Below are 135142 nucleotides of genomic sequence, written 5' to 3' on the forward strand. Positions count from 1 at the left end.
ATGCCATTACAAAGTACACCTGCTCCTGAAAAAAACAAGCCCTCACCTGGCCCTGTAGGTGGATAAATAAAAGAGTTACTGGTCTTAGACCATACTACACACACTAAACGAAAAAGCAAAAGTGACAATTGGCCCGGTCCTTAAGGTATTAAAACCTGGCCAAAAAACAGCAGCCGACAGTGTCTTCTTTGGTTGGTCTCCCTGAGATCAGTGATCTGTTCACCGTATTACCGTATTAGTGTACTAGGCATTGCTTCCACCTATTCAGAATCCTGCTCCACACTGATGAGGGGCAACACCCCGAAACAGCTGTCTGTGGATAGATACCTAGCTTTGGTATTTCCCTGGTCGTATCATTAACTGAAGGGGCCACTTAATATGGTGGTTTTGGTGGTCTTACAGGATCTTTCCCTTTGCCGGGTCCTTCCCTGGAGATATATCTGGCTAGTCGTGTGTTTTTGACACTTGTAGCACTCGTAACTCCGTGGACCATTTTGCCTATTAGGGTTTTAATATTGTCCTGTGAAAAACCTTCCAATTTTAGGCCATATTCACACAGCGTATGTTTGCATAAATCACGGCCGTTGTTGCAATTTGCAACAACGGCCGTGATTTATACAAAACATACATTGTATGTGAATGAATGGAATCCCGTCTGAAGCGTATACATGTACTATACACTCTGGCCGGGATTTCATCCGGCCACACGAAAAACTGACATGTCAGATTTCTGCGGCCGCTATTCATTGAATAGCGGCCACACAGACTTGTCAGTTCACACAATGGAGCGTGCGGCTCCGGCTGCACGCTCCATTGTGGGAAGAGGTGAATTGGGTAGAAATTCATTAGAAATGAAGATTATCCGGCCAGGATGATCTTCAGTAACACTGGCCGTTGTGTGGTCACAGAACGGCCAGTGTTATACGTAGTGTGAACCCGGCCTCAACAGGCGCCACATAAATGAATTTGACGTAAAAAAACAGACTTAACCAACATCATAACGGCTTATAATTGACAGATTGTTAGTAAATAAGCAAATTTCTTACTTGTAGTCCTGCAGTGTGAACCAAACAGGGGATGCAACACTCAGACCCGTCTTCTCTGTTCTCTCCTGTGTTTATGAAAGACCTTATCGTGTAGTATTCGATAACATAACAGAAGCTCCGCCTCATCTTTAAAGCTTAGAAGAGCTCAGTTGACCTTTTCTTTGTTTGCATGGTACATATTTTCTGCATACCTTGGAACCTTACACAATATGGCTGAAAAAAAAAAATCTTTTAAAAAAAAGAAAGGAAACACATAACTTGCTCATGTCTCTTGATCATGTACATCAGTATGGAGGTGCTCAGATTTTTTTTTCTTTCAAATCAAATGATTTCAGAAAGATTAAAAATCTCAAGTCTTCCAGTACTTATCAGCCGCTGTATGTCCTGCAGGAAGTGGTGTATTCTTTCCAATCTGACACAGTGCTCTCTGCTGCCACCTCTGTCCGTGTCAGGAACTGTCCAGAGCAGGAGCAAATCCTCATAGTAAACCTTTCCTGCTCTGGACAGTTCCTGACATGGACAGAGGTGGCAGCAGAGAGCACTGTGTCAGACTGGATACACCACTTCCTACATGACTCTCCCCTGATGTTTGGGAGACATGTTGAATTTAAAGTGCCTGATTCTTTTGTTCTCAGGGAGATAAGCTGCCAACAGAGGAGCTTGATAGGGCTTTGTCCTTTTTTCCCTGGTGAAAAGACATGGATGATGGGCCGAGGTCAGAGTGCCTGTGTATGCCGCCGTAAATGGCTTCAGCCAAATGGCTCATGTACATGGTCGTATTACAGACCTGAGTTGTATGTGCCTGATCTACTGGACCATACTTTACCTCTGTGCCTTCCTTATAAGAAACCACAGGTATACAGAATACAGAATCTGTACAAGCAGCTTTGTTCCCTGGCAGGGGCGTAACTAGAAATGGCTGGGCCCCATAGCAAACTTTTAATTGCCCCCCCCCCTTTCCGACTGACCACTAAGCCGTCAAGTGAAGTCATATGTAACTGCATAACTGCAAGTGCTCGTGGAGTGCTTACAGTTAAAAGGACATTTGCAGAACCCAGTAGGCCCACTCAGCCACCTGGTGTCTCAAATGATGACAGTTCAGAAGGCCCAGTGTATTGCAGGAGTGGGCAACAGGGCCCCCTGATGCGGTGGGCCCCATAGCAGCCGCTATGGCTGCTACAGTGGTAGTTACGCCCTTGTTCCCTGGGCTATTCACTTGCTTCCCCTTAGTATTGTAGCCACAGATTTTCTGCTCACTAGACATCTGGACATAAAAGTGGAATTCAATTGAAGCCCCATTGACTTCTTTAGGATTCCTTTAGCGGAATCCACCCAAAGACCCAAATTGACATGTCAATTGTATGGGTGGGTTTTTCTTTCAAATCAACCGTTTCAGTCTTCCAGTACCAGAAGTGGTGTATTCTTTCCAATCTGACACAGTGCTCTCTGCTTCCACCTCTGTCCATGTCAGGAACTGTCCAGAGCAGGAGAGGTTTGATGTTGGGTTTTGCTTTTTGATGACAGAAATGTCAGCACAGAGCATTCTCAGACTGGAAAGAAAACGCCATTTCCTGCAGGACATACAGCAGCTGATACATATATAACTTTCTGAAACCAGTTGATTTGAAAGAAAAAGATTTTCAATGGATAACCCCTTTAAGGGCGGATTGGCCCTTTAAATTTAGAGCAGCCGGTGCGCGCATGCCCTAAGAGGCGGGGATGTGCACACTGGCTCAGGAAGCAGGAGACCTGCAGATGGGCTCAGGCTTCTGCCACAAGGGAACAGCTGCGGGGAGCCGGCTCAGCAGCGGGCCTGAGAACAGGATACCGTTGCGGCCATTATAAAATGTTTTTATTTTGACACCTATTAGCTCTCAAAGGGAACCAATCAGCCCAATCGGGCTGATATGGTTCCTTAAACCGCTGTATACAGCTTCAGAGCCGCCCCCCGAGGCACGTACTGGACGCGGCTGCAACAAAAGCTGTATACCCGAAGAAAAGCAGACTAATCACCCGGGCGAGTAACAGGCACAGGCGGAGAAGTAGTCATCTGGGCGGCTCCCCACCCATGTCTAGTCACTGTGCTCTGCCTGTCAGCGTGCTCCAAGGGGATGATTGAAAGCCAGAGAGGTCCGTTACTAGTAGTCTGCCCAGATGACTACCTCCTCGCCTGTGCCTGTCACTTTAAAACATCTTGAAATGTCACTGATCAATGTTCTGATCGGTTGGGGTCTGGGTGTTTAGACATCTACCAGATGCCAGATAGAGATGGGAAAGGTGTGTGGCCGAATGGTTCTCTCCACTACTCGCTGCTCTCCTCATCCCCCTGCAGTCTTTGTCAAAAACTTCTAATCCTAGAATTCCCAATCTACACTTCTTTGTAGCTTATATAGAATTGAAGGACCTTTAGTTTAGAACATAGAAAACTTATTGTGCAACTTAATGTGGCGCCCAGTAACTGGGTCAACATTAAGGGGATGCGAAAAGATGTTATGCAGCAGAGGCATACAATCTACAATGGTGGGTTATCCCTTTATGATCAAGGTCATCTCTTGTGGGCTAGCTTCACTGCAAATGAGCATGGTCCTGTATCGATTGTTCGACAAAATCATCTGGCTTGTGACCTTGGGATCCCTCTGGCTGACCAATGTTTTTGATCCCCCTCCAGAGATGGTTTTCAGGGTTGCCTGGCCACTGGTGAGGTCAACAATAGTTAGGAGCACTGATGAGATGTGATCATCCAGCAGACATGTGTGGCATGCCCCTGCGGTTTTATGGCAGAGATACGGCCGGTTACTTTCTAGGTGGTGAGGTGTGACGCCAGTTCTATGGTGGTTGGCCGAGATATAGCTGAGCCCAAAGATGTTATGTCGTGACACCAGTACTGGTTGGGCACATGCCTCTTGGGCACATGCCTCTTAGTAAAGCTGGCCAGGCCCTACGGCATAAATCTACACCTGCTCGGGACACAAATCTACACCTGCTTGTGACATGATTTATGCCTGCGAAAGGGCATAAATCATGATAAATCAGGGGCAGGAGGAGGCCACGCCTCCTCACTGCCTTGTTGCACCCCAGCTAGCATATGCCATGAATACAGCTTGTGTACACAACGGGAAAGCAGTGAATCTGACCCTTTCCATGGCAAACGCCAGGGGTGCATGTTGATTAATGTCCCCCATAGTGTTGTTTTACTTTTTGGTGGATCATTTTTAAAGCAAATGTACCAGCAGGTTCATTGCTTTAAGATTTTAACATCAATAGACCGGCACCGGTACAGGGATGCCCGTGCTGTGGCCCTTTTTTGTACCACAACCCTGTCCCCGTGCACTGCACTGGTCTATTCCCGTTCACCGGCCCGGCTTGAAGCACTGGAGGCGTGCCGCTTGAAGAGGGGAGGGGGGTTTCCTCCCACTGGGCGTGGGGCGGCCCTTTTCTAGTGCTTCAAGGCGGGTCGGTGACCCGGAATAGACCGGCGCAGTGCACGGTAACCGGCAACAGTCTATTGATGTTAAAATCTTAAAGCAATGTATTTGCTGGTACTTTTGCTTTACGGTATGGTACCCAGAACAGGTTATGGTATTGAAACTATAACACTTATCAGAACACACCAGACCACTGGCAAATTATATTCCAAAATAATATTTTTATTATTAAAATGTTAAAATAATGCCAACAATATCTATTCTACCAGAGGATGGTCCACTACTGCCACAACTGACAAAAACAGGGGGGCCTAGAAATCTGGAACAACTAGTATATGTGGCAGATACTGACAATAGTAATTCATCCTATTGAAATATCTCTGGGTAACATACATATCCACCATATATAAACATTATTATGTACATGACTACAGGATAAAGCATATGCAAGTAAAGTAACTTAAAGAGGTTGGCCACTTTATAGTAAAATTGCTCAGTGTACAGTATTAGTAAGTGTACTCACTGTATATACTGACAGCAGCTTCCTGTGTACCTCATAGAGCTAATATCAGACTCCCCTCCTCAAGGCTGGGCTGCCCTGCTCTGTGGTGTTTTGGTCCATAAGATGGCTGACATGGAGGAGCATGTGACCAGGCCCCACCCCCCAGTGTCCACACTGATCCTGTATATGTCTATGGAGAACACAGTGGACAGGGCATTGTCACATGCTCCTCCATGTCGGCCATTTTGTGGACTGAAACAAAACAGAGCAGGGCAGCCCAGCCTGGTGAAGGGGAGTCTGATTTTAGGTCTATGAGGTGCACAGGGAGCTGCTGTCAGTATATACAGTGAGTACACTTACTAATACTTTGTACTGACCTATTTTACTATAAAGTGGCCAACCCCATTAAGTGCAAAAAAGGTATACCTGTAGAAAGTGTAAAGTACGTAATCCAGATGTGCCCCCCTCCCTTACGCATATTTCAAACAGGCATGGCGGGCGCCTCGTCTGGATTGTGTACTTTGCATTAATTGCGAGGGATTGCACAGATCTCATGCTTCTGCGGGGCTAAGGTTAAGCCAACAACTGGATTAAGAGCCAGCTTTGCCCCAGGAGGAGCCTTGAATGTGAAGTTCTGCAGCAGCTTTGTAAAGAAGATAAAAAGTTCCATCTTAGCCAAGTTTTCTCCAGCACAACTTCTCCTCCCTAAAAGAAGGCGAACGGAAAAAAAAAACATATCAATATGAGACCATTATGGGGTCTGTTGGCAGAAAGCCCCCTTCAAGTGGTTTCAGGGTTCAATCTCTTTACTCACCAACAGAAAATGGTATGAAGGCCTCATTTTTGACAAAGTTTCCATCGGAATCCAGAAAATGTTGAGGGTAAAACTCGTCAGGTTTCTTGAAGTATTTGGAGTCTCGTAGGACAGTTGTCAGGGAAAAAACTATGGTAGTCCCCTGCAAAGAATCATTCAAGACTGGTGAGATCCATCAAAGAGTTGGCAGTCTTGAGGGCAAGATGGCCATTAATAATTGGGCACTATATGGGTAAATGGTTAGGGGTCCTAAAATAATTACGCCATTCAGCACAACCATTAATATTCGCTTAAATCCACTCATTTCGGGATGATCGCTTTCTTTCACAGACAAAACAGCCTTATGTTACTCGAGAGGGAGGCCTCATTGAGTGACTTATAATAAGTAATAAGACCTCTGAAGACAATATAGCCAATACATGTTTTTTACTACTTACTTTTGGTATGAAGAGGCCCTTCAGGGTGACATCTTGAGTGGTCTGATGTGCAGGGGCTGGCGAAATGTTTGAAAATCTCTGAATCTCATGGATAACAGCGTCGGTGTATGGCATGTGTTGGCGGTGCACCAACTGGGGCTCGGCTGAACCGATTACTTTTTCAATCTCTTGTTGAACTTTTTCTGTTATTAAAGTAAGAATTATCCTTAATGTCTTCAGGTTAAACTACAATCTGGTATGAGATAAATGTTTTTTTAAAGGGATATTCCAAGATAAAACTAACTTTTTCCCTATTCATAGGATAGGGGACAAGTAAGAGATTTTGTGTGTGTGTGTGTGTGTGTGTGTATGGGGGGGAGGGGGTATTAGTCCTACCTCGGTACTCCCTGGTGATCTCCATATTGGCCCCTGGCTCCTTTGTTTTTAATAGAGCCATGAGTATGGCACGTGACCCGCTGCTCCATTCATCTTCTATGGAGCCGCCGGAAACAGCCAGGTACAGCACTCAGCAGCACTCTTTCTGGCTGCTCCATAGGAATGAATAGAATCACAGGTCAGGTGCCATACCCGTGGCTCTTTTCAAAACAAAAGAGACGTGGGCTGATATGTAGAGTGCTGGGGGGTTCGGAGGTTGGACCCCCCACAATCTCTTACTTGTTCCCTATCCTATGGGGTTAGTTTTTTCTTGGAATACCCCTTTAATTTAAAATACTCCTACTTCAGTTTTACTTTCTAAAACACTTCAAATCCATGGAAGCTTTCCTTTTCCCACTTCCCATTGATTTCAAGGAGAAATTCACATCTGGATGGCATTATCTATTTCACCCCAGCGATCCTCTATATTTCGAGGTCATCTGTTGTTCGCCAGGCATTACATCACAAGTAGGAGTACTCTATCTATAGAAGAATGGTGTAAGGACAAAGGTCTTGTCATCCCTCATGCTCCATCTGTCTGTTGTTGGAATCCAGAGGTTTGAACGTAGAAAGTGAGGAAGCTTCCTGTGTTTGACCATCAGTGTGGGCACTGACACTAAGCGCTATGTTTTTGTGTTTGATGAGTTGGAGGATACCCTTACGATTGTACACGACCCTACCTAAAGTGCCCCTTACCTGTACTGCTCCCATAATAACCTCATAATCTGTCCTAAAAGCTAATACAACAGAAGATGTGCAAAGCTCTCAGTACTGGATGTCTATGACTACATGTATTGATCATTTTGTAATTTACTGTAGCTTTGTTGCCATTGTTTTATTTAATATGTGTATTTTTTACAACAAACCAAAGAAATATCTCCTTACCTTGAACGTCAGGATACTTCATCATTAATAGAAGACCCCATCTCAGGGTGGTAGAAGTTGTCTCCATTCCAGCAGTGAACAAGTCGGTCACAAGAGTTGTAAGGTTTTCATCATGAAAATATAATTCTGGGTTTGGTTTTTCCTAAAATGAGCAAAACATAGAATATTATCCATAATAAGAAAAATCTCTCTTTCTTACAATCATTTTAGGTTTCAAATGACTTACTGATGGATTTCTCAATATAACTTCACAGTGGCTGGAGCTCTGTTTTATTCATACAGAGCTACAACTCTTCAGCATAGACAGAATTAAAATATAACATGAAGGCTACCTGCAGCCACCACTAGGGGGACCTTAAGAGCTTAGTGCAGACTGTGTTAAAATTGAGTTCAATGTAAAACTGGTATGCAGTAAGCTCTTAGTGATGGCTGCAGGTAGCTAGCATTTTATCTTTTAAATACAGGCAAACCCTGATCCATTGTAAACTCCACTGAGTGCTTGTACTGCCAGTACAATCAGTGATGTGTCTGCCGTGTTTTTATGAGTGCCACAGCCTCTTCAAACAGCTGATCATCAGGTATGTTGGCAGTCAGACCCATGCCAAGCTATTAATGGTGGCCTATCCTGAGGACACACCCTTAAAGCGAATGTACCATAAGGTACATCGCTTTGGGTTTTTCCCCTTACTGGATCAGCAGTGGTGCTGGTGGCACGGTACTTTATTTTTTAACTGCCGCCAGACCCCAGTGTGACGACCTCCCCTCTGTGACACAGCTCCGTTAGAATCAATGGGAGGGGGTTTCATCACAGTGGGGCCCAGCGGATCTGCCCCCATTGCTCCAGGCCGGTGCTCAGGAATAGACCGGCACCGTGTAAGGGAACTGGTCGACAGTAAAAAAAAAAGGTCTGCACCACTGGCATCCCCATGCCGGCGCCGATCCAGTAAGGTACAAGACCCAAAGCTCTAATGGTACATTTGCTTTAAATGTAACCCCTGAAGGACTTTTCCAATAGTTTTTTCGCCATAATTTTCAAATTTGTATATCTTCAGAGCCATATGGTGGTATGGTACCTTTCATATATCTGTCTGTGCTTCCAAAACATACAGTAGTACAAAGAGGGTTTCCTGAGCTCCTGAAGTGCATCAAGCTGTGACATCTCTTCCCTCTCTCCTCCCATACTTGACCCTGTTCAGAACTCAGTTTCCAGGTGTCAATCAAGCAGGAAGAGGGCAGATAGAAGACATTCCATCTTGCAGAAATTCTGGAGCTTGGGAAAGCCTCTTTGACTCCTAACAAATAATGAAGGCATTTTTCTACATCTAGATATATGAAAGGTACCAATGTCTCCTTATACAGCTATCTAACAGTGTCAGCAGTCAAAACTTAAAGTGAATCTGTGCCCTCCACCCAAAGCGCTTGCACCATTGGATAGCTGCCTTTAATCAAAAAACTGTCCTGGAGTCCGTTCGGCAGGTGATGGAGTAATTCTCCTAAACAATGTCTTTTAATCTAGCAGCGCCGTGTCAAAGGGGCGGGGTCTAGAGCACCTATGCTCTAGGCCTGTGATGCCTTTGTTCCTCCTTCCCACCCTCCTAGTCATTGACAGTGCTCCCAGGCAGGATTCCCCTTCCTTGTCCTGTCAGTTCTGCGGCTCGCTACTGCACAAGATTTTGAAAACGCTGAAGAGGAATCCTGCCTGGGGGCATTCCTAATAACAAAGAAGGTGGGGAGAAGTAAAAGAGAGGAGTTGCAGGTCTAGGGCACAGGTCCCCTAGCCACGCCTCTTTGACACTTAGAATGAAGCATATGTTTTTAGGAGAATTATTCCCTGCCAAATGGACCCCAAGACAGATCTTGGAGTAAAATGGTCTGAGACCATAAAACCATAACCATTACCTCCCAGCTCTGTCCGAGAGCCCACATAGTAAAGCTACTTAGAGGCACTGTCTTAACCCATCTCAAGTATTCTGTAACAGAGAGATGGTTGCCTAGTGTGCTCTCAGTTGAGCCTTAAGGTTCCCATATACTAAATTTGAGGCAGGTTTGGCTATCAATCTAAGGTGTATGGGGCTCTCACGAATTAACATCAATGTAGTTGGTGATAGGGGTCGGCTGTGAAAGAAAAACATTGCCCAATCTCTTTGTTCTGGGAGAGATAAGCAGCAGCCAGACGGGAGAGATAACTGACAGCCAAACAATCACTGAGCCATCGGTTATTGAAGGTTTATGGCCACCTTTACTCTGTTACCAGGAAAAGGAACCCATTGCTACCGGACGACATTATCAAATGTCTCTAATTTCATTACCTCTTTCTGTTTGACCAGAAAACAATCTATAAAAGTTCTCTGGTCATTGACATCCAGTTGGTCCCTTTGTTTTGTAAAGGTCTTTCTTACAAACAAACGAAATTCATCCATGGTCGGTCGAATGGTTTTGTGACTTCCTGGAATCCAGCGCATCAGTGATGGAAACGCATTGTACAACTGTGAAAAAAAGGTAAAATAAATCATAACCTATAAGTGGGTGTGACATGAGAAACAGGATCATATTACTATAATATTATCTATAATATTGAATTAAATTGCTCAGTGGGGTGACCCAGTTTGACCATGTAAAAGTTGCGACTGACATAAATCTTAATTAACTTTTGTAGGCTTGGACTGGCCCAGAGCGGAACAGGTGATTTTCCTGGCGGGTCCCTGATCTAGAATAGACCACCTGCTTATGTCTGGTTAGAACAGAGACACAGTCACTCATTGTAATGCTGCCCAGTGCAGCTAAAGACGTCCTGATAGGCTTAAGGCATACTGACCACTGACCATATTTTAGCGTTTTCTCTTAGGATACTGAGCCCCCCACCCAACCACAGTGTACACCTATTTCTCAGGGGTTAAGACCAATCATTGGACTTGATGTCACTTGTCTGAACACTGCACATGTGTTGGATCGTTAAGGCCAATGTGCAGTGTTCACACAAGTGATGAATAAAAGAAATCTTTCCTGGGGGCAATCCTTATGATGAGGAGGGCGGGGAGGGACAGAGAGGTGGTGAAGGCCTAGGGCACAGACACTCTAGGCCACGACAATTTGACACAACTCTGCAAGTTTAAAAGTTGTTTCTTAGGATATTAACTCATTTCGCACAGGACATCAGGGGCGCTCCACCTTCTTCCAGCTGGGGGGATACTACACAGGGTGTGCCTCAGGGGAACAACTTACCATCATCATCCCAAGTGCAACCCCCTCATCACTGCCTGACCTTTTGAGGTTTCTGGAGAAGACCTCTACTACTCTGAATGCCATGACCACACCATGACAGGTGACTACTATGTCCATCTTCTTACCACTCGGCCACACCACCACAGCTAAGTCACATCTTTAAAATAAAAGACTGGGAATGTGCTAGTGTCAGGTAGCGGCTATAGTGCCATTACATTCCCTTCCCACAGTCAACAATGAAATGATTGTCAGTACTTACGAATGCCATAGGGCTACCACCAATCCTCATATTATCCGCTACTATGGTCAGAAGCCTCTGAAGTTTTGCATCGTTATAGTCAAAGCGATGGCCGAGTATTATAGATACAATGATGTTACCGACAGCTGCGTTCATTATCATTTCGTTTTCAAAGGGTTGACCTAAAATAACAGCAATAGCTTAAGTAAACTGGTGTTTAGGAAGCTAAAGGCTACTGTATATTTAATATATTTGTTTACATAAGAGGCAGTATTATAGTAGTTTTATTGTTGTATATAGAAGCAGTATTATAGTAGTTATATTCTTGTATATAGGAGGCAGTATTATAGTAGTTTTATTGTTGTATATAGCAGCAGTATTATAGTAGCTATATTCTTGTATATAGGAGCAGTATTATAGTAGCTATATTCTTGTATATACGAGGCAGTATTATAGTAGTTATATTCTTGTATATAGGAGGCAGTATTATAGTAGTTTTATTGTTGTATATAGCAGCAGTATTATAGTAGCTATATTCTTGTATATAGGAGCAGTATTATAGTAGCTATATTATTGTATATAGGAGGCAGTATTATAGTAGTTATATTCTTGTATATAGGGGCAGTATTATAGTGGTTATATTCTTGTATATAGGGGCAGTATTATAGTAGTTATATTCTTGTATATAGGGGCAGTATTATAGTAGTTATATTTCTGTATATAGAAGCAGTAATATAGTAGTTATATTTCTGTATATAGCGGCAGTATTATAGTAGTTATATTCTTGTATATAGGAGCAGTATTATAGTAGTAGTTATATTCCTGTATATAGGAGCAGTATTATAGTAGTAATATTCTTGTATATAGGAGCAGTATTATAGTAGTTATATTCTTGTATATAGAAGCAGTAATATAGTAGTTATATTTCTGTATATAGCGGCAGTATTATAGTAGTTATATTCTTGTACATAGGAGGCAGTATTACAGTAGTTATATTCTTGTATATAGGAGCAGTATTATAGTAGTAGTTATATTCCTGTATATAGGAGCAGTATTATAGTAGTAATATTCTTGTATATAGGAGCAGTATTATAGTAGTTATATTCTTGTATATAGGAGCAGTATTAAAGTAGTTATATTATTGTATATAGGAGCAGTATTATAGTAGTTATATTCTTGTATATAGGAGGCAGTATTATAGTAGTTATATTCTTGTATATAGGAGCAGTATTGGGCTATGTTCACACTACGTAAAACTACGGCGGTAGTACTCGCCGCAGAACTACAGCCGTAGTTTTGCAGGGTGGAACATAACCTTACTTTCAATGGGATTTCAATGGGAGCGTACACACATCGTATATGCCCCGGCCAGAATCTATGCGGCTCCGCAAATAACTGACAGGTCAGTTCCGGACGCAGTTTAGTTATATTCTTGTATATAGTACAAGTATTATAGTAGTTATATTCTTGTATATACAGTAGAAGCAGTATTATAGTAGTTATATTCTTGTATATAGGAGCAGTGTTATAGTAGTTATAGTCTTGTATATAGGAGCAGTGTTATAGTAGTTATATTCTTGTATATAGGAGCAGTATTATAGTAGTTATATTCTTGTATATAGGGGCAGTATTATAGTAGTTATATTCTTGTATATAGGAGCAGTATTATAGTAGTTATATTCTTGTATATAGAAGCAGTATTATAGTAGTTATGGACATGAAGAGAAAGGAGCAGCTGCACCTCACACCTATGGCTGACACTAATGCCTCTCGGCTACATTTAAAAATCAATGCAAGGATGTTGGTATATAATTTGACCGTATTGATCATGTACCACGTGCAGGTCTTCTGGTTCAAATTAGTCCCTACACTAACTCCACACTGTGTCGGTCAGCGACCGCCAACCCCGCAAAGTGAGCGCAAGCAGGGAAGGGAGGCCACAGAATGGTCCTGCAACCCCACTGTCACAGGATCAAACCCCAAGGGCACCCCCAAACCCAGCAGGCACCGCCGGCTGAGAAAGCTGCCACCAAGCAACACAAGTGTGAACAAGGTCTTACCACTCGCCACTGCATCGGAGGTAGAATGGGAGGAATAGGAGGTACTTACCATGTGTGCACAGGTGCTTCCTGCTAATTGGGGTCACATGGGTCTTACAAGGGGAGTGCTAGCACGCAGACAAGGGAGAAAAGTAAAATACAGACATGGAGAGAAAGGAGCGCTGCTCCTCACACCTATGGCCAACACTAATGGCTCTTGGCTATATTTAAAAACCAATGCCAGGATGTTGGTATATAATTTGATCAAACCATATTGCCCCATGTACCGCGTGCAGGTCTCCTGGTTCATATGAGTCCCTACACTAACTACACACTGTGCCGGTCAGCAACCGCCAAACCCTCACCTGCTGGAGCAGTGGTGAGTAATATGACCATGTTCACACTTGTGTTGCTTGGTGGCAGCTTTCTCCGTTGGCGGCGCCTACTGAGTTTGGGGGGGCCCTTGGGGTTTGGTCATGTGACGTTGAGGTTGCAGGGCCATTCCGTGGCCTCTCTTCCCTGCTTGCACTCGCTTTGGCGGTTGGCGGTCGTTTCCCGTGGCTAACCACGCATCTTACGGCCTTTGGTCCTCAGGCCGGAAGATGCGTGGTTAGCCACAGGAAACAGTCTGTAGCCATCAGGACGCCTCTGCTTTCACTTCCCCTCCCCACTCACGTCTGCCAAGACTGAATAAATGGATTGATTTGCAGCTACTTTTTGGGTGAGTGCAAGCTCTCTTTTCTACGTTTGGAATATATTTACTTTGCTATAAGCTTTTTGCACCCCTATGCTGCCCTCCATCGCCTAGATTCCTCACGCACATGATCCTAGCTCATGGGTATACAGCTGACACTACACGGACTCTGGTGCTAACTCAGACCTGCTCCACAAGTTATTATAGTAGATATAGTCTTGTATATAGGAGGCAGTATTATAGTAGTTATATTCTTGTATATAGGAGCAGTATTATAGTAGTTATGCGGTTCAGGGAAGAAACAGAGTGCTGCACCTCACACCTATGGCTGATACTAGTGCCCCTAGGCTAAATAAAAAACACATCAGAATTTTGTGTATGAATTGATCAAGCCATACTGCCCCATGTACCTCGTGCCGGTATCTGATACACATGGGTCCCTACACTAAGTCCACACCGTGCCAGTCAGTGGCCACCAACCCCGCAGGCGTGCACAGCCAGGGAACGGGGGCCATGGGACGGCCCTGCGACCCCCATGCCACAGGACCAGACCCAAAAACACCACACCAGAACCCGGCCAGCACCGCCGGCGGAGAAGGTCGCCCCCAAGCAGCACAAGTCTGGATAAGATATTACACTCACCATAGCTGCAGCAAACAGAATGGGAAAAAACAGGAGGGATTAAAACCATGTGCACTCAGGTGTCTCCTGCTAATTGCGGTCATGTGGGTCTCACCAGGAGGAGTGCAAAACACGGAGAAAAGAGAGAAACAAAATGCGGTTCAGGGAAGAAACAGAGTGCTGCACCTCACACCTATGGCTGATACTAGTGCCCCTAGGCTAAATAAAAAACACATCAGAATTTTGTGTATGAATTGATCAAGCCATACTGCCCCATGTACCTCGTGCCGGTATCTGATACACATGGGTCCCTACACTAAGTCCACACCGTGCCAGTCAGTGGCCACCAACCCCGCAGGCGTGCACAGATTTAGCAGGATATGTCTGTGCTCACATGTCTGGACCCTATGTCTTCCCCATTCTGTGAGAGCAGCAATGGTAAGTGTAATACCATATCCATGCTTGTGTCGTTTGGGGGCAGCCTTCCCCGCCGGTGGTGCTGGCTGGGTTTTGGTGGGGCTTTTTGGGTCTGGTCCTGTGACATTGGGGTTGCAGGGCCGTTCCATGGCCTCCCTTCCCTGCACGTGCACGCTTTGCGGGGTTGGCGGTCGCTGACCGACACGGTGTGGAGTTAGCGTAGGGACCCGTGTGGACCAGAGGACCTGCGCGGTGGTACACGGGGCAATATGGCTTGATCAATTCATATACAGACACTCTGGTGTTGATTTTTAATATAGGCCTAGCGGCAATAGTGTCAGCCATAGATGGGATGTGCAGCCGTTCCACTCTCTCCAGTTCGTGTTTCACAATTCTCCCTCTCTGAACAGCTAGCACTCCTTTATAAGACCCACATGACCAAAATTAGCAGGATATGTCTGTGCTCACATGTCTGGACCCTATGTCTTCCCCATTCTGTGAGAGCAGCAATGGTAAGTGTAATACCATATCCATGCTTGTGTCGTTTGGGGGCAGCCTTCCCCGCCGGTGGTGCTGGCTGGGTTTTGGTGGGGCTTTTTGGGTCTGGTCCTGTGACATTGGGGTTGCAGGGCCGTTCCATGGCCTCCCTTCCCTGCACGTGCACGCTTTGCGGGGTTGGCGGTCGCTGACCGACACGGTGTGGAGTTAGCGTAGGGACCCGTGTGGACCAGAGGACCTGCGCGGTGGTACACGGGGCAATATGGCTTGATCAATTCATATACAGACACTCTGGTGTTGATTTTTAATATAGGCCTAGCGGCAATAGTGTCAGCCATAGATGGGATGTGCAGCCGTTCCACTCTCTCCAGTTCGTATTATAGTAGTTATATTCTTGTGTATAGGAGCAGTATTATAGTAGATATATTCTTGTATATAGGAGCAGTGTTATAGTAGTTATATTCTTGTATATAGGGGGCAGTTTTATAGTAGTTATATTCTTGTACACAGGAGGCAGTATTATAGTAGTTATATTCTTGTATATAGGGAGCAGTATTATAGTAGTTATATTCTTGTATATAGGTAGCAGTATTATAGTAGTTATGGATCAATCAATGAGAACGTAGCGCCCGCACTCTCGGTGTATAAGGGTAATAGATACAGGTGAGGCACAATGGAAAGACATACACAGGCAAGTGTGTCAGACTGATATCGGGGTGCTGCGGCAGGAAACACAGTAATGTAGTGGCACAAGCGAGGAGATGAAAGATCACCGAAGCACTCACCGATTTGCAGTAGTCTTCAGAAGTTTATTACATAAACATCACAGGGAGGGGAGATGGTGGATAAGGTGCGGGAGCGTCTCTGCAAACAACGTTTCACGCCGAAGCGCTTTGTCAAGTTCAGAGTACGTCACTACCGGGGTAGGTGTGTCTTATATACAAACAGTTACATGAATGAATCGTGAAACACAAAAAACAGGTGATTAAAGAAAAAACAAATATACATATGTATCTTACAAGAAAACGCTCCAGTCGTTCCTTTCATTGAGCCCCCCAGGGCCAGTAGCGTCTAACTTAGCAATCCATAAAGCTTCATGTCTAAGTAACGTTGTTTGCAGAGACGCTCCCGCACCTTATCCACCATCTCCCCTCCCTGTGATGTTTATGTAATAAACTTCTGAAGACTACTGCAAATCGGTGAGTGCTTCGGTGATCTTTCATCTCCTCGCTTGTGCCACTACATTACTGTGTTTCCTGCCGCAGCACCCCGATATCAGTCTGACACACTTGCCTGTGTATGTCTTTCCATTGTGCCTCACCTGTATCTATTACCCTTATACACCGAGAGTGCGGGCGCTACGTTCTCATTGATTGATCCATTCATTCCACTTTTTTGCTGAGCACATCGCTGTGGGTATAGCTATTTGACATGGAACATGAGGCCATGGAACAAGACTCTATTCACACAGGGAGGGAGGGTGCGGGAACGTACTTTACGTCCTGCAACAGTAAGAATGAAGTTCAAGTGATTAGCCTGAAAACGCTTGAATACCGCATCACGTCCATGGCCGAGAAAGAAATGCGTCTATTTTGGACCATAAACTCACTTCAGGCTTACAAGGACAGCGGTAGAGTCCCCAGAGGCTTAAGAAGTTATAAAAATCCTTCTTTGTTTCAAGATGACCCGGTCTTCATTCAAGCTTGGCAACAAGCACACCTGATTCATGCTAATAATCTCATGGACTTAGTCCTGGAGCGTAATCAGAGGGAATATGAGTCCATTACCACCACCCTATGCCAAATGAAACTGGAATATAAAACCAGAGCCACTACTGTTCAAACTACTGCCTTTCTAAATAAATTGGAAAGGAAACTTAAAGATATGCAAGAGGGAATAAAGGAAGTGAAACGTGACAAATTTGTCCGAGACAAACTGGACTATGACTCTAATAAAATATTTGGCTGGCAACAATCAACACATAAACAAACAAATAAGAATAAAAAGAGATACAATACTAAGAAAAAGGCTTCTGAATATTGGACTACCGAATCCGATACTAGCGCGTCAGATGAAGGCGCTAGCGGTACTACTCACCAGCAAAATCAAAGAAGCGGCCCTTTAGAAGGAAAACCCGGAGAGGAGGAGAAAAAGCCAGACGCCAGAGGATTAAAAACAAGACAAAGGAAACGAGTGTCATGGAGACACTAAATGATGCCCCCAACCTCATTAACATCTCGGGAGAGACTCTGTCACTGGACTGCACCACATTGCTGTCAAAAGGTCTCAACTTCGGACTGTCCGAGGACTTTGCACCTACTAATTTTGAGGTTGACCTATTCAAGGGCATTCGCAGGATCAACTTGGCTAAACATTTTAGCACTAATAAAAATACTAGTGAGCAGCAGACCAAGTGTGAGACCCGCTGTTCTGTGGGCCCCTTAGGATTCCAAGTCCCGGCTGGTTTCAATAGACAGGAAATAGAGTGTACCAGATTTTTGGCAGGTTTTGATTCCCAGGTGCCATCTAGAGAACACATTTTGGTCGATCCCTTTAAGGGAGGCAATAAATCTACTTACTGCCCCCAAGTTACACCAGGAGGTCCCATAGACACGTTCCACAAATTTGTAATAAAAGATGTTAAAGCCCTGGTCTACCCCAAAGCATTTAATAACTTAACACCTAAAGAAAGTAAGGCCCTCAAATGGCTCAAAAAACACCCCAATTTAATTACTAAGAGGGCAGATAAGGGAGGGGCCACCGTGGTTATGTCACGTTCCTACTATATGGAGGAGGCTAAAAGACAGTTAGGTGACCGTAATACTTACCACCTGCTCAATAAGAACCCGATCCCTAGGATTCAGGAGCAGCTTCGTACCCTCCTCCACAAGTATAGTAGTAATGGTGCCATTCAGAAACGCACAGCCGAGAAGCTGCTACCCCTTGCACCCAGGGCGCCCAGGTGGTATTTCCTTCCCAAAGTCCATAAAAGTTTGGATAGACCACCTGGGCGCCCCATCGTGTCAGCCATTGGGTCACCCACCGAGTATTTGTCGCAATTTCTTGATTGGTCTCTACGACCTTTACTTGCTGAGACCACGGGTTACCTGAAAGATTCAGGAGATTTTATTAATGCCCTTGACACTGTACATTTTTCTGAGGGATGTATTTTGGCTTCTATCGATGTCGAGAGCCTCTACACCCGCATCCCTCACGATGCGGGTGTAGAGGCAATCGACTGGTTTGTGTCTAGATGCGATCAGCCTACTGAGTTCAGGGAATTTGTTAAAGAAGCTTTATTCTTTGTCCTGCGTAACAATGTATTCCTGTTTGATGACCAGTGGTATGTGCAGGAGGTCGGCACCGCGATGGGTACGCCGGTCTCCTGCACATACGCTAATTTATTTTTGGCCAAGCTAGAAAACGATCTAGTGTTCAGTGCCCATAACCCACACATCGGAGGCATCAGAGCATACTTCCGTTATGTCGACGATGTCTTCGTTGTGTGGGATGGTAGCAAGGACAGTTTCACTGACTTTGTGAATTACCTCAATGTCAATAACGGGGTTAACATGTATTTCACATACACCATAGGTGGCACCTCTCTGGACTTCCTAGATGTCCAGGTACAGGCTACCAATGGCAGATTAGAAACCTCGGTTTTTAGGAAAAAAACCGCTTGTAATGCTCTACTCCATTACGGGAGCTCGCATCCCACCCGAGTAAAAAACTCAATCCCCTACAGTCAGATGGTCCGCCTTAAAAGAATCAATAGTACTGACGAGTCCTTTTCTAAACAAGCCGATGCCCTCCAGCAGAGACTACTGGCAAGGAATTATCCCCGCAATATTGTATCAACAGCCAGGGAAAGGGCCAATACACTCTCTAGAGCCGATTTACTTGTATCAAAATCCAGTCCTGACAAAGTAACTAACAGATTCACTTTCGCATTCCAGAACTCCCCGCTAAATAACATTATTGCCAATAGCATACACAAGCATTGGCATTTGCTTGAACAGGATGAAGAACTCAAAGAGATAGCTACATTAGGCCCACTTATTACCTATCGTAAGAATCGCACCATTGGTGATGTTCTTAATGTGAACACGTCCCAAAAAAGAGTGCGTACCGATTGGTTGAGCCACAACACTATAAAAGGTAACAAACGCTGTGGTACATGCAATTACTGCTCCCAACTCATCCCTACCGATTATGTCAAACTTAACGGTGTAGATTGCCAGATTGATAGCCTGATCACATGTAGAACCCCCTTTACCGTTTACGCCATCATATGCCCATGCAATCGGTTCTACATTGGCAAAACAAAGAGACCAATGTGGACACGATATAAGGAACATGCATACTCTATTAGAACGGGTAAAGGAGTCCCGCGGCTCATTGACCATGTGAATAAGGTTCATGCAGGGAACACTAAATGCCTCCGTTTTTTAGGCTTAGAACGTATTGATTCATATGAAAAGGGAGGCGATAGGCATCAAAGGTTACTTAGACATGAAGCTTTATGGATTGCTAAGTTAGACGCTACTGGCCCTGGGGGGCTCAATGAAAGGAACGACTGGAGCGTTTTCTTGTAAGATACATATGTATATTTGTTTTTTCTTTAATCACCTGTTTTTTGTGTTTCACGATTCATTCATGTAACTGTTTGTATATAAGACACACCTACCCCGGTAGTGACGTACTCTGAACTTGACAAAGCGCTTCGGCGTGAAACGTTGTTTGCAGAGACGCTCCCGCACCTTATCCACCATCTCCCCTCCCTGTGATGTTTATGTAATAAACTTCTGAAGACTACTGCAAATCGGTGAGTGCTTCGGTGATCTTTCATCTCCTCGCTTGTGCCATTATAGTAGTTATATTCTTGTATATAGGAGCAGTATTATAGTAGTTATATTCTTGTATATAGGTAGCAGTATTATAGTAGTTATATTCTTGTACACAGGAGGCAGTATTATAGTAGTTTTAGTATTATAATATTTTTGTACATTGGTTACTTTTATCTTCATATCGACTCCCGTAGCAACTAAATAATTACCTCACACAGTAGGTAAATAAGCCCTGACATGTTCCGTTCATGACTGTATCAATCATTATTATACACACAGGCTTAAGTATAATAAGTTTTTGTTTGTTTGTTTTACCTTTGTAGGATTTAAATGTCTCCACTAAACTATTTGCTTCCTCATTGATCTGGTCTTCTAAGGTTCTCTTCCCCATACCGAAATCCCGTAATGTGGAAAGAGTGAACCGTCTCATGGCTTTCCAGCTATGTCCATTGGCGAAGATAATGCCTGAAGAAGAGATACAGTGAAGAAACTCTGTACTTTTCATCATCTTTTTAACCTGTAAAATTTTTTCTCATTCTAAAGGGATGACATTGAGATACATGATGAGCCTGTAACAGTCATTACTGCTTGGAGTGCAACTTGCATTTTTTTGGCACTATTTTAAATTTAGAATGTGATTGGGCACTGACATTACCACTAAATAATGTTAGATCAGCAGCCTTGGTAATATACAAAATCTTTGCAATTTACTTCATTTATTTTTTTTGCCTATTTTCTATATAAAATACAATGCTGGAAAACTGCGGTCGAGGCTTAGTGTTGATAAATGTTGATTGGCCAACAGCCCATCCCCCAATGCTCCAAACGGCCTTACCCCATACAGTATTAGGCCTTATTCACACAACGTATCTTTTACATAAATCACGGCCGTTGTTGCAATTTGCAACGCAACAACGGCCATGATTAATGCAAAAGATACGTTCTATGTGAATGAATGGAATCCCAGGCATAGTGTATACACATAGTATACACTCCGGCCGCGACTCCAACCGGCCTCACCTAAAACTGACATGTCAGTTTTGTGCGGCTGCTATTCATTGAATAGCAGTCACACAGACATATCAGCTCACACAATGGAGTGTGCGGCTCCGGCCGCACTCTCCATTGTGTGCTATGGTGAATTGGGATGCGAGTGCACACGAATGCGCCTGCATCCGAATTCAACAGAAATGAAGATCATCGGTCCAGTGCTGCTGTAATGGCCGGGATGATCTTCACAGACACCAGACGTTATGTGACACGGCCGGGTCACAGGACGGTCGGTGTCATATGTAGTGTGAATCCGGCCTAAGGGTGCGTTCACACGTAAAGGATCGGCAGCGGATGCAGCTGCGGATCTGCTGGAGATCCTGTACGTGTGAACGCACCCTTACACTACAAAATGCACAAAAACGGCACTGAGGATGAAGGTAAGAGACATACCTTCATCCTCAGCACCCCATGCTCAATAGGGAGGTATTAACAGGTAAATTTGTTTAACCTACCAATAGTTCACCTTTAAGGATGCATAAGATTTCCACCAGCTCATGATGTATGATAAGTTTAGCACATTGTTACAACACTAGTTAAGTCTCATTTCGGCCATGCCTGTTTCCTTCTAAGCTCCACCTTCTCCCTCTAAGTCCTGCCCCTTGTCAAGTAAAGTGCAAGGCGCCTAAAATGTATCCTAATTACACATGCGGTGTATTACAATGAAGTCATTTAAAGCGAGTTGATTGAACAAAAATTGAAATGATAGATATTCCCTACGGTTTTATGTATATTGTATGTTATGTCTTTAGCCTTGATGTTTATGGAAAGAGCCAGGAATCGGCTATTTCCAATCTGAAAGAGGCTCTCCCTTTTGAGACAACCCCTTTGAAATACAATAATACAGTTCCATGATAGAAAAAGAGGAAAATTTGCAAATCACACAACCAGCTCATCTCTATCCTCTACATCTATTTGTAACCATAGATATAAAATAGTTACCGTATCCTCTGGTCATATCTCTGAAAACCGGCACATCTGGTCTGCCAGCAAACTCGTCTGCTTGGTTGACAAGAGCTTCCCTCACGGTGTCATATCCGCACAGCACAACCATCTTCTGGACCCCGATCTTTATACTGTACACTGGGCCGTACTTCTTAGCAAGCTGCAAGATACAAGTTATAATAAGAGGATAAACCTCAGGGCTGGACCAAGGTTAGATGAGGCCATTGGGGGAAATATCTAATTCTATTTTATTATCAAAGCAACCATAGCTGCTTTATGTGTGAGGCGGCATCTTGGAGCTGGAGTTTAACTACAACCAATGTACGGACCACAGTCAACCCTGGTCATTGGTAAGTCTGGTGTACATACTGCTGCTGGTCAGTCCACAGTCTAGTGTAATTATTAGAGATGAGAAAATTTACAGTAATAACAAAGCGAATCGTTTAGTTAGCTTGGCAATCAGCTTATCAGCCTGCTGCCTCTCTGCCTCGGGTGCCTGGAAAAGCTGGATCCTTTCTATGGAGAAGTTTTCCAGGACTAGATCCAACTTTTCCAGGCACCCGGAGTGGAGCGACACGGTGCTCTTTCCCACGGAATGGAAGACAGCGGGACTCAAATGCCAATGGTTCAGGTTTGTACAAATCCGAACCTTGGCCCGGTTCGCTTTTCATGACCAGTCGCTAGATAGTTCCTGTGGTCCTAACATGAACCAGCTTTATGTTATCTTGAAATTGTCCCTAGTCAAGGTATTGTTTTAATCTTACTATGAGCTGAATTTTCTTTTTTCGTGTGTTCCGCCCTATCTGAACTTAGTCTATGCATAGAACAGAATTATGATCTGCTGGCACTAGATGTCACTGCTGTAATATTAAAATAGTTGTGTGAAATAGTGTGGAAGAATAGATTCAACTTTAATTACAATGAATTGTAGGAGACAAACAGTATTTTCTACAATGAGAGCTCTTGAGAGTTCCTTGACGCCTGCATTACTACTTGTAACTCTCTACTATTGGTTTTATGCTATTAAAGGGGTAGCTCACAGAATTGGTTTTTCTCTCAGATCAACTGGTCCCAGCAAGTGCCAGAGATTTGTAATTTACTTCTAATAAAAAATCTCAAGTCTTCCATTACTTATCAGCTGCTGTATGTCCTGCAGGAAGTGTTGTATTCTTTGAAGTCAGACACAGTGCTCTCTGCTGACACCTCTGTCTATGTGAGGAACTGTCCAGAGCAGTAGTAAATTCCCAGACTGGGAAGAATACCACTACATGCAGGATATACAGCAGCTGATTTTTAATAGAAGCAAATTACAAATCTCAGACATTTGCTGGAGCCAGGTGATTTGAAAGCAAAACATTTTTTGTTAACAACTCCTTTAATGTCACTGATAGAAGTAATCACCAGAGGACCGAGAACCAAACTAAAGGCTCTGGATAAAGTCATCCTATTAGTCTAATGTGTAATTTGGTTTGATCCCAATTTTTTAACATGACCGATCTATATGGCAAGTAAGTGTTTTTCTCTTTTTTTTCGACATCAGGTTGAGAGAGGTCCTCAAAGGGAACATACAGTATCAATAAATCATGAAAAAGTTATAAATGTCATCAATCTTTGGCTCTTACCTCTTGATATGATAAATGAGGGTTTTTCATATCCAAGTCGAAAATATTCCCGATTATCGGCAATGGCTTTGGCCCCGGAGGATAATTGTGAGGAACATCTTCCTTCCTTTTGTATAGAACAGTTACCAAGAAAATACATACTATGATGGATAATAGCACCGACACCGGATCAAGGGGCAACATATTCTCAGAGGAGCCTGCTGGGGGAGAAAAAAGTCCTCCATTATAGTGAAATGTTTATAGCTGAAGGTCACGTATCTTCCTATCATTTCCTATGTCATTTCCTATGTAGGATTTCCTATACTGAATTACCTTTTTCTTCCACTTACATAATATTCAATTTGTGGATGCACATGGACAAGGCAACATTTACACAAACTTTTTCTACTTAAAATGTTATTTTAAGTCAGAATGTGGGGGATCCAAATGTCCTGGTCTTTCAATGTAGCAGGTGCACCGCCGTTGCATTCGTTGTCTATAGGACTGCAGGAACTTCCAAGCTCTGTACTTAGCTATCTTAAGCAGCTACAAAGCTAACAAATAAAGTAACGGCACGCATGGACAACTCACCACTCCATTCAAAACATACAATTAGGCTGCATTCTCACCTTCCGTGTTCGCTCCATGATGCACGGAAAACAAGAATGGTGAATGCCTGTCCTGGACTATTTCCCCATCCGGCATGATGTATCAATATCATGCCAGGAGTGGGGAAACATTGTAGTGATAGATTGAAACTGTTTCCCCGCTCCCGGCATGATATTGATCACCATTGGGGTTGTTTGTGCATCACAGAGTGAACATGGAAAGTGAGAATGCAGCCTGTATGTTCACACTACGTACATTTCAGGCTGTATTTGGTCCTCAAGTCAGGTCCTCATAGCAACCAAAACCAGGAGTGGATTGAAAACACAGAAAGGCTCTGTTCACATAATGTTGAAACTGAGTGGATGGCCGTCATATAACGGTAAATAACTGCCATTATTTCAATATAACAGCCGTTGTTTTAAAATAACAGCAAATATTTGCCATTAAATGATGGCCATCCACTCAATTACAACATTATGTGAACAGAGCCTTTCATAGTGTTTTCAATCCACTCCTTGTTTTGGTTGCTATACAGCCTCAAAAATACAGCCTCAAATATACGTAGTGTGAACCCAGCCTAATTAGAGTCCTGTTCTCGAGATCACATGGAGACCCAGCAGTTGGGCTTCTGTAATCTGATATGTAGCCTCATATTATACACGTGAGTTCTTAGACAATACCCCTAGGCAGACTATAGGTAAAAGAAAAAGTAAAAAAAAAAAATATGTTTTTAAAACATAAAGAAAATTCAGTTTCACGCAAAAAAAACCCCAAAAAACTATACATTACTGGTTTTACAGCCTTTTCACATGACCAAACTTGAAAACACAATGTTGTTCATTTTATATGATTAAAAATTAACCAGTGACAAAATACAAAAAATTACCACCTAGACCAAAATTACATCTATAAAAGCTCCTTATACAGTATCTTACTTGTAGTTCCGCAGTGTGGACTCACCAGGGAATACAAGATGCGGATCTGTTCTGTCCTCCGTACCTGGAGGTCTTTTTATAAGTGCTCGATATTACAGTGCCAGTAGCTCCTCCCTATCATTAACCAGTAACTTGTATCTAAAAAAAACTGAGTTCACCCTACCTTTGTTGGCATGATGCTTATCTTTTCCCTACCTTGAGTCTGGGTTCACACTACGTATATTTCAGTCAGTATATTTCAGTCAGTATTGCAACCAAAACCAGGAGTGGATTAAAAACACAGAAAGGATCTGTTCACACAATGTTGAAATTGAGTGGATGGCCGCCATATAACAGTAAATAACGGCCATTATTTCAATATAACAGCCGTTGTTCTAAAATAACAGCAAATATTTGCCATTAAATGGCAGCCATCCACTCAATTTCATCATTGTGTGAACAGATCCTTTCTGTGTTTTTAATCCACTCCTGGTTTTGGTTGCAATACTGACTGAAATATACTGACTGAAATATACATATACTGACTGAAATATACGTAGTGTGAACGCAGCTGAAAATGTAACAATCTGGCCGCAACCGCATCATTTATTTCACAATGTGGTTGATTAAAGTCGGTTAAACTATTAAAATAAAGAACTCACATAACTCTGTCATAGGGTGGAGGTGATCAGGGTTACTCTGCTGAGTTCTTTGTTTTACTGTGTATAGAAAAACGCAATATCCACAACACAGTTATTGGAAAAAGAAAAAACCTAAGTGCAAATACCCTGTTTCTCTACTCTAAAATGAAAAAGCTAGGAAAGGAATACATCATAATGTTTAATTATTGTTTATGGGAAAAAAATAACACCTACCCCAAAAATAGACCTTTTTTTGGAGAAAAAAATAAATGAAGACTCTGTCTCATTTGGCAGTGGCAATGCTGCCTCCCTGGACTAACCCTGCTCTGTCCCTAAACTACAACATAGAACACCTAATACTAGATAAGATAAGGGTGATATGAATGGGAGTGGTTTCATGCAATGTAGTACCACTTTGTTTAATGCTCTTGTTCTGGAGGTTCTGTATAATTGTGCAATACATGATGGGTTCAGTGGACACCATATAATTTTATATTTCTGTTGCAAATGATGCAGTTAGTTTCTTTCACAATACAGTTGTAGGCGCTGGTTGCCAAGGCTTCCAATAAGCTAGCTATACACATTAGACAATTATCAGCTGAACCCGTTGGAAGGAGCGGCTGACCATCTAATGTGCCTGATGTCCAGGAGAGAAGGGTCAGTATGATAGATTTCAAGTGCTTGATACTTTTGTTATCAGGTAGACGATCTGCAACCAGAGGTGTTTAGGTGTTATTGAGAATCCATTGATGTTGGGCTGAGGTCAGAGTGCATGTGTATAAGAGTGTTCGGAAGGGAATATTGACTAATAATTTGTACACTAAATAAGGATTCGGTTAGCGGATCTTTAGTTCCCCTTCCTTGCTGAGTGCTTCTTGGTTATTAAGAAGTCATCTCATGTGTTGGGATTAGAAATGAATAAACCAAAGTTCCAGGCTGAAACAAATTTTTGCAAAAGTTTGTACGTACTTGGTCCGAAATGGCAGCCGCACATTGTGCATTACATAAAAAGTCCAGCTGAAAGAGGGCTTCAGTGGCGCAATCGGTCTGCGGCGGTACTTATAAAAAGTCCAGGTGAAAAAGGTTATCCATATTACCTTCCAGCTAGGCAATCGTCTGCAAGGCACACTAGAAAGCCTCTTCTAAAACCGTGTCTGGCAGAAAAATTTACAATGACACGTATGAAATGGCATGTGCCGACTTGGGGACTGCCCTTAAAGGGGAAAGTAAGATGTCGTCTGTTGACTGGATGACTCCCTTGGAAGTAGAAGGTACCGGAGTGCTGTATTTGATGTCTTCTGCTTCTGGCAATAGTCTCAGACACAGACCATCAGGCGTGTCCACCAGGGCCTGGGCAGGCAGTTAGGGATATTCCTTCTATTCTTCAGGTTCTTCAACTGAGGAACAAGGTTTCAGAGGCAACACAATCAGCCAGGTGATTCCAGCAGCCAACCATTCCTATGGCCCCTGCATTGGAGTATATTCCACCTCCTCACCGGGTACAAGATTATGTAAATAGTCCGGGAGATGATCCCTCTTGACTTACATAAAAGAACGCCTATTTTGGAGACCCTTCACAAAGCCAATGACAATGTCTGACCTGCAGATACTTATAAAAATCTTTGTTAGTAACACCATATTTCTCTACTATATAAGAGGCTAGCGTTCCTTGATGAAACATACAGGCCACTGTGTTCCATCCAGGGAAGTCTGAGTATGGGATTAGGAATTCTAGTGCTCGTATTGGCATATTAAGGAGACGGAGTGGAAGTAGCTCCTTAACTAGTTCCTTATTTCAGACTTTGATTCCAGCTATCATGGTTGGAGTGAGCCAAGGGGTATGCGCGTTGCCCACAATAGGGCTTTAAGATCATGGTTCGGGAGTATGTCTGATTCTATTTGAATCCATAAGTTAGAATCTTTATTCATGAGCCAATAATGTAATTGATCAAGGATTGAAGCACAATAGTATAGAGTAACTGTGGATATTCTACCAACCCATGACGACGTCAGTGACAATATGACGCCGTCCACAAACAGACCAATACGGTGGTCAATTTTGTTTATGCTCATGCCCGAAATCCCCTCCGACTCCCTAATTGTTTGTGCAAGAGGTTCTATGGCTAGTACGAAGATAGTTGGTGATAGGGGGCACCCTTGTCTTGTGCCATTCGTAATATTAAAACTATAAGACAGGGTGCCAGAGGAGAAGATCTGGGCAGAGGGCTTGGTATATAATGCCATTATGGCTTGCAAAAGTGGGCCATGTATACCAAATTTCATCAATACAGATTTAGCTGGGTTCACACTATGTATATTTGAGGCTGTATTTGTGAGGCTGTATAGCAACCAAAACCAGGAGTGGATTGAAAACACAGAAAGGCTATGTTCACATAATGTTGTAATTGAGTGGATGGCCGTCATTTAATGGCAAATTTTTGCTGTTATTTTAAAACAACGGCTGTTATATTGAAATAATGGCAGTTATTTACCGTTATATGACGGCCATCCACTCAATTTCAACATTGTGTGAACAGATCCTTTCTGTGTTTTCAATCCACTCCTGGTTTTGGTTGCTATGAGGACCTGACTTGAGGACCAAATACTGCCTGAAGTATACAGTGTGTGAACCCAGCCTTAAGGTAACTCCAGTGCACTCTGTCTAACGCCTTCTCTGCATCCAGAGTAAGGAGCAGAGAAGGCGTTTGCCATTTTTCCACTGCCGCGATGAGGTTTATGAACCTTGGCGTACCATCACATGTCTGTCTGCCCCTGACAAATCCCACTTGGTCCTTAAAGACCAATAATGGCAATTTGGCATACAGCTTTAAATCCCCATTAAGGAGGGATATCGGCCTAATGTTTGCTGCTGTATCTGGGGTTTTCCCTGGTTTAGGGTTTGTGACTACTAATGCTTTGAGCATCTCAGGGGGAATTGTACCAGCCTGAAGAATGGCGTTAAATAGTCTCACTAGACAGGGTATAAGCAGGCCCGGACTGGCCATAGGGCAGTTCTGGCAAATGCCAGAGGGGCCGCCCCCTCCGTGGGCCGGTCCGGACCCCCTCCATACCCGGCTACTTCCTCCCCCAACTCCTGTAAACTCCTGATGCTGCCCAGCCAATCACACGGCCCAGCAGCATCAGGAGGTTACAGGCTGTCTGTCTCACTCACAGTGCAGTGCGGCCTCCTCTTCTTCCTGTATCGGGAAGCCCCGCCCCCTGCTGCCCCTGCCACCCCTGTCACTGACATGCAGAATGAGCAGGCATTGGCTGGGCCTGCTCATTTACATGTTCTGGGTCCTGCAGAGATCACATGACCTCCCCTGCAGAGATCACATGACCTCCCCTGCAGAGATCACATGATCTCCCTCACTGAAGGCCCAGAGCCGGGGCAGCGCCTATGTGTGACTCTCCTCCTCCCTGTCAGCAGCAGCAGCAGCAGTCGGGACAGAGGAGGAACCAGCAGCAGCAGCAGAGTGTGTGAGTAATGGAGGCACTGGGGGGGTGTTATGTATGGGTTCTGACTAAATCACTACTGCACCCACAGACCACTACTACACCCATCATTATGCCCCCAGACCACTACTACACCCATCATTATGCCCCCAGACCACTACTACACCCACCATTATGCCCCCAGACCACTACTACACCCACCATTATGCTCCTTAGACCACTACTACACCCACCATTATGCCCCCAGACCACTACTACATCTATCATTATGCCTCCAGACCACTACTACACCCACCATTATTCCCACAGACCACTACTACACCCACCATTATGCTCCTTAGACCACTACTACACCCACCATTATGCCCCCAGACCACTACTACACCCATCATTATGCTCCTCAGACCACTACTACACCCATCATTATGCCCCCAGACCACTACTACACCCATCATTATGCCCCCAGACCACTACTACACCCACCATTATGCCCCCAGACCACTACTACACCCACCATTATGCTCCTTAGACCACTACTACACCCACCATTATGCCCCCAGACCACTACTACATCTATCATTATGCCTCCAGACCACTACTACACCCACCATTATTCCCACAGACCACTACTACACCCATCATTATGCCCCCAGACCACTACTACACCCATCATTATGCTCCTCAGACCACTACTACACCCACCATTATGCCCCCAGACCACTACTACATCTATCATTATGCCTCCAGACCACTTCTACACCCACCATTATGCTCCTCAGACCACTACTACACCCGCCATTATGCTCCTCAGACCACTACTACACCCGCCATTATGCCCCCATACCACTACTACATCTATCATTATGCCCCCAGACCATTACTATACCCACTGTGTGCGGTGTATATTTCTGTGTACAGAGCTGTGTGTGGTGTATATGTCTGTGTACAGAGCTGTGTGCGGTGTATATTTCTGTGTACAGAGCTGTGTGTAGTGTATATGTCAGTGTACAGAGCTGTGTGGGGTGAATATGTTGTATATGTCAGTTTACAGAGCTGTGTGCGGTGCATATGTCTGTGTACAGAGCTGTGTGCAGTGTATATTGCTGTGTACAGAGCTGTGTGCAGTGTATATGTCTGTGTACAGAGCTGTGTTGGTTGTATATGTCTGTGTACAGAGCTGTGTGCAGTGTATATGTCAGTGTACAGAGCTGTATGCAGTGTATATTGCTGTGTACAGAGCTGTGTGGGGCGTATATGTCTTTGTACAGAGCTGTGTGCAGTGTATATTGCTGTGTACAGAGCTGTGTGGGCTGTATATGTTGTATATGTCAGTGTACAGAGCTGTGTGCAGTGTATATTGCTGTGTACAGAGCTGTGTGGGTTGTATATGTCTGTGTACAGAGCTGTGTGGGTTGTATATGTCTGTGTACAGAGCTGTGTGCAGTGTATATGTCAGTGTACAGAGCTGTATGCAGTGTATATTGCTGTGTACAGAGCTGTGTGGGGCGTATATGTCAGTGTACAGAGCTGTGTGCGGTGTATATTGCTGTGTACAGAGCTGTGTGGGGCGTATATGTCAGTGTACAGAGCTGTGTGCGGTGTATATTGCTGTGTACAGAGCTGTGTGCAGTGTATATGTCAGTGTACAGAGCTGTATGCAGTGTATATTGCTGTGTACAGAGCTGTGTGGGGTGTATATGTTGTATATTGCTGAGTACAGAGCTGTGTGGGTTGTATATGTCTGTGTACAGAGCTGTGTGGGTTGTATATGTCTGTGTACAGAGCTGTGTGGGTTGTATATGTCTGTGTACAGAGCTGTGTGGGTTGTATATGTCTGTGTACAGAGCTGTGTGGGTTGTATATGTCAGTGTACAGAGCTGTATGCAGTGTATATTGCTGTGTACAGAGCTGTGTGGGGCGTATATGTCAGTGTACAGAGCTGTGTGCAGTGTATATGTCAGTGTACAGAGCTGTGTGGGGCGTATATGTCAGTGTACAGAGCTGTGTGCAGTGTATATGTCAGTGTACAGAGCTGTGTGGGGCGTATATGTCAGTGTACAGAGCTGTGTGGGGCGTATATGTCAGTGTACAGAGCTGTATGCAGTGTATATTGCTGTGTACAGAGCTGTGTGCAGTGTATATGTCAGTGTACAGAGCTGTATGCAGTGTATATTGCTGTGTACAGAGCTGTGTGGGGTGTATATGTTGTATATTGCTGAGTACAGAGCTGTGTGCGGTGTATATGTCTGTATTTATATATTTCTGTACTATGTATTTATGTGCTCTAGTATAGTTCCTATCAATACCATTATGGGGTAGAGAAGGTTTCCTGATCCCTTTTTATTTGATGTTTTCTATATGAGGATCACAGGGGCCTTTCTATTATATGAGGACATAGAGGGAACTCTATGGCTCTAAATACTACAAGGGGCATAAAGTGGGCGCTGTAACAGCGTGGAGCAATATAGATGGGGAGTTTGTATGGAGGTGATGATGGTGCTGGAGCTAAGAGCCTATAATGTTTGTCTGGTAGACGCTGCATAGATGAAGCATAGACGACCCCATATGGTAAGTGGGCCTGTGTGATTTGAAATGCCAGGGCCGATTTTCAGTCCCAGTCCGGCCCTGGGTATAAGTATATGTTTGTGGGATTTAAAGTACTCATTTGTGAGGCCATCAGGGCCAGGTGATTTATTACATTTTAAAGATTGAATTATAGTAAGGACTTCATCCGCAGTAATAGGTTGGGAGATTTTTTCAAGTTGTTCTGCAGACAAAGATGGGAGAGAGATGTTATTCAGGGAATTATCTATAGCTTGTTGGGAGGGTTGAGGGGTATTCGGGTCACCAGCAAGATTATATAAAGCATCATAATACTGTGCTAAGGTGTCTGCTATCCCCTGGTGTCTGCTATCCCCTGGTGTCTGCTGTCCCCTGGTGTCTGCTGTCCCCTGGTGTCTGCTGTCCCCTGGTGTCTGGTGTCTGCTGTCCCCTGGTGTCTGCTGTCCCCTGGTGTCTGCTGTCCCCTGGTGTCTGCTGTCCCCTGGTGTCTGCTATCCCCTGGTGTCTGCTGTCCCCTGGTGTCTGCTGTCCCCTGGTGTCTGCTATCCCCTGGTGTCTGCTATCCCCTGGTGTCTGCTATCCCCTATTCTCTGTTAGTGTTGTAGACAAAAGGAATGCGGGATTTAGCAGCTTGATTACCATGCCAATAAAACCGAGTTTTCAGTCTACGAAGGGCATACTCATAGTTATGGACATTAAGCTTGTGAAGTTGTCGGGAGATTTTAGATATTTGAGCAGCTCTTTCTGTCTCATAATTGGCTTTATTCAACCTGTGCAATTCGGCAAGTGTGGTTTGTAAAGATAACAGTTTTTCCTGCCCCTGTCTTTTATCATACGCTGATTGTTTTATGAAATGTCCCCCGATGAATGCTTTATGAGCACATCATAAGATAGCATCATTAACAGAACCATCATCGTTAAACTGAAAATATTCTTTAAGAACTGGAACCGTGGCTTCATGATATGTGGGGTGCTTCAGTATGAAATTGTTTAATCTGCATGATCTATTGGTGAGGTGGCAGTATTTTTCAGTTAGTTCTAAGGTCACTGGAGCATGGTCAGACCATGTGATATTTCCAATATTGGAGAAGGAAATGTTGGGAATAAGCTGTTGGTCTATTAAAAAGTAATCTATTCTTGAATAGATTTTTTGGGGGTTGGAATAAAAAGTATAATTATTTTCTGATGGATGTTGTAATCTCCAAATATCATATAATCTAACTTTATGCAATGTCGTGGCAAAGGGTGTGGGTTCTGAGATGGCGCTGATATTCAGTGTTTTTGTATGTTTGTGCAGTGTCCTGAACCTTGTCTGAACACTGGCCTATTTCCTTCTGGGTTTGTTCAGCCACACCTGCTTTGCCTGAGATACTCCTGGCCACTCCGGAGTTAACTATGATGCTGGTTAGCTAGTCTGATAGACTGTTCTCCCTGCCAGTCAGGTTGCTCTTGCCCCAGGTGTTCTGAGGAGATCAGGGGTCTGGTCCAATCAGCTCCTGCACTGGACCTCTGGTCTCCTATATAGTGTCTGCCAGCCTGCTTCTCACTGCCGGATATTGAGCTTGTCTCTGCCTGGTTCTCTTGCTCTGTTTATTCTGACCCCTTTGCCTGTATTTCTGACTATCCCTGCTAGCTGCCTGCCCCTGACCATATTGCCTGTTTATTGACCTTGCTTTTGGATTGTGATTTTGTACTGCGCTGCCCGATTGTTGTGACCCGGACTGTGGACTACGCTTTATTGTGTTTTGTCTGTCTGTCCTGTCTTTGTGTCCCACCAAGCCAGTACAGGGACCGCCGCCATCTTAGGGCGGATTGCGGCAAGCAGGTAGGGACAGTGGGCGGGGTTCAGCGTCAGGGCTCACTGTCTTGTATTGTCCTGCTGTCCGGTTCCTGACAGAATATCCGGCCCAATATATATCCTGCCCCTCTGGTGCCATGGCTACTGTGGGAGATCTTGCTACCTGGGTGGAGGGGGTGTCAGGCCTGGTGGTCAAACTGGCAAACCAGATAACACAGTTATTTGATTTAAACCTGGTGGCTAAGATGGAGGCTTTGGCTTGCCTGGTTGAAGACCTAGCCAAACTGGTTCAAGTTCTGTCTGCCAACCAGAATAATGCTGTGGTAGCGCCCCCAGTGGTGGAAAGGCCTAGGAAACCAGTCATGTTGCTCCCTGATAGATTTTCTGGCGATATGGAGAAATTTGAGTCTTTTAGGGGTGCTTGCATGTTGTTTTTTCGGATCAATTACTTCCCTTCTGAGCAGGAGAAGGTTGGTATTGTGGTCTCTGCTTCAGGGAGATCCTCAGGCTTGGGCTCTCAAAATTCCCCCTGAGGCAGAGGAATGGAATAGCTTGGAGAAATTCTTTTTGTCCCTGGGTACTATATATGCTCAACTTGATGACAGGGCATTGGCAGAGAATAACCTATTCTCTCTCCGTCAGGGTAAACGACCAGCAGAGGAATACTGTTCCGAGTTTAGAAAATTTAGTGTGGTGACTGCTTGGTGTGAACCGGCTTTGAAGGCTTTCTTTAAGCAAGGATTGGCAGAGGCCATTAAGGATGCCTGGGTAGGTCACTCAGATCCTCCAACCCTTAAAGAGACCATGGCCTTGGCCATTAGTTTCGACCGCAGACTCAGTGACAGAAAGAGGGCTAAAGCAAACTCTGACCTCTTCAAATCCTCTGCTTCTTTTCCTGCTGAAAAACCTTTCCTTACCCCTGATGTCTCAGAGAAGGAACCTATGCAGCTGGGAGCATTGAATGTCAGGACCAGACAAGAATTTCGGAGACATAATGGCCTGTGCTTTTACTGCGGGAACGGTGGTCACTACATCAGCCATTGCCCTATACATCCTCAGCGATCAGAACATCATCAGCATCCAGGTGACTACCAGGAAGGTCATCTGGGTGCACAGGTAACCATTGGTGAAATGGGATACACTGTTCTTCTGATGAACCTTCCATGAACCTGATGAACCTGTACCTGATGCTAATGTAAATTGTGCTGATGATAAATCTGTGTGTAACCCGGAGTCCTCCACTGACGAGTGGGAGACGGATAGCAACATTTCTAGTGACATTGAAACCTGTGTGGTGAGAGGTAATTTTCTGCCTACTACAAGGTTGAGTGAGGGTCTGGTGGCCCCTCATAAAAGGGGGGATACTGTCATGAATGTGCCTGGGATGAACTCCGTGCGCCCCTCAGCTCGTGCTTTACGGCTGAGATGGCGCTGATATTCAGTGTTTTTGTATGTTTGTGCAGTGTCCTGAACCTTGTCTGAACACTGGCCTATTTCCTCTGGGTTTGTTCAGCCACACCCGCTTTGCCTGAGATACTCCTGGCCACTCCGGAGTTAACTCTGATGCTGGTTAGCTTGTCTGATAGACTGTTCTCCCTGCCAGTCAGGTTGCTCTTGCCCCAGGTGTTCTGAGGAGATTAGGGGTCTGGTCCAATCAGCTCCTGCACTGGACCTCTGGTCTCCTATATAGTGTCTGCCAGCCTGCTTCTCACTGCCGGATATTGAGCTTGTCTCTGCCTGGTTCTGTTTCTCTTGCTCTGTTTATTCTGACCCCTTTGCCTGTATTTCTGACCATTCCTGCTAGCTGCCTGCCCCTGACCATATTGCCTGTTTATTGACCTTGCTTTTGGATTGTGATTTTGTACTGTGCTGTCCGATTGTTGTGACCCGGACTGTGGACTACTCTTTATTGTGTTTTGTCTGTCTTGTCTTTGTGTGCCACCAAGCCAGTACAGGGACCACCGCCAAGTTGCCCGCCGCCATCTTAGGGCGGATTGCGGCAAGCAGATAGGGACAGTGGGCGGGGTTCAGCGTCAGGGCTCACTGTCTTGTATTGTCCTGCTGTCCAGTTCCTGACAGCGGGCTTCTTCTCCTCGATTTGCCCTTCATAACTGCGGCAATTCGGTTGGGAAGGAGATAATGTACCGATGCTGACACTTTCTCCACACTTTATGGCAAAATGAGCTGTGTGTGCCGGTTTTAGGCTCTCAGGCAGGAGCTCCTCTCACATGCAGCCTACTCCATCTGTGGCAGGACACCCCCCCCAAAATGCAGATAATTTTAATAGATGTAAGTTGAGTTCTCTGTCTATAGAAAGATGCTAAACGCAGCACAAACAATACAATTATTGGGTAAAGAAGAAACTAAAAGCAAATAGTAACAATACTACCTCCCTAGACTGACCCTGTTCTGTCCCTAAACTACAAAAGGGGATGCCTAATGTTAGATACAATAGGGTGTTATGAATTAGAGTGGTTCCATGCAACATAGTACCATACCATATAATGGGTTCCCTCCTCATGGCCTTCTTTGTGAGCTCTGTGAGTGACTCTTTTTCTGGAGGTTCATGGATCACCATGTAATTCAACATTTCTGTTGTAAGTGATGCAATTAGTTCCATTCCTAATACAGTGGTAAGTTCTTGTTGGTAGGACTTTTAATAAGCTAGCTATACACATAGACAAGTAGTGGCTCCACCCATTGGAAGGACTGGCTGACCATCTAATGTGCATGGTGGTCTTTATGACTTTCCCTTGATGTCCGGGAGAGAAGGGTAAGGTATGCAGGATTTCTAGTGCCTGATTCTTGTTTTCTCATGGAGATCATGCCAGCAGAGGAGTTTGAAGGAGTTTGACAGGGCTTTTTCCACTGGTGAGTCGAGATTATCAAACATCGGAAAATCTTAGGTTCTATCGAACTCGAACCTTGTCGAACTTTCCGCATTTGATTTGCGATGCCTTCCCAGTCCGTGGGGAACAAGGAGACAGCCAGGATACCGCCTGGAATTCCGGGATTCAGCCTATTACCTAACTTAAGATTTTCCGATGTTCGATCATCTCTACTGGTAAGGACACATATACATTGGACACATATACATTGGTTAGTACTTATTCTCAGCTCCCCTTCCTCGTTGGGTACTTCTTGGTCATTCAGAGGTCATCTCATGTGCTGGGACATCTATTGTAGCCACTGTGAAGGACTTCCACCAATGGCTAATGTACATGGCCATACTGCAGAGCTGAGTTGTATGTGCCTAATCTGTTTGACTGTACTTTAACTGTGTGCCTACCATGTTAAATGCAAGCACACTCTCTCAGAATCCATCTTTTTTGCTGTTGGCTTCCTGATTTGGTGATGGGACATCACAGGCTCAGCCAATCATTGGCTACAGTGGTGTCCTGATGTCTAGACAACCTCTTTAAAACAGTTTTTCATGAAACCATGGCTGGTACCTGGGTTGTACACTTGCCTTCCCTTTGTATTTCGCCCATGCATTCTCTGGCACCTGCTTACCAGGCAGCAGTCTTCTGTATCGCTCCCACACACAGTGCTCCCAACCCAGCTGCCACAACAGCAAATTTGGAAACTATGCAGCACAGGTAATTCTTCACTAGAAATGTACTCAATATAAAAGCAGGAGGGCGTCCATACTGGAAAGATGGCAGGTGGTAGCACGCATGAATCTAATTGGTAGTTGAAGTAATCATATAAAAGACACATATAAAAGGCAGCAAGAGGTGACTGGAGTTCTGGAGTGGAGGTGCATATTGTGCCATCCTGATAGGGAAAGGTGAGCTGAGTTTTCTTTGTTAGAGTTTAAACCGGTTAAACACATGTAGCAGGGTAAGCAGAGTTTTTTCAGAGTTTAGTGCAAGTCGGCTACAAAAAAATAACATCCATATAATGTTAATTATCATGAGCTGACATTTTTTTTGTCCAACATTTATATTTAATTCTCTGATTAAAATTCTCTGATTAAAAATCTGAAGATTTTTAGCCTGTTTTTCAGCTAATCCGAGTGAATATTGATATATTTATTTTTTTTTGGAACGTGAAAGGCACGTCTCTCTGCATGCAATGCTGTGCCCCCTCCCTGCCCCCTCTCTGTCCATATGGCACTTGGGCTGCAAACTGGCAAAAAGTTGCACTTGTTTGCGCAAGGGAGTTCAGTGCACAAAAAGCAGACCTGTTAAGGCTTTTTTAGCTGGTAAAACTGAGTGTGTGGTTGTATAGGGCTTGCCTTGCATGCCTTTCTGTCACGTCCAAGCTCTTCTCTAGCACATGACCTGGGTTTGACTGTAAAAGGGCACCCTACTGCTGTAGTCACTTTCACACACAACTATCACAATAGGACCAAAATGAGTTTATATACCCCCAAAACTAGTCCACAGACCCACACGCAAAAGCTGCCCCCACCCGTCACTTACACAAGTCCTTACACTCTTCACTCTTTAGCACTATTACGGTAACGGGCATAGGCCAAATCTTGTACTCTTTAAGAAGGATTCTTTAGGACAAAAAGACAAATTATTAAAGTTTTTGTCTTTAATCTATGAAGGCACAGTAATTCCAAAAAAGATAAAATGAACAGACACACATAAATTGTGCATGTAATGCAATTGGATACTATCTGCATACATCAGCTTACATAAAGACAAACATATTGATGCATGACACGTGACAGGGTTGAGCTCAAGGGGAAAAGAGAAGACAACAGCCATTGATCTACAGGTAAAATATGGGGTTGTTTTTACTTTTTAGAAAGCTTCTTACCTTTATATTAAGGTTATGGTATGTGCACACACATGGTTTTCAGGAGGAACCCACAAAACAAATTTAAAAATAACCGGACATATTTATTAACAATCAGTGATGCAGCTGTAGTGTCCCAGAACAGAGGTTTTCTCTAATTTCTCCTAAAAGTGTATATTGGTGTCAGCATTTGTCTGTATTCTATTGTTCCTGTTCTGGAAACTATAATGGCCACTGCAAACTGCTGGTATTATGTCGCCCTTAGTGTTCAAGTCTAGTATTTATCATGCATATGTATCTGCCTATGGTTTAATGGAGTGATAATGCAATAGGCTTGGTGACACGTGACTTTCCCCTGCTACCATGGTAACCCCAATAGCCGTCAAGCTTTGGCTGGGGATGCTATGTCACTTCCTGTCTACCTCAGTCCTTTCCCCTACCTTTAAGAGGGAAGGGTGTGTGTGCCTTCTCTCCAACTTCAGGGGAGAAGGAGTTATTCTCTGCTGCTCCAACGTTACCTCAAAAGTATTCCGGTCCAGTCGGGACCTTTCCCTGATCCTCAGGCTTCTCCTGTTCAGCAAGATCTGGGTGCCGTTCTCAGTCATTACTCTCCTCATCAACAGCAAGTATTTCAGTCAGCTTATTCCGCCCAGTATCATATCTCTGGCACTACTACTCCCATCATTCAGTTTCTCCTTGCTCAAAGTAACACTACCATCACAGCCTATTGCAGCATCACCCATTCCTCAGTTATACTCAAGTTATACTCAAGTCTGCCTCAATCCTGGTTGCATCCAGAGAGACTGTTGCTATTAGTTACCACCGTTAAAATAAACACACAACTACCGTTGTTTCTGAACCCTGGCATTGGTCTAGTTATTGGTGCCTTAACTAGGGACAACGAGGAATTGCTCGGGCCCCGCATGGTCAGGATCCAGTGGGTTAGTCAGCTCCCCTTGTGCCAATACCGTGACCTAACATCTGGCGACTGGCTACCCGGGTCCTACCCAGTACTACCACCTACTACTACCCTCAGCGGGAGGACCCAGTGCACCACCATTTGCTGCAAACTATTCGTCAGGACAAATAGTATGAAATAATTCACACTGCCATGGTAATTTGGCCTTGGCTGTGTACAAACAGGTGCTACATCGTAAACAAAGAAAATGTAACAGGGGAAATTAAATTTTTAAAAAGGAATCCATGGACTTCATTGGACACGGTGTCCAGTTTTTAGCCATATTCCTCCAAAGGTATCTTTACTTTACACTTGCTTTCACTGATTAGCCATCCAGTGCTAAGAACTTTTATTAATATTGAAATGAGCTCTAAAAGCCCAGTGGGTGTTCCCATAGAAGCAAAAGCCCACCTATGTAAATCACATCTGGTTCCTAGCAATGCCCTTGTGCTCACTTCTATGAGCCTACTCATAATCTGCACTTAGGCTTTTGACAACTCAGACAAGCCCTAGAGAAGGCCTGCACTGTTTATCTCCTGATTTCCCCTGTGCTTGCTGAGCAGCCATGTTAATGTTCCCAACCTGGAGCCTGTATCTGTCCTGCTTCACCAATAAGTCTTCCCCTCATTCTGCAAGAGCATTACTCATCTCCCTGTCTCTCCTTGTTGAGTGGCCTGGTCCGACTACCTCCCTCCTCCTCATAAGACAAAATGTCTTTGCCAATCAGCCTTGTGTACAAGGCTATATTACAGACCTGAATGGTGTGCATCAGTAATATGGCAGCCATAAAATCTGTGGAACCATACTGCACCTATGTGTGTCTTCAATGCAATGTAAAGCAAACGCAGAATCCATAAGAAATACAAGTAGCGGTACACCCAACTTTAAATTGTATTATGTAAGCATTTCGGGGGCAATATGGTACCTCATATAGAAATTGCGGTGCATATGCCTTCAGTTGCTAATTCCAGTGGTCATAAAAAGGACAGCTATAAAGGCAGCAATAGGTGGCTGGAGTTCTTGACTAGAGCCGGGCATCCTGCCATCCTGATACTAAAAGGTGAGCCGAGTTTTCTTTGTAAGAGCTGAAACCAGTTAAAGTGATATTACAGGGTGAGCCAAGTTCTTTCAGTGTTTAGCGCTAATAAAATAACATCCACAACAACTATTCAGAATATTGCGTAAATTGCACAAATAAAAAAAAAACATCATGTACGACACCTGTGCAAATATTCTCATAAATTGTCACATTTGAAAAGCAATTAAAAAAAGGGGAACGGGCTTCTAGGAGACAGGATTAGGAAATTTCCTCCTAATCTAATATGAATATACTTATGGTATTTGTTTGGTATCCATCTGCCCTTTTCCTGACACATTTCACAGACAATTGTAACATGATTATAATACTGTATATGGCTCAGCTTCCCGTCTGATAAAATGCAAAGGGAACAGAAAAAGGGTTTAAGGGTCAGTGGATCACCTGGATCACGATTCCTTTCAGGGTGGCAACCCGACCATCAATTGGGGTTAAACCTAGTGGATGTCATTCAAGCAGCTGCAGGCTGATAAAGTCAGCACATCAGCATTGCAGGCAAGCCATGGGTTGTACACAGCTGGGGTTTCTCATTCAGGGGGAACACCCCCCAGGCTTTTGGAGCTCACTTCCATATTAATGAAAATACAGCTATCTCAGCACTGGAGGGCTCCATCTGCAAAAGCAAGGTAAAAGTGAAATCAGACTAAGATGTCCTATACAACCACACACTTAATTTAACCATGTAAACCCCAGTGACAGGTCCGTATTAAATAATAGATGTTTAGCATACAAATTTGATACAAACAGTATGTCTTTAAAAAAAAAAAAAAAACATTTCATTTACAAATTTGGACAGGTCATTTGGGGTTAATAGATATTGAAATGAGCTCTAATGGAATAGAAAGATGTATCACTATCTCTGAATTGATTTTATTCCACATATTAATCCTGTACATTTACCCTTATTGGATGGTTGGGTGGCCACTCTGAAAACAATGATGATCCAGGTGAAGAAAACTGTGCTCACCTTTCCCATATCACAATGACACAATATCTATCGAACTTCAGTCACCTATTGCTGACTTTTATAGCTGTCCTTTTTATGGCTACTGGCATATACTGTACACTGCAAATGCTCTGTGAGGTGCCATATTGCCCCTGAGATGCATAATACAGCATACACTGGGGTATACCACTATTTTTAGTTTTCATCAACACTGTATGAACCTGTTAAAAAATACCTGCATTTGCTCTATATCTTATTAAAGGCAGACATAGACGCAGTATGGTTCCACAGATTTCTATGGGCGCCATATAACAACACTCAGGTCTGTAATATGGCCATGTACATAGTCTTATGAGGAGAAAGGTGGTAATGGGACTGGGCCACCCAACAGTGAGAGAAGGAGGAAGATGAGTATTTCTCCTGCAGAGTGAGGTGACCACTGATTGGTGAAGTAGCGACCTACTAAAACTTGTGTTATGCTCTGCTGCTCCAACAATCAGAGCCTGCAGCAGAATGACACAAGGTCCACAGCTTATCCAGAATACACCTTGGTGGAGGGGGATTTAAGTTGCTGCATATCTCTATCTAATGTGCAGCAACTGCCATAAGTGATCCTGCCTGCATGGGCCAATATTCCTACAGAACTATGGCAACACCTAGTGGAATCTACACCATGATAAAACGACAATGGAGGCTCGACAAACTACAGTGAGTGGTGTCTCTAATAAAGTGGATACTTGGTGCAATGCTCTGTGCTATGCTGTTAGACAGTCTGTTAGGACCTGTCTTGGGTAGATAGGTAAATGCCATTGGTACACAACTAAACATCGCTGATATCATTGGGGCACGTCTAGTGGCCATCAAAAAGTACAGGTAATAGAAGCTGGAAAGTAGAGAGTTTAGTAACAGCACCACCAATGCTATATGTAGCACAAGATTAAAAAAAAAAAGTTTTTCTCTATAGATTTTTTATAATAAAAAAAAATCCAAAAAATGTTTAAAGTGGGCTTGTCACAGGGCTAAAGGTGCTCAAACTAAGTGCATGGTTGTATTGGTCTAATTTTATGAATACTGTGATTGAGCCCTCCAGTGCTGAGAAACAGTGGCTGTCTTTTTATTAGCATGGAAATAAATCCCAAAAGCCCAGGGGGTGTTCTTCCTGGAGACAAAAACCCAGTTATGTAGATCCCAATGCTTGCCTGCAACATCCCTGTTTATATACTTTCAGCTGTTTGATTGCCATCCACTAGACTTTACTTTTAACAAAGCCTTCTTAGATTAAATCCTGCTTGAGTTCTCTGCAAACCATGCTCAGCACATGCATGGTTCTCATAGGCTTCTCCCAACTGTCTCTATGGCTTTTCTTAGCTGTCAAAAGTCCAAGTGCAGAACAGTCATTGAGGTTACTGGGAGAAGCTCAGGTCTCAGTGAAGTTGAAAGTAAAGCATAGTGAATGGCAATCAAGCAGCTAGAGGCTGAAATGAGCACAGGGGAGATCCAGGCAAGCTGTGTAATTTACTTAGCTTTTGCTTCCCGGAGGACACCCCTTCTCCTTTTGGAGCTCATGTCTATATTAATAAAAAGACAGCTATTTTGGCACTGGATGGCTAAATCAGTGAAAGCAAGGTAAACGTGAAGTTAGACTGGGAAGCCCTATAGAACTATGCACTTAGTTTAGCCACCTAAAACATCTGATTATCATACAAACTTGATGGACACAATAGGTCTTTTTATGATAACATATTTCTTTACCAACAAAATTGGTCCTTTGGGGTTAATAGATATTCAAATGGGCTGAGGTGAAATAGAAAAATATGTCTCTAAATATATCTCTGAAACGCTCTCTTCCACATATTAATTCTGTAGGTGTAACCTTAATCGCCACAGAAATCCCTTCGTATGTTCAGATGACATTAGGAGGAAATGCAAAGAAAAAGGAGCAGCAACAAACTCTTAGGGGCACATTTAGCAATCTCTGCTTCTAGCACATACTTAAAAAAAATTTGCACATTTTTGAGCAAATTTTCAAGTTTGAGCCTTGTGCGCCATAAGGGCTAATGGGGGGTGGGGAGTCATGTCCTCCCCATGCTAAAAATCTATCAAAGTTTTCACCCAGATTAGTCAAAAAACAGGCTAAAAATCCACGCCAGATCCAGGCTGGCATAGATTATTTTGCCTGCTGAGCAGTAGCCCCTGCTGCAGCCTCTTTAAATCCAGCGACACAAAATCAGGAGAATTTAAATGTGCCCCTTTATCTTGCCATTTACATAGGTTTTGTTTCCTAGGTTTGCGCCATGCACACATAATTTATGAAACCCTTCTATTTCATCTCTTCAACTGTTGATGAGAATTGACGCCATATTCTGAATAGTCATTGTGATTGTTATTTTATCAGCTCTCTTGCACTAAACACTGGAAGAACTGGGCTCACCCGTCTATATTTGTTTAAACTGGTTTAAACTCTTACAAAGAGAACTCAGCTCACCTTTCCTTAACAGATTGGCACAATACCCACTGCGCATGAACTCCAGTCACCTATTGCTGCTTTTTATAACGGTCTTATGTATGATTACTTCAACTAGCAGTTAGGTTTATGTATACTGCCACCTGCCACCTTTCCAGTATGGACGCTCTCCTGCTTTTATATTGGCTGGATATCTAGGGAAGAATAACAAACTAAAACTAAACTGACTTATCCTTAAGCCCTGTAGTGCCGCTCTCAGGTCCCATTGAAAGCCGCTGGTGTCCTGCAGCTTGCCTAGCTGCAACGTCACGTACCTGGCTGAGTGATTGTCTATTCAGCCAATCACTGATTGGGGTGGGGTACTGCCCCAGTCACAGACTGGCTGAAAGGGCAATCACTCAGCCTGGCCATGATGTTGCAGCCGAAACAGCAAGGTATGTGATGTACCTGGATTCCAGACCAAAATTACGCCCAGTGACGGAGGCACGGGGACAGGTAAGTTTAGGTTGTTTATTATTTTCATGCACCCCCCTGCACAAAATGTTTGCGCTGCATTTCTGCATTTGCACTGTGATTGCATTGACGAAGGTGGAAGAGAGGGTAGCAGGTGGCAGAGAATCCCAGCACATGAGATGACCTTTGAATTGCACAGAACCTCTGTAAAATTGTGCAGACAAAGAGGGTCATGAGGAGGGAATACATTATAGGGCTATGTTCACACACCATATATTTTCGTAAAATATGGAAATATACATCCATTGCTGCCTAGGTATCCTGGCCAGAGCGTATACACATAGTATGTGTCAGTGCACACTATGAGGCTAGCGGATCCGGCCGTTCGCTCCATAGCGTATAGTGGAGAGTTCTGATGCGGGTGCACGGATGCGCCGGATCAGAACACTGCAGTCGCACTGCAGTACCGGCCAGGATGATCTTTTCAGAGACCAGCCGTTCCATGACCCGGCCGGGTCACGGAACGGCCGGTCTCTTACAACATGTGAACATAGCCTATGTCTGTATTATGAGTGGTACTATGTTGCATGAAATCACTCCCATTCATAACACTCCTACATTATGTAGCATTAGGTGTCCTATGTTGTAATTTAGGGACAGAACCAGGGTGGATTTGATTTAAATCTAACTGATTTAAATCACGATTTAAATCACTAGTCAGTAAGGCTTGATTTAAATCAGTGATTTAAATCAAAGTTTCTACCTAAACTAGTTCTTGCTATTTTAACATGCAAGTAGATGAAGATTTTTAGAATCACTTTTTATATAACTTTTTTTCTCCCCAGTTTAATGGGTTAATCATTCATATTTGGATACCACTATTCTGTTGTACTTAGGAAGAAGAAAAATAATCCTGACCTTAATAACAATTTAAATAGATTTATTCAACTGAAACAATAACAACATTACAGCATAAGTTATTTGCACAAACATCCATGTTTGGTAACTAATTTGGCTAAACAATATATATAAATATATATATATATATATATATATATATATATATATATATATATATATATATATATATATATATATATATATATATTATATATATATATAATTATAATATTTTAAGAACACATGAAAAACTTAAAGGGAACCTGTTACCCCCCGTGCCGGGGTGACAGGCTCCCAACCCCCCGTTAGAGCACCCTATACTCACCTTATCCCGCCGGGTCCCGCTTCTGGAGATGGTCAGGTCACGGAGATCTCAGCCGCTGCAGCCTGGCGCGCGCGCTCCTCAGATGAGTCCAACGCTCATAGAGAATGACGGAGCGCTGGACTCTCCTGTCATTCTCTGAGTGTTGGACTCATCTGAGGAGCGCGGGCGCCGATATCTCCGTGACCCGACCATCTCCAGAAGCGGGACCCGGCGGGATCATGTGAGTATAGGGGGCTCTAACGGGGGGTCAGGAGCTTGTCACCCCGTCACCGGGGGTGACAGGTCCTCTTTAAATACTACTGTCCCTGCTGTCCTCTGTAGCTCACTTGTTGTAACATCACATGTTGTAACATTTTTGCTGTGAAGAAGAGGCTGGGACCTCTGCGGAGTCAAATTCAGTTTTGAGAAGTGCGTAAGTAAAGCGAGCGTCTGTGATAATATAGGAGAGAAACTGCCCACTAATCCTACAGAAACCTCTGGAAGAGCATGGCATTGTGAATGTTACACATATACAGCCTTTATTCTACTGAGTTAAACAACTCAGCTTTATCTCATGATGGAAGAACCTTTGGATGGTAAAATATTTTCCTCAAAAAGCAGTTTATTGTAAAAAATCCGATTTTTAAATAAAAAAAATCCGATTTAAATAAAAAAAAAATCTGATTTTTTTTTTTTAAACATTGATTTTTATCCACCCTGGACAGAACAGGGTCAGTCCAGGGAGGCAGCACTACTACTGTTTGCATTCAGTTATTTCTTTATCAAATAATTATGTTGTTTGTGCTGGATTGTGTGCTTTTCTATAAACAGTAAAACGGAGAACTCAATGGAGTTACATCTAATAATATTTCATTTTGGTGCAACAAAATCCTATAGCTAACATCTATGTATAATAAGCATTTACGATTAAAAGCCCAACTCATGGGCAGAACTATGAAGTCTGAAATAGACTGCACTGTTATCCCGGATCTGCACACTGGACTTTTAATTGATAGTTAACAGCCAACTAAATGGGCAGTTCGAACCAAGTTGGAAAGTGTCCCAGGTAGGCAGAAAATAAGCAACATGCCAACACAGGAGGGGTGAACTGAGTTTTTCTCTATCTGAGAACTGCTGACACCTTTACTTACAGCTTCTTAGTTGGTTGATGATAGGGAGGAGCTACTGGTGCTGTAATATTGAACACTGATATAAAGTCCTCTAGGTACCGAGGACAGAGAAGACAGACCAGCGTGTTGCATCCTCTGGTTCACACCGCAGGATTACAAGTAATATACTGTGGACTGACATGACTTTAGCTGAAGTTTTTTATTGTAATTTTGGGCTAAATGGAAAGGTGAGGCAACCAAAAGCAGTCATTCTGTCACTGGGTCATTTTTCATCATATAGGATCATCATGTTTACTAGTTAGGACATGATGGGCAGTAATACCAATTATGTATAGGATCTTTTTTTTTCATATGATAAATTGATTTGTAATGTGTAATGTGTATATATTTTTTTAAAACTTTGTCTTTTAAATATAATATACCTAGCGGTATTGTCTAAGCAAACGCATGAAAAATACAAGGATAGAGAACAAATGTCAGATTAATGGAGTCCAACTGCTGGGACTCCATGTGATCCCCAGGACAGGGCTCCAAGTCTATGTTTTGAATGGAACAGTGAGTTGTCCATGTGTGCCGCCACTCTATTCATTATCTGAGGTGCTGGAGAAGATGGTCGAGTACAGAGCTCGGTGATCCCCACAGCTCTATAGACAATGAATGGAGCGGCGGATCACCTCTTACTTTATGATAGTAATGACATCTAATGCCACCAGACAATTATTCTGTTCTACACATGAACATTTAACTCCCCCAAAATGAAAACTTTGTCAATACCTTGACTATGCCCAATTGTATGCACCCAAAATGCAATGGTAACATATGGCTGGTAACGCTAGGGTCACAGGGACAATCTAGAGGCTGTTCGGGAAGCTCTGTCTGAGCCATGTAATAGGCTCTGTTTACGAGCACCTATAACACAAGAAGGTGAAATGATTGACTGAAGTGGCGACACTAGGTTGTGGACTGACTGTTGGCGGTGTTTACACTAGACTGTAGACTGACCAGCCTGGGTACCGCCTGGAATTCCGGGATACAGCCTATTACCTAGGCTGAATCCCGGAATTCCAGGCGGTACCCGGGCTGTCTCTTCCTTCCTCACGGAACGGGAAGGCATCGGGAATCAAATGCGGAAGGTTCAACAAGGTTCGAGTTCTATAGATCCTAAGATTTTCCGCTGTTCGATCATCTCTTCCAGTGACCAGTGTAGACTGTGGACATCCCCTTACAGCTACAGCAGCTATGGATACTTCGAGAATAAATTAAGATATTTCCCCTGGCAGCCCCCCTTCCCTATCTTGGTCAAGCCCTGAGCTTTTCACACTTTCTATCACTTCTATTTTGCAGCTTGCTAAGAAGTAAGGCCCAGTGTACAGTATAAAGATGGGACTCCAGAAGATTGTTGTGCTGTGCGGATATGACACAGTGAAAGAAGCTTTTGTCAACCACGCAGAGGAGTTTGCTGACAGACCAGACGTGCCTGTATTCATCGATATTGCACGAGGATATGGTAATACATTAGACGCAATGGAACATTTCTATATATAGAGTTAGTGGGTAGAGATGAGCAGGCTGTGGGCTTTGCAAATTTTGCTTTTTTTATTATTTATTAAGGAACAGAATTTTTGTTACTTATCAGGGACAATCTATTTCAGATTGGAAACAGTTGATTCCAACACCACCCCCCCCCCCCCCCCCCCCCCGATGCAAAAGGAAAAACATACAGTAAACCTACAACCACTGGCCAGAATTTTCATTTCAAAATTTTTAGTTTAATTTTCTACAAATGACATACATACTGTGCTACATACTGTGTACCACATTTAATTTAGATAAATTACACTTTGTTTCCCAAGAGGAATGAATTAGAGGGAAAGGGTATGGCTAAGAGAAAAATGGGCATGGCTTTAACAAGACTTATGGGGAGATTTATCAAACTAGTGAAAAGTAGAATTATCTTAGTTGCCCCTAGCAACCAATCAGACTCCACTTTTCATTCCTCACAGATTCTTTAAAAAAATGAAAGGTGGAATCTGATTGGTTGCTAGGGGCAACTAAGTCAATTCTACTTTACACCATTTTGATAAATCTCCCCCTTAGTGTCTAACAACGTGCCAAACTGATCACGAGACATCATGAGCCAGAAAAATGTGATGGGTCTCTACCCCTTCCCAAAGCATTTGATCTCAATTTCTCACTTTCTTTGTTTTACTCCTCTCGGTCTAAGATGTGAAAGAAGTTTTTGATGTTTGTGAATGTATTCTATTTTCTAGAAGTGGACTTTTTTTGTTTGCACTTGCACACAGCAACACAGGCCTTAGAAAGGTTGGGGGAACTGACCGAAAAGCCTTCAAGAAGCTTCACTTATTAGCTCTTTTTCTATTTATTACTTGTCTGGCTGGATTATGTCTGGAGAATTACTGGAATAAAACTTTGTTTCACTTGCATCTAAATTTGAGTGCCGTGTTCTCTGACAATGATTACTGGAAGACCTGAGATTTTTAAATAGAAGTTATTACAAATCTATATAACTTTCGGACACCAGTTGATTTGAAATTTTTTTTTTTACCAAAGTAATTTTATACAGAGTAAAGAGATGATGAAAAGTACAGAGTTTCTTTATTGTCTCTTCTTCAGGTGTCATCTTCTCCAATGGACATAGCTGGAAAGCCATGAGACGGTTCACTCTTTCTACATTACGAGATTTTGGTATGGGGAAGAGAACCTTAGAAGACAAGCTCAATGAGGAAGCAAATAGTTTAGTGGAGAAATTTAAATCCTACAAAGGTAATCCTACAAAACTATTATAATACTGCTCCTGTATACAAGAATATAACTACTATTATACTGCCTCCTATATACAAGAATATAGCTACTATACTACTCCTATATACAAGAATATAACTTCTCTAATATATACATTGGCAAAAGAAAAGTAATCCGGCACTCACCAGGATTTGATAGTAGGCTTGTTTATTTATTTCATGTAGACATCACAGCAGGGAGGGGGAGGGGCGTGGCCTGTCTCTAATGGCGACTGCTGTTTCTGGCCACACGGGCCTGTCGTTTAGCAGAGTCGTCTAGCCGACAGGCCTCTATGGTCAGAAACAACCGTCGCCATTAGAGACACGCCACGCACCCTCCCCCTCCCTGCTGTAATGTCTACATGAAATAAAGAAACAAGCCTACTATCAAATCCTGGTGAGTGCCGGATTACTTTTCTTTTGCTGATGCACACATAGACTGTTTTTTTCTGATCTGAGCACCACAAGTCACAGGCTGTCTTTATTTGAGTTGTTCCTCTGCTTCGTACACCTGTGCTCCACAAGTGCAGTACTTCGGCTCACGCCCGAACTGGTTGTGCTGAGGTCTATTTTTTCCTTACCTGCATAACTTCTATAATACTGCTAATTTACTAATTTACTTTACTTATTGCTCTTATTTTAGGTGAACCCTTTGACAACACTACGATAATGAATGCAGCTGTCGGTAATATTATTGTGTCTATATTACTCAGTCATCGCTTCGACTACGATGATCCGAAACTTCAGAGGCTTCTAAATATAATAATGGATACTACCAGGATTGGTGGCAGCCCCATGGCCTTGGTAAGTTCTTACAATGATTTTATTGTTGGAAGGGGAAGGGAACGCAATGGCACTATTGCCACTGGGGAGAAACTATCCTCTACAATATTGTATCAAGTGGTGAGTATCAGGGCGGTGTTGAAAGAAAGCATACCATGTCTATGAAAATGACACAATTCCTGCAGTGGGTGGGGTAGATGGGAATAGATTAGGGGCCTTCCCGGGGATTTACGAGTTACCCTTTGGGCCAGTCCAAGCCGGCCAAAATTGGTGAATGTTTAGCTTTCCCATATTTTAGTTACACTGCGTCTCCCCATTGACCAGTTACATTCAATATGATGGATACATTGTTCTTATTCTAGCGCTCAGCACTTCCCTGCCGCTTTATCTTGATGTGTTTCTCATGTCACACCCACATATATAAGTAATGACTTCTTATACCTTTTCCTTCACAGTTGTACAACGCGTTTCCATCTCTTATGCGCTGGATTCCAGGAAGTCACAAAACCATTCGACCAGCCTTGGATGAATTTCATTCATTTGTTAGAGAGGTCTTCACAAAACAAAGGGATCAACTAGATGTCAATGACAAGAGGAATCTTATAGATTGTTTTCTGGTCAAACAAAAAGAGGTAAACAGACTTTTGCCCCTTAGGGGACACAGCCAGTTTTGGCATTTATGACACAGCCAAATTTTTCAAATATGACATGTGTCATTTTATGCCTCTGTAACTTTGGAATGCTTTTATCAATCCTTGTGATTCCAAGATTGTTTTTTCGTGACATATTCTACTTTATGTTAGTGGTAAATTTGGATCGATACCTTTAGCGTTTTTTTGTGAAAAACTCCAAAATGTTGTGAAAAATGTAAAAATTATTGCATTTCTTTAAATTTGAAAGTTTCTGCCAATAAGGAAGATAGTTATACCACATAAATTATTGATTAATTCATATCTATAACAAGTCTACTTTATATTGGCAGCATTTGGTGAACATGCTTTAACTTTTTTGGGGGATTTTAGAGACCGTAATTGTTTAGTAGCAACTTTCAAAATTTTTGTGAAAATTTAAACTCAGATTTTTTTAGGGACCAGATCAGTTTTGAAGCATATTCTAGAGGCCTGTTTACAAGAAAACGCCCAAAATTCACCCCATTTTGAAATCTTCACCCTTTCAAGTATTCAAATTGACATTCATACAGTTTTTTAACCCTTTACGCATTTCACAGGAATAACTTCAAAGAAAGTGTGGAAAGTAAAAATTTCCACTTTCTTTGCAGAGATCCCAATTCAATCCTATTTTTTTCATACCAAACCAGCTATAAAAAGTAAAATGTAATAAAACATTTATTCCTCTGAATCTGCAGTTTTTATTAATACCCCATTTGTGGAAATAAAGTGCTGCACAAGCGCACAACATGGCTTAGAAGAGAGGGAGCACCCTTTGGATTTTGGAGCGTGGATTTGGCTGGAATAAATGTAGGAGACCATGTTACAGTTACAGAGCCCCCCTAGTGCTGAGACAGTGGGAACCCCCCACAAGTGACCCCATTTTAAAAACTACACCCCTTAAGGAACGTAACAAGTGGTACAGTGGGCATTTTGACCCCACAAGTTTTTCACAGTTTTTTGCAAAAGGGGCCCATGAACATTAAAAATCACATTTTTCACACTTACACGTTAGTGAAACCCCAAATTTTCCAAATTCCAAAAAGCTTGGAGAAGCAAAAGCCCCCCAAAATTTGTAAAGCAATTTCTCCTGAGTAAGAAAATACCCAATTTGTGAACGTAAAAAATTGTACGGACGCACAACACGGCTCAGAAGAGAAGGAGCACCTCTGTCTGTATGTACACTCCAGCTCTAGCAGTAAATGTACGGACGTTTACAGACACTTACTAACGGACACTGACTGACGCTTACTCCCACTAAATAATGGACACTGACTGATGCTTATTTAAGGACATTGACTGATGATTACTAACGGACACTGATTGACTCTTACTAACGGATGCTGACTGACACTGACTTATAAAAGGTGACTGACACTTACTGACACCTACTTATGGATGCTGACTGATGCTTATTGATGCTTACTGACGGATGCTGAATGACGGACACTGATGGACACTGACTGAAGCTTACTAACGGACTCTGACTGATACGTACTGACAGACACTGACGCTTACTAAGGGACGCTGACTGACACTGACGCTTACTAACGGACACTGACGCTGACACTAACGGACGCTAGCTGACAATGACACTAACGGACACTGACACGGACAATGACACTTACTAATGGACGCTGACACTAACGGACGCTAGCTGACAATGACACTAACGGACACTGACACTTACTAACGGACGCTGACTGACAGACACCAACTAAGATCTCCCTTATTACTGGGAGATCTCAGGGGAGGTTTTTTTTTTTTATTATTATGTGTGTATTTGTGTGTGTGTTTTACAGTATATGGATGCAGGCTCTGATCTCTTCACAAAGTGAGGGATCAGAGCCTGCATCCATGCTCTGCCCTCCTGGAACGATCAGATACTGTAATTGACAGCTCTGATCACAGAGCTGTCAATCACAGTATATAGCAGCATGTACCAGCGTCATTAGACAGACGCTGGTACATGCTGCAGCAGGAGGGGGCCATCCCCGGATCCCGAAGCTTAGAGTGAGTTCTGGGACCGGGGAGGGAGTGCTGCATGGAGGAGGAGGAAGGAGCGACCTGCTGTGACCTGCCAGGTGAGTACCGGGCCGTGGCAGTGGGGGGCAGCAACGGGGGAGAAAATGGAAATGGAGGGAGCCATGGCAGGGAGAGGGGGGGGGGTCGAGGGGGGGTTCGCGGCAGCAGAGGGAGCCCAGATCGGAGGGGGAGGGGGGGGAAGCCCGGCAGCAGTGGGATCCCTGTGGAGGGGGGAGCCCGGCAGGAGGGCGATCCCCATATTGGAGGGAGCCCGGCAGGAGGGCGAGCGGCAGGAGGGGTAGCCCGGCAGGAGGGCGATCCCCGTGGCAGGAGGCGGATCCCGGTGGCGGGGGAAGCCGTGCAGCGGCAGTGGAGGGAGCCTGGCAGCTTGGGGGGGAGGTGCAGAGAGCCAGCATGCTTCCCCCGGATCCCTGAACTCGGCAGAGACCGGGACCGGGGGTTTACTGCTGGCTTCACCGGGATCAGTGGATCGTTACCGATCCACTGATGCCGGCGATCGCCTGTGCTGGAGCCCTTCAGGGAGTCCGGCGGCACCGACACTAAACTGTCAGCTATCAGCTGACAGTTTAGTCGCGGCTCCCGGTCACTGTCTATGTAAACAGTGAGCACCGGGAGCCGGGAAGTTATTGTACGTCCTGGTGCGGAAAGGAACCTCCTGCCAGGACGTACAATAACGCCCTGGTGCGGCTAAGGGTTAATCTGGTCGGGATGGGGAGGGTTAAAGGACAACTCCTGCGCTAAGGAAAAAAAACAAAAACCAATCAGAAACCTAGCTTTTATACTTATCATCTCTCCTGAGCTGTCATTGTTTGAATTTCCCACCGTCTGTGTATCTTCTGATTTCTAGTCTTGTTCTTCATTTCTTCCTTGCATCCTGGTTTCAGCTTCCCATGATGCACTTTGGCTGCTGTGACAAGCTAGCCCCCTGCTGTGACACAGCAAGTGCCTGCCCCTCCATTCACTACAACTCCCATCATACACTAAACATGACCCCCTCTCTGGCTCTCTTCAGTCAGGCTGCTATATACACACACTGAAGCAGCACACTCATACTTCACTTCACTGTAGTGTACATTCTGCAGGATTAGGTCAGGGCAGCAGGGGAGAGATAAGACGTCTGTGTAGCTGACATGCCGGGAGTGAGGAGAAAGATAAGCAAGTGACATCACTCACTCACTGAGTCCACTCGGCAGCAGGAGGGAGTATGGGGGAGGGGGTCCTGTAGCTGGTTATCTGATGGGAGTCAGTCACGAGTCATTATTGAGTTTCAGAATGTCAGATGGCTTACAGTTGCTCAGCCAAGGGGAGCTGAGCAAGCTGAGTCCCCTGACCAGGCAGGGGAGGGGGAGGCTGGTGTAACAGGACCTAGCCCAGCCCTCCTGCTGATGACTCATCGTCACTAGAAGGAGCTGATAGAGGAGCTTGGTGACGACAGTAATTAGGTATGAAGGGTTGAGGGGGGGAAAAGATAGGGAAGGGGAGCAGATAGGTGATTGAAGTATATTACAGTGTTATATAACTTTGTAATGTGCTTCAATTACTGGAAAAAAGTTTTTCATGGGAGTTGTCCTTTAATTTACCTAGTCACAGAGTAAGACTGGACTGAGGGCAGTCTGGGCAGCCATCTCTTTTACAGTACACATGAGCCAGGTTAGGACAATATCTCAAAGCAGCTTTACTCTGCAGCTCTTGGGCAAAGCTGAGAAGTAGTGGATGACTATAGCCCTGTAGACCTGATTTATTTATTTTTTATTTGCACTAAAGGGCTAAAGGAGGAGGGTTTGGGAGGAAGGATCTGGAGAATTTGAACATAGGTAGGAGACAGAAGTATTATGGCGTAGGGCACTAAAGAATAGAAATATGGGTTGTTATTGTGTCCATGAGGAGTATTCCCAGAACATTATTAGTCTTGCTCCTATAGGTTTATTCCATCCTTCATTGGAGGTGTGGTTTTGGATAGATTGAATGATGGGTCCTTTTGATCCACAAGGCCTGGATAGGTTGGTACAGTAAGTTGCGGTTGGTGACTGGCTGGTATTGTAGGACTCCATAGTAAAATCATTTAAAAATCGGTATAAGTTAAGAGTACAGCATAAGAGGTACAAAATCTAATAAAGAGCAGATGAAAGAGTAAACAAGTAAAAAAAAAAAAAAAGTAAATAAATGGGAGGTACTGTAACTAAGAAAGATATTATAAAAGAACCCTGCTGTCAATGGGGCTGGAAACCAGAGACGTGGACTGCCTAAATCATGGTAGCTACGGAACTAGTATAGTATATTTGGAGTAAAATGAAAGAGATTAAAAAAAAAAAAAAAAATAAGATAAAATGTAGAGATTTTCTTTGTTTCAATTTACTTGTCCTATGTTACATCTGTCCCTGTTTAGTTCCCTTGTAGATAAAATTTTATATTTTGTACTTTTCAGGAAAAACCAAACCCGGAATTATATTTTCAAACCCGGAATTATATTTTCATGATGAAAACTTAACATCTCTTGTGACCGACTTGTTCGCTGCTGGAATGGAGACTACTTCGACCACCCTGAGATGGGGTCTTCTTATAATGATAAAGTATCCAGACATTCAAGGTAAGGAGATATTTCTTTGGTTTGTTGGCAGAAATATACATATTGAGGCTATGTTCACACACAGTAAAATAAAGGGTAGATATGGCTGTCATTTTGAGTGAAAATAAAACAATGTGTAAGCAGATGGGGGAAAAATGGCTGTATTTTTCAAAAGCAGGTGGTAAATAATGAGTATGTTCATTAATATGTTCATGTTCAGATCACTATAAACTATGCTAAACATATAGAGGAATGCTGGGATGAAAAAGATCATGCCATCCCGATGTGACTTTCTCATTCTAGTCAATAGGTGGAAAAACCTGCAGTCGATCTGAAGTGTTTCCGACACTAAAACTGCCAAGTATTGGAAGTAATTAGAAAAACATATCACTCATGCCTGTTTGTAGTTAAACTGGAAGACATTAAGGAATTTGTATTCTTTTAATAACAGAAAAAGTTCAAAAAGAAATTGAAAAAGTCATCGGTTCAGCCGAGCCCCAGTTGGTGCACCGCCAATACATGCCATACACCGACGCTGTTATCCATAAGATTCAGCGATTTGCAAATATTGCACCAGTCACTGCACCACATCAGACTACTAAAGATGTCACCCTGAATGGCTTGTTCATCCCAAAAGTAAGTAGTATTGGCATAAAGAAATGTGAGGGTCTTTAGAGGTCCATAAAACCTATTGAAAAAAGTTGTTTATTCAGGCCTCCCTCTCAATTGATAAAGATCTTGTTAGAAACTCACCTGCAGGCGCTCCAGTTGCATTCTTGTCTTCGCCTGCACTGTGGCCCAAGACGTCCAGGAACATGCTCTGGCAGCTGCAGGAACGTCCCTAGCAGTTGTCCCTAGTTACCAAGGTGACGCAGGTCTCTGCCATCCGCCAGGAAACTTTGAATTCCTTAACTGGCTGTCTCTTTACTGTTTGTGACTGGTAGGTTTCCCTGCCAGTCAAGTTTAACTTGCTAAGCTGTTTGTGAGGATCAGGGAGCCGGTCTAATCATGTTCTGGACCGGACCCTATACTTTCTACATTATGTTCACCAGTCCAATCACATATTGCTGGATGATAGACTAGACTTATGTATCGTGCTAGTGTTCTCTGCATTTATCTCCTAAGTATCTTTTGGCTATCCTAACCCCGACTTTTTGTGCGCTGACCATCCTGTTTATCTGCCTGCCCTGACCTTTTGGCTTTGTGACTTGGCTATTCTCTGGATTACATTTCTTACCTCTGCTGCCCAATAGTTGTGACCCTGATAGCTTCCTGACAATTACTTTTTGTAATTGTTTGTCTTGTCCCAGTTTCATGTTCCACCTAAATAAGTCAGGGACTGTCACCTAGTTGCCCGCGGTCGCCTAGAACTGTCCGGGGCAAGTAGGCAGGGACAGTGGGCGGAGACCAGTTCAGGGTTTACTGTCAGTGTTCCCCCCCGTCCCTTCCCTGGCCAATTGTTGTTAACGGGTTCATGACAGGTCTGTTTTGTCTCTAAATGACTGTAGTCACATGGAAATTAGGAGATTTCTGCTAATATTAATAGATGTTGTGGATGGTGTTATTACTAGAGATGAGCCCATGCTTGAGCATGCTCTAGCTAGTTTGATCATTTGGCGTTTAAATACAGTTGGCTGAAGAAGTTAAAGGCAGCATTAGCGAGTCCTGGAAAACATGGATACAGCCTATGATCTATGGCTGTATCCATTTTTTTCAGGACTCCCTAGGGCTGCATCTAACTTATTCCACATTCAAATGCTGAACAATAAGACTCGAGCATGCTCAAGTTGAGCTCATCTCTAGTTATTACTTTGGGACCCCTAAACATTTACCCATACACTGTATAGTGACCAGATAGTATTGATGTCTGCCATGCCCTGAAGACTGCTAACTCTTTGAGGGATCTCACCATAGAAAATCTAAAATTAATCTTTGCAGGGGACTCACATCGTTGGATTCCTGACATCTGTCCTACGAGATCCCAAATACTTCAAAAAACCCGATGAGTTTTACCCTCAACATTTTCTGGATTCCGATGGAAATTTTGTCAAAAGTGAAGCTTTTCTACCATTCTCTGCTGGTAAGTAAAGATAACGGACCCTACAACCACTTAAAGGGACTTTCTGAGACCAGACCCCATGATGGACTTAGACTGATATGTTCTCTATTTGTGTTTCTTTTTGTAGGGAAGAGAAGTTGTGCCGGAGAGAACTTGGCTAAGATGGAACTTTTTATCTTCTTTACAAAGTTGCTGCAGAACTTCACATTCACGGCTCCTCCCGGGGCAAAGGTGGATCTTAACCCTATCATTGGCTTAACCTTAGTCCCGCGGAAGCATGAGATCTGCGCAATTTCTCGTGATTAATGGACAACATTCCTGTGGCTGTATAAACTCTTTAAAGGGGTTGTTCTATCATTTTATGTCATATTCGATGTATGAATTCTAAGAATGAACAATGTTTGCCATTTACATTTTGATACAAAATAATGCAGTATAATTTATTCATACAGTATGGCGCCACCTGATGTTCAGAGTGTACAGTATATCAGTGGGTACATCCACCTAATTATCTGGGTGCTTATCATACATGCTTAGTTACTCCCCCCACAGCCAGGTCTCTTCATACTGATCCTCTCTTTGCTGCAAATCAGCCAATAGAGGTGACTTTCTGCCCTGCTTGTCAGGAAAGGAGTAGAACCTCTGCACCTTATAGCAGCACAGTGAAGCGGCCAAGGAAGTGGTTCAGCTCTTAGCTTGGACAATGGTGACAAGCTGTAAAGGGAAACGATGCACCGGCAGGCTGGGACTTGATCCGCAGCCAGAGGTCATGGCCGACAGAGGTCACACCGATGCCAACGGGAAATTTTATTGAGCATTTTGAAACATTTTAATCCTAATTTGATTTTGATCTTAATGTCACTAAATGGGTTATCTGCGTTGAGAAGTTTTAGCTTCTGTAGAGAGTGCATCACTAGTAGAATGTTACCAATGTTACCTGTAGTCATTTTTTTTCCTCTTGTAAAGTACATGGCCTCACTAGCTAACGTGAATGTATAGAACAATGGTGAACAAAAGCACATTTCACCAACCGAATAATGATCATGGGTTACATTGTAACCAAGGCATGGTTATCCCTATCTACAGTAAATGGGTTAACATGAACATAATTAAATTAAATTAAATAGGACTTGTATATATTATTATCTAGATTAATAAGGATAGAATCATGTCGTTCTATAAAGTTTAGTGATATATGACTATGTAACATATAGGCGTAGCTACCATAGAGGCAGGGTAGGCAGCTGCTATGGGGCCTGTGGGGGAGGGGGACCCGGGGATGCACAGGGAAGATAAGAGCCAACCTGTGTCCTTCTGCTTAACCCCTTATGTACTGCTGTGTGTAAGTGACCCAAAGTTCATTTACATGCCGCAACATAACAATGGGTTAATAAGCAGAAGACAAGGTGATCTCTGCTTCACTGCTCTGATAACCCCTGACCTCTGTTCTCCTGAGCCCTGCGCTCCTGAGCATGAGCCATCTCCCACTCTTCTGCTTTTAACCCTTTTTTGTGCTGCAGCATGTAGGTGAGGTCTATGTCACTTTCACACTTTAGTACATAAGGGGTTAAGCAGAAGGTAGCATGCTCCTGCACCTACTGTATGTATTTAACCATAACGGCTCCTAATGGGCCCTTATAGTTAAATGCAGTGGACTGAGAGACGAGTGCTTTTTGTTGTGCGGGGGGGGCTGTACAATTTTTTTTTTTGCTATGGGGCCCCATGGGTCCTAGCTACGCCCCTGATTAAGATATGTGTTTTTATTAGTATTATTTGCTTCAATTAAGAGTTTATTGTTGTAAACAAGTAGACATTTTGAAGATGGAGCTTAATAAAGCAATGCTTTTATATCACTTGTGTGCCAAGATTACTTCTTTCCCCATTGTTTCCGCCCCCCCCCCCCCCCCCCTCCTCTGATCACCTCCACGCCGATGTACATTGTGGAGACTCGCTGTGACTGATTTATGTTTATTTCCTTTTTTTTAATTGGGTCAATGAAGTTTTAACAACCATGTTGTAACAGTATTGTGTTTTTTGTGCCTGTGTATAGTGTTCCCAGCAAGAAATCCAAAGAGACTCTGTCAGTAGATTTATGCTGTCCTATCTTATGTTAGCATAAACTAGTAACAGAGAAGCTGAATAGAATGATGTATCACTTACATTGTTCTGTGCAGCTGATTCAGAGATATCCTCCCGAATAACATGGACAATAAGTAGTCCTTTCCATTATATGCATGAGCCCAGCAGTCCTGGATATTCATGAGAAGCAGAAAACTCTGCCAACCAGCTGATTGGAAGTTATCTACCTTGCTGTGTATAGGCAGTCAACTGTCAGTCAGCAGCTGGAGGGCAGGGGGAGGGGTGTGGCAAGAATCCTATTCTCCTGCATATTAGGAGAACAAAATGATGTAAGTAATAGACCGATCTGTTCAGCATTTCTATCACTAATTTATGCTGCCCTCATTTAAGGCAGTATATTCCTAGTAACAGATTCCCTTTTAAGTTTAGGATCTCATGGTCATCTAAAGTCACCTAAAGAGAGCTTTGTCCCTAGATAACTCATACAATACATTGAGCGGATGATTTCCAGGAGATTAGGTCGTTCTTTTAAGAAGTCTACGAGGATCAATGTATAGGAAAACTTACTCACATCTATATACTAATGGGAATTGTAAGTTACATACAGTATATCTATATGCTAATATTCATAGTATTATGCTTGGAATACAGATGGTATTCGATAAAATATGGTCCAATATGTGTATGAGTATGGACTACACTGCTTACTTTATTTTATGGCGGCTTCCCCAGACTGCCCAGCTATCCTCAGCAATCATAACATATCATAACATTTTGCGGCCAACAAGCTAACACATTATTTTTCAACATATTACAATCCTCTCTTTCCTTGAAGAACAGTATATCATCATGAACAACGTTGCCCTCATTACAGTGAAGCCCACAAAGCATGAGAGATTACTGCGCATGTCCTAGAACCATTGTGACCAGAGCAACAACTACAGTGACCAGTGGAAATCTGGTCCCAGCCATCACACAGATGTTTTTTTACTGTTGTAACATTTGTGCTCTTTTGGGGTTGCTGTATTCATCCATCTAATGTGCAGAAAATGTGATAAGTGATCCTGCCTGCATGGGCCAATATTTCTGCAGAACTATGGCAACATCTAGTGGAGACTCTAATAAAGTGGCCATTTGGTGCAATGCTCTGAGCTTTGTGTTAGGCAGTCTATTAGGCCTAGAATTACCTGTGCTGCACTGTGATTGAAGGTGGGAGCGCTATGTGTTACAGAGCGAGGTGCCAGAGAATGTGCGGCTCAAATACAAAGGGAACAGCCCAGGTAGCAGCCACAGTTGTGTAAGGAACTGTTTCAAAGGGGTTGTCTAGATACTGTAGCCCGTGATTGGCTGAGCTGACCTGAGGATGATGTCACATCACCAACAACATATTATGTAAGAACTTGTGCCGTTAGAGACAAGTTGGCAAGTTTCCAATGTATGCAGAAGGTATGCACCATGCAAACAAAGGAAGGTAATGTATAACCCTAGATCTAAGAACTGCTGACATACTTGCTTCCAGCTTCCTAGAGGTTAAAGATGGGGCGGAGACTCTAATGTTTTCACATTTTATACGTGTATGAAACACTTCCGTGTGTGTAGGAGAGAAACGAGAAGACTGCAGGAATACAAGTAAGATACTGGATAAGGACTTGAGCTGGATTAAGATTTTCTTTCATAATTTTTTAATATATGTTTTTTGAGAGGTGGGGTGACCAACACCCGACATTCTGTCACTCGGTATCTCTTCTATTTTTAGGGGTATTATTAAAGCAAGATAAATCTTCAAAATGGAGCACCAGGTCTATTTTTTTAAATGGAGTGGCAAGTTGTCCTTACGTGCCACCACTATATATTGTGTATGGAAATACCGACGATAGAGGAGTACAGAGATTGGTGATCCTTGTAGCATTATAGACAATGAATGGAGCAGTGGTGCACCTAACAAAGACTCGTTTCTCAAGATCGAGGGGGTCTTTGGGTTGTATTTGGACCCCCCACATCCTGATATGGAATACCGTTTAATAAAGTGCCACTGTCGTTAACATTTTATTTTTTTTTTTTTTGCAGAAATCAATAGTACAGGCGATTTTAAGAAACTTTGTAATGGGTTTATTAGCCGAAAATTTTTTATCATGAAAAAGCAGTTTAAAGCTCTCCCCCCTGTCTTTATAGTTTTCTATGGGGAGGGGAGAGGTGGAGGGAGATGAGGCACCAAAACAGGAAAACAAAGAGTTAATTTACAACTACATCACCGGGCTATCTCCTCTGAAGTCAGCACTGACCTCTCTGACCTCTGAATACCAGCTTTCACACAGATCCCACTGTGTAATCCTTTGTTCTCTGCTCTCTGCTGGTGACTATTCTCCGTCCTCCCCTCTCCATAGGTTTGAGTTTTCCTGATAATGAGCAGTGAATGAGAGAGAGAGAGGGGGGGGGGGCTGGGGAAAGTCTTTTTAAATGCAGATAATGGCATATTTGCCTAATAAACCCAATTACACAGTTTCTTAAAATCACCTATACTATTGATTTCTGCAAAACAAAAACAAAAAAAAACAGTGACACTTTAAAGTAGAAGATGTTGGTAAAAGGTGTATTGCTCTATCCATGTGACTTCACAATTTGGGTATCATGTGGGTGGATGAAAGGAAAGCTATTTTAGAATGGGCGATCCTACATAGAAAAATCACATGATCATCAATGATTGAGAAAATACATGACCTTCAGCTATAAACATTGAACAATTATTTGGGACTCTCTTCTCCCTCACAGGTTCCTCTGAGGATATGTTGCCCTTTGACCCAGTCACAGTTCTATTATCCATCATAGTATGTATTTTCTTGGTAACTGTTCTATACAAAAAGAAGGAAGATGTTCCTCAGAATTATCCTCCTGGGCCAAAGCCATTGCCGATAATCGGGAATATTCTCAATTTGGATATTGAAAAAGCTCATTTATCATTTTTAGAGGTAAGATCCAAACATCTAATACATATATAGATTCTTCATGACTTATTAAAGGGGTAGTGCGGCGCTAAGAAATTATTCACAAAATAACACACATTACAAAGTTATACAACTTTGTAATGTATGTTATGTATGTGAATGGCCCCCTTCCCTGTGTTCCCCGACCCCTGCCCATGGACCCGGAAGTGTAGTACATTATACATACCTGATACGTGTCGACCCCCGTCCGCCGTCTTCTGACAGTGATGTAATCTTCGGGAGGCCGGCCGACCCGCTCCTGCCGTCCCTCAGGCCGCCCCCCCAGCCAATCACAGTTATACTTTGCTTTCTATTTGGGGAACGTTTCTCAACCAGATGACTTGCTTGACCACCTAAAGTGAATATAAGAGTTTGTATGTTCCCTCCGTGTTTGCGTGGGTTTCCTCCCACACTCAAAACATACATATAGGTGAATTTAGATTACTAGCCCTATTGGGGACAGGGAGCAATAATTGGCAAAACGATGTCAAGTGCTGTGGAATCTGTATGCGCTATACAAATAAAAGCATTATTATTTAGCTTGTTTCTTGGTGCTCTGCTGACCTTGGGAGGTTCCCTGTTATTTCGTTATATGGGTAATATTCATAGCATACAAACAATAGTAGGTGGATACTAGTAGTAATGGAAGAGTCAGAGAACTCTCAAGAGCTCTCGTCATGGCAAGTACTGTTTATCTCTTACAGTTTAGGATTTCTACCTGACTCTATTCTGCCACACTGCACACCACGTAGACTATTTTTCTATTACAACAGTGGCATCTAGAGCCGGCAGACATATAGATGTTTCTAGTCATGATACCTCTGTTAGAAACAATTGCATAAGTGACTGAGTGATTGGTGGCAGTGGTTACACTAGACTGTGGACTGACCAGCTGCATGGTTTTGACTTGACTGTAGACTAACAAGATGCAGTGTTGACACTAGATTGTATACTAGCTAGTCCTGACTGTACACTGACCAGCGGCTGTGTTTACACTTGACTGTAGACTGACCAGTCCAGACTATAGACTGACCAGCAGCAGTGTTTACACTAGACTGTGGACTGACCGGTGGCAGTGTTTACACTACACTATGGACTGACTGGTGACAGTGTTTACACTAGACTGTGGACTGACTGGTGGCAATGTTTACACTAGAGTGTGGACTGACTGATGGCAGTGTTTACACTAGACTGTGGACTAACTGGTGGCAATGTTTACACTAGACTGTGGACTGACTGGTGGCAGTGTTTACACTAGACTGTGGACTGACTGGTGACAGTGTTTACACTAGACTGTAGCCTTACCTATGGCAGTGTTTACATATGGTTACTTCGAGAATAAAATACATGAAATAAGAATAATTTTTCCCTCAACAGCCTTTGCTAACCTTGGTCCATCCCTGAGCTTTATAATCTTATTATGATTTGTATTTTGCAGCTTGCTAAGAAATACGGCCCTGTGTACAGTATAAAGGTCGGGGTCCAGAAGATGGTTGTACTGTGCGGATATGACACCGTGAGGGAAGCTCTAGTCAACCATGCAGAGGAGTTTGCTGAGAGACCGACTACGCCTATTTTCACAGATATTACCAAAGGATACGGTAATGGTTAAGATGTTATGGAAGATTTTATGCCCTTGGTTACAAATATATAGTGGGTGGAGACAGCTTCTCCATTAATGAGGAGGGGGACTACACATAGTCCCTCACCTACACTACGCCCGTCCCACCTGGGGGCTAGGCAGTAGGCAGCACTCTATACAGATGCTTTTTTTTTACTAAGTTAAGTTTTTACTGAAATAAAACAGCTCCACATCCCTTGTTCACTATTTTACAAAAAAACACACACACACAAAAAAACAACAACTATATTGTCGGTTATCTACTGTATGTAGTCCTCCAAATCTTTTGTGGGATACCAGTATCTCGATAGGGAAGAGCACCCAAAGCGCTATAAAGGACCGTGTTCCCACATTGTGTTTTCAACTTAAAGGGAATCTGTCAGGTGTAAGGGTCAGTTCACATTATGGAATTAAAGCGGAATTTCCGCGGAGCCCGCCCTAATTTTTTGGGCGGGCGACAGAGTGCGCGTGAGACATCCTATACAGTTAATAGGGGAAGACAGAACTTCAAGTGGTGTCCGCGGCGCTGAGATTCCGCCTTAGTTTCATAGTGTGAATGGGCCCTAATTCACATTCCAAACTGCTGAGACTGTTAGATAGCTATTAGGTCAGGCAGACACAAGGGGAGAGATTTATCAAACATGGTGTAAAGTGAAACTGGCTCTGTTGCCCCTAGCAACCAATCAGATTCCACATTTCATTCCTCACAAACACTTTGGAAAATAAAAGGTGGAATCTGATTGGTTGCTAGGGGCAACTGAGCCAGTTTCACTTTACACCATGTTTGATAAATCTCCCTAAGGGTAGCTTCACACGTACCAACTTGCAGCATTAATAACGCTGCGAGTCGGCTAGGTCCTGGCAGATCACTTTTACTACATACACACCGTGGTCTAAATGACCGCTGCGTGTATGTAATTCTACCGGCCGCTTAACCCGTTCAGCTGCCGCCCAGCTCCCGCTCCGCATACATTACCTGTCCTCGCTGCTCGGCATACTGCTCTCCCGCCCGGCCAATCAGTGGCTGCGGCAGGGCAACACACTGATTGGCCAGGCAGGAGAGCAGTACGCTGGGACCCCGTGCAGCGAGGACAGGTAAAAAGAGCGGGAGCAGAGCGGGCGCCGGGCGGCAGCTGAAGGGGTTAAGCGGCCGACAGAATTACATACACGCAGCGGTCGTTCAGACAACCACTGCGTGTAAAACTACCCTAACAGTGTTTTTCTATCTTATCGAAGCACAGATGACACAGGCGAAAGACGACAATCAGCTGACCTTATGCATCATGCATCGGCTGATCGTGATCTTTTAATATGAGTTATTACACCAATGGATGATTGGCCGGAGTGGTCAGTAATCGGCCATATACGGCTGATAATCATTTGGTGTAATAGGGCCCTAATGCAGTTAGCGAGCACTAGATTGGCGCTCAGTTACACAGCCTATTGAATGCCTTGATTATCAGGTGGCAAGGGCTGCACGAAAATAATTTACAATGTTATATAGAAAATAATAAAGTTTTTACCTACCTCTCTATGCTCCCCAGTGGTCTGTTTCCCGCTGACCGCATCTATTCTGAACCTATCTCTATCGCAACATTCTAAACCTATCTCTGAAGTGACAGGCGGCTTAGCCAATCACTGACCAAGATGGGACAGCACCATGGCTGGGGTTGGCTGAGTGGTCTGTCACTTCAGAGACGAGTGAAGAAGCTTCAGCGGCAGCTCCGGTTAGCAAGAAACAGGCAGCAGAACACCAGGGGAGTGTGAAGAGGTACCAGCAGGTGGACCAGCACCTGCCAAATATACACTACCTGTTACAGCACACAGCACTGCTACATCATGACAGCTAAAGATGAGCGAACCGGTTCGGCCGGTATGGGATCCAGTTCGGATTTTTCCAAAAATCAGAGTCCGATTGCTTTCTAAAATGGCAGCCACCAATGGCAGCAGGGATCTTGCACTAGCCCACCCCCTGTGTGACGTCGGTATTGCTTTAAGAGGAGCGGTCACATGACCGCACCACGCAGTCTGCACAGAGAGAGGAAGGAGGTTGTTACTGGCTGCAGTGCACACAGCTCGTGATTATCAAAACGCTGCTGGTGCTGCTGCTGCTGTTGTGTACGACAGACTACTGAGAAGATATTGTAGGAAAGGAAAGGAAAGATTAGGAAAGCGGAGAGGAGAAACATCTAGTGATTTAGAGAGAAATATAGAGAGGGCAAAAGATAGATAGATAGATAGATAGATTAGGCATAGGACAGCAAAGGGTGCACGGAACAAAAACGTGCTCTACAGATATACAAGTCCTATACTTCTGATAGTGTGTATATCACATCCGTCTTATCCTGAGAGACAAAAATACCTGGTGCAGGTGTGTAGTAGGGATGGTCCCAAACTTCCGAGGTTCGGGTTCGTATAAACCCAAACGCTCGTCATCAGATTCACGCTGTCTGCCCGCTCCATGCAGCGGGTGGATACAGCCGGAGGACCGCATGGAAAACTGGGATACAGCCCATGGCTATGGCTGTATCCCAGTTTTCCAGGCGGTCCTCCCGCTGTATCCACCATCTCCACGGAGCCGCCAGGCAGCGGGAATCATTGCAGAGAGTTCGGATTCGTACAAACCCGAACCGAAGTAGGTTCGGACCATCCCTAGTGTATAGCATAAAAGTCTTTAAAAATGTGCTATACATATAGACAATTTCTATACTTCGACCCTTCTCATAGTGTGTATATCACATCCGTCTTATCCTGACAGACAAAAATACCTGGCCTCCAGGTTGGCTTCTGGTGTGCCTGCCCTTGAATCCATGTTGGCTACTGCTGGGCTACTGCTGCTCCTGCCTGGCCTCCATGTTGGCTACTGTTGCTCCTGCCTGGGCTTCATGTTGACTACTGTTGGCTCTATGTTGGCTAATGCTGGGCCTTAACTGGCATCCATGTTGACTACTGCTGTGCATGCCCTTGCCTCCTTGTTGGCTACTGCTGGGCCTTAACTGGCATCCAGGTTGACTACTGGTGTGCCTGCCCTTGCTTCCATGTTGACTACTGCTGCTCCTGTACTGGCCTCCGTGCTGGCTACTGCTGCTCCTGCCTGGCCTCAATGTTGACTATTGCTGCTCGTGCCTGGCCTCCATGTTGGCTACTGCTGCTCCTGCCTGACCTCCATGTTGACTACTGTTGCTCCTGCCTGGCCTCCTTGTTGGCTACTGCTGCTCCTGCCTTGCCTCCATGTTGGCTACTGCTGCTCCTGCCTGGCCTACATGTTGACTACTGTTGCTGATGCCTGTCCTCCATGTTGACTACTGCTGCTCTGGTACTGGCCTCAAATGACTATTGCTGGACCTCCATTGGCCTCCAATGACTACTGCTGCTCCTTCACTGCATTTGTGACCTTTTTCCTGCATAGACCCTGTAATGGTGAATTTCCTGCATAGACCCTGTAATGGTGAATTTCCTGCATAGACCCTGTAATGGTGAGTTTCCTGCATAGACCCTGTAATGGTGAGTTTCCTGCATAGACCCTGTAATGGTGAGTTTCCTGCATAGACCCTGTAATGGTGAATTTCCTGCATAGACCCTTTAATGGTGAATATTGAAGTCTAAAAAAAAATTGACTTTGAGATATCGAAAAGATAATGATGTTACTGACATGTAGAGCCCTAAATTCAACCAAATACACTACCCCCGTATCATATAGATGCTTTAAACTATGAAATCCGATCGAACCGAACTTTCCGAAGAAATTCGGAAGTCCGGTCAGAACGAACTTTTGAAAAGTTCGCTCATCTCTAATGACAGCCAGGCAACTCCTGCAGGTGCACATTTGACAAGGACTAGCAATTTGTGTGCTGCTCTAGTGCACACAGTGGGATCCTCAGCTGCTAAGCTATAATGCCTTGTCTTTATAAACAAACTGCAGCGGCTCCTGGACCACCTTGTACCCCAGCATTCAATCCTGAGGCATCAGGATGTGTTTCACAGAGCAGAGTGCTGGTGTCCCCCTCACACCTTACTGACCATGCTGCTGTTGTCTTCCTCCTCCTCCTCAGTCTGGTGCTGGGGTGCTGGCTCCTGGGGTCTGGTGCTGGGTTGCTGGCTCCTGGGTTTGGTGCTGGGGTGCTGGCTCCTGGGGTCTGGTGCTGGCTCCTGGGTTTGGTGCTGGGGTGCTGGCTCCGGGGGTCTGGTGAGGGTTCCTGCAGACCTGAGTGATGGGGTCATGGAGGTCACAGTGGCTGCACAGCAGATTCCCTCCTCTAATGCTATGGACACAGCTCCTTTCACCCATTCACCTTTAACCCTCTTGTGTGATTATTACTGGAAAAACTCAAAATGTAGGTTAGTTACCAGTAACTGGAGCTATGGTTTCTTGTAGGGCACTGTGAATCATATTTCAGGAGGTCACTTTTGGTGGTTTTTGGTGGCTCCCATGTAGCATTGTTATTTTAAGAGGTCATAATATGTGTGGCACTGATTTTTTATAGGACAGTCTAATTTACTGTAATACTCAGAGCACTGTTAAAGAGTCACTGTCGTATTTTTTTTTTTTTGCAGAAATCAATAGTCCAGGCGATTTTAAGAAACTTTGTAATTGGGTTTATTAGCCAAATCTGCCATTATCTGCATGTAAAAAGCCTTTTCCCAGGTCCCCCCCTCCTTCCTCTTTTTCATCCACTCCAAAAAATCTAAAAATTGTGACTTGTTGCAGGAGTCGTCCCCTGTCTGCTCTAGGGAGAGGGGAGGGGGGAGGAGGAAGGAGGGAGTTAGCCGGCAGCAGAAAGCAGATAACAGAGGATTACAGGCACAGAGCTGGGTGACAGCTGTAATCCGAGCTCAGACAGGTCACTGGTGATGGTCAGAAGAGATAACTGGTGAGGTGTTTGTAGATTAACTCTTTGTTGTCCTGTTTTGGTCTTTTCTTTAGCTCTCTCCATAGGAGAACAATGAAGACAGGGGGGAGAGCTTCAAACTGCTTTTTCATGATAAAAATGCATTTTTCGGATAATAAACCCAATTACAAAGTTTCTTAAAATCGCCTGGACTATTGATTTCTGCAAAAAAAATTTCACAACAGTGACACTTTAACCCTTAGGGGACACAACCAGTTTTCATTTTTGCGTTTTCGTTTTTCCCTCCTCGTGTATATAAGGCCATAGCGCCTGCATTTTTCCACCTAAAGACCCAAATGAGCCCTTATTTTTTGCGCAACTAATTGTACTTTGCTATGGCAGATGTAATTTTTGCCTAAAATGTGCCGGGAAACCAGAAAAAAATTATATGTGTGGTGAAATTGAAAAAAAAAATGTTTTTTTTTTTATTTGGGGGGGGGGGGGGGGGGGTTGTTTTTACTCCGTTTGCCCTGGGGTAAAACTGACTCGTTATATATGTTCCTTAAGTTGTTACGATTACAACGATATGTAACATGTATAACTTTTATTTGATTTGATGGCTTGTAAAAAATTAAAACCTTTTAAAGAAAATATATGTTCCTTAAAATGGCTCCATTCCCAGGCTTATAGCGCTTTTATCCTTTGGTCTATGGGTCTGTGCGAGGTGTCATTTTTTGCGCCATGATGTGATCTTTCTATCGGTACCTTGATTGCGCATAGGCGACTTTTCGATCGCTTTTTATTACAATTATTCTGGATTTGATGCGACCAAAAATGCGCAATTTTGCACTTTGGGATTTTTTTGTGCTGACGCCGTTTACTGTGTGAGATCAGGAATGTGATTAATAGTTCGGGCGATTACACACGCGGCGATAGCAAACATGTTTGTTTATTAATTTATTTATTTATTTTTATTTATAAAATGGGGAAAGGGGGGTGATTCAGACTTTTATTAGGGGAGGGGGCTTTGTGTTATTAAAAATACATTTTTCTTTTACTTTACACATATACTAGAAGCCCCCCTGGGGGACTTCTAGTATATGCACTCTGATCTCTCATAGAGATCCATGCAGTATAGTTATACTGCATGAATCCATGAGATCGGTGTTCTATTACTTTTGGCTGCTGCAGCCAAAAGCAATAGAATGCAGAGCCGGGATCAGCGCTATTACGGCGCAGACCCCGGCCCGGGATGGATGCGGGGATCGCCCCCCCGCAATCGCGCCGCAGGGGGGCGATCCCCCCACTAGACCACCAGGGATGGATATGAGCAAGTATTTAGAAGCAGCTGTCAACTTTGACAGCTGCTTCTAAGTACTTAATTAGCGGGCACGGCGATCGGACCGTGCCCACTAATAGCCGCGATCCCGGGCTACATGCGGCACCCGGGATCGCGGCAGTTCAGAGGGGGGTCGCCGCGCGACCCCCCATCTGAAACACCCATAGCGGCACGAGGACGTTCAGTAACGTCCTGGTGCAGCTATGGGTTAAGGGGACACATTATGGCACTATTATTTTCAGAGGCACAGTGTGTGGCACTATTATATTCAGGGGCACAGTGTGTGGCACTATTATATTCAGGGGCACAGTGTGTGGCACTATTATATTCAGGGGTACAGTGTGTGACACTAATATATTCAGGGGCACAGTGTGTGACACTAATATATTCAGGGGCACAGTGTGTGGCACTATTATATTCAGGGGTACAGTGTGTGACACTAATATATTCAGGGGCACAGTGTGTGGCACTATTATATTCAGGGGCACAGTGTGTGGCACTATTATATTCAGGGGCACAGTGTGTGACACTAATATATTCAGGGGCACAGTGTGTGACACTATTATATTCAGGGGCACAGTGTGTGGCACTATTATATTCAGGGGCACAGTGTGTGGCACTATTATATTCAGGGGTACAGTGTGTGACACTAATATATTCAGGGGCACAGTGTGTGGCACTGTTATATTCAGGGGTACAGTGTGTGACACTAATATATTCAGGGGTACAGTGTGTGACACTAATATATTCAGGGGCACAGTGTGTGACACTATTATATTCAGGGGCACAGTGTGTGGCACTATTATATTCAGGGGCACAGTGTGTGACACTATTATATTCAGGGGCACAGTGTGTGACACTAATATATTCAGGGGCACAGTGTGTGGCACTATTATATTCAGGGGCACAGTGTGTGGCACTATTATATTCCCAGGGCAGAGTGCATGATGCTATGGGGATTTTCTCTTAGGGACCTCTTACAGGGGCCAATGCTGTTCCACAAGCCATATCAAGCTTTACAAAGCTGAATGAATTCTGTGGCCTATTAAAGTGACTCTGTACCCACAATCTGATCCCCCACAAACCACTTGTACCTTCGGATAGCTGCTTTTAATCAAAGATCTGTCCTGGGGTCCATTCGGCAGGTGATGCAGTTATTGTCCTAAAAGACAACTTTTAAACTGGCAGCCCCGTGCCCTATGGCTGTGGCTTACATAGTGTATGCATTAGGCTAGCACAACCTCTCTGTCCCTCCTCCCCACCCTCTTCATCATTAGAAATGCTCCAGGCAGATTGTCTCCTGTGTGAACATTACACAGGTGCCTTAACGATCCAGCCCATGTTCAGTATTCACACAGCTGCCGAATAGTAGACAATCTGCCTGGAGCATTCCTAATGATGAAGAGGGTGGGGAGGAGGGACAGATAGGTTGTGCCAGCCTAATGCATATACAAATGTAAGCAACGGCCATAGGGCACGGGGCTGCAAGTTTAAAAGTTGTTTTTATGACAATAACTGCATCCCCTGCCAAACGGACCCCAGGACAGATCTTGGATTAAAAGCAGCTATCCGAAGGTACAAGCGGTTTGGGGGGTGGGGGGTGTCAGATTGTGGGTACAGAGTCGCTTTAAGAAGTAATCCAGGCTTAGAATGACATAATCGCTTTTCTCCAGAAGCAGCACCTCTCCTGTCCGCAGGTTGGATAAAGGGGCAGGAGGATGATGAAGGGGGTAGTAGGATGATGAAGGGGGTAGTAGGATGATGGAGGGGTAGTAGGATGATGGAGGGGCAGGGGGATGATGAATGGGGTAGTAGTATAATGATGGAGGGGCAGGGGGATAAAGGGGGTTGTAGTATGATGATGGAGAGGCATGAGGATGAAGAGGGTAGTAGTATGATGATATGGGGTGAAGCTACATCATATGGGCACAAACTACCAGTATATACAGTCAGTCTATATTGAGGACCTGATACTGGGGTATGTAATATACTGGGGACCTGACACTGGGGTGTATAGTGCTCCCTTTGTGTTGTTTGGATTGTAAAATCCTAAAAAAAAAAATTAAACAAACCAAACACTGATGACAAGTGACACCCCTCAAACCACACCCACATTAGACCACACCCACCAAGGCCACACCACAATAAGCCACACCTGTTGTCAACGCTAAAGAGTCCCTGGAAAAAATCTTCAATAGTTGGCAACTATGCAAACAGTGTCAGTTGTTTGAAACCGGAATTGCAGCTGATAGTTTCCCTTTAAACAAAATGTGAGAACACAGTCCAACACTTACCCATCCCTGCTCCTGGGGGCGTCGGTTTGGGGTATCAGCACTTAAAGTGTTTTTTTTTTTTTTGCCTCAATTTGCTAAGTGTGGCATACATACTGTGTACTACATGTATAATTTACACACTTTTTAGATGTCACTTCGCTTTACAAGAGGTAAACGAGCATTGCATGAATGAGATTTAAAGGAGTGCCCCTGCAAAAATCTATTTCTTTCAAATCAACTGGTTTCAGAAAGTTATATAGATTTGTATTTTACTTCAATTCAAAAATATCAAGACATCCAGTACATATCAGCTGCTGTATGTCCTGCAGGAAGTGGTGTATTCTTTTCAATCTCACACAGTGTTCTCTGCTGCCACCTCTGTCTGAGACAGGAACTGTCCAGAGCAGGCGAGTGTTTTATATGGGGATTTGCTACTGCTCTGGACAGTTCCTGACATGGACAGAGGTGGCAGCAGAAAGCACTGTGTCACGTTAAAAATAACCCACCACTTCTAACCAACAGGACATACAGCAGCTGATAAGTACTGAAAATAATGTAGAAAGCAGCATGAAAAAAAAGAAAGAACTGAAAGGGGGGGGGACATTTGCCGGAGTACCCCTTTAACTAGTGTCTTAACAATGTGGCATACTGATCACACATCATGAACCAGTGTAAATCTGATGTATCTTCAAACCCTTCCTAATGCATTTGTTCTCACTTTATTGCTTTAATTTTTTTTTTTTTACTCCTCTCATTCTAAACGTTTTTTAGTTCACCATGCAGAAAAACTGACATGTAAACTCCATTCTGCAGATCAGTTCATAGCAACTTAAACTAATCTCTAGCAGCTTCACAGAGAATGAGTAGAGTAGTGAGGTAAGTGTAAACCCACCGCTTCATTCAACAACAATCAGGGCCCCTTTAGAATAGAGGAGAAATAGAAGTATATCAGAATAAAATTAAAATACTCCAAGCAATAACAGCTATTATAGAGTCACCATATATCTCATCGTGACCCCTAAAGGTATATGATACAGATTAATGAGATGATGAAAAATAGTTTATTCATTATATTTGATCTCCAGGTCTTATTTTCTCCAGAGGACATAATTCGAAAGCCATGAGACGGTTCACTCTCTCTACGTTACGAGATTTCGGGATGGGGAAGAGAACCTTAGAAGACAAGATCAATGAGGAATCCAATAGATTAGTGGAGACAATCAAATCCTACAAAGGTAAAACAATCTTATTATACTGTAGATTATGGGGGGGGATGATCAACGTGAAAATGTGTATTTTTTTGTCTGAAATGGGCCCGATTTGAATAAATTTATTCGCAAATGGCCATTTTGCAAATAAATTATCGGGCCCATTTCCGACCGGTAGGCCAGGGGGGCGGGGAGGGGGTGTGGAGTGGGCGGGGAGGGGGCGCGGACTCAAGGTAGGCCAGGGGGGCGGGGAGGGGGTGTGGAGTGGGCGGGGAGGGGGCGCGGACTCAAGGTCCGCTTCATTTATCATTCTTTTGGCGTAAAAATAAGCAGGAAACCTACTCCAGCTCTGAGCTGGCGTAGGTTTCCTGCCGCGCGCACGGGATTTATGTAGAGGCAGTCCGCCTCTACATAAATCTCCGTACTGTCGGAGCTGCGGAAAATTTTTTAAGTCCTGCGCAGGAGACGCCGGACTTATAAATGTCCCCCATGTGTGTATAATGATGACCAATACAATCATGACCAGATGGCAGGACTAATTTATAGGGTAAGGTAATTGGAATGATCTGCCAGAAGGAGTTTGAGAATGAGAATGTAACTAATGTAATATTGCACCCTATGTACAAGAATATAATTACAGTGATCCCTCAACTTACAATGACCTCAAGATACAATACTTTCAACATACAATGGTCCTTTCTGGACCATCGTGACTTGAGACCAGACTCAACATACAATGCTACAGACAGTCAGGATCTGCGGCAATAACTAGATGATCAACCAATGATAGTGGCCATTTTACTGGTAAAACCCCAGAATTAGTGAAATGCCTGCACTGGTTGGCTGTCTAGTAGTGATTCTCTGAGTATAGTGTGATACTACATGTCCTGTGCTGTTCTTTACCTGGGCCAGTTTTCCATAAAATGTTGGTCTCAACATACAATATTTTTAACATACAATAGTTGTCCTGGAACCAATTAGTATCATATGTTGAGGGACCACTGTACTATAATACTGCTCCTATGTACAGGAATATAACTACTATAATAGATACTGAAAGGTGCAGAAGCGGCACTCACCACATATTGGCCGAAACAAGTATTTACTGAGGTCACTGCAGACTAGGCATGGAAGGGAGAAGATGGAGACAGGCAGGTGCATTCCTAGATGAACGTTTTCACGCTACACCAGCGTTTCGTCAGGTCCTCAACCTGGGGTAGCAACCTGGCCATCCGCCTTGCAGTGGGCACTGGTGAGGACCAGTGGCCCCTTAAACTCTGCTCCCTGGTGCAGCTTACGTCATCGCTAGTGGTGGTACAGCAGATTCACGACTCACGTTGTTACAATACTGCCTCTATCTTCTCCCTGACACCTAATAAGTCTTCTATAACCCTGTCTCCAGCCATCTTTTTCTTTACGATGTATGTGCTTGGTTCACTGATCAAGAGCTGAATGGCGGGCTGATGGCACATACTTGCATATATACTGAAGGAGGATTCGTGACATCGTAGGGAGATTATGGATAATCCCTTGCACTTGCACTTTTGATATAATGTAACGTAATGTACAATGTACAGCTGCCATCTTTACAAACTTTCCAAAAAATTCGGTTTAGTATCAAACCAAATTTTTGGCAAAGTTCAGAACAAATCTTGCTTCGGGAAGTTCAGTTCGCTCATCTCTAACTATAATCCTGCTTACTTTGTACAGGAATTATATTCAATATAGCCTTTATCTTTCTGAATACCGTTTTACTTTATGTTCAATTCCTTCTTTAGGTGAACCCTTTGACAACAACATGATAATGAACGCTGCTGTCGGTAATATCATTGTGTCTATATTACTTGGCCATCGCTTCGACTACAACGATCCGAAACTTCAGAGACTTCTGACCATAATAAGGGATATTATCAGGATTGGTGGTAGTCCCATGGCTTTGGTAAGTTCTTACAATGATTTCATTGTTGGCTGTGGTAAGGAAAAGTAAAGGGACTATAGCCGCTGCCTGACACTAGAACATTCCCAGTCTCTCATTTTCATGTTGAGGGGGAGTTTGAGTGTGGAGTAGTAGGGAGATGGAGGTAGTAGTCCCCTCTCATTCAGAGTAGTAGAGAACTTCTCCGAAAAACCACCTGAACTCGTTGGGCTGACATCGATGAGACGGTTATATTTGGGATGATGATGATAGTTGTTCCTTTGAGGCACACCCCATGTAGTGTTTCCAGGCTGATGAAGGTGGAGTGCTTTAGTGTTTAAGTATATAATGATGGACAGGAGACTGAAGTCAAGTTGAAGTAAAATAGAAGCTTAGTAGTGGTAGAGAATACCCCCAAATTTCCATCTGAAGGGTTAATGTAACCATACCAGATAAGGTATGCTTTCAGGTTGAAGATTTAATTGAATTTCTTTCATCTTTTGGGAGCTTGTTTTTTGTGGGATCAGTTGTATTTTTTAAGGGCGTTTTATTTTTACTATATAATATATTGTGGAATGCTTGAGGAGATGATGTCTACGACAAGAAGATGAAGACTGATATGGTAAGGATATTTCGTGTCACTGTGAGTTCAGAAAGTATGCCCAGGGAGGGAGAAAAAGGGTCCCACCATTATGTTGATGAACTTGACATGTTACTTGACATTTTGTCATCATGGCCATGTTACCACTTACACAGCCAGCCAAAGAAACGCAGTGATGTGGATGAGCATGTCGACCCACTGTGCTGCCAAACTGGTTTAACTTTGAGCCACACCAGGAGGTGCCGACTAAATCTTCACCCTTTATTTCATTCTAGGATGGGGAAGCTGGACTTTTGTGGCTAGAGGACACCAGGCTGCACCTTACGTGTGGTCCAAATGTGGGTAGTGACTCATCCTAAGAATCACAAAGCGCAGGTGTGAGGTCCCAGAAAGTAGGCAAAATGTGTGTAGTCAGTAAGCCGGGTCATCTTCAGGAGGATTAGCACAGTACCAGTACCATGAAACATTGGCATACCCAATAAGGCACAGGAACAGGGCAGGTGGCTTCAGATGCGGATCAGACAGTCTGGCTTAGCAACTGGAGAGGTAACTGATACAGAAGGAGTCAAGCAGGCATGAGCAATCCAAGAAACAGGCAAGGACCAGGACTCACAGAATAGCAGACACAGGAACACAACTTTACCTAGAAAAAGACTTTCACTCAGCAACACAAAGAGGCAATAACCCTTTGGCATCAAAAACAGACAGAGCAGCTTTAAATAGGAGGAACCGATAGGTGAAGGAAAAATAATTAGGAGCACAATGACTTTTAAAATTAAGGAGTATTAGTGTGCACACCCTAGAGGTCAGAGCAGGAACTTCAATGGTACTATAAGCATAGAGAACAGGCCAGGAGGAGAAAGGTGACTGATGGATAACCGCTGCCTCTGACCGAAAGTTAAGTGCAACGGAGGAGCGGGCAGAACCGAGCCTGAAGCAATGAGCGGCATTGGCAGCACAGACAGAAGTGGGACGATATAAGTAGTGAGACTTGGAACGATGTTGGGTGCCGCTGGGCAGTGTTACAGTGAGCCATTGTCTCACTTTTAAAACCAGACATAAGGGATGGGATTTAAAGGGGAATTACCTGTTCCGAAGTTGAAATTTTTGTCAGTTGTAGCTTTCCCATGATTTTATATTATTGTCACACTGGGTCTCCCTATTGAGCTATTTAATTTTTTATAATGGATGCAATGTTCCTGCCTCCCAGACCTTCTATCAGTAACACTGATATGTTTCCCATATCATACACATATATAAGTAATACCTTTACCTCCACAGCTGTACAACGCATTTCCATCCCTGATGCGCTGGATTCCAGGAAGTCACAAAACCCTTCGACCGACCATTGATGAATTCAATTCATTTGTTAGAGAGGTCTTCACAAAACAAAGGGATCAACTGGATGTCAATGACCAGAGGAATCTTATAGATTGTTTTCTGGTCAAACAGAAAGAGGTAAAGTGATAGCAGACAATGGTTGTTTGGTCAGGATGGAGAGGGTTAATCTTCTTGGTCACAGAAGAGTAAGGGTCCTATTAGACTAAGCGATTTTTAACGATGAATGACTAACGATAAATGATTGCAAATGAGCAGAACAAGCCCCATCCACACTCTGGGTCTGGGTAATGCCCCTATCAACAGCAATAGGAATAAAAATGTCAGTTCACCCTTCCTTGGCCGTAATAATTGCAGGTGTGTGTGGACCTCTTTAGTGTGAAGCTCGTGATGGCAGTATTGCGGGCCGCAACCCGAAGATTCTAATCACATGAATAGGTTCCATCCACGGCTTGGTTAAAACGTAGAAAATTTATTTGAACATCACAAAAAACAAAACAAAACAAATAAATAAAAAACACGCCGACGCGTTGCTGGGTCAAAACCCCTTAATCATGGCTAGTGTATCACTGTAGTTTACATGCTTATATACCTGTAGGATGTGATGTCCTGCTCTAGACAGTGCACTCCCCTTGGAGGGTGGGGAACACCTCACCTGAGAGGAGGTCACATGACTACTCACAAATGAGTTTGTTGCAAACATAGTATCACAATAAAAAAAAAAAAAAACTTAATTGCTTCTAATGATAAACATCACATGAATAACAAAAAATTTGTTTCAATAAATATAATATAGATCTGATTTGTAATTTAATCCTTTTGGATATCTTGTACTCAGGTTTAAAATCCACAGAGCCTCCCTTTTTCGTAGCAAATGAGTCCAATCGCCCCCCGCCTGGGTTTGTTAACTCTTTCTATGGCTGAGATCTGCAGGCCTTTTAAATCTCCCCCATGGCTTTCTACATAGTGTTTCGAAAAACCTAAAAGTGAGTGATAGTTGTTGGAGGTTATTGCTGTGCGTATGTCTGTGAGATGTTCGCCAATGCGTACTTTTAGTTTTCTTATGCTCGATCCCACATATTGCAAATTACACACAGTGCAGTGAACAACATACACTGTGCGTGTAGAGTTGCAATTTCTGAAGGATCGAATCCCAAAGCTGCGGCCTGTGGCACATGACACAACAGAAGTTTGTTTGACAGTGTACACACATGTGCCGCAGTGTGGCACCGCACAGCGGAAAAAAACCTTTTATATTCAGCCAGTTCTGGACATTGGTATCCTTTACAGCAATGTCACTAGGTGACAAGAGATTGCCTAAAGTTCATCCTCTGCGTGCTACATATCTAATGCCATTGTTAAGGACCTGTTCACACTTAGAATCAGCAAATAACAGTGGAATGTATTTATTTATAATGCTGCGTATTTCTTTGAACTGTGGGCTGTAGTTGGTGGAAAAGGTTATAGATTTAGAGGTGGATTGTGTATTGGGGGGTCCGTCTAGTGCCCTATCTTGTAGGTGATGAGATCTGTTTTTTTGTTCGGCTATATTTCTAGCTCTTATTATAACATGTGGTTTATAGCCCCTCGCTAAAAGTCTATCCTGTAGACTCTTGGCTTCCCGTAGATAAGTCTCGTTATCAGAACAATTCAGAATTAAACGAATATATTCCCCAATGGGAAGGTTCCTCGTTGTATGAGGGGGATGGCTACTTTTGGCGTGCAAGACGCCGTTGCCCGCCGTAGGTTTACGGTATAGGCTAGTGCTGATTTTACCATCCTTAAACTGTAAAGAAACATCCAGGAAGGCTATAGAGTTGGGGTTAAATTCTGATGTAAAGCGGAGATTCATGGTGTTGCCATTAAGGTACTGTACAAAATTCTGTGCTTCCTCCTGTGACCCCTGCCATATTAGGAGGAGGTCATCTATATAACGCCCATACCAAAAAATAAAACCTAAGTAGGGGTTATGAGCGCTATACAGAATGACCTCCTCCCAATAGGCCATGTAAATATTAGCTAAAGATGGCGAAAAGCTAACGCCCATAGGGCAGCCTAAGATCTGGAGATAGAAAATACCGGAAAACTGAAAAAGATTGTTAGTCAGCAAAAAACGTGTAACTAATAGAATGTAGTCTGATAAATTTTTACTATAGTTACTGTATTTACCTAAATAATAGGCTAAAGCATTGATTGCCATGTCGTGGGGTATGTTAGAATACAATGCGACAATGTCGCATGACAACCAGGAGGAGGAGATATAAAACTCTTCCACTCTGGATGTAATTAACCTGTCTGCATGTTATCTGTCACAAGAACAGTTATATTTATTATCATTGGGTCTGTCATTTGTGCCTAGTAAAACATTCAACTTGTATAACACTATTCAGGATGTGAATAAGTTTGTACGGTCGATTACTGTAAAGAGACATTTTTTTGTAGAACAATCTAACATCAATAACAGAGAACTGGAATCTGATACACAGCTTCCAAAAGATCAGAGACCTGATCTCAATGCTGCAGGTTTAGGTGTCACCCCTTTGCACCTGACATTTGCGGAGCAATCTGGTGTACAGACCCTACTAGACCTGCAGTCCACTTCAGTGAATGCAGAAAATCGGTCATTCAAACTGGAGAACGATTCACTATTCCCAATCCGACCTATTACCCGACTCAGTCTAGAACAGCAGGTATGGATATCTTCCAACACAAGGTGGAGGAAGCCCTAACTGAGCTGAGTAACAGGTCAGAGACAGCATATAAGAGGGATAACCTGACAAGATCAGAAAGATTAGCTCTAAAAGAACTGACTAACAATTCTCAGCTAGTTGTCCGTCGCTCAGACAAGGCGGTTCTGTCGTTGTACTGGATAAAGCATTGTACACTAGAGAAGTTTTTAAAATCTTGGATGATACTACGACATATAAACGCCTTCTGTCTGATCCGACTGACACAGTGCGGTTTAAACTGACTGACATTTTGGACACTGGAGTAGAGCTGGGGGTAATAAATGAAAAACAAAAACAATATTTTCTGCCCCCCACCCCCACCCAATAATCCCTATTTTTCATGCTTTTCCCACAAAAACCAGTTTCCCCCACCCTTACGCCCCATAGTTTCTGGTATAGGCTCTCTCTTGGAGAGGCTTTGCTTATGGCTGGATGATTTGCTCCAGCCATTGGCCACCAGAACTATGGGATACATAAGGGACAGCAAGAGTTTGTTAGCCAGCATAGAAAAATTACCACCTATGAAAAATGTGTCCTGGTTGTCATGCGACGTTGTCGCATTGTATTCTAACATACCCCCCGACATGGCCATCAATGCTTTAGCCTATCATTTAGGTAAATACAGTAACTATAGTAAAAATTTATCAGACTACATTCTATTAGTTACACGTTTTTTGCTGACTAACAATTTTTTTCAGTTTTCCGGTATTTTCTTTCTCCAGATCTTAGGCTGCCCTATGGGCGCTAGCTTTTCGCCATCTTTAGCTAATATTTACATGGCCTATTGGGAGGAGGTCATTCTGTATAGCGCTCATAACCCCTACTTAGGTTTTATTTTTTGGTATGGGCGTTATATAGATGACCTCCTCCTAATATGGCAGGGGTCACAGGAGGAAGCACAGAATTTTGTACAGTACCTTAATGGCAACACCATGAATCTCCGCTTTACATCAGAATTTAACCCCAACTCTATAGCCTTCCTGGATGTTTCTTTACAGTTTAAGGATGGTAAAATCAGCACTAGCCTATACCGTAAACCTACGGCGGGCAACGGCGTCTTGCACGCCAAAAGTAGCCATCCCCCTCATACAACGAGGAACCTTCCCATTGGGGAATATATTCGTTTAATTCGGAATTGTTCTGATAACGAGACTTATCTACGGGAAGCCAAGAGTCTACAGGATAGACTTTTAGCGAGGGGCTATAAACCACATGTTATAATAAGAGCTAGAAATATAGCCGAACAAAAATAACAGATCTCATCACCTACAAGATAGGGCACTAGACGGACCCCCCAATACACAATCCACCTCTAAATCTATAACCTTTTCCACCAACTACAGCCCACAGTTCAAAGAAATACGCAGCATTATAAATAAATACATTCCACTGTTATTTGCTGATTCTAAGTGTGAACAGGTCCTTAACAATGGCATTAGATATGTAGCACGCAGAGGATGAACTTTAGACAATCTCTTGTCACCTAGTGACATTGCTGCAAAGGATACCAATGTCCAGAACTGGCTGAATACAAAAGGTTTTTTCCGCTGTGCGGTGCCACACTGCGGCACATGTGTGTACACTGTCAAACAAACTTCTGTTGTGTCATGTGCCACAGGCCGCAGCTTTGGGATTCGATCCTTCATAAATTGCAACTCTACACGCACAGTGTATGTTGTTCACTGCACTGTGTGTAATTTGCAATATGTGGGATCGAGCATAAGAAAACTAAAAGTACGCATTGGCGAACATCTCACAGACATACGCACAGCAATAACCTCCAACAACTATCACTCACTTTCAGGTTTTTCGAAACACTATGTAGAAAGCCATGGGCGAGATTTAAAAGGCCTGCAGATCTCAGCCATAGAAAGAGTTAACAAACCTAGGCGGGGGGCGATTGGACTCATTTGCTACGAAAAAGGGAGGCTCTGTGGATTTTAAACCTGAGTACAAGACATCCGAAAGGATTAAATTACAAATCAGATCTATATTATATTTATTGAAACAAATTTTTGTTATTCATTTGATGTTTATCATTAGAAGCAATTAAGTTTTTTTTTTTTTTTTTTTTATTGTGATACTATGTTTGCAACAAACTCATTTGTGAGTAGTCATGTGACCTCTTCTCAGGTGAGGTGTTCCCCACCCTCCAAGGGGAGTGCACTGTCTAGAGCAGGACATCACATCCTACAGGTATATAAGCATGTAAACTACAGTGATTCACTAGCCATGATTAAGGGGTTTTGACCCAGCAACGCGTCGGCGTGTTTTTTATTTATTTGTTTTGTTTTTTGTGATGTTCAAATAAATTTTCTACGTTTTAACCAAGCCGTGGATGCAAACTATTCATGTGATTAATGCCCCTATCACACAGGGCGATGGAGAGGAGCAAACGAGCACCGTCAGCGCTCATTTGCTCCTCGTTCCATGTTCGCTGCCGGCGCTTTGATACGCATCGGGAGTGAGCAGGTAAGTGTCGGGAGCTGCGGGGGGGGGGGGGGGGGGGTTAGGGGTCGTGCTGCGCAGGTGATCGCTAGATCGTCTGGGCAGCCCATAGAAGACAGCAGCGGTCAATGTCCTTTTCCATGGAACAAAGGCAGCAGATCGCCGCTATCATAGTCCAAATGACAGACAATTTATCAGCCGACACCATTCATGCCGGCTGATTGTTGTCTTCTATTACACGAGATGACAATTAGCTGTAACGGCCGATATTGGACGAATACGGCCAATAATCGTTTCATGTGATAGGGCCTTAAGGCTATTTTTAAAAGATAAAATCCTGGCTACCTACAGCCACCTCTAGGGGGAACCTAATTGCTTATTGCTTATCAGTTTTACATTAAACTCAAAATTAGCACAGCCTACAGTAAGCTCCCCCTAATGGTGGCTTCAGGCAGCCTATATGCTATCTATTCATTCTGTGTCTATGAAGAAGATTTGAAGCTCTGTATAAATAAATAATAATAAAAAAAACAAAAAAAACAAAAACAAATAATCAACATATAATTTTGGCCCTAAAAGTGACATGACGATAAAAAGTTGAGATCTTTGCTTCAAGCTACTTGTTCTATGTTGTTCTTGTTCTATGCTACCTTATGTGTGCCTTCATTTGTGTTCCTTTATAGATAAAATTTTATATTTTGCACATTTTAGGAAAAACCAAACCCAGAATTATATTTTCATGATGGAAACCTCACAACTCTTGTGACCGACTTATTCAGTGCTGGAATGGAGACGACTTCTACCACCCTGAGATGGGGAATTCTATTAATGATGAAGTATCCTGACGTTCAAGGTAAGGAGATATTTCTATGGTTTATTGCTTAATATACACATTTTAAATCAGAAAAATCTATAAAGCTGCAAAATATTATAAAATAGCTCTACTATAGTGGTGCTTAAAAGATGTAGTTCCAGGGTGGACATTTACTATGTGATGGTATAAGTCCAGTACTGAGGATCTTGCACATTTTATGTTGCATTACATTTAAGGGCAGATTATAAGGTTGTTATAGGGGCAGTTAGGTCATACAGAATTGCATGGGACTCCCCAATCCCATATGCATCAGATACTGAACATAGTATGGGCATTGTTCTTAGTACTAATGGTCAAATACAGCAGATTTCCTTTCTGAATTTGGATTTCTGGATTCTAATAATGGAGAGGAAGAGCATGAGGGGAACAAGATCTGTGTCCTCCCAAAATTTCTCTGTAGATAGATCACTTTTTATTAGTGATACAATCTCCAGCCAGCAGTAGATCACTATAATCTCTGCTCGATATATAGAGGAATAGGGGGGAAAGCTGCAGTAGAATTGAAGTGTTCCCTACACTAAAACTGACAGGTATTGGAAAACAAGAAAAAACATTCTCTCGTTAAGGATAATTCTTACTTTAATAACAGAAAAAGTTCAAAAAGAAATTGAAAAGGTCATCGGTTCAGCCGAGCCCCAGTTGGTGCACCGCCAACACATGCCATACACTGATGCTGTTGTCCATGAGATTCAACGATTCTCAGATATTACACCATTTGTCGCACGTGAGACGACTCAAGATGTCATCCTAAAGGGCTTCTTCATACCAAAAGTAAGCAGTAAAAAAACACATTGCCTTATCTGTCTTAAAAAAAAAATGTGAGGGTGATTAGAGGTCCATATAACCTATTGAAGATAGTCACTTATTCAGGCCTCACTCTCAAGTTATAAAGGGCTGCTCTGTCTCTGAAAGACTGTGGTCATGTTTCAATCAATGGAAGTGGGCAAATATTAATAGATGTAGTGAATGGCTTTACTATTTCTGAAAAGAGATAAGTAAACCTCGAGCATGCTCAAATCCATCCGAACCCGATCGTTCGGAATTTGATTAGCGGTGGCTGCTGAAGTTGGATAAAGGTTGTCTGGAAAACATGGATACAGCCAATGACTATATTCATGTTTTCCACATAGCCTTAGGGCTTTATCCAACCTCAGCAGCCACCGCTAATCAAATGCCGAACAATGGGGTTTGGATGGACTCGAGCATGCTCGAGGTTCGCTCATCTCTATTTCTGAACCCTTAACCATTTACCCATATAGTGCCCAGATATTATCTATGGTCATGCCTTCAAGGCTAACCACTCTTTGGTGGATCTCACCACAGAAAATAATGTTTGAATCTTTGCAGGGGACTCACATTGTTGGATCCCTGACATCTGTCCTACGAGACCCCAAATACTTTCAGAAACCCAACGAGTTTTACCCTCAACATTTTCTGGATTCTGAAGGAAATTTTGTCAGAAGTGAAGCCTTTATACCATTTTCTGCAGGTGAGTAAAGATACTGAACTCTGCAACCAATTGGAGGGCCTCTTTCCCCCAGAGGCCATGACAGACTCATACTGATAGGTTTTCTTTATTCTCCTTATTGTAGGCAGGAGAAGTTGTGCTGGAGAGAACTTGGCTAAAATGGAACTTTTTATCTTCTTTACAAAGCTGCTGCAGAACTTCACCTTTAAATCTCCACTCGGGGCAAAGCTGGATTTCAACCCCATCATTGGCATAACCTTAGCCCCGCGAAAGCATGAGATCTGTGCAATTTCTCGTAATTAATGGAAGCTTTCCTTTTTTTTTTAGAGGCAAGAGCCCGAAAGATAGAGGCAAAAGACCTAGTCATACACAATACGAACAAGGGTGGCATGGTTATTTTCCTGATCGTGGGTTTGTATAAGGCAATGGATCATGAGTCCAGTTATAGGAAATTTACTTCCAATGGTACAAAAGACTGCCAACAGTTGTTATCTGTCTGAAGGCTTAGCATTGGGGTTTAAAATAAAAAATAGTTCATTATCCTTATGTCTATGAACCTGTGACACCCAGTTTTCTCCTTATCAAAAGTACACAATAGAGTTTTCCATGTTGAACGTCCAACAGACGAGAATGCCCCTTTAAAGAGTCGTTAAAATTTTTTTGCAAAAATCAATAGTCCAGGTGATTTTAAGAAACTTTGTAATTGGATTTATTAGGCATTTATATATGCCATACTCTGCATTTAAAAAGACTTTTCACAGGTCCCCCCTCCTCTCCTTTCTGTCAACCACTGCTCAGAATCAGGAAATCTTGACTGTTTTACATCAGTTGGATCCTGTCTGTGCTATCGAGAGGGGAGGGGGGAGGAGAAAGGAGGGGGATTAGTCGGCAGCAGAGAGCAGGGAACAAAGGATTACACCACAGCTGGAAGCCCCTATTCAGAGGTCAGAGAGGTCAGTGCTGATGTCAGAGGAGAGAGCCTGGTGATATAGCTGTAAATTAACTCTTTGTTGTCCTGTTTTGGTGCCTCATCGCTCCCCTGTCCATAGAGAACAATGAAGACAGGGGGAGAGCTTCAAACTGCTTTTCATTATAAAAATGCATTTTTTGGCTAATAAACCCAATTAGAAAGTTTCTTAAAATCGCCTGTACTATTGATTTCTGCAAAAAACTTTTCATGACAATGACACTTTAAGCCCAACATAGAGCTTCATAAATAGATAGAAAAAGCCTTTTTGTAACTGCATATAGTAGGCATTTTGGAAAGATCAAAAACATCATGGGGATCAACCCCCATGACGCGATCGCGGAGGAGTGGTCCTTCATCTTGTCCAGCCGGGGGTCTGTGCCGTAACGTCACTGATCCCGGCTCGGCAATGTATTGTTTCTGCCTGCATCAGGCCAGAGCCATAGATTGCCGATCTCATTGATCTATGCAGTATATTTGTACTGCATAACACTCACTGAAAGATCAATCTAGTTATAATAGAAGTCACCCAGGGGAATAACCCTAAACCCAGGGGGACTTCTAGTTAGGTGCAAAATACCAAAATACTGAGCAAAAATACTGTGTGTGAACATCGGCTTAAAAATTACACAATAATGAGAAGAAAATAAATAAATACCTCTATTTCATTTCAACCAGGGAATTTGAACCAGAGAATGAATTGCTGGCAGGTCTCTAGACAGATGAGTTACCCCTAGACCACAGCTCCAACACATTTGAAATTCAGTGTGTTGAGTGTTTCTTTTAGACATCAACTGGCTACAGAGGACTGATCTGCAATCAAAGACACTGGCTGACAGCTGAGTGAGCAGGAGGCCGGGCAGCTTTGATTCTTCATGAAGAAGAGGGAGGAGGGAGTGGAGAGGCGTTCCAGAGTGTGGCACAAACAACGCCTCTTTGCATCTTCAGTACAGTAGGAGACGTGAGCTTGTGCATAATCCACTGCACGGAAAATTACCAAGAGTCACCGTGCTCACTAGGGAATTGCCAGCTACAGCACACTGTCAGCACCTCAGGTAGGGCCCTGGAGGAGACAGATTCCCTTTAAGACCAGTAAGGTCCTAGGATGATTGGGATCTTGTACAACTTCTCCCCATGTACTGTGCAACTTTCTCCTTTTTTTGCTCAATCACAATCCCTTTTAATCTTGAGGAGATCTACAGGACAGAGCTCTACACCGGAGCAGGAATAGTGCCAAGCAGTTTTGGGTCTAAAGGTCCCATAACATTGGCTGGTTTTCTGTGTAATAGGGCCATTGATCAGCCAATAAACAAGCAACTAATCCCTCACTTCTGACCTGTCCAAAAAAAAGTAATATGTGTGGACAATGGCTGATTAGCACCAGGGTCACAGGAACAATCTAGGGATGGTTTGTGTAGTCCTGGCCAAGACATGTAAAAAGTTCTAGTACATACAATAGGCTATCAATCAGCCGAGATGCGTCTAGCAATGACAAGAATCCACCTAGATATTGTAAATTTTAATGGATGTTGTGACTTAATAAATAAGTAGTTTTAAGGATTCAAGAGCTAGAATGCTCCTATCTTTTACATCTAATATGTCTTTATTAGAGATGAGCGAACCTGGAGCATGCTCGGGTCGATCCGAACCCGAACTTTCGGCATTTGATTAGCGGTGGCTACTGAACTTGGAACGTGGAAAACATGGATATAGTCATTGGCTGTATCCATGTTTTCCAGACAACCTTAGAGCTTTATCCAAGTTCAGCAGCCCCAGCTAATCAAACACCAAACGTTCTGGTTCGGATCGACTCGAACTCGAACCCAGTTCACTCATCTCTAGTCTTTATACAACAATATATTAACTGGGAAAAAAGCTCAATACCTTTATCTCAGCTCAGTATTCTAGACTTTCCCTGATCAGTAGAGCCAACTTGGTTACTTCCACACAGTAACGATGCCTCCCATGCAGAAAATATATCTTCCTAGTACTGGTGCAATGGTGACCAGGGGGCTGCCAGATGGTATTAGCAGGAGCTAGGGGTATTGTGGTACTGCTGCAACACTAGTCACAGGGCTTAAATGGTACTTTAGCTCTTCCCTCAGTCTTCACACACTCTGTAAATTACCGATATTACCCCTTATTACAGTGTGATTGTGCAAGACTTAAACACAAGGATTCCAGGAGTAATTTGGGAACAGTAAACTTTACTTGGAAGTTCTTAAAGGTGAAGATACAGCATACAATAACAACTTTATGATGAGAAAGAACGTTAGTGACAAGTGAAAATAGTTTGGGAGGCAGACTGTTAGTTATAGTAATTTCCCTTCATGAATATACAGTTGCACTGTTTAGCACAGGAATGAGTTTTGGAAGACGTAAGAATACTTGAGATAATATATCAGACTTGGGGTTATTTGTATTGAGGTTTAGATAGAAGTGAAATGGCGGACTACTATGAGGGGGAATGTCCATACAGAACTGGACTCTGCTGGAGAGAGTCCTAGCAAACTTACTGCACTCACAGTATTAGATCTGTCAAACTGGGATCAGTATGCAGAGCAGCACATTCAGTAGTATCTGGCCCTAGTGTGTTACCAGAAAGATCTGACTTTCAATATTTGGTCAAGAGAGCTCAGCAAAAGCAGCAGAACACATGGGCAAAAAGAGCAACTTCTCCAACCACTGGCTAGAATTGAACACTGCAGAATGCAGGAAATGACTGAAGACTTTACTTTGAGAACGATATCAAAGAAAAAAAAAACAGCATCACAACAGGCTGCACATTAAAAAATAACTTTATTGACAAATATCTACTATTACAAAATGGTCAAAAGAGCAGAGCATGGGAGACAAGCCTCCTCCATAAGATCATCAACTGCAAAAAAACAAAACATTTAAAAACATCACTACCTGTATCCTGCTTGTGTCCAAGACAGGATGACCCATAACACATAGACCTTATTGCACCACATGGAAAACTCACTAAGCTAAATAGTGCCAAAAAAAGTAATCAATAATTATGTATGCACGTCAGAAATAATGAAATCACCATGTGTGGAGTAAAAATAGTGTCAATTGGGAAAAAAAAACTTCACCAACACCACGGCTTTCTCAGAACTTTGAGAATGATGACTCCCTCAGCATGGACAGCAGGTTTTCCTCTGGCGTAGTTGCACCTCTGGTGAACTTAGAACTGCATAGCTTTGCAGTCTAGAAGAAAAAATAGAAGCAGTCCATACATCTCCACTATACTGTTCTGAACTAATCTCAGCTCATATAGACTAAAGGCCTGTTTCCTATTAGTGGAGAGAAGACTGAGGCAGCTTGATTGTAACCCGCATGCATCATATGTCCTAGGGGGAGTTACTCTGGGAGAGTCGCTGATGGAGAAGGATCTGGTTATACTTGTAGATAACAGACTAAAGAACAGTACACAATGTCAGTCAGCTGCTTCTAAGGCCAGCAGGATATTGTCATGCATTAAAACAGGCCTGGACTCTCAGGGCAGGGATATAATATTACCGCTTTATAAAGCTTTGGTGCGGCCTCATCTGGAGTATGCCGTCCAGTTTTGTAACCCGATTCATAAAAAGGACGTTCTAGAGCTGGAGAGGGTACAAAGACGGGTAACTAAACTCATAAGGGGAATGGAGCATCTTAGTTATGAGGAGAGATTAAAAGAATTAAATTTGTTTAGTGTGGAGAAGAGACGTTTAAGGGGAGATATCATTCATTTATTTAAATATATAAATGGCCCCTACAAGAGATATGAGGAAATGATGTTCCAGGTAACCCCCCCCCCCCCCGAAAAGAAAAAAAAAAAAAGACAAGGGGGCACTGCCTCCGCCTGGGGAAAATAAGGTTCAATCTCCGGAGACGACAAGCCTTCTTTACCATGAGAACAGTGATGTATGGAACAGTCTACCACAGGATCTGGTCACAGCAAAAACAATGGAGGGCTTCAAAACTGGCTTAGATAGGTTCTTAGAAAAAAATATCATAAATGCGTATGTATAGAACCTATCCTCATCTGTCTCCTCCCCTGTATCTATCCTCTCCTTGGTTGAACTTAATGGACATGTGTCTTTTTTCAGTTCAGTATTACCTATGCAACTATGTGAAGATCAGGAGATTTCCTACCAGTCTTATGACCCCATCCCCATCTCCTACCAGTCTTATGACCCCATCCCCATCTCCTACCAGTCTTATGACCCCATCCCCATCTCCTACCAGTCTTATGACCCCATCCCCATCTCCTACCAGTTTGGCAGTTAGATATTTATGAAACAAGCAATGTAAATGCTGGGGTATGTAGAGCAACAAGAAAGTTCCCCTTAAACAAAACATGGACATTGATCGGCCTACTGGACACCCCTGGAACAAGCTGATGAACATACAAAACTTTAAACTTAGGCAATGCTGGGTAATTTTTCTAGCGATGTCAGTTTTTAAAAGCAGAAAAAAAAAACACCTAGAAATATAACCGTGCCATAGATTGTCAAACCGTTCTTGTGAATTTAAACCCCGTTCAATTCATACGGTGAAATCTGCAACAAATCCACATGTAACACATAAATCCACAGAGAAAAAACTTTAGATTTTCTCACTTTTTGAACATTTCATATTATTTAGGCTATGTTCACACAACATACAAACAATGGCCGTTGTTTTAAATACAAAATTGCATTGAAGTCTACGGACAACATCCGGAAATAATTGACATGCTCAAAATCTCGACGGCCGTTGTTCAATACATTGTGTGAAGCAACGGCCGTTGTTTGCATTGACTTCAGTGCAAATCATTGCAGTATAAAAAGAACGTTTGTTCTTTAAATTGCAAATAACGCCCGTTCTTTGCATAAACAGTATGTTTTGTGAACGTGTGAGCCTTAGTATCAACACAATTCATAAACTTTGTCTTGATCTTGTTAGGTTTGTCATTGCAAATTATTGTTGGCAGCAGTTACTAAGTTTAAAGGAGAAGTCCGAAGGAGACAAAAAAAAAATTCAGTTCGGGCTGGGGGAAACATAATAAAGAACATAACCTTACTGGCCCCTGTGCCCACGGAGTGCCACTTCCGTCTCCAAACACCCCCACCGGCATGCTCCTAGTATCCCTCCAGGAACGTCATGACCGTCTAATAGATGCCCTGCTCAGCCAGTCAGTGACTGGGGCGAGAGCCCACTGCAGTAACTGATTGGCTGAGCGGGCTAAATCCCACCTTTTCCTGGCAGGTTCGGGGAGCCTGGTGAAGCAGCGCTGTGCAGGCATAGGGTCCGGTAAGTATAAGTTCTTTATTATGTTCTTTATTATGTTTCCCCCACCCAAACGTTAGCATTTTGCCGGATTTAAATTGGCCGTAAATATATATATATTAGCATGGAGGATCCGGGCATCAGCAATGTCATCTGTTCCACCTGGCATAGTCTAGAACCAATCATATTGTATGGTAAGAGACTACAGTACATGGGTTATCAAAAGGAATTCAAAAATGTCCAAGTTGTCCACTAATGGCGAGGGATAGCACAGATCAGATGGTTCTGCGGGGGTGTGACAAAGCCAACGGCTGGCGTGAGATCCAGTTTTGACCCAGGAAGAGCCTTAAATGTGAAGTTCTGCAGCAGCTTAGTAAAGAAGAGGAAAAGCATAACTTTAGCCAAGTTTTCTCCGATACAACTTCTCTTCCCTACAAAAAGGAGAACAGAGAAAACATATGAGTAATAGTCCATCATGGAGTTTGTATACACCAAAATTTAGTTAAGCAGTATTCCCTCACTCAGTTACCATAATTGTCTCACATCTGAGCGGAGAAATGAGTATAATGTAAAGGAGACCAACATAATAAGGGTTCTAGTTACTCAACAGCACACCAACAAAGCACAACTGAACCTCAAACTGATATCAATACAAACAAATCTTTATTGAGTAAATAATTTAAAAACCCATGGAATGACAAAGAGCAGAAAAGGAATGAAGCAGTCAACCACTTCTGGACAGAGGTTAAAAAACACACAACAACGAACATAAAAGCAGGGGGTGATGGTGGTAACTCATAAAGGTGTAATGCAGATGAGAACAATATCCTATCTGCTAAATCAAAGTATGCATACACCTAGATCCTAATATCTCATACATAGTAAGTGTAAATAAAGTTAGGTAAGCAGTGAGGTAAAGAGTTCACCAGCAGCCCCCACCCCGACGCACGTTTCGGCTATGCCTTCTTCAAAAGGGGGATGCTGTCTAGTAAGAAGGCCCCAATATAAATACCTATACTCAGCAGACTGAAAACCAATCATATTATCCCTCAACAGGTGTAAATAATCATTATAATTACCCAGAAGCGGCAAAAGAACATGTTGCCGGGTTCGGCGTCTGTCCGCCATCCTCCTGTGACGTCATAACGCCACGTCCGTAAGTCACGTGGAGCGCGTCAATCACGTGATGCGCGCTCAAAGGAAAATGAAAACGCCCGTCATGTGATACATATTGATCACGTGACCCGTCACGTGTGCCACGGCGTCATGACAAAGCCACCGTATACCTACGCATTGTTGCCATCTAGTGGAACTCACTAGGTATTGCCACTGCCAGCAAAAAACAGATAAATACTGCATATTAAAGGGAAAGGTGCTCACTAGTGCAGAATAGACCATAGGACATCCTATATCGCCAATAGGAAATTTCATTTATAAAAGATGAAATGGATCAACGTGTATAATAAGGATTGCATAAATAAATAAATAAATAAATTAATTAATTATAAAGCTACACAGAAAAAATAGAAAAATACATAAATACAGCCACCCACCATCGAACAATGTAAAAAATGAATATGATGAAAATGAATTTGATGAAAATAAATATATAGTGGTCATCATATACATTTATGACGAGAATCTATATAGACAATAGACCTCAAAGTGAATTAACATATCATTACATAATTACCTATAAAAATTCATGAGTGACAGTGTATCAAAAACAGAAATATGATGTACAAATGTACAAAAATAGAAAAATGTACACATATATATCTATTAAAACAAAGATAGTCAATATCTACAGTGCGGAGGATAAGTGTAAGTGCTAGTGCAACACACGTGTGATGTGAAAAAGTGAATACACACAAATAGTGACAAAGAAAAAAACAAAAGGGGGACCCACAAAGTGCCAAATTACAAGAGACGCATCTGTATAAGCGAGACAGAAAAGAGAAAGAAAAAGTGCTTACGTGCAAACTTTCAATGGGGTATGGCTGTATGATAATGCAGACACAAGAAAAACCTAAATACGCAGCATGATATAAGAAGTAATAATAATAAATAATAAAACTATGGCGATGGTATAAATTGACCAAAAAGTCCCATTATGGAGTTTGGTAGCAGTGGTTGAGTGGTCTACCCAATTCTGATAATACACAGAGACGTTTTATAGTGCTACTGATTGATATTAACTAATAAGACCAAAAGATTGTATCCAAGAGGGTATAGCTAAGGACTGCATTTGTAGGTCAATAGTTAAAAAGAATCAATGTTACTCACCAACAGAAAATGGTATAAAGGCCTCATTGTTAACAAAGTTTCCATCAGAGTCCAGAAAATGTTCCGGGTAAAACTCATCGGGCTTGCTGAAGTATTTGGTGTCCCGTAGGACGGAGGTCAGGGATGGAATTATCTGAATCCCCTGAAATGATTTGTAAATTGATGAATTATTCTTTTTGAAAAAAAGTTCTTAAGGCAAGACCATCACATATATATGGCCACTAAATGGCCAGAGCCCCAGAACTCCCTATTAGTTTTATTAGTCGCCATCCCATATTCTATTTTGTTCTTCTTCTGAAACATAGGGTCCTACTGATTTTAAAATAAAGGAAGACAAGTTAATTACAAAGCATTTCAGGCCCATTCCATATACTTAATAAATACATAGGAAGGGAGGGAGAATACTAAATGAGGCATTACATTTCTAACTTTTAGTGGGTAGCATCTTAGGTCATTTTGAGTCCCTACTTTATTTTTTTTGGCCCCGGACAATGGTACCATTTTATACTGTCCTGCTTCCTACTTTAATAAAACACTATTTTATAGGACATAGGAAGAAAGGATATGCAAAATAGCTCTCAAACCTCTTGAGCAAAGAGATGTCCCTTCAAGTCTCGCTCAGTCAAGGAGCCTTAGAACATTGACTGGGGATTTTATACCAAGCCAAACAATCTCTCCAAAAGGAAAGATTTCCCATCCGTAGACAGCAGTTTCGGGGTTTTTGCCCCTCATTAGTGCAGAGCAGGGTGTAGGCAGGCTAGTGAGAGGTCTATCGATGTGGGTCAAAGGGGTAAGGAGAAGCCATCATAAAGATGTGCGGAGACTTAGACCATTGCTGCTCCACTGAAAATTCTGAAAAGAAAGGATATGCAAAATAGCTCTCACGAGCAACATTGGTCTGTAAGTCTCCACACATATTTATCAGCTGCTGTATGTCCTGCAGGACGTGGTGTATTCTTTCCAGTCTGGCACAGTGCTCCCTGGTGACACCTCTGTCATGTCTATGTCAGGAACTGTCCAAAGCAGAAGAACCCCCCCCCAAAAAAAAAAAAAAAAAAAAAATAATATATATATACACACACACACGCACACTTTTTTTTTTTTTTTTTACTGCTTTGGACAGTATTTTAATGCTTTGGACAGTTCCTGACATGGAAAGTATATAATTCATAACCTTATAAATTAGTTTTAAGTGATTTTGCTGTGCAAAAGTAGAAAAGCATAAAAACCAACAAAAACAAAATAAATATAACTTTCACTGCATGGTAAATGCTATAACAAAATAAACAGCATTTTCGGGAGACAAGATGAAAAAAGTCAATCAAATCAAAATAACCTGAATGGCCCAAGATTCAAGATTGCACCAGTAAAACTACAGCGTATATATAAATAATTACCCTTACACGACTCCATCAACATCCTCACTGGTTTGGTATCACAGAAACACTGCAATTGTGCACAGCACCCAAAAGCCAACCCAACAAAATCTGTGCCAAAAATGCAAGATGGTGCCCTATTTCTTCTGAGCCTTGTTGTGTGCCCAAATAGCTGATTTTGGTTACATATGGGATACTACCTGACTCAGAAGAAATCGTTAACACATACTGGGGTGCCTGTCCTCATTAAACCATTGTGGGGGAAAAAAAGTTACATTTTGTTTTCTTTGCCTATTGCTAAAAGCCTTCCTCAAACACCCATGAGTTAAAACGCCACTAGAACCATTTCTTAACCCCTTCATGTCAAAGGTCAATGATGCACAGATGTCCAAGACAAATTGAAGCAATGTTCCTCCTCGCTATAAGGCTGGGTTCACACTGCGTTTTTGCAATCCGTTTTTTTTTCTTCATGCTTTTTTTTTTTTTTTTTCTTTGTACAGATAAAAAAAAAAACTGGCTGCAATTGTGTGCATCCATTTTGACCTGTTTTTTTCATTGACTTCCGTTATATAAAAAAAACAAAAACAAAAAAAAACGAATCAAAACAGATCCATTTTGATCCGCTTTTCTTTTTTTTTCTATAATGGAACTCAATGAAAAAACGGTTCAAAACAGATGCACACAAATGCATTTGTTCTTTTCATCCATTTTCTGAAAAAAACAAGAAAAAACAAAAACGGATGAAAAAAAAACGCAGTATGAACCCAGCCTAACTCTTATTTTTCCACCTACAGGAAAGATTGGGATGTTTTTTGCATCATGATCTCAAATTTTTATAGGTATCATTTTGGTGTAAAAGAAAAATTTTTGTATATTTTTTTTCTGATACATAATTAAATAAACAAACAAAAAAAAATCAGCAATACTGGTGTTTATTTTTTCTTTTTATTTTCACTTACGCTAACCACGGTGCAATTTCAAATACTACTATATATATATTTTATTTATTTATTTATTTTTTTTGTTTAATGGGAAAGTAGGAAATTTAAACATTTATTGTGGCTTTAATTTATAAGTTTTTTTTTTTTTTTTTTTAAATACTGTATGTTGTAAAACCTGACAAAATGCCCTAATAAAAAGAAAGCCCCAAAATCCACAAAGTGCTCCTTTATTTCTGAGGCCTATGCGTGAGTCAATCCTCAGCCCGATTCTCTTATCAAACATTTCAAAGGAGTTTTTTTCTTTTTCTCTCTATTTTAGTAAGATTTTATCCCTCATATCACCTCTTCAACTTACCCCCCCCCCAATGGTTAAAAGACCACAAAAGAAAGTTCCTTACACCAAGACACTTACTTTTGGTATGAAGAAGCCCTTCAGGGTGACATCTTGAGCAGTCATATGTGGCACGTTAGTTGGCACAACACTGGAGAATCTCAGGATCTCATTGATAACAGCGCCCGTGTACGGCATTTTCTGGCGGTGCTCATACTGAGGCTCAGCTGAACCGATAACTGCTTCAATTTCTTTTTGAACCTTTTCTGTTATCATAGTAAGAAGTACCCTTAATTTCATCAAGTCTTTGCTAAAATCTAACATTAAACAAGCACTAAAAGTTGTCTACCATGTTGAACTTTTTGGGTTATAGCAAAAGCTAATTTTGGGGGACTGTATTTTTGGCTATTTGCAGCCCACAATATGGTCTAATTTACTATAGCTGATTATTCACCATACAGCAGTTTTTTCACCATACATGGTCCACAATAATGTACTGTGCGTTTAAAGGGGCTATTCGGCATGAAAAATCTTTGCTCTTTAATATTTTCTATATAACTGCAGCTATATAGTAAACGTTTTCTCACTACGGACAACTCCCTTAAAAGAGCTTGTTCAGGGAGCAGAAGATGGATGAAGTTTTCCGCTCCACAACACCCACTCTCTGAACCTCTCGGAGAGGACAGGTGGATATCCCAGCAGGCAAAAAAGGTGTATGAACACAATTTGATGTGAAAATTCGAGCTCTTAGGCTCCGTTCACACAGAGCAAAACAGCCTCCCTGCCATAATGACAGTCTATGGGAGGCTCGCACGCCTCCTCTCTCTGCGCTGAAGAATGGACATGTCCATTCTTTAGCACAGAGAGACGTGAAGAGAGGAGGCGCATGGGCCTCCCATAGACTGTCATTATGGCAGGGAGGCTGGCGGGATTTCACAGCGGAATTCCGCCAGTTTTGCTCCGTGTGAACAGAGCCTAAGGGGCCTATTCCACGGAGCAATAATCGGCCGAATCGGCCCAATCGGCTGATTATCGCTCCGTGGAATAGAGAGAACGATCAGCTGATGGTCGTGTCATCGGCTGATCGTTCATTTAGGTTCAAACCTAAAATCATTGGTCGCAACCCGCACATCGCTACATGGAATAGTGGGCGCGGCGGGCGACCAACAGTTTTCAAAACATCATACATTGCCCGTCCAGGCGCAGGTTCTCTCTTTCTCTCCCGGTCCCGCGCAGCAGCAGCTTCGGAGTGGCCTGTCTGAGCTGATAGACCGCTCAGCCAATCACTGTCCAGGACCGCCGCGGCCAGTGATTGGCTGAGCGGTCTGTCAGTTTAGACAGGCCGCTCCGAAGCTGCTGCGGCGTGGGACCGGTAGAGAAGGGGAAGACCTGTGCCTGGACAGGTAATGTATGAAACAAGGGTTGCAAGGACATCGGTAACGCTGTCCTTGCAGCACTCGCTAAACGATTGTCGGGCCGTGGAATAGGCCCAGTAAACGCGTTTACATTGCTTACTAACAGAGTCTGTTAGTTATTAAATAGAAATCCAGGATCAGATCCCAAATTGAGGACATGTATAGAGGAAAGACTAAGGGTACGCGCACACTGCGGAATGGTGATGGATAACCTGTTGCGCATTCCGCAGCTCGCACCCGCCGGCACACTGTGGCGGGCGCACGTGTCCCCGCCCTTGTCATAGACTCCATTCTATGCAGTCCAAAGAATGAACCTGTTCCGTCACCATTCCGCAGTGTGCACATACCCTCAGACTTCTTTGCAGTTACAAAGCTGAACATGTGAACACAGCCTTGTGAAGAATTCTATTCCGGAGGTTGAATAGTTCTATTACTGCAGTTGTCATTAAAGGGAACCATTCACCCCGTGGCCCCCGTTAGAAACAGACAAACAGTTACATAAAGGTCAATATACTTACCACATCGCTCCCGGTCCCGTCCCGGATCTCGTTGTTGACACTGAGAAATCGCCGAATCTTCTTCTCGCGCCCATTATGGTAATGAGCGCCGCCGGCCCGAAGTCCAGCCTTCTCCCCGCCTCCGACACTTGATTGACGCCGGGTCTTCTTCCTCCTCGTCTTCTTTCTTCTCGCCGGATCCCGCGCATGCGCCGTGACGGTCGTTTTCGGCGCATGCGCAGTTCACAATTGAAGCCGCTCCACAGCTTCAATGTTTACTGCGCGTGCGCCGATTGTCAGAGCTGAAGTGACGTGTTGGACTTCGCGCATGCGCGGTACACAGGAACGTCACGAGCACGTATCCTGTTTACCGCGCAGGCGCAGAAGAGATGACGAGACCTTCGCAACGGCGCCTGCGCGGGAATTCGTGAGGAGACTAAAGACTGAAGACGTCAATCAAGTTCCAGGAGGCGTGGATGGGCGGCGACGAGAAGAGGACCTCATGAATAAGTTGGACTCGTCCGTCGTTTCCTATGGACGTTGGACTCATCTCAGCTCATTACCATAATGGGCGGGAGAAGAAGAATCGGCGATTTCTCCGTGTCAACAACGAGATCCGGGACGGGACCGGGAGCGATATGGTAAGTACCCCCTCCCGGTAGACCCATAGTCTCAGCTGTCGCATCTGTCACTGAAAGCCTATCCCAGTTTCTAGATTGGGCTCTTAGACCATTGCTCACAGCAGTCCCATCGTATCTTAAGGATACGGGCGATTTTTTGCTTGCCCTCCAGGATATTTGCCTCACTCCTGGTTGCTCCCTCGTGTCGGTGGACGTCGAGAGCCTCTACACCCGCATCCCACATGATGCGGATGTTGAGGCTGTCGGTTGCTTCCTCCGGCAGGCCGGGCAGCCCCCCGAATACATTGACTTCATCACTGAGGCCCTCACATTCATACTGACCAATAACTGCTTCACATTTGAGGACCAGTGGTACACCCAGAACGTCGGGACGGCAATGGGGACACCAGTATCTTGCACATACGCAAATTTATTTTTGGCGTTTTTTGAGAGTGACCTGTTTTTTTCCGCAGCCAATCCCTTCATCAAGTTTATTAAAACGTATTTTAGGTACGTAGATGATATTTTCATCATCTGGGAGGGCACGGAAGATGATTTCTCTAACTTTGTACACTATTTAAACACCACTAACTGCGTCAATATGGCCTTTACGAGTGTTTTTGGAGGGACACGGTTGGAATTCCTGGATGTTTTGGTGGAGATACACATGAGGTGATCTCCACCTCCATCTATAGGAAACCAAATTCGTGTAACTCCCTCTTGCACTACCACAGTTCACACCCTGCCCATACCAGGGACGCTATACCCTACAGCCAAATGCTGAGGGTCAGAAAAGTCAATAGCGACGAGAATGGTTTTGAGCGACAGGCTGAGGAACTCAAAGGTAGATTGCTCGAAAGAGCATATCCAGAGAAATTAGTGGATGTAGCCCTTCAGAGAGCACGCAACACCAGGAGGTGCGATTTGCTGAGGGGAAACAGAAATAGACAGGATAAGAAATCTGATCGCTTTTCCTTTATCTTCAGCAACTCTCCTATGAACGATACCTTACGCCAAATTATTCATAGACACTGGGGCATCTTGACACAAGATGCTGATTTACAAGAGAGCACCGCAGCCAGACCCATTATAGCCCACCGCAAGAACAGAACTGTCGCTGACGCGATCAAACCACCACCTTTGAAACAAAGGAAGGAATCCTGGCTTAGTGCCTCCACACCTGATGGAAACAAGAGGTGCGGGAACTGTTCCTACTGTCCGCAAATGCTCAATGTAGCTTTCATCAGTTTAAATGGTGTAGAATGCCGAGTTAGTAACCTGATCACCTGCAAAACCACATTCGTGGTTTATGCCATCATCTGCGACTGCGGACGGTTTTATGTAGGTAAGACTAAGCGAGCCCTAGCCACCCGATACAAAGAGCATTGCTACTCTGTACGATCAGGGAAAGGCGTACCCAGATTAATTGATCACGTACGCCAAGTCCACCAAGGGAATACGAGATGTCTCAAGTTTTGCGGGTTGGAAAGAGTTAACCAAGTCTCGAGAGGCGGAGACCGCCACCTAAACCTACTACGCAAAGAGACTCTATGGATTTCTAAACTAAATGCCCTCGGTCCTTTAGGGTTAAACGAGCGCAACGAGTTTGCACCGTTTGTTTAATATTATTTTAATCTGTTTGTATCACTTACACTATCATGTATTTAAGCACCTCCTTAGTGGCATGGCGTCATTCCGTAGACCGGAAGAAGCGTGGGAACACGTGAAACAATTGTTGTCTACCACTGAACAGACACCTGCCTCCACTCCCCCCTCCCTGCACATGTGGATGTAACCTCCATTAAAGTACCCCAGCGGCACACTACATTGGTGAGTGCACGTATCTTTCATTCTTTTTGTTTGTACATTACCTGACTTATTATACGGAGCACCCTATACACAGTGGCCATATCGGGGATACCTTGCTGGACTCTCACCTGTGAATCCGGTTGCCGGAGATTGCGAGGGCGGTGCGATCCACTCTCTCCTGTTTCGCGATATGGTAAGTATATTGACCTTTATGTAACTGTTTGTCTGTTTCTAACGGGGGCCACGGGGTGAATGGTTCCCTTTAAAAGTTGCATTTTGTGTTAAAATTGGAAAAACTGCTTGTTATATTAGTTGTTTTGCTCTTGTTTATGTATTTATTTAATTCATTTTTTATAATTTTTTAAACCTAATTTGCAGCGTGGTTTGAATAATTTTCATTGCCACTATGCAAATGTTTTTGTTGTTTTTACATCCCCACAAGTTGTCATATGTCCTTACTCTGAACCTCGGGATACTTCATCATTAATAGAAGACTCCATCTCAGCGTGCTAGAAGTGGTATCCATTCCAGCCCCAAACAAGTCTGCTACAAGAGATGTGAAGTTTTCATCATGAAAATATAACTGAGGGCTTGGTTTCTCCTGAAATAAAAAAAAAAGTATGGCACATATATGTAAAAAACTAAATATTAATAATAATTATTAGAGATGAGCGAATACGATTAGATCGAGATGGTATTTGATCGAATATTACAGTATTCGAAAGATTTGAATTCAATCAAATAGCGTGGCCAATACGCGGGAAACATTCGAAAGCTCTCCCATCGCAGTTGGCGCTTTTTAAAATCTAATCACCATGCAGGGAGGCCGTGAGGGACCCTGGGACTACGCCCGCAGCGCGATAACAGCGTTTACCCTCATTGGATAGCTGAACCACATGACCTTGAATATTTAATACTTGACTTCCGCCTCTCGACCACAGATGAGCTTTAAACCTAGCCAGGAAAAGATCTTGCAGCAGGGAGAGAGAGGTTTTAGTAGCATTTTGGTTAGGCAGGATTACTACTGAACCCAAAAGTCCTTTTCAGGGCTAAGATCCAGGAAAAAAGGTCATCTTTGAATCCAAAGCACTGTGCTAAGACATAGATGATATAACAGCATCAGCATCAGCAGGTGTATTCATTCCAGTACCCTGTGTGTACAAGTGACTTATAGTGTCCCTGGTTTAGCCCACTAAGGACACGTTAATGTTATACATACTGTTCCAGTTGCCTAGTAAAAGGCACGTGTAGCGATTATTCCAGTAGCCCAGTAAAAGGCACGTCATACATACTGTTCCAGTAACGTTCGTACAGCATGATGCGTGATACGCACGAATAACGTGACGCTCTCCGGACGCACATTGGAATCATGTATGTAACGCTGCACAAAAAATACGAACGAAATGTGTGAACATTGCCGTAAACATTCGTAAAGCGTTCACAAATATTTTTCCTTCGCAGCTGCGGAGAATGGCATTATACTGCGATTTTGGGGTGTTGGGTGCACCCAGGCATGCTCCCCCTAATGTCCCAGTGTCATTCCGGAGGTGTTCGCATCATTTAGGGAGGTTTCATGGGGGACTTGGTGACCTCCAAGTGGTCAAATTTGGATTTCCAAGTGCCAATAATTTTTTTTCCCATAGACTATAATGGGATTGAATATTCGTTCGAATAGTTGAATATCAAATTCTCGAAAGTCTAATATTTCACTACTTGCTCATCTCTAATAAATAATAATAATAATAATAATAATAATAATAATAATTTTTTCATCATCCAAAATTTTACCCTCAAACAGTTTATAATTGATGGGGCTTTGTTTTTATGACACAGGGCTCCAAATCCCCAGCATGAATATAGATTTAATGGATCACAAGCAAGTGGAGTAAAAATATAAAGTTGCTCAAAAAGTGAGTAAAAAAAAAAACTTTGGAATATATACTGTATCTCAAAGGCTGACTCCAGCTAAGTCACTCCCTTGAAATCTGCCAAAAACAATACTGGTGAGTAAGGGGAGTAAGTCACTTCCCCGAAATTTACCCAAAAACAATACTGGACAGTAAGGTGCAGATGAGCCCAAAAAGGGTTCAATGCAGTAATAATAAAAAATAAATAAATAAATTTTTAAAGCAAGATGTAGATGCTAAATTCCTTTTTTAGCATATTCTAAATGTAGTCCCATACATCTCAATTGAAGGAAGGATCACAAAATACAAGTACTCTACGCCAGACCGATAATCCAAGCTTTAGGGAAGATGCCAACAGCCCATGGGCAAAGGGGAACCTCAGATTTCTTCTGCTCTAAAACATTCGGTCTTAACCTTCTTCAAGAGCGTTAAAACATAGGGTGGGGAAGGACAATGACTATTGTCATCCACTTACATCTCTGCACGCAGTTAAATTAACTCTTTCCATCCCTCCCAACCAGTATCATCAAATCTCAATCTTATTACGTTACCTCTTTCTGTTTGACAAGAAAAGAATCTGCTAAATTCCTCTGGTCATTGACATCCAGTTGATCCCTTTGTTTTTCGAAGACCTCTCGATAATATGAATGCAATTCAGCAGCGGTCGCTGGAATAGTTTGGTGACTTCCCGGAATCCAGCGCATCAGGGATGGAAATGCATTGTACAACTGCGGAGGAAGAGTTAAAGGAATATTGAGTTGATGGAAAAGAATTGGGGAGGATGGGCAGACCCTGAGTGATCATGATACAAAGTCATGTGCAAGTTAGGGATGGCAGGATGCGTTTGGCATAAAATCGATGAAGGGTGTGTAGGCTTTTATGCAGATAAATGTGCCTTCAGAATATAGATAAATGTTACAAATAGGTTTAATTTAGGTCTATACTTATATGTATTTTGTATATTTAAGACCATTTCTTTCAAGCTGTACAGGCGGGAAAGGGGGGGGGGGGGGGGGGGGGCAACCTTTATATCAACCGGTGTTGGAGAGTTATCGAGAAATTAACTGCTGTAATGTACAGCTGCTGTATGTCCTGCAGGAAGTGATGTATTCTTTGCAGCCTGACACATGCTCTCTGCTACTATCTCTGTCCGTGTCAGGAACTGTCCAGAACAATAAAACAATAGAGGTTTTCTATGAGGATTTGCTAGTGTTCTGGACAGTTCCGGTCACGGATAGAGGGGGCATCAAAGGGCAATGTGTCACACTGGAGAGAATACACTACTTCATGCAGGGCATACAGCAGCTGAAAAGTAGTGGAGGACTTGAGATGTTTAAATAGAAGTAAATTTTAAGTTTGTATAATTTTATGACACCAGCTGATTTTAAAATATTTTTTCCCAGAGAACCCCTTTAGGGCAGCTTCACACGTACCGACTCGCAGCATTAATAACGCTGCGAGTCAGCTAGGTCCTGGCAGATCACTTTCACTACATACACACAGCGGTCTGAACGACGGCTGCATGTATGTAATTCTGCCGGCCGCTTCACCCCTTCAGCTGCCGTCCGACTCCCGCTCTGCATACATTACCTGTCCTTGCTGCACGGGGTCCTGGCGTACTGCTCTCCCGCCCGGCCAATCAGTGTGTTGCCCTGCCGCAGCCACTGATTGGCCGGGCAGGAGAGCAGTACGCCGGGACCCCGTGCAGCGAGGACAGGTAATGTGTACAGAGCGGGAGCCGGGCGGCAGCTGAAGGGGTTGAGCGACCGGCAGAATTACATACATGCAGCGGTCGTTCAGACCGCTGTGTGTATGTAGTATAAGTGATATGCCAGGACCTAGCCATTATTACCGCTGCAAGTCGGTACGTGTAAAGCTACCATTAAGCTTGTCAATGGTACAATAGTTAGCGCCACTGTTTTTTCTCTTTTCCTCTACCTTCCTCTTTCAGATAGATAATTGACAAGAGGGCCATATCTTCCAATTTCATGTTCAGAAAGCTTAATTCTCTGGGCGTATGACAGGCAGCGGTGGGGAAGTAGTCATCTGGGCAGCTCCCCGCCTGTATCTAGTCACCGAGTTCTGCCTGTCAGCGCATTTGGAGGGGATAAATGACAGGCAGAGTGGTCCTTTACTGGCTGACAGGCAGAGCATGATGACTAGATTTGGGCGGGAGCTGCCCACATGACTACCTCACTGCCGCTGCCTGTCACACGCCCGGGGGATTAAAGTCCTTTTTTCAGGTATACAGCTACTGCTGCAGCCGCGGCCGGTACGTGCAGCGGCTGCTGCAGGAGCTGTATACAGCAGTTCAGAGAACCATATCAGCCCGATTGGGCTGATTGGTTCCCTTTAAAACAATCTATGATCTATGAATTCACCTAGACAGAACTGGATGTGCATGGAGATAGTACTACATACATTCAACTTTCCCAGTTTCTTTTTTTTTTTTTTTTTTTTTTTCCATTTCTGTGGCTTTCTCACATTACACCTTTCCCTCAGACTCTCGGACATACTTCGGAGGGGGAGAAAAAAAATTGCTGGTGTCAGAAAGTTATAAAGATTTGTAACTGAACTCTATTATAAAAAGCTTGAGTGTTCCAGTGGTTAGCAGCTGGACTACATTGGAATGAAAACATTGAACTCACCATGCCCATGAGGGAACCCATAGTCTTAATATTGGTTATTATTATGGTCAAAAGTCTGTGAAGTTTTGGATCATCGTAATCAAAGCGATGGCTGAATATTATAGAATCAATGATATTAGCGATGGCCGCATTCATTATCATGTCGTTATCAAAAGGTTTACCTAAAGAAAGAGCAAAAGGTAAGAAAAAACAATAAAAAGCAAAAACAAAATTGTCAGGAACAGAGACGCGCACTGTTCCTGCCTCTGCCAAGGCGCGCGGCGCGGCTGGGAGTAACGCCAGGAGCGGTAACATGCAGGAGCGGTAACATGCATGAGCGGTTGCTGGGGGCGCGCCGACGGCATCCCTAGCAGCCGCCCTGCACGTCTAGATCTCAGGCCATGCTCAAACGCCACTACGTTCTGCTGTTGAGCGGGACTGCCGATCGCGTCCCCGGCAACCAGCCTGCTATGTTTATCTTTTCTTCTGTGTGTAGCCGCGGCCGGGACCTCACCACCCCCAGTCGACCGGCATCAGGTGTATCCTTGATGGTGACTGACAGCTGACCTAGCCAGTAAGCTGTCAGCACCTAGGTTCCTGTTCACTATAAGTCCCAGCCCCTGCTCTCATTCCAGTGCCTGTGATAGCGCCTTGTGCCTTGAAATAGCAATCTCCTGACCATTTATTGTTGTTTCTTTGACCTTGGATTTCATACCCTGACCTTGCTTTCCAGATCCTGATTTTGTACCTTCACTGCCCGGCTGTTGCTGACTTTTAGTTTCCTGACTATCCCTCATTGTCTTTGTTTGTCTTGTTTTGATTTGTGTTGCACTTATTCTAGTGTAAGGTTTGTTGACCAGTTGTCCTCAGTAATTCTTAGTACTGTTTGTGTCAAGTAGGAAGGGACAGCTGGGGTGGGTGCCAGTCTAGGGCTGCACTTGTCTGCGTGTCTTTCCAGTACCCTACCTGACACAAATAGAAGTAGTCTTATAGTAGTTATATTCTTGTATATAGGGGGCTGTATTATAGTGGTTATATTCTTGTATATAAAGGCAGTATTATAGTAGTTATATTCTTGTATATAGGGGGCTGTATTATAGTAGTTATATTCTTGTATATAGGGGGCTGTATTATAGTACTTATATTCTTGTATATAGGGGGTCGTATTATAGTGGTTATATTCTTGTATACAGAAGCAGTATTATAGTGGTTATATTCTTGTATATAGGAGCAGTATTATAGTAGTTATAGTCTTGTATATAGGAGCAGAATTATAGTAGTTATATTCTTGTATATAGGAGCAGTATTATAGTAGTTATATTCTTGTATATAGGAGCAGTATTATAGTAGTTATATTCTTGTATATAGGAGCAGTATTATAGTAGTTATATTCTTGTATATAGGAGCAGTATTATAGTAGTTATATTCTTGTATATAGGAGGCAGTATTATAGAAATTATATTCTTGTATACAGGGAGCAGCATTGCAGTAGTTATATTCTTGTATATAGGAGCAGTATTATAGTACTTATATTCTTGTATATAGAGGCAGTATTATAGTAGTTATATTCTTGTATATAGGAGCAGTATTATAGTAGTTATATTCTTGTATATAGAAGCAGTATTATAGTAGTTATATTCTTGTATATAGGGGCAGTATTATAGTAGTTATATTCTTGTATATAGGGGGCAGTATTATAGTAGTTATAGTCTTGTACTGTATATAGGAGCAGTATTATAGTAGCTATATTCTTGTACATAGGAGCAGTATTATAGTAGTTATATTCTTGTATATAGGAGCAGTATTATAGTAGTTATATTTCTGTATATAGGAGGCAGTATTATAGTAGTTATATTCTTGTATATAGGAGCAGTGTTATAGTAGTTATATTCTTGTATATAGGGGCACTATTATAGTAGTTATATTCTTGTATATAGGAGCAGTATTATAGTAGTTATATTTTTATACACCATTAGGCTATGTTCACATTGCGTATGAGACCGGCCATTCCGTGCCCCAGACCGGGTCATGGAATGGCCGGTCTCTGGCCGGATCATCTCCTAGGACATAATACTGCCACATTCTGTTCTCCTAAGACATAATACTGCCACACAATGTTCCCCAGGAACATGTGCGCCCGCATCAGAGCTTACCATAGCACACAGTGAAGCGAGTGGCCGCAGAAAACTGACCTGTCAGTTTTTTCCGGCGCCGTATGGGATCCCGGCCAGAGCGTATACGATGTGTGTACGCTCCGGCCGGGATCCCATTGCACATAAAGCTTTGTTACACACCGCAAAACTACGGCCGTAGTTCTGCGGCGAGAACTACGGCCGTAGTTTTACGTTGTGTGAACATAGCCTTAGGTAGTATTATGATTAATTTATAAAAGTTATTGTCTGTATTATAAAAATCTTATAGTATTTATATACTCAGTTGCCTTGTAGTTATATAAGGCCTTACATGATTTGCTCATGATTGTATTACTTTGCTGTATAAACTTCAGTATAATAAGACTAGTTTTTACCTTTGTAGGATTTGAATTTCTCCACTAAACAACTGGCTTCCTCGTTGATCTTGTCTTCTATGATTCTCCTTCCCATACCAAAATCCCGTAATGTAGAAAGTGTGAACCGTCTCAAGGTTTTCCAGTTACATCCATTAGTGAAGATTACACCTAAATAATAGACGTGGACAGTGAGTATATGAGTTTTTATGGCAGTTTGAGGAGAACTCACCTGTGACAGGAATTGTCCAGACCAGTAGCAAATGCCCATAGAAAACCCCTTCTGCTCTGGACAGTTCCTGACATGGACACAGGTGGCAGCAGAGAGCACTGTGGCAGATCCCGACAGTCTTGATCTGGGTGTTTCCAGTAATGCCTGTCCTGTGCCACTTTCCTCCTCTAGTAAGACCTGGCTCCTCCTCCAAGTCTGTTCCTGACTCCACACACCTTCTATAACACAGTAGGTGACTGTCCTGGTGGGTGAAATGTCAAAATTGTACAATCACCAGGAAGCAGAAAGAACATTAATAGAGAGAACACAGATACAGGTCAGCAGGACTTAGGAGAGGCTGAAGAGATTGGGCAGTAACTTGTACTTGAAGTACTGCATCTGTATACTTGCTCAGGAGTATATGACTTGCCCTATATGGGATGAGGGATATGGGTTGTCCTATAAAGGCTGTAGCTGTGGCTCTATTATGTTATGGGGCACATTGTGTGGCGTTATAATATTCTAATGGCACGGTGTATGGCACTATAAAGCCTGTGCACTATTACATCCTGGTGGCACAGCATGGCAGTATTATGTCCCGGAAAACAGTGTGAGGCAGTATTATATCCTGGTAGCAGCACAAAACAGTATTAGAGCATAGTATGTAGCATTAGTATGTCCTAGGGACCAGTGTGTGGCAGTATTACATCTTGATGTGGCAATATCATGTTCTACGGCTGTAACATGTCCTGGGGAACAATGTCTGGCAGTATTATATCTTGGTGGCATATTATGTCCCAGAGGCACAGTCAATATTTTGACAGACAATATTTTGTCCTACAAGCAAAGTATGTGATGGTATATCCTGGGAGCATAGTGTATGTTGGTGTTATGTCCTGGGAGAACAGAGTGTGGCAGCATTATGTCTCCTGTGAGAACAGTGTGGCAGTATTATGTCCTAGGAGAACAGTATGTGGGAGTATTATGTCTCCTGTGAGAACAGTGTGTGGCAGTACTATGTAGCCTGTGAGGACAGCATGTGGCAGTATTATTTCCTGGGGGAACAGTGGGTGGCAGTACTATGTCCTGGCAGAACAGTGGGTGGCAGTATTATGTCTCCTGTGAGAACAGCATGTGGCAGTATTATGTCCTGAGAAGACAGAATGTGGCATTATCATGTCCTGGGAGGACAGCATATGGAAGTATTAGAAGTATTATATCCTGGAAGGTCAGTGTATGGCAGTAATATGGCTGGGAGAACAGTGTATAGTAGTACTATGGCCCGGGAAAACAGTGTGTGGCAGTATTATGGCCCAGGAAAACAGCATGTAGCAGTATTATGTCCTTGGAGAACAGCTTATTGCAGTATTACGGCCGAGAGAACAGTTTGTGATAGTATTATATCATGGTTCCTGGTAGACTGGGAGAACAGCATGTGGCAGTATTATGTCCTGGGAGAACAGTGTGTGGCAGTATTATGTCCTAGGAGAACAGCATGTGGCAGTATTATGTCCTAGGAGAACAGCATGTGGCAGTATTATGTCCTAGGAGAACAGCATGTGGCAGTATTATGTCCTAGGAGAACAGCACGTGGCAGTATTATGTCCTAGGAGAACAGCACGTGGCAGTATTATGTCCTGGAAAACCAGCATGTGGCAACTTTGATCAGAAAAAATGTCACCAGAGAATCACTGCAATTACAGTAAAGCAGTTACCTCTCTCGATAATGGTTCTGAAACATCTTTATTTTAAAGTTAGTGTTGTGCATTTACTCTGTCACTTCCCCTGGATGTACAGGAATAATGACTGTTTAATTTGCTACTTTTATTTTTCTTCTTTTGTTGAAAGTGTGGTTTACATATTTAAGAGCGGCGGCAGGGAGTCGGAGGGCGTTCGTATGGGGCTGGGAGGGCTTGATATTGGATACAGGCTGGTGGAGTTGATATGCTAGGGCTGCTTTAAAGGAGACCTGTCACCCCCCGTGCCAGGACAGAGCCCGGCCGACCCTCCGGTGCAGACCCATATACTTACCGCTTCCGAGAAGTCCCACTCCTGGACCCGCCGCCGAGATATCTCCATCCGAAGCCGTGCGCGCGCTCACCAGAGAGGAGTCCGACGCCCATAGAGAATGACGGCTCCGTTTATTCTCTATGGGCATCGGACTCATCTCTGGGAGCGCGCGCATGGCTTCGGATGGAGATATCCCGGCGGTGGGAGCGGGACTTCTCAGAAGCAGTAAGTATATGAGTCTGCATCGGGGGTTCGGCTGGGCTCTGTCCCGGCATGGGGGGTGACAGGTTCCCTTTAAAGTCCCAGTTTGGCCCTGAAACTGCCCACAGCAGCCAATCACAGCTTACACCAGTGTATATTTCATATCCATTGATAAATCTCTCCCCTAATCTTTACTGGGGAATCTGTTGGCGCTACACAAATAAATATTATTATTACTCGGTTTCCCTGAAAATAAGACATCCTCCGAAAATAAGGCATAGTGGAAGATTTACAGACTAGCTTAAAATAAGGCATCCTCCTGAAAATAAGGCATCCTCCTGAAAATAAGGCATCCCCCTGAAAATAAGGCATCCCCCTGAAAGTAAGAACCCTGCCACCACCATGCCGCTACCCTCTGCCACCATCCACCACCAGCCCCTTGTGGTCCTTCACCGCCAGGCATACCACTGGTCCATGGCCCCCACATCCTGCCTCACACCAGAGTTCACATGCTGCCGCACACCCGAGTTCATGCTGCAGGGTGACGTCACTCAGCATTGCTCCTGCCTACAGCAAGCACATACTGAGGATCCAGGACTTTGGTTAGTATCATTAAGTATTCTTCTTCATGGAAAAATAAGACATCCCCCGAAAATAAGACATACAGTAGCATATTTTTGGGAGCAATAACAAATATAAGACTTATTTTCGGGGAAACACTGTATTACTTTTTAATTAGGTGTGTTTCCAGACAAAAAATGTTCCATTAAATCATATCACATAGAAATGTTACCGTGTCCTCTTGATGCATCCACAAGAACAGGCAATATTGGTCTGTCGGCAAGCTCATCTGCGTAATTGCCAAGAGCTTCCTTCACGGTGTCATATCCACACAGCACAACCATCTTCTGGACTCCGATCTTTAAACTGAACACTGGGCCGTACTTCTTAGCAAGCTGCAAAATACAAGTCAGTATAAGGTCAGGGCTGCACTGCAACTTTTTGCTACAATATGTTAGCTATGGAGCTGCAGCTGTTAAAATCAAGCATGTAGCGTTGCCTTAGGTTGCAGCGTAGCCCTTGCTTAATAGCATAAAGTTTTTCAATACATATCATATGTCTGGTTATGATACTATATACGTATATATTATATATTTTTTTCTTTTTTGCCTGCAGAACACAAGCAAAAAGCAGGCCAAACACCAATAATAGTAAGACTTGGGGCTGTGAAGTCGGAGTCGGAGCTAGTTTTGTCTGGAGTCGAAAAAAAAAGGTTCTTTCATAATCTTTCCAAATTTTATTGACTTTTCATATGAATTTTTAAACACTCCTTGTTAATATAGTTTATGTTCTATCAATCTGAGTCCCCTATTTATAAAAAACATACATTTAGTTTCCTCCATATATCAGTAATAAAGCACTGGCCCTAATAGATGAGGGTGGTCAGGGAGAAATTGTCAGTCACTTTTGAAAGAGTCCATTGTGTATCTGTGTGTTTGTGTATGTAGATGTGTGTGTGGAGGGGAGGGGGTGAGATCTGTGCTGTTCTCTTCCTGGATGCTGGATGATTGTATATGAGCAGTGTAATATGAAGCTATCCTGTGTAATTAAGAGAAGGAGGAGGAGAAGCCATATGTAGTGTAGCAGTAGCATCTATCAGTGTAGGGTTGTGTGTTTTTTTTAATTGTGCTATGGCTGCAGCAGGCTGCGTGTGTGTGTGTGTGTTATGGCTGCAGCAGGCTGTGTGTGTGTGTGTGTGTGTGTGTGTGCGCGCTATGGCTGCAGCAGGCTGTGTGTGTGTGTATGCTATGGCTGCAGCTGTGTGTGTATGCTATGGCTGCAGCAGGCTGTGTGTGTGTGTGCTATGGCTGCAGCAGGCTGTGTGTGCTATGGCTGCAGCAGGCTATGTGTGTGTGTGCTATGGCTGCAGCTGTGTGTGTATGCTATGGCTTCTTTTTCGGACCATTCTCTGTGAACCCTAGAGATGGGTGTGCGTGAAAATCCCAGTAGATCAGCAGTTTCTGAAATGCTCAGACCAGCCCTTCTGGCACCAACAACCATGCCACGTTCAAAGGCACTCAAATCACCTTTCTTCCCCATACTGATGCTCGGTTTGAACTGCAGGAGATTGTCTTGACCACGTCTACATGCCTAAATGCACTGAGTTGCTGCCATGTGATTGGCTGATTAGAAATTAAGGGGTAACGTGCAGTTGGACAGGTGTACCTAATAAAGTGGTCGGTGAGTGTATGTATATAATATACACTATATTCCTATACTTCTACATTACAGATAATAATAATAATAATAATAATAATAATAATAATAAAATATAAATATATATACACACATACATACACATACATACATACACACACACACTCACAGCTAGATCGGAGTGGAGACAATGAGCTCTCAACAATGGGAGGGAAAGAACAGCAAAACAGGAGAAGGAGACAAGTTTACTCAATAAATGTGTATGCAAATAAATTTAGGAGAAATTCTATAAAATTAAAAAAAAAAAAATACAGGAAGGCAAATGGGTACAGGAACATAATAAAGTGTACTTACCTATCCTCATGCCACCATAGCACTGCTTGAATGACACTGGAAAGAAACCGGTTTCCAGCAGCTCCTGCTAATGCACTGCCTGCTCAACCAATCAGTGACTGGGGCGGGACACCGCTGGAGCCACTGACTGGCTGAGCGGGCAATCCATCAGTAGGGCCATAACATTCCAGTAGCAGGACCTGGGGCCATGAGAAGTCAATGAAAATTATTTATGGCGGCTGTCCAAGAGAGGTGAGAGCAGTGCAATGGAGGCATAGGGACAGGTAAGCATACTTTCTTTGTTATGTTCATGTACCCAAAGCTGCCCCCCCCACCCCCGCCTTCCTGAATTTTCTTTTAATTTTATGCGACTTCCTCTTTAACTAGATGAGTTCTACAAATGTAACTATTTTAGCGGAGGTAAGAATATCCCTTTAACAAAAACAATAAAAGGCATTTTTTCATCTAGCACAAACAGGTTTTGTGGTTGAAAAACTTCTCTCTTAGGTGCAATCCTCAGGTCCATTTAATGGCAAATAACGGACGTTGTTTTTCAATGACAGCAATTACTTGCCACTAAATGACGACCACAATTAAAATTTCAACAGTGTGTGAACATAGCCTTTTTGTGTTTTCAGTCCACTTCTGGTTTTGATTGCAAAACACAGAGTGGGAACATAGCTTCAATATAGTTTACGTTGGTGCGGCTATATGTTTTTTTCCTATGGGACCATCCAATGGAAGTTTGCAAAAGTTTACAGGTCCATTTCATAATGTTGCACCAGACTTTACAACATGAGTGGTACAAGTAAACAGTTATAAGTATACAGTCAATTATACTCATATGGTCAAGTGAATCTAGTTAGGACAAGACACTCAATCTTATAGACAGCCTTGAAATATATCAACGGACCATTGATCTAAGGATCTTACCTCTTGAAATGACAAGTAAGGCCTATTAACATCCAAGTCGAGCATATTTCCGATAATTGGTAACGGCTTTGGACCTGGAGGATAATTCTGTGGAACATCTTCCTTCTCTTTGTATAGAACAATTACCATGAAAATAAACGTTATAATGGATAAGAGAACTGTTACTGGATCAAAGGGAAACATATCCTCAGAGGAACCTGTGGAGGATAAAAGAGAATTCGTGAATTATAGTGTTAAAGGAATACAAAAAAAAAAAAAAAAAAAAATATATATATATATATATATATATATATATATATATATATATATATATATATATTTATTTAAATACAGTTCCTAACATGGACAGAGATGGCAGCAAAGAGCACTGTGTCAGACTACAAAGAATACACCACTTCCTGCAGGACATACAACAGCTTATAAGTACTGGAAGACTGGAGATTTTAAATAGAAGTCATTTACAAATTTGTACACCTTTCTAACACCAGTTGATTTGAAGAGAAAAAAAATATCTCTCCGGAGTGCCCCTTCAACCCCTTAAGGACAGAGCACAAAAATTGCCTTAATGTTTCAATAGATTTTTATTGATAGTTTTTTTCATTTTAGGATACAAACAAACAAAAAGCCACATAACATAAACTATAGGTATCGAGATGTAGCAACAGTCCCGGATATTACAGCAGCCAATACACTCAAACAATGTTCAGAGAAGTGCAGAGAGTCCAAGATTAGTAGGTGAGGACGCACAAACTTTCGTAAACTTTCGCAAACTATCCCAGGTAGCAGGTAGTATGGCCTCACGCACACATCACATGCTAGTAGTACAGCACATGCATATAATGCAGACACATTGTGAAATTTACAATTCTCCTAGGCGGCCCAGTGAGATCGAAAAGATGTAAGAAAGTCTCTACTAAAGGTAATGTAATGCTAAAGACTATAGAGTATATGAGGCCTGGATGTAGAGGGGTGCGAGAAGAACAGTGTTGAGAGTAGGGGGTTAGAGAATTGCATGAATTGGAGGGTACCCCTACTATTGTGGAAGGCTTTTCAACACTTGAGACTGGCCATCATGGGTGGGGATAATTTAAGAGCAATGGAAGGGGGAGGCCAAACATGAGCAAACAGTTAAGATTTCAGGTCATCACCCCCAAAGGCCCATTCAATGTAAATCCAATTTTATTTTATTTATTGGTCTCATCTGCCCACCAGTCCCTAAGCTGAGCTAGTAAGGTAGCTAAATAATAGAGATACGGGTCTGGCAACCCAATTCCCCCCATGTCGAGTGATCTAATACATAATTGATAGGCTATCCTAAGAGGTCTGCCAGCCCACACAAACTGTGATATCAGCTTTCTCACCACCTTAACATAATACTGAGGGATGTATATGGGAAGTGTCCTATACATACATTGGGAGAGCAATAACATTTTAAATGCTGTGACCCTACTGATTCAGGCAATCTCAGATTTACTCATCTGATTGGCCAGCTTTTGCAGATCTGATAACAGGGGTATATAATTCCTCTGGGACAAAAGAGATGGCTTGACTGTGATGTTGGTGCTTAGATATTTTATTGATTCAGCCTTCCAATCCAGGGAGAATGACTGCTTCAGAGTGTCTATGGCGGGTTGAGGCACATTTAAAGGAAGGGCCTCAGATTTTTGACTATTAAGTTTATAATATGAAAGCGTACTAAAATGTTGTAGGATATGAAGGGCCCTACCCAGAGAGGAGAGGGGGGAACTCAGAGTAAGGAACACATTGTTGGCATATAACCACAGAGTATGTTCTTGCTGACTAATTTGTATGTCCTTGACCTTGGGGTCTGCTCTTAAAGAGGATGTACCATTAGGTAAATCCTCTTTAATATGACCCACGGATCGAACGGCACCATCACAGGGAAGCCAATGCTGCGGTTCGTTTTTGGAACCGCAGCCCGATTCCCATGTCCGGCATCGTTCTATCCACAGGTCCCGGGCCAGTGCTTCAGCACAGAAGGCGGGCTGGCCCGCCCCCAGTGGGAGGGAATCCCCTCCCCTCTATGACGCGGCTCCTTTAGAATCAATGGATGATAGTACATCCTCTTTAACATCTGAGCCAGTGGTTACAGAGAAATTATAAATATTAAAGGGGACAACAGACACCCCCTGCCATGTTCCATTGTATGTGGTAATTGCCGAGAATAGGGAGCCGTTGGTAAAAATTTGCGCAGAGGGGCTAGAGTACATATGCTATAAGGATGTCGACGTCCATCCCTAATTTTCGGAGCACCGAGAAGGCGTAGATCCATGATATGTGGTTAATCGCCTTCTCAGCGTCCAGAGAAACCAAGACCGCTGGTGTTTTCTTAGTGCAGATATCGTGCACTAAGTTGATCACTCTGCGCGTATTGTCATAAGCATGCCTCGACCGGATGAACCCTGTCTGACCACTGCAAATAACTGAGGAAAGAACCAAGGTTAGTCGGTTATCTTAAAGTTTAGCATGCATTTTTATGTCCGAATTTAGTAGGGATATGGGCCGAAAATTTTTTGGGGTGTCAGGGGGGTTGTCTGGTTTGGGGAGGGTGACTATGGTGTCCAATTGGTTTTTAGTGGGAAATGCTCCAGTGTCTCTCTTCTTGGAAAAAGGCAAACATATGTGGGGTGAGTAATTAAGAGAAAGTGCGAAAGTAGTGATTCGTCAATCCGTCTGGGCCTGGGGATTTGTTTACCGCAAGGGAACAGATAATTAAAGCAATTTCCTGTTCCTTTTCCAGTTGGTCCAATTGTGAGGGGGGCAGTTTAGGCAAGTGAACTCCTCTACAGCAGCCTGCGAAGGCTGGGGAGTATCAGAATTTACACATAGATTATACAGGGATTCATAGAATTCCCTGAAGCAATTGGCTATGGCTCTGGGGTCCGTGAATTTGCCTTTGGAAACAGGATCTATTAAATATGGAATCCTCGCCTTGATGTACTGATCTTTAAGCCTTCTAGCCAGCAATTTCTTAGCCTTGTCGCCCAATGAATATTATAAACACTTCAATTTCCAAAACTTATGTTCAAAATCGGACATCAGTTACTCTCTCAGTTTTGTGCGGAGAGTTCATATCCAGTCAGCTACCTGTTTGGTCTGTAATTTCTTGAGTTGAGTTCTGAGGTAATTGTTAGACAAGGCCTTAGTGACGTCAATAACTGTATTAAGGTCCCCAAAGAGCAATAATTTGCCTTGCGTGCACTTAGACACTTGAAAACACTGAGAAAGCCAATTTGCCCATGGTTGGGAGCATAAACAGACACCAGGGTATAAACCACATTGTTTACGGTGCACACCAATATAATGTAGCGACCTGCTGTGTGGAGACCTGCACCGCCAGTGTATTCCTAAATGCCACCATCACACCCCGTGATTTGGATTTATAATGAACACGGTAGATCACCGGGTATGCTGGGTGCTCGAGCATCAAAGGTTACAACGTGAGTTTCAAGAACGCATAGAATGTCACCATTCAGCTTCCTTGCCTCAGATCACAAGAAGGATCTGCGGGCTGGGGTGTTCAAGTATCTCACGTTGAAAGAAATCCTTTAAAACACCATTTAGCAACCATAAAGTATACGACGGAGAACACCCTTTATATTCATACATGTGCGGAGGCCATGGAGCAAGCATATATGCGGGGACAGATGCTACAGCGTCCATACCTGCAGAGAAAGATAGAGCAACAAAAGCAACAGAAATAAGAACAAAGGCAAAAACAGTGCCAGTATCAGGCACAAAAGACAAGGACATATCGGATGCCAACCAAAAAAAGCTAGCCCGAAGTGGACAGTGGGGCCAAAGTCAATTCAATCTGAAGAGATGCAGAAAAAAGATAAAAGACTAAACAACTCTCGGCTCCTCCTCATGAGTCTTGGTGACGACCTTGGAAGCGATATGGTGCTGTTTGCTATTCCGGATGCAGCCTCAGAGGGTCAAATGAAGGTGAAAGCTGGGTAGAAGGGATGACAACATCACAAGTTTACAGCAGCTCTCTACCCTCTTCCATCGCACAGATGACCGAAGTAACGCCGTTCCTTGTCACCAACAGGCGATTGGGGTAACCCCATTTGTAGAGTATCTTCTCGTCTTGCAGGACGGCACTTATTGTGGCCAAAGACCTTCTCCACTGTAGCATAGCCACTGAAAGATCAGAGTACACAGAAATTTCTTTATATCGCTCATGCATAGTCTCTCTCCTTCTAGTTGCCACCATAAACGCCTCTTTCAAATGGTAAAAATTGACATGTGCCAACGTATCTCTTGGAACATCAGGAGGAAGGTGTCTAGGATGAGGTACCCTGTGAGCCCGTTAAATGACCAATTCTCAAGTAGAGCAATCGTACACACATCCTTAAGAAACCGCTTAATTTAATCCAACAGCTGTATACTGAAAATAAATCTATCCACTTTTCGGAATTACAGTTTATATATAATCTCAGTAGCAGAGGGATGTTTCAACACCTACGAATCAGCCACTATACAAAAGAACAAATGAAGCTGTTGACACCCTGTAGGAAAACAGTGCTCCATTACTTCCAGACATATAAGAAAGGGCTGAAATATTTATATAATGAAATGGATGAGTGCTCAACCTTTAATAAAATGAGTCCTTTTGATATATGGGAAAAAGATTTTATTGGAGCATATCGGAGGAGGAATGGAGACCAGCGCTAAACTATGTACATAACTCATTGCCTTGTGTATCACATCAGGAAACAGCAATTAAGATAATATATAGGTGGTATTATACACCAACATGGTTACACAAAATTTTAGCAAGCAATTTAGACAGGTGTTGGAGGGAACGTTGGCAAGAGGGCACATTATTACACCTATTCTGGAGCTGCCCCTGTATAAAAGAATATTGGAATGAAATATGGGCGAGAATGGAGAAATTTATGCCGGGGGTGAAGCTAATTAGGTCGCTCCAATAGGGATTAATAAAATACCGTGGGCCATTCGGTACAATATTGACTATAGCTAAAAACCTGCTGGCAAAGAACTGGAGAAGTACTGTAATTCCTAGAGTGAAAAAAGTTTGGGCTTTAGTACATCATGCGTATATGTGTGAAAAGATTATAGCAACAGAGAGAGACCAACTAGGTAAATTTAATAATAAATGGCATAGTTGGGAAATGGTGAGCAAGGATCATGTTACAGAATAAGAGACAAGTAAGGATAAAGAGGAAACAGGGACTAGCAGAAAGGAATACTATATTAGTTTGTGTCAGGTATTTATTTTTTGGACATAGCATTGATGTTGTATGTTACCATGAATATACGGGGGGCAAGATAGATCATATGTTAGTGGAGGAGGGAGTATAGAGTAATAGAACAGGATCTATAGGTTCACCTATATTAAGGTTTAATATGTGATGTATTGTTCATGGTTGTATATGTTAGAAAATTAAATAAAAACTGAATTGAAAAAAAAAAAAAAGAAAAAAAGAGAAACCGCCGAACGTAGTACATACAAAAAATACAATTCTGCAAATTTTTTTTTGTTTCCATGTTTACGAAATGCACTTTATGATAAAACTGACATGATATATTTATTCTGTAGTTCAGTCTGAATACAGTTTATATAGCTTCTGTAATGTTTTACTATTTTTATTAACAGTAAAACTTTTTTTTTTTTTTTTTTTGCAAATAGGTGGGATTACAATGGTCCTTTTTTGACTCTTAAAGCTCTTTCATTTTTTTTACATATGGGGCTGCATGGGGTGTCATTCTCTGCTCCATGATTTCTCGTTTTTATTAGCACCATATCTGTGTAGATGAGACGAAATGAACAATTTTAACAATTTTTTTCTTAAATAAAATGAAATAAAAATAATCAATCATGTCAGTTTTTTACCGCTTTTGTTTACGCTGTTCACCGTGTGGGAACAATATTGTTTTATTTTAATAGATCGGACAATTACGCATGCTACTATATATAATATGTTTTTTCATGTGTTTTATAAAATGGGAAAGGGGGTGATATAAACTTTTATTTGGGGAGGGGCTATGGCATGTTTATTTAAACTTTTTTCTAAAAAAAAAAAAAATGTATTTGACACTTTTATGTCCCCCTAGGGTACCTTTCCATTTTTGCATTACATTATATACACTGATCATTGCTATGCCATAGCATAGCATTGATCAGTGTTATCTGCGATTTCTGCATAAAGCCTGTCTGTGGTCATTATGCATCGATCGCCGATCTGACTGCCGGAAGGAAGGTAAGGGACCTCCGGCAGTCAGATACAAGTCTGATCGGACACTGTTGTAAGTGTAGTGAGCTTAGCTCCTGAGCTTACTTCATACCGCTGCTGGACCCACTGGCGTACCGGTACGTCATGGGTCCTTAAGGTGTCACTGTCATTTTAACTTTCTAAATCTAAACCAACAGTAGATGTTATATAAAGCAAGTTTGCCAAATACCTCCATCATTATTATTATTATTATTATTATTATTATTACTGTAAAACAAAGCTGAACTTACCAGAAATCCAGGTCCAATCTCCTGAAGGCAGATTTTCTGACTTGTGCTGTTTGAAAAAAACAGAATAAACACAGGAATTGCAGCCAGTACAGAGAGTCACGGCTCAAAGTGTCCAACAGTCACATGACTGCCTTCTCTCTGTGAGCGCTCAGATGGCCTGGGAAACACAGGACTTCCTGTTTTCTGATTCTTTGAAAAAAAAAAAAAAAAGTCAGAAAACAGGAAGTGCTGTGTTCTCCAAGATAACAACAACAACAACAACAACAAAAAAAGAATGTAAATTGCAAACTTACTTTTTATCACATCTACTTTTGGTTTAGATACCAGCATAATGTATCAATATTGTTTCAGGAGCGAGGAAACTGTTTGAATTTCCGCAGTACTGTAATGACAGAACGGCGTGGCTGTGTCACTACAGTGTCGCAGTGATTCAAACATTTTCCCAGCTTCCGGCACAATATTAATACATCATGCTGGGTGGGGAAACAATCCATTACTTCCTTTGCCTGTCTGTAAGGTCCGCAAAATTGTAGACAAGTGAATGCAGCCTAATGGTCCTTTTACACGGGACGATTGATCGTTCGTTTTTGCACGATAACGGTCGAATTCGAACAATAATCGTACGTGTAAACGCAGCGAACGATCAAATGACCAGCAAAAAAATCGTTCATTTTGATCTTTCAACGTGTTCTCAAATCATCGTTGATCGTTCGCAAAAAATTTGCAGATCGTTCCGTGTAAACATTCTTTCAGCGATTTCACCTATGTGTGAGATAGGCTTAAACGATCGCATAGCGAATTTTCCGTACGATGTATCGTTCCGTCTAGACGCTGATCGTTATAAAAAAAAACATTGTTCATTCAAAATCGTTAATCGTGCGATCGGGCAAATTATCGCTCCGTGTAAAAGTACCATTAGCCTCTCAGCTACTAACTGGGGTAAATTTCACCCTGGCAGTCATAGTTGTGTTGAATTTATTAAAGGGGTACTCCCACAAAAATCTTTTTATTTCATATCAACTGGTTTCAGAAAGTTATATAGATTTGTAATTTACTTCTATTTAAAAATCTCAAGTCTCCCAGTACTTATGAGCTGCTGTATGTCCTGCAGTAAGTGTTGTTTTCTTTTCAGTCTGACACAGTGCTATCTGCTGCCACCTCTGTCCATGTCAGGAATTGTCCAGAGCAGCAGCAAATCCCCATAGAAAACCTCTCTCTGCTCTCAACAGAGGTGGCAGCAGAGAGCACTGTATCAGACTGAAAAGGAGGCTAGAGTAAAGACCCTATTGCATAGAACGATTATTGGCCGTTATGGCCGATAATCATCCCGTGTAATAGAAGGCAATGATCAGCCGACATGAAGATACTGTCCTCCTCTCCCAATTCCAGCAGGATTAACAGGCGCAACTACTCCCAACAGATGAAGTATAAGAACTACTTTATTAAAATAATAAAAACGTATAGGCTAAGCATTACGCGTTTCTACTCCGGACCAGTCAGCTAGCATCTGATGAAGACATTGTTCCGGCGTAGAAACACGTAATGTTTAGCCTTTTATGTACGTTTTATTATTTTAATAAAGCAGTTTTTATACTTCATCTGTTGGGAGTAGTTGCGCCTGTTAATCCTGCTGGAATTGGGAGAGGAAGACTGCACCGGACTGAAAAGAAAACATTTCCTGCAGGACAAGCAGCAGCTGATGAGTACTGGAAGACTTGAGATTTTTAAATAGAAGTAAATTTCAAATCTGTATAACTTTCTGATTTGAAAGAAAAAGATTTTCACTGGAAAAACCCTTTAAGAAGCCTACAGGTATGTCTCTTAAAACCCAGTGTGAACCCACCCTTAGCCAGAGATTGATCCCTTGCTTTCTTCTGGTCACCTGGTAAACATGTGGAGAACTTTTTTGTGCACCAAAGCAGCTCAGACCTGAGAGAGTACAGTGCAGACAGCCTATCAGCCCAATATCATATATTGTTATCTGCTGGTTCTCAGGTTGTCCACAATCTACATTACTTTTGTAATAAAAATATAAGCAGACAAAAATACTCACGGAGTCCTGTTCCTAGAGTCTCTCTAATATATTTCAGCCCAGAGACCTATAGGCGGCTATCAGATACTATACACAGACGTCTCACTCAGTATAGCTGGAAAGCCTGTCTGCTCTTAGCCTCACAGAAAGTGAATTATGTACTTGTTAGACCTGGTTGTTCTCATTCTAGAGTGTTCCTATTCCACCCCCCACTCTGCCCCTATGGAGGTTTATTCTATGGAATGTTTTCTTTAACCCCTGAAGGAGAGAGCCCAAAATGGCCTTAAGGACTGCGCCAATTTTTATTTTTGCGTTTTCGTTTTTTCCTCCTCGCCATTCACACGTCAGTATTTTTTATCCGTTTTCACGGACCTGGAAATACTGAGTCCATTACAACCCATTATTTTCTATGGTGCTATTCATATATCCAGTAAATTTGCGGATCCACAATCCGTGATGAAAAGAATATAGGATATGTTGTAATACGGTCTATGGAGAGAGCAAAATTTGCAGAGTACATTTCAATCCGCAAAACCATCCGTATCACTTATCCGTATCAGCTCCTCCTGCCAGAAATATCCTGCCTAAGGGTGCCTTCACACCTACCGGATCCGTAGCGGATCTCACTTCTGCGGATTCGCAGCGAGATCAGCTGCAAATCCAGTACCATTGATGCCTATGTTAGCACATACTCGCAGCGGGATTGACATCCCGCTGTGACTATGTGCTTTAACCCCCTGGCGCCCACAGCCCCGCCGCTCGCATTAGCCCCGCCAGCGGCATCCTCTATCCCCGACTCTATCATCACCGCCGCCCGCATCCTCCATCCCGGCCCCCCATCATCCCCGCTGCCAGCATCCTCCATTCTCCCCGCCGCCCGCATCCTCCATCATCCCCGCTGCCTGCATCCTGCTGCCCGCCGCCGAGAGCATATACATTACCTGCTCGGCGGCGCGGCTTTAGTGAGGCTCCCGGCTCCGGTCCCGCTCAGCCGATCAGCGCACGGCAACACTGATCGGCTGAGTGGGACCGGGAGCCTCACTACAGCCGTGCCGAGGAGCAGGTAATGTATGTTCTCGCCGACGGGCTGCAGGATGCGGGCAGCGGTGCTGATAGGGGGCCTTGATGGAGGATGTGGGCAGCGGTGCTAATGGGGGGCCGGGATGGAGGATGCCGGCGGCCGGGCTGATGGGGGGCCGGGATAAAGGATGCGGGCGGCGGTGATGATAAAGGCGGGGATAGAGGATGCCGGTGGCGGGGCTAATGCGAGCGGCGGGGCTGTGGGCGCTAGGGGGTTAAAGTACATAGTCACAGCGGGATGTCAATCCCGCTGCGAGTATGTGCTAACATAGGCATCAATGGTAGTGGATCCGCAGCTGATCTCGCTGCGAATCCGCAGAAGTGAGATCCGCTACGGATCCAGTAGGTGTGAAGGCACCCTGATAGAAATGACTGTAAAATGGCCCCCAGATGACTTTGACCTTTTTTGGGGGGGTTGGGGCAGCTAATGACATCATTTTTGCCATCGCCTCTTTTTAACTTCACTACACTTTTTGCTGATCCGCAAAAGACGGAAAAAAATACAGAACACAATACGGATGCAAAACGGATGATTTTTTGCAGATTGCAGATGAAAAATAGAGGATGCAGATTTTCTTGGATCCTCCTGGAAAAGATACTGATGTGTGAATGAGGCCACATTACGGATGGTTTTAGGAATTAAATGTACACTCCATAGACTCCTATAGGGGTGTCTGTTCCGTAATCACGGACTGTATTACATCATGTCCTATATTTTTTATGCGCAAAAAAAGGTGTCATGAAGAAAACACAGGGGATGGCAAAAATTATGTGATTTGCTGTCCCAACCCCCCCCAAAAAAGGTCACCTGGTTGTCAGGGGGGCATTTTACAGTCTTTTCTATCAGGCAGGATTTTTCTGGAAGGAGGAGGTTGGTGATGTCACAAAAAAGGGATCTGTGATACGGATGGTTTTGCAGATTGCAATGTACTCTCTGCAAATTTTGTGCTCTCCATAGACTTTTATTGGGGTGTCCGTTCCGTAATTACGGACCGTATTACATGTCCGTTTTTTTTGTCACGGATTGTGGATCCGCAAAAAGACTGGATGTATGAATAGCACCATTGAAAATAATGGGTTGTAATGGATTCCGTATTTCCTGGTCCGGGAAAACGGATGAAAAATACTGACGTGTGAATTAGGCCTTAGAGCTATAACTTTTATTGTTCCATCTAAAGGGCCATGAAAGGACTTGTTTTTTTCAGGAACAACTGTACTTTGTGATGCCGCCTTTTATTCTATTTAAAATTAAAAACAGAACCCCCAAAATATAATTTATGGGGTGAAATTGATGGGAAAAATGCAATTCAGCAAATTTTGGGTGTTTCCGTGTTTACGTAATGCACTTTACAGTAAAACAATATAACATTATTCTATAGGTCAGTCTGAATACAGCGATATGCAGTTTATATGTTTTTTTTAACTGTTTTACTGTTTTTATTTATTTTGCAAATAGGTATGATTAAAATAGCCCTAACTACTCTAACGCTTTTTTTCCCTCACCTATGGGGCATGATTTTTTTTGCGCCATTTATCTTTTTTTTTTTTTTTTTAATATCACATTTGTGTAGATCGTGCATATTGATCACTTTTTATAATTTTTTTAAATAAAATTAATAAAAAATCTGCAATCCTGGCGGTTTTACCACTTTTTGTTCACACCGTTCACCGTGCAGGAATAATATGGTTTTATTTTAATAGAGTGGACAATTACGCACCCTATGGTATATAATATGTTTATTTTATTATTTTTATGTGTTTTATTCAGAAAATGGGAAGGGGGTGATTTAAACTTTTATTGGGGAATGGACGATCTTCTGATAGAGCCTGCATTTGGTGTCGTAAAGAGGTTAAACATGTTTTTTGTTGTTGTTGCTTCTTTCTATTTTTCATTTTTGAAAAGTCTTGGCGAAGTCCGGCAAAATTTTTTTACTTTATTTTTAAGTACTGTATTGATCCCCAAAAGTTATACAAATCACCAATATACACTTTTTACGGGAAATTCTTATAAAGTGCTTTTTTCCACAGCTCCTCCTGCCTCAGCCTGCAGAGGGGATGTAACCATCACACAGTGACTTATCAGCACCTGGGAAAGCTGTGTGCCTGCCTGTGTGAATCAAACAGAAGGGCATACGGGTATATGTTACTCCTGCACATGCTTTCATCACAGTTGGATAATTGTGATCTTACTGTATAACAACATGGAGGCAGAAAGAGAGCGAGATATACAGAGATAGCAGGAAATGGAGACAGAGAAGGGGGAGGGTGAAGGGTGAGAGACAGAGAGTGAGGTGAAAAGGGATAGGCAGAGAATAGACAGAGGGAGGGATGCAAATATACAGTGAGATAATAATACACGTCTTGATAACAACCACCCAACTTTCCCAGGTGCTGATAAACCAAGCTTAGAAAGTAGTCAGAACTACAGGCACTGACGGGAATTAGGATGAGTTGAAGATGTGTCTGCACCTAGAAAAGCAGGGTGATGTACAGTGTGTACTAACACCTCATTCTCTCTCTTTCCCTCTTCTCTCACACTTTCCCCTCCCGTTTAGCACACATGTTGTTATTATGAGATAATAAGATGAGGAATAAAATATACATTTCTGCCCTTCAGACACACATACAAGCACCCAGCTTTCCCAGGTAGCAGAGTGGTGCAAATAACAGGCAGTAATAGACTGTGGCTGGCTTCACACTACGTATATTTCAGTCAGTATTGTGGTCCTCATATTGCAACCAAAACCAGGAGTGGATTGAAAACACAGAAAGGATCTGTTCACACAATGGTGAAATGGAGTGGATGGCCGCCATATAACAGTAAATAACGGCCATTATTTCAATATAACAGCCGTTGTTCTAAAATAACAGCAAATATTGGTGGCCATCCACTCAATTTCAACATTGTGTGAACAGATCCTTTCTGTGTTTTTAATCCACTCCTGGTTTTGGATGCAATATGAGGACACAATACTGACTGAAATATACGTAGTGTGAACCCAGCCTTAGATACTGTATATGTGAGGTAATTCCACTGGCCCATAGGAGAGTAGAGGAGCTGCCTGTGTGTGTGGAAACAGCAGTGCAGTGTAGCTGGGAAGGTGCACAGCCATTACTGACATCCATATATGAGAGATTCCATTGGTGCAACATAAGCATGTGATCAGTATCTCAGCCTGCCTGGTTATTGGCCAGCAAGCAGCATGTGACTAACAGGCCAATCAGAAGTGACAGGACAACTGATGCAAATTAGCCATGAGGAAGAGGGATGGTTTACAAGCCAGGGCAGAGAATCCCCGCCCAGAGCAGTGACTGCACACTGACACAAAATGGCGGCAGCTAGAGAAAAAATAGAGACTACAGAACTTCCTGTGCAGCAGCTGAGAGCAGAGAAGTGTCTGAAAACAGCAGAACAGATGAAACATCCCTATGTGAGTAATGTATATGCTGGGGAAAGGAATAGAAATGTGGGTAAATGTTTTTTAGTTGAGTACCCCTTTAAGGGATTCTCAGTCCAATTGGTATCAAACTCTACTGACTTGGCCCTGCAAAGTTTGGCTTGATGTCTCTTGATGCTTATATTACAGACTTCAGTACATGCTTGCAGTCAGTGAATAGACTACAATAAAGATTTCACAGTTCCCCACGTAATAGAGACCTGAACTAATTGCACATCAGCCGCTGTACAATATCACACATACAGCAGCTGTGTTGGAGGGACTGTGACACTGCACTGCCAGCTGCCAGGCTCTACACTCAATAGACTAGTGTGTGCCAGGCTGAGTTTAAGTTAACGTTAGAATATATGGCTATAACAGTCACCTATTAAAGTGTTTATATTACCGTATAAAAATAGCTTTGGCTGTCCAGACGTGATGGGAGTTGTAGTTTTGAAACAACTGAAGAGCCAAGGTTCTCTGCCCCTGCTTTAGACGCTCCAATATCACAGTGTTAAAGGGGTTATCCAGCGCTACAAAAACATGTCCACTTTCCCCCTACTGTTGTCTCCAGATTGGGTGGGGTTTTGAAACTCTGTTCCATTGAAGTAAATGGAGCTTAATTGCAAACCGCACCTGAACTGGAGACAATAGTAGGGGGAAAAGTGGCCATGTCTTTGTAGCGCTGGATAACCCCTCCAAAGAGATACCCAGAGATGTCTCTGGATTACAATTAAAGGGGTTATTCAGTGCTACAAAAACATGGCCACTTTCCCCCTACTCTTGTCTCCAGTTCAGGTGTGGTTTGCAATTAAAGAGGTTGTCCAACATTTTTTTTTTTTTCTTATTGGAAATGTGAATAATTTGTAATCTGTCCCTTTCCCTGAGTGTTTGTCTCTCACCTTTTTCACCTCTGTGCCCCTGGGCCGCCTCCTCTGTTGCTGCTTTTTGGATTTGTGTTCGTTTACATAAAGAACTTCCAGGTCACAGGGGTCAGCAGTGACATCACAGCTCTGCAAGCCTGTAGCTCCACCCACTCTACCCATAGGCAGGTAATGTCTGTATTACTACAAGTGTCCTTTGAGCAGCATGGCGGTTCAGTTTCTGCCAATTACTTATGTTATCAAATCAACTAGTTTTTTCACACTTTTATCTGTTGTAGGACTACAAACCCCAGCACACATGTACATGACAGGAGTTGTAGTCCTGGATTACATATACACTACAGTAGCCGTCCTACATCTGGGCGGGGTCTCAATGAGGCAGGATTCTGTTACCTCAGCAATAGATTGATAGACGACATGGTGACTGCCATGAGGTGAAGTCTCCTCTCTCCTCTCCATATTACACACAGCAGCAGCACTGCCCTAACTCTGTACATAGGGGGAGATGTATCACAGCCTGTGGAGGGGAGCAGTTACCCATAGCAACCAATCAGATTGCTTCTTTCACTTTTAAAAAGGGAACCTAGAATCTGACTGGTTGCTATGGGTAACTGTTTCCCTGTTCCTCTGCACAAGTTTTGATAAATCACCCTCAGGCTTCGTTCCCACTGAGCAAAACTAGCGGAATTCCGCCGCGGAATGCCGTTAGCCTCCCTCTCATAATGTGAGTCTATGAGAGGCGCGCGCTCCTGCTTTGTCCGTGCTGAAGAATGTTCATTCTTCGGCGCGGACAGAGCAGGAGCGAGCGCCTCCCATAGACTCCCATTATGAGAGGGAGGCTGACGGGAATTCCGCTAGTGGGAACGAAGCCTCATACTTCCTTTATTATGGTGCGTTCACACCTACAGGATCTGCAGCTGATTTTCTGCAGCAGATTTCAGTTAAATAACTGAACACCGCATCAGATTTGATGCTGTGTTCAGTTATTTAACTGAAATCTGCTGCAGAAAATCAGCTGCAGATCCTGTAGGTGTGAACGCACCCTAATAGTGCTTGAAAAGCACTATATTGTAATCCGTATTCTTCTTCTTCTTCCAGCTATTTTTCTGCGCGTAATACAGCCCGAACCGCTTTGCGCACAGACTCTGTACAAACTGCGTTTCGAAGCCCTCGGCGGTGTGTGGTGTGCTATCTATTTTTCGTTTCGATCGGATTTGTCGTTTTTAAGAAATTTACATTTAAAGACACCAAATTTCCCATAGAAAATAATGGCCCATTGCAAATAATGGAAACACTAACAGCCAATCACAGCACATATTGAAATAGCTGAAATATAGCAGCCAATGGGAACTCTAAGGTCTCGTCAGGCAATGTATCACAACATCCACGGTCACATGTCCACTATTGGCCAATACGATTTTGTCTCCCTGACATGAGTAAGATTGTCATGGTAACCGAGCAATGATCTTTACCATTATAAGTAGCAGAGCCGCTCTTAAAGGGGTGGGACCCAAGTCGCTCTTAAAGGGGCGGGCCCCAAGTCGCTCTTAAAGGGGCGGGCCCCAAGTCGCTCTTAAAGGGGCGGGCCCCAAGTCGCTCTTAAAGGGGCGGGCCCCAAGTCGCTCTTAAAGGGGCGGGCCCCAAGTCGCTCTTAAAGGGGCGGGCCCCAAGTCGCTCTTAAAGGGGCGGGACCCAAGTCGCTCTTAAAGGGGCGGGACCCAAGTCGCTCTTAAAGGGGCGGGACCCAAGTCGCTCTTAAAGGGGCGGGACCCAAGTCGCTCTTAAAGGAATCCAAGTCGCTCTTAAACAGACGGGACGCATGTTGCTCTTAAAGGGACCCAAGTCACTCCAAAAGGTATGGGACTCCATGTCACTAGAGCGACCCGGGTCCCTTTATGAGCGACCTTGGTTCCTTTATGAGCGAAATATGTCCCTTCTAGAGCTAAATAGATCCCTTTAAGAGCGACCTGGGTCCCCTTAAGAGCGACCTGGGTCCCTTTTAAGAGCGACCTGGGTCCCTTTTAAGAGCGACCTGGGTCCCTTTTAAGAGCGACCTGGGTTCTGTTAAGAGCGACCTGGGTCCCTTTAAGAGCGAAGGGACCCACGTCGTTCTTAAAGCAACCCAGGTCGCTCCTAAAGGGACCCACGTCGCTGTTAAAGGGACGGGAGCCAAGTTGCTCTTAAAGGGATGGGACCCAAGTCGCTCTTAAAGGGACGGCACCCAGGATTAAAGTTAAAAGGAAGTCACTGGTAAAGGGGCGCTCTTTTCAAGCACTATGTATTTCCCTGGAAATGCAAATCTAGTATTGTAATCCGTATTTTTCTTGTTCTAGCCATTGCTTTGCGCACAGACTGCGTTTCGAAGCCTTCGGCGGTGTGAGGTGTGCTATTTTCAGTTTCGATCGGATTTGTCGTTTTTAAGAAATTTACATTTAAAGACCACAAATTTCCCATAGAAAATAATGGACCACTGGAAATAATGGCCACACTGTAACCGCTGACAGCCAATCACAGCACATATGCAAATAGCTGAAATATAGCAGCCAATAGGAACTCTAAGGTCTTGTCAGGCAATGTATCACAACACTATTGGCCAATAGAAGATGTAATTTATGGAAGGTCCTTAACGATTTTGTCTCACTGACATGAGTAAGATTGTCATGGTAACCAAGCAATGATCTTTACCATTATAAGTAGCAGAGTTCAGTCAGTAAAGTAGCAGAGCTGAGGGGACAGTATCCAAGTCACTCTTAAAGGTACGGTACCCAATTCGATCTTAAAGGGACTGTAACAAAGTCGCTCTTAAAGTGAGGGTATCAAGGGTTAAAGTTTCTCTTAAAGGGAAGTCACTGGTAAAGGGGCGCTCTGGAAGTCACTGGTAAAGGGGCGCTCTGGAAGTCACTGGTAACGGGGCGCTCTTTTCAAGCACTATGTATTTTCCTGGAAATGCAAATCTAGTTTACTGTTTATAGCTCCAACCTATGCTGCAGTGCTGTACAGAGATTGTAGTCTGTCATGCTGCAGTTTCTTCTGGGCTCAGATGTTAGTTACATGTTAGGGGTGTGTCTAAAGAAATATATGTATAACCCCACCCACCTGATGACTTACTGTTCCCTCACTGGCAGAAACAGGAAACAGAATTTCACAGTAAGTTAAGAAAACACAGGCAGAGTGGTCATGTGACTGAGCCTGAGAACACAGTAAGCGCTCTAAATAAAAAATAGAAGTGTATGTAGAATATGCAACACCCACAGAGGTCAATGCAATGCTAGTTTATTGAAAAATCCCGGACAACCCCTTTAAGCTCCTTTTACTTCAATGAAACCGAGTTTAAAACTCCACCCAATCTGGAGACAAGAGAGGGGAAAAAGTGGCCATGTTTTTGTAGCGCTGGATAACCCCTTTAACCCTTTGAGGACCAGGCCCAAAATGACCCAGTGGACCACGCAAATTTTGATCTTAGTGTTTTCGTTTTTCCTTCTTCCCTTCTAAGAGCTCTAGCACTTTCAGTTTTCTATCTACAGGCCATGTAATGGCTTGTTTGTTACAGGAATAGTTGTACTGTGTAATGGCGTCTTTCATTCTACCATAACATGTATGATGGAATCCCAATTATATTATGAAGATATAAATAGGTGAAATCGTAAAAAAGAATGCAATATGGTAACTTTTGGGGGGTTCCTGTGGCTACGTAATGCACTATATGGTAAAAGCGTCATGATACTATTACTCTATAGGTCAGTCCGAACACAACCATATGCAGGTTACACAGATTCTCTAATGTTATAAATTTTTTTAAAAATGAAATACTTTTTTTTGGCAATTAATTATTAATAAAATGGGGCTGTATGGGGGGTAATTTTTTCCGCCGTGATCTCTAGTTTTTATTAATACCATATTTGTGAAGATCGGGCGTTTTGATCACTTTTTATACATTTTTTTATATATATAATGTAACATAAAATCGTTTCTCTGCACACTATATTCCCTCTTTTCGTGTACGCCGTTCTCCGTTTGCAATGATGCTTGTAATATTTTAATAGATTGGACAATTACGCACGCTACGGTATATTATATGTTTATTTGTTTATTTTTATATGTTTTATTTATATAATGGGATGGGGGGGGTGATTTTTAACTTTTATTGGGGGAGGGGTTTGGGGTAGTGTGTTAGTGTTTTTAACTTTTTTTTTTTTTTTACACACTTGAAGTCCCTTTGGGGGACTTTTACATTCAATACTTTAATTTCATACACTGATGATTGCTATGCCATAGGCATAGCATTGATCAGTGTTATCGACGATCTGCTCATTGAGCCTGCCTGTGCAGGCTCAGTGCAGCAGATCGCCGATCGGACTGCACGGAGGAAGGTAAGAGACCTCCGGCGGTCCGTTTTAACGATCGGGACCCCAGCAGTTGTTCACTTAAATTGGAAAAAAAAAAGGAATTTGTTTTCATTTAGGGGGGATTTGTGTTGATGCCATGCATTCTATAATAAAACTAACGTGTTATATATGTTCCTCAAGTGGGTACGATTACAACAATATGTAATTTATATCACTTTTCTTTTATCGGAAAACTTAAAAAAAAATAAAACCTTTAAAAAAAAAGTGTGTTTAAAATTGCTCTATTATGCTTTTATCCTTTGGTCTATGGGGCCGTGGGATTATTACAATTTTTCTGGATTTGTTGTGTCAAAAAATGCACAATTTTGCACTTCGGTGGGTTTTTGTGCTTACACCGTTTACCGTGCGAGATCAGAAATGTGATAACTTAATAGTCCGGGTGATTACGCATGCAGCGGTACCAAACATGTTTGTTTATTTTTATTTATACAATGGGAAAAGGGGGTGATTCAAACTTCTTATAGTGGAGAGGATTTTTTATTGATAAAAACATTTTTTTTTTTTACTTTATACTTTATTCTCCCTGAGGGACTTTCAGTATTACTGCAGTATTCTCCCATAGTATTACTCTGGTCTGCAGCAGACCAGATATATGGATTGCCGAGCTGGGATCAGCGTTGCTGAGTGCGACGCTGAGTGCAACGCTGAGCCCTGGCCCGATAGGCAGAAGGAATCCCGCCCCCTGCGCGATCGCCCCACTAGACACCAGGAAAAGGGGCAGATCATACATTTAAAGTGACTGTACCACCAGGAAGAAACCCCAGCCCCTCCATGACGTGACTCCATTAGAATCAATGGAACCCTATCATAGAGGGGCTAGGGTTTCCTCCCACTAAGGGTGGGTCAGCCCGCCTCCATTGCTTCAGCCTGGGGCTGGTGGTACAGTCACTTTAAATGCAGCTGTCAGTTTTGACCGGCGATTGGACCATGCCTGCTAATTGCCGCGGTCCCGGGATACACATAGCACCCAGAATCACAATGGTTCAGAGAAGGTTTGCCGCGCGGGTGGCTAGGCCTCTCCTGTGTGTATCACTGAGCTCTGGAATAAGGAAATGCGCTCAAAGCTGCAGAGTGAGAGTGTGCTGTTACCTGGGTCTTGTGGTGCACCACAGCCCTAGGCACAGACTTGTCACAGTCTCAGGTGGGCACGAGGGCTTCCACAGAAACAGGTTACTTTTTGGCCCTTTCCTGTGTTCCCTCTCTCTTCTATGGGCTGTAGAGGTTTTAGGGGGATGCACCTGTCTGTAAGGTGGTCGGTGGTGTGGACCTGTGCAATGTTCAAACAGAAGTAAATGTTTCAGTGGCATTCCTAATGATGAGGAGGGTGGGGAGGAGGAACGGAGGGGTGGTGCAAAGTTAGGGCACAGATACGCCCGTAGGGCACGGGGCTGCAATTTTAAAATAAAATTTTTATGATAATAACTGCATCACCTGCCGAACGGACCACAGGACAGATCTTGGATTAAAAGCAGCTATCCCGAGTTACAAGTGGTTTAGGGGGGTCAGATTGTGGGTACAGAGTCACTTTAAGGGCCAGTTAATATGGAGTAAAACTGGCGGAATTCCGCGATGGAACTCTCTGCCACGGGATCCCGCCAGCCTCCGTGTATAGGCAGTCTAGGGGTGGGCTCGCGCCTCCTCTCTCAGCACCTTTCTGCTCAAAAAAAGTCATGTCAATCCTGTGAGCAGAGAGCGGAGGCGGGCGAGCCCTCCCATAGACAGCCTGTATGACACGGTTTTAAGTCATTAGAACTGTCCCTAAGGGTGTATGGGCTCGCCCCAGTATATGTATGGATACATGGCGCTTTCCTGCTATCTATCTGACAATCCGCTATTCTGAGCACTTTGTGACCTCCTGATCAACCCCATATTACGTGGATGTGGGAAAACTCCCTGAGGTTTGGGGAGTTCCTTTGGGATTATATTCTGGAGAAGCTCGTACATTGAATCTGTGTGTGTGTGTGTTAGTGTGTGTGTGTGTGTGTGTGTGTGTGTGTAAGTGAGTGTGTGTGTTATAGTAATGAGATCGCCACCGCTAAAGTACTCCTGTTAACATGGGGTACAGGGGTCAGCTCCGGAACCGGAGACAATCCACTGATTCAATTTACGAGCTTCTCCAGAATAAAATCCCGAATGAACTCCCCACTGATTCCCATGGGGGCTATAGGGCGGTGCGTCTCTAGATAATAAATAGAACTGACTGTATAAAGCATAACTACTGTATAGTCAAAATTATAAAAGGCCTCTCACGGACGGACATGTACATAGAAATTGTAATTACTGATGATCAATCCTGGTGAATGCCCGAATTTATTTCTGGAATGACAGCTTGAATTATATCTGAAAAAAAATGAGAAATATAGAAAAAATTGTATATATAAGTAAACAGGTGAGTATGTCAGGGGATTTCTTTAATCTATACAAGACAATTTTTAGGTAAGATCTAAAATTCCACATTGAGACCTCTAGGTTTAAGGGTTTGCAATCTGAATATCCATGACGTTTTCTCTTTTTTAACATAGAATGGCGATCCCCTCCACCGTGTGTGTGTGTGTGTGTGGGGGGGGGGCATGATCAATGATCATTACTAGAAGATCACCCTCTCTATGTTGTGCTTCAGAAAAGTGCTTTGATACAGGTAAGTCTAGTCTGTTTTGTCGTATTTTATAGCGATGTTGGTTTAGTCTTGTTTTGAGGTCGTACGTTGTTTTTCCAATGTACAGGAGATCACGGGCACAACAGTACATACACAATCCAGTTTGAATTACAGTTTAAAAAGCTCTTTATCTTGTATGTTTCTCCTGTTCTGGGATGTGTAAAATGTGTTCCCCTCTGTATGTGTCTGCAATTTATGCAGTTCCCACATGGGAAACACCCTGTTGTTCTGGCCCCTAAAAAAGTGTTGTCAATCTAGTAGATGTCTTCATGGTGCTACTTACTAGTCTATCCCTGAGATTCCTAGTTCTTCTATAGGACATAAGAGCTCGATTACCAAATTCTGCAATGTCAGGGAAACTGTTGTAAAATTGCTAGAATAGTAAA

The 135142-nt window shown here is 43.1% G+C and overlaps 3 protein-coding genes and 1 pseudogene across 4 annotated transcripts; 2 read left to right on the plus strand and 2 right to left on the minus strand.

The window, feature by feature from the left end:
* Positions 1 to 4725: 4725 nt before the first annotated feature.
* Positions 4726 to 23916, minus strand: LOC138795069 (cytochrome P450 2K6-like). The gene is made up of 10 exons (XM_069974022.1): positions 23717 to 23916; positions 22092 to 22254; positions 20415 to 20564; positions 11005 to 11165; positions 9833 to 10009; positions 7524 to 7665; positions 6225 to 6406; positions 5788 to 5929; positions 5489 to 5678; positions 4726 to 4890 (listed from the first exon to the last, which is right to left on the minus strand). The coding sequence occupies exons 1-9, from the start codon at positions 23897 to 23899 to the stop codon at positions 5500 to 5502; spliced, it is 1479 nt and encodes a 492-aa protein (XP_069830123.1). The 5' UTR covers positions 23900 to 23916; the 3' UTR covers positions 4726 to 4890; positions 5489 to 5499.
* A 22981-nt stretch (positions 23917 to 46897) lies between these two features.
* On the plus strand, positions 46898 to 57907 carry LOC138795282 (cytochrome P450 2K6-like; annotated as a pseudogene).
* A 3185-nt stretch (positions 57908 to 61092) lies between these two features.
* Positions 61093 to 87017, plus strand: LOC138795070 (cytochrome P450 2K6-like). 2 transcript variants are annotated; one of them, XM_069974023.1, is made up of 10 exons: positions 61093 to 61151; positions 62450 to 62646; positions 64100 to 64262; positions 73809 to 73958; positions 75710 to 75870; positions 77729 to 77905; positions 83674 to 83815; positions 84426 to 84607; positions 85184 to 85325; positions 85429 to 87017. In XM_069974023.1, the coding sequence occupies exons 1-10, from the start codon at positions 61118 to 61120 to the stop codon at positions 85605 to 85607; spliced, it is 1527 nt and encodes a 508-aa protein (XP_069830124.1). In that variant the 5' UTR covers positions 61093 to 61117; the 3' UTR covers positions 85608 to 87017. The 2 variants fall into 2 exon arrangements, with proteins under 2 accessions (XP_069830124.1, XP_069830125.1); XM_069974024.1 differs by lacking the exon at positions 61093 to 61151 and adding an exon at positions 61264 to 61309.
* A 4238-nt stretch (positions 87018 to 91255) lies between these two features.
* LOC138795071 (cytochrome P450 2K6-like) lies at positions 91256 to 113933 on the minus strand. The gene is made up of 9 exons (XM_069974025.1): positions 113751 to 113933; positions 111061 to 111223; positions 107867 to 108016; positions 105361 to 105521; positions 103264 to 103440; positions 101265 to 101406; positions 96546 to 96730; positions 93817 to 93958; positions 91256 to 91961 (listed from the first exon to the last, which is right to left on the minus strand). Exons 1-9 carry the CDS (start codon positions 113931 to 113933, stop codon positions 91783 to 91785), a joined length of 1482 nt encoding a protein of 493 aa, XP_069830126.1. The 3' UTR covers positions 91256 to 91782.
* Positions 113934 to 135142: the final 21209 nt, after the last annotated feature.

This window comes from Dendropsophus ebraccatus, chromosome 6 (genome assembly GCF_027789765.1).
Source record: "Dendropsophus ebraccatus isolate aDenEbr1 chromosome 6, aDenEbr1.pat, whole genome shotgun sequence".
Taxonomy (NCBI): domain Eukaryota; kingdom Metazoa; phylum Chordata; class Amphibia; order Anura; family Hylidae; genus Dendropsophus; species Dendropsophus ebraccatus.

Excerpts from the sequence above, each read along its gene's own strand:
- LOC138795069 (XM_069974022.1), bottom strand. The coding sequence starts at position 23,899 with ATGTTGCCCCTTGATCCGGTGTCGGTGCTATTATCCATCATAGTATGT. Across the intron at positions 22,255-23,716 it reads CTCATTTATCATATCAAGAG|CTTGCTAAGAAGTACGGCCC; the intron begins GTAAGAGCCAAA and ends TGTATCTTGCAG. Across the intron at positions 5,930-6,224 it reads AGGGCCTCTTCATACCAAAA|GGGACTACCATAGTTTTTTC; the intron begins GTAAGTAGTAAA and ends GATTCTTTGCAG.
- LOC138795070 (XM_069974023.1), top strand. The coding sequence starts at position 61,118 with ATGCAGAAGGTATGCACCATGCAAACAAAGGAAG. Across the intron at positions 64,263-73,808 it reads AGATATTACCAAAGGATACG|GTCTTATTTTCTCCAGAGGA; the intron begins GTAATGGTTAAG and ends TTTGATCTCCAG. Across the intron at positions 73,959-75,709 it reads GACAATCAAATCCTACAAAG|GTGAACCCTTTGACAACAAC; the intron begins GTAAAACAATCT and ends TTCCTTCTTTAG.
- LOC138795071 (XM_069974025.1), bottom strand. The coding sequence starts at position 113,933 with ATGTTTCCCTTTGATCCAGTAACAGTTCTCTTATCCATTATAACGTTT. Across the intron at positions 108,017-111,060 it reads GGATGCATCAAGAGGACACG|GTGTAATCTTCACTAATGGA; the intron begins GTAACATTTCTA and ends TCTATTATTTAG. Across the intron at positions 91,962-93,816 it reads CTTTATACCATTTTCTGTTG|GGAAGAGAAGTTGTATCGGA; the intron begins GTGAGTAACATT and ends TCCTTTTTGTAG.